This window comes from Rhamphochromis longiceps, linkage group LG19, assembly GCF_057381845.1.
Source record: "Rhamphochromis longiceps isolate RC_006_pf linkage group LG19, R_longiceps_female_GT1.1, whole genome shotgun sequence".
In the NCBI taxonomy this organism is placed as follows: domain Eukaryota; kingdom Metazoa; phylum Chordata; class Actinopteri; order Cichliformes; family Cichlidae; genus Rhamphochromis; species Rhamphochromis longiceps.
Genome location: NC_140575.1, coordinates 11,026,362 through 11,158,369, shown reverse-complemented (window position 1 = coordinate 11,158,369; position 132,008 = coordinate 11,026,362). Strand labels below are relative to the sequence as shown.

The 132,008-nt window shown below is 46.7% G+C and overlaps 5 protein-coding genes and 1 long non-coding RNA gene across 12 annotated transcripts; 3 read left to right on the top strand and 3 right to left on the bottom strand.

Annotated features, from left to right (window-relative positions):
• Positions 1-3,582: 3,582 nt before the first annotated feature.
• On the bottom strand, positions 3,583-7,342 carry LOC146646265 (uncharacterized). Of its 2 annotated transcripts, none has more exons than XR_014908933.1 (5): positions 7,085-7,342; positions 5,945-6,036; positions 5,055-5,212; positions 4,571-4,628; positions 3,583-3,627 (listed from the first exon to the last, which is right to left on the bottom strand). It is a non-coding gene; the product is annotated as an uncharacterized LOC146646265 (long non-coding RNA). The 2 variants fall into 2 exon arrangements; XR_014908934.1 differs by having other exon boundaries at positions 4,571-4,625.
• Positions 7,343-22,843: 15,501 nt separating this feature from the next.
• On the top strand, positions 22,844-31,574 carry dglucy (D-glutamate cyclase). 3 transcript variants are annotated; one of them, XM_085391714.1, is made up of 15 exons: positions 22,844-23,064; positions 24,049-24,134; positions 25,142-25,295; positions 25,867-25,953; positions 26,249-26,402; positions 26,895-27,045; positions 27,411-27,533; positions 27,608-27,829; positions 28,327-28,444; positions 28,632-28,774; positions 28,889-28,988; positions 29,853-30,001; positions 30,117-30,236; positions 30,358-30,518; positions 30,702-31,574. In XM_085391714.1, the coding sequence occupies exons 2-15, from the start codon at positions 24,059-24,061 to the stop codon at positions 30,858-30,860; spliced, it is 1,917 nt and encodes a 638-aa protein (XP_085247840.1). In that variant the 5' UTR covers positions 22,844-23,064; positions 24,049-24,058; the 3' UTR covers positions 30,861-31,574. The 3 variants fall into 3 exon arrangements, with proteins under 3 accessions (XP_085247840.1, XP_085247839.1, XP_085247841.1); XM_085391713.1 differs by having other exon boundaries at positions 22,845-23,015; XM_085391715.1 differs by lacking the exons at positions 22,844-23,064; positions 24,049-24,134 and adding an exon at positions 24,146-24,476.
• Positions 31,575-36,948: 5,374 nt separating this feature from the next.
• Positions 36,949-38,433, top strand: LOC146646263 (uncharacterized). Its single transcript, XM_085392407.1, has 3 exons — positions 36,949-37,196; positions 37,282-37,399; positions 37,531-38,433. The coding sequence occupies exons 1-3, from the start codon at positions 37,125-37,127 to the stop codon at positions 37,689-37,691; spliced, it is 351 nt and encodes a 116-aa protein (XP_085248533.1). The 5' UTR covers positions 36,949-37,124; the 3' UTR covers positions 37,692-38,433.
• Positions 38,434-39,844: 1,411 nt separating this feature from the next.
• On the bottom strand, positions 39,845-58,388 carry gpr68 (G protein-coupled receptor 68). 2 transcript variants are annotated; one of them, XM_085392044.1, is made up of 7 exons: positions 47,132-58,388; positions 44,788-45,012; positions 44,532-44,681; positions 43,280-43,413; positions 42,959-43,181; positions 42,325-42,505; positions 39,845-42,243 (listed from the first exon to the last, which is right to left on the bottom strand). In XM_085392044.1, exons 2-7 carry the CDS (start codon positions 44,887-44,889, stop codon positions 41,816-41,818), a joined length of 1,218 nt encoding a protein of 405 aa, XP_085248170.1. In that variant the 5' UTR covers positions 44,890-45,012; positions 47,132-58,388; the 3' UTR covers positions 39,845-41,815. The 2 variants fall into 2 exon arrangements, with proteins under 2 accessions (XP_085248170.1, XP_085248169.1); XM_085392043.1 differs by having other exon boundaries at positions 44,788-58,388.
• Positions 58,389-60,655: 2,267 nt separating this feature from the next.
• ccdc88c (coiled-coil and HOOK domain protein 88C) lies at positions 60,656-124,976 on the bottom strand. Of its 2 annotated transcripts, none has more exons than XM_085392033.1 (31): positions 124,204-124,976; positions 121,715-121,827; positions 119,615-119,723; positions 108,571-108,640; positions 101,841-101,899; positions 100,535-100,618; positions 99,775-99,918; positions 99,164-99,390; positions 98,572-98,653; positions 97,483-97,641; positions 96,322-96,468; positions 95,679-95,823; positions 95,414-95,595; positions 94,706-94,843; positions 94,343-94,627; positions 93,473-94,270; positions 91,392-91,519; positions 91,173-91,311; positions 90,956-91,093; positions 90,620-90,781; positions 90,263-90,540; positions 72,169-72,312; positions 71,727-71,913; positions 71,505-71,650; positions 70,121-70,210; positions 69,518-69,765; positions 65,437-65,526; positions 65,031-65,144; positions 64,830-64,949; positions 64,129-64,367; positions 60,656-63,172 (listed from the first exon to the last, which is right to left on the bottom strand). In XM_085392033.1, the coding sequence occupies exons 1-31, from the start codon at positions 124,261-124,263 to the stop codon at positions 62,423-62,425; spliced, it is 5,775 nt and encodes a 1,924-aa protein (XP_085248159.1). In that variant the 5' UTR covers positions 124,264-124,976; the 3' UTR covers positions 60,656-62,422. The 2 variants fall into 2 exon arrangements, with proteins under 2 accessions (XP_085248159.1, XP_085248158.1); XM_085392032.1 differs by having other exon boundaries at positions 91,173-91,314; positions 124,204-124,974.
• LOC146646261 (endonuclease domain-containing 1 protein-like) lies at positions 80,659-88,582 on the top strand. 2 transcript variants are annotated; one of them, XM_085392045.1, is made up of 6 exons: positions 80,659-81,692; positions 86,729-86,839; positions 86,923-87,008; positions 87,141-87,249; positions 87,518-87,710; positions 87,987-88,582. In XM_085392045.1, the coding sequence occupies exons 2-6, from the start codon at positions 86,765-86,767 to the stop codon at positions 88,415-88,417; spliced, it is 894 nt and encodes a 297-aa protein (XP_085248171.1). In that variant the 5' UTR covers positions 80,659-81,692; positions 86,729-86,764; the 3' UTR covers positions 88,418-88,582. The 2 variants fall into 2 exon arrangements, with proteins under 2 accessions (XP_085248171.1, XP_085248172.1); XM_085392046.1 differs by having other exon boundaries at positions 80,853-81,101; positions 87,987-88,417.
• Positions 124,977-132,008: the final 7,032 nt, after the last annotated feature.

Below are 132,008 nucleotides of genomic sequence, written 5' to 3'. Positions count from 1 at the left end.
CTTGTGTTCTGGGGGCCTCTGGATGTCTGGAGTTTTGATCTCCTCCATACCCGCTTCACACCCTGGAGGACGGGGCTGTGGCCCCCCCACACTCCCTAGCAGATCATTACATGGAGAAACCTTTGGAATGCAAGCATGCTGATCCACACAGGTATGCACACATGGGTATTCACAGACGCGGACTAAAGCTTTCTTGGCTGCTGCCTCAAAGCACACTGTGCGCTGTCTATCTTGCGTGCTGCACAATATCGTTTATTATTTAGTAAATATTGATATCTATGACTAGCTAGTTTATTGTGATGGTGCTTTGTTTTCTCTATTATTATGTTACTCTTTTTTGTTTGCTGTCTCCTCTGTTTGTTTTTTTTGTTTTTTGTTTTTTTTTTTCTCCATACAGGTGACCCAGGAGTTCTTTTTTTTTTTTTTCTCTCTCTTCCCCCCCCCTTCTCACCGTCTCTTCTCCCCTTTGGTTTTCTTTCTTTCTCTCCCCCTCTTTCTCTCATTCATTCCCCCTGTCCTATTTATTAAAAAAAAAAAAAAAAAAAAAAAATGACAAAGGATGAACTGAAGCTCTGCCATCACGTAATGTCGCATACTGCTGTTTCTGATGTCATTTAAAAAAAAAAAAAAGAAAAAAAAAAAAAAAAAAAGAAGCGAGCTTATGATACCCGCTGCAAGGGGGAAGGACTTTCTCCCGGTCAGCATGTGTGGGTCTACAGCCCGGAGAGGAAAAAAGGGCTTTCTCCCAAACTGATGAGCCAGTGGGTTGGACCCTGCACTGTTCTTGAGAGGCTGTCCGACGTGGTCTACAGGGTGCGGCTGGTCAAACGGAACAGGGTGGTCGTACTCCATCGTGATCGCCTGGCACCCTATCAGCCCTTGAGTCCATCCAGGGAGGTGTCAGGGTCCCAGCTTCAACTGCAGGCCCCCAACCTGGCCTCGGAGGCAGCTGGGGGACCCACGGAACGTCCTCAACGAAGCCGTCGCCTTCCCCAACACCTCAGAGACTTTGCTATGGACATGCCGGTTGCTGGGGACAGCTAACCACTCAGGTGGGGGCTGTGTGGCGTGTTGGGGGAACAGCTAGTTCTCTCCCATCATGCCTTGGGACATGTGCTGCTATTTAGATGTTCTTGTTTTATTGTTTATGGTTACACTACTTTTAACTGTTATCTTGAATGTTGTGTTTGTACTGCGGTTCAAAGTCACTTACAGTTATTGTTTTATAGAATGAATGCAACCATAAGTGAGTTCTGTTATGCTGTTAATGACCCTCGAAGCACAGTGTAGCATCAGCAAGTGTTGTAATAAAGAACTCCCCCTACCAGCTTGGGGTTGAATAACAAGCTTGATCTCTCTCTGTGAGCTTCTTTGTAAAGATTCCTCTGCATGCCACAATATGTACTTACAAAGTCAAAGTTTTTTAATTATGCTAGAATATTGGAAGACAATCAACTTTTAGTGTTTTCCGCATATTAATTATTCTGAAATAGAGACGGTGACCCTAACTGTACAGAAGCACTAAACAACTGACAATCTAACAGACATCATTGGCCTGAGCTGTCATGCACAGTGAGTCTGATCCTTTGCTGTGAGAGTCTGACAAGCATGTTTCTGGTCAGTTTGGAAGAAATAATATCACAATGTTGATCTTTTTTTCAATATTCCTTCTCTTTTACAACATAAACTGTGATCAAAGCTACTTATGTTCACAGCATGTAATAATACTGACAGTCCAGGGCACTGTGGTCTGTTGAGCTAGGGTTAGGGTTAGCAATTCAGACATATGTAATCAATATTAAACGTCTCTGACGTGGGCCACTGTCCACAGTGTTGGGAAATCCATACCAGGCTGGAACGAGTCAAGGTAGGTGAGCATCCACGAGAAGACACAGCAGATGCATCCTACTAATACTGACAGGACCAGGAGACTCCAGAAACCGAGCATCTTCTCTTCAGTGCCATCCTCTCCTGTCACCCTCTCTGCCCGCAGCTCTTTGAGTATGGGGTAGATAAGGGCGCAGAGAAACCCTTATTACTAATTTGTATTATAATTCAATTTTCATGAAATATATTCAGTATTGGTCCTTTTATATTATAACCACGTATCCACCCAGGCTCATGGTGGGGCAGGGCTCTGTCCTGGGATGCTTGAGTAAAAGGTAATGTACACCCTGACCAGGTATCCAGTCTGTCAGAATTGTTTTCAATATTTGGTTCAAAAACATGAGTGACAACAAAAATCCAACTAGGATTCTTGCATATGATGAATGAAGTCTGTCTTTGACTGAATTGTCCAGCTGATCCATCAAACCCCCAGCAGGTGAACCTTATTCATGACATAACACAGCAACAATGTAAAAAATGAAACAGCAACAGGCTAAATGTAAAGTGCATTCTAAACTCCTCTTCAATAAATCATATGCAAAGAGTCATTCAGGACTGTAAAACGTGAACTACAGAACCCAGAGTCTTCATCATTAAATCTCTGGTTGCTTCATTTTTCTATCCTATATCAGATACTTTAAGGTTAGGTTAGGTAAACTTGCATTCTCATGGTGAGGCAAAGTGCTTTATGTGTGTGTGTGCGTGTCATGAACGGCTATAAAAGGCCTATAATTAAAGAACAAAGCGGGGTTTGAGTTCGAGTTGCGGCAGACTGTCACTACTTGTAAACGGAACGCAGCCTTCCTAAGGCGGACAGCTAATAACAGGAATCGGACGCGGTCCACCCAAGTCCACAGCAACCACCATAGCAACCGCCTAGCATGACCTTAGAAACATATTCTGTCTTCATAACGATCAAAAACATGAAATGATTTGCAAAGTGTGAAAGTGTTACAGCTGCAGAGAGCTATGGCGGTATCTTTGGAAGCTGTTTACATAGCTAATAATATACGATGTAACCATGGAGACAGTCAGTCACGTGAGCTAGCGGTGCACGTTTACTACAGTGAATAAGGTGATTGCGTGCACACGCTGCAGAGGGTAAAGACATTACTTCAATATTGTTTTATATTTATATATGTTTGCCTTCTGTTGACCATCACCTCAGGTTCACCATTACAGTTTCAGCATACAGATGCACACTGTCTAAATATGAACACATTCAAAAACTCATGTCTCAGAAATAAGCACAGCTGTTCATGTTTGTCATTAGAGTTTTATTTGTAAGAAAATTATGAACTTCATATTGTGCATCAAATAAAAGAACATTTCACAACTCTGAGTCAACAGAAACAGGTAACAGAAATGTCTCTAATGCAGACGTGTACAGTGTAGTGTAAGCATTAAAAGATCATAAAGGAAACACTAACATTGATGTGAAACTAATTGTAATAAAAAATGAGCAGGTGCTTTATAGATTTAAAAGAAAGAATCTGAAAACAACACTTTTTTGGTCTAAGTGATCAAAGTAGAAAACAGAACTGATGTTCAAGAACAAACCGTAGCTGCACTAATATTACACATCTCCATTGTTGTGGTGAACAGACATGTTGCTTTTAAAACCACATGCAGTGTGTGACCATGACTGTTCACTGAGACCATGAACGCCACTTTGCTGAAGCCTTCTTCTTCTTCTTCTTCTAAATTGGAAGCAGAAGGAGCACGAGCTGCTTTGATCTACTGAAAGGAAAAAGCAGAACATCTGAGCTGAAACCAGTCAGCTGAAATCATTAAGACAGGAACAAATTCAATGCAGTGTCTCAGGTGGCTTAGCCTGTTACAACTGTTGATACAAGCTAAATACGGTTAACACACAGTGTCAGGGAGCTCCAGTGTGGGAACTAGTGGCTTTAGGTTTGTAGTCATTTAACTTTCATCCATTCATTCATTTAATTCAGGAGGAAGAAATGCCAGGTGGGTGCAGGCTGGTTACATGCATTTGGTCCCATGCTGTCTTTAACTAAATGACTTGGTTCATTTTATGGCTGGGCTGTATGTGGGGTTATATCATGTTATTTGGGCAGGAGTACCTGTCCTCTGTTAGACTTAGAAAGTTTCTCCATAAGTAGAGTTTCTAACTCTTATAGCACATCTGTGGCTGACAGCTTTTTGGTGGCTCTTTTTACCCCACACTGGTTGTGAGTGTGTAAATACCACTAGTTCTTTTGGGTTGCAGTTAACTTGGGAGGAAGGGGTGGGTCTGCCATGACTAGATGTATAACAATTATCTGGGATACATAAATTTCATAATGCATGCATGTATCTCTATAAACCTGCCTGAGGGCTGCCATTTTTACATTCAGTTATTTCTCTGTTGGAACTAAATAATGAATGTGTTACAGTTAAACTGACACTGATCAGTGTAAATGGCTCATTGGGACACAGAAACCTTTAAATTAAACCCTATCACCTGATATCGAGTGTCAAACAATATCAAAGCTGTAAAAGCTGTTTACAGTCAGAATTTATAAAAACTATGATTGTAAATAAATTCAAACAAGTGAGCTTTTCTCTTTGTGCTGAACATCAACACTGTGATTTCTTAGACTGTAAACTTTACTTTAGCACAACCAGTTGTAGAAGCCGTCACTCCAAATGTCTTTTGATAACAAGAAAAAAATACCTTTTCAGTCCACGGCCTGAAGTTCTTCTCTGACATCTTCTGCCATCAGCTTTGTCTGCTGGTTTGAAGACAATAAACCACAAAAAAGATGATTTAGTCACTTTGTCTGCGTCATGCAGCTCGAATGTGTCGTGTAACGATGTTGAATAGCCGTCGTTATCCCTCTGCTGCGTCAGTAGGATTGTACTGTACAGCATCTCATTGATATGTGAGGAATGCTAATGTAACACGATAACAGACTTACATCATTAAAACATAAAGGGCAGGAGATATTTAGATATTTTTATATTTATATTACATTTTATAGCTGACGGATATTATGAAATAGATAGAATTTACTAAATAGCTGGATGAACATGAAAAATATGTCTATAATAACAAATGACCATGAGAGCCAGTAGAATTAATTCAACTGGACACTCAAAAGACGTCCTTAAATGCTCTTTAAGTGGCAGAACAAACGAACAAACAGTTAATTGCTTACTTGAGATGAAATCTGCTCAGCTACTTTGAAAACAGCTTCTAACTGGTTCCTCCTTTAACAGGATGACTGCTCAGGGGTAAGGCCATCATGCAGTCCAGCAACCTTTATGGTTCTGCTTTGATTCACCAGGAACTATTAGGGAAACCTTCCAGCGCCTCCTGTGAAAGACACAGGCATAAACACACAAACATTTATTAACATGTTCCACAGTCTTCCAGTTTGATTTTCTCATCCTGTGGACAACAACGTACATGGATGCAGGTTTATTGTTAACTTTTGTAAGGTTTATTTAGTGAACATATCCAGCTGCAGCTCCACTGTGATCCTGAACTGGATAAGCACTTAAGAAAATGTCTCAATAAATAGACATACATCAGCTTACTATATTTATCCAAACAGACGGGACCAATAATGCTTCACTGAGTCAGAGACTTTAATGTCTCTTTTATGTAAGAATGTCTCGTGCTGATAGACCTGCAAACTTGACAACAAAGGTTTTTCAGACTGCATGTAGCTGTCCTCTATGTCAGCTCACACATTTACATTCATGTCACACTTATTTCTGCTTTCCCATTTTATAATTATTACTTATATTTTGATTAGATACCTTGAGTTTGTAAATGATCAGATTACATAATTGGAATACAATGTATCCAATTCAGGGTCGCGGGAGGATGAAGCCTATCCCAGCTGATACAGGACAAAGACAGGACAGGCTGCCAGTTTATCGCAGGGCTAACACGATATGTGTAACAGAAAATCCACTTAAATGTTTGATGTTTCTTATAATAATCATAATTATGACTATTATTTAAAGGTTTCTTTATAAATACATTTTGATTTTTTTTATAACCCCTAAAATATAAACCTGAGCTGTTTCAGATTCTGACCTCTGACCTCAGTGCAGCTCCCTCTTGGAAGTACGTCTGCTTCTTGTCTTCCCCCAGTGTTGACCGCCTGCCCTTGATATCACGTACTGTACCTGAGGAACAAAAAAGGACAAACACTTGCCTTCATTTAAAAGTACATTCATACAGAGGTAATCTATGGAAACACACTAGTTCACCCTTTGGGAGAAATCAGTTCCTGTGAAACATTTCTGTAAATGAACATCATGTGGAGAATGAATGAAATGAGTTCTTCAGGTGACTCAGCAGTCCCACACTGACAAATGAAATCTAGTTAAACTATTAAGCATATTTGCTCTTCTGAAATCTGTGTTAAACAACAACAAACATAAATTAGTAACAAAAATACAGCTGAGTAGAGGCTTTACAAACCACCAGCAGCCATAATGCTAAATTTTAATCTTCAAATGTTTCTGAGCCGTCTTCAACCTGCTTTTAACACATTAAAGTCCCACAGTCAATGCAGCCTGACTCAATCCTAGATGTTCAGCACACAGAGACACAGAGGTGCCGTTTAAAGTTTAGTGATAACCTGAGTCACTGATCATTTGCAGTATTACAGAGTCTGGCAGTCTTTGCATGATGTCCACGTCACTGTAAGTTTCTAGCAGACTCTCAGGTGTGACAGGTGTGCCAGCAGGAAAGAGTAATAATAACCTGCATCCTGAGGTTTGTCATGCAGGATTAAAGGAGCCAGGTTTTGTTCACACAGCTAGGATTGTATTTTACACTGACCCTGGGTCAGTATAAGTATCATACAGTTTAAACGAAGCACTGAAACTTGCACATATTTATTATAGATGCACTGAAGCTAATCGAGATATTTGCTGTCAATCTGTGGCTGCGATTAATCACTTTACTGAAAACTTTATTAACTAGTAACTTCATCAGTCATGACAGAAGCTAATATTTCTGTGCTAACATCGTTTAAACAGTAACAGCTTTCCTCCAATATAAGCTAGCACCATAAAGACGGTAAAACACGTAATAATATCTACAAATGCATCTTAAAGCTGTTATATTAGCACTCTGTGTATTACTAACATAACCACATTAACATTACTGACACTCGCTGACTTTTAATAGTCATTCTATAAATGCTGTCCGTTTAAATGGTCTTACCTGTACACACTGCATATCCACCGGATTCCAGCCAGAGTGGATTCTGGAGTCTTCCCACGCTCCTGTTAGTGATCCTCCATCTGGATGGATGAGAACAACCTTCTGAACAATCTAGCAGGAGATGGCCCATATCTATGGGACTGATTTGTGCTAATAACGCCCATTGTATGGACTGATAACAGCCGAAGCGGGTGAATAAAGTCACCCAGTAGCTAGCTGTGCCATTACCCAGCATACACCACTCCCTCCGTAAATGCAATAAACGATACAAAAGTATGGTTCTACCTGTTTTTCAGGTAGTTGTTTACATTATATAATTTATTGTGTTCTGTATACGTCACTACAATGTGATTTGGAAAATGTCTAAATATACCGACAACAGGCACTTCGGCAATCTCTTCAATCGGAGGACCCTTCACGTCAATTCCCGACGCCAGGGGGGTACCCTGCGCGTCCATAAGTGAAGCAGAGGGAGCCTGACCATGCGTCACACGTTTGACGAGTTGGGAGTGAGAACGTGTTGAGAGGGCCGGAGTGACAGAGGAGGATGCTGGGATAGGAGGAGATGGAGGACCTCTAAAGGGAGCAGAAGAAGACGACGACTGCAGAGCAGCAGGAAACTGCACGCTCTGTTTGTGCTACTATGATGTTGGTAAACCTGCATTTAAATCAAATACAGTATTTATCCATCTTTCTGTGTGAGCGGCTGCAGAGCCACGAACAACCCCAGACAGCTCCACCCGCCTACAGACTCGTCACCATCTAACAGCAGGTCCGCGGACCCACAGCGGGTCACCAAACAGCATTTTTTAATCATTTTCACATTTTAGCAGCTGCTTTCACACAGAGCGCTGGAGAGTGGGAACACCGGATCTTCATTATAAAGACAGACCTGTCAACAGCTCATATCTCAATGTCTTCAATGTTCAGTTCATAAAATTACTAAATTTGTCTGAAGCTGTGATTAACTTCATGTTTTGGTATGAAGAGTAGACTGATATATGAAATATTCCTTTATTGGGTGAGAAAATCAGACCATGTCATAACTGCTTTAAGTCATACAGAATAGATATCAGAGCCTTAAACAGGCTGACGTCTGCTAAATGGGTCAAACTGGGCAGAAAGTCTACAAACACATAACATCCTTATAGAATATGATGTAACACTATAGATCAACTTAGCTCAGAATATATAAAGCATATAAACAATTACAGCAACATGATGCAACAAACACAGCAGTGCTACTAATCCAAAATACTGGAACAAACATTTATTTTAGCTCCATTCTGCTGCTGATACATACTTTAGGTTTCTGAACATTAAACTTGTTGCTGCCTTTCATAGTGTGTAACTTGAAGGCCCTGAGTACTTTCTCCCACACTGGAAACACTGGAATGATCAAATTATTTGAACATTACCTAATAAGACTGATTCAGGACAGACAGTTAGTTATGTTAAACTTTCCTAGCAGTCCTTCACAAACAGGGAACAGTCTGTCTATTCTCTCCATCTGTCAGCTGCTGCTGGCTCTTCCTCCTCCTCTTCCTCACACACTGCTGAATTTGTCCTGGTGGATCATCAGGGGTGCAAGGCCTCACAGCTGATGAGCAGCAGTGGGTCCCTCAGTCTGTCCTCACTCTGGACACTTGCAGTCGTCACACATGGAAATCAAATGTGTGATAAGCTGCAGGATTCAAACACAAGTGTGACTTATAAACACATGTTCATACTTTTATTCCACAATCAGAGAGAAAGAAATAGAGAGAGAGTGCAGGACAGACAGACAGGTGACAGTCTCAGGTGTATACACTGCTACACAACAGCACCAGAGAAGGAGGATTTAGTGTTTGTGTCATTACGAGTGCTAAACAAGAAGAGTTCCCAGATGGTACAGTAGACACATGTGTGACTGCTGTGATTAAAGCATCTTTCTTTCAGCTTAACGAGTGAACCGTCAGCTCGTTCAAACACACGTCAAAGTCCGTTTGGCTCGACACCACCGAACAGAGGCAGCAATATAACATAGCTAACATTAACAGTGCAGTGAATCCTGCTTGTGCCGTGATATTCAGGACTGCAAACCGAGCAGCATCACTGACTTTCAGCTTGTTGAGTTTGTGGATATATGACTGACTTTAATTATCCACAAAATCATCACATTCTCTGTAAGATTAAGGTCGACTATATATATAAGTAAAGGCTTTAAAACAAAGTTAATCCTGAAAGTACAAACATCGCTAATGACATGTGGCCAACAGTAATGTTTTAATGTTCTTCGTTATTAAACATTTGCACATAAATTAGTGACATCATATTCAGTACTTACTTTTGACAGTTCACTCTTCAGCCGCTCCCTTCTGTCATATTTTGCGACAAAATTATCCACACCCACCGCCGCGCTATGAATTGTGGGATATATGGGACCACGAAGCGTGAACCGGATCACCAGTGTTGCCACTTTGACTTTGTCGCTATATTTAGCGAGTTTTCAGACCCCTTAGCAACATTTTTTTCTAAAACACGACTAGCGACAAATCTGGCGACTTTTTCTGGCGTTATTAGAGACTTATTTATGACGACTTTTTGACGTGAAAGCGCGTATCGCTCTTACTCTCAATAAGCAGCGGGTGCTGCCTTGGGCACCTCACCCGTGCCAAAGCGCTCACAGGCGGAGGATAGTCCTCCCCCAGCTGCTATCAGGGCAGGCAGGGCTCCCGCACTGACTGTAACGCAGTCAGTTCTTCTTTTACTGTTATGTTGTTTTGTGTAGTGATGTAACGTTCTGTATCGAGGCTTCGAAGCTTGTGTCGAGTAATGGAGGGGGCGTTTCCGCGATGCGCGTATCGAGGCTTGCTTCATTTATGGGAGGAGCTGAAAATGATGACGTCCGAAGCCTCGCTGCCCGGCTGTACCACGTGACTGGTTCATGAAGCGGTTCGAACTTTGCCGCGAGCTATGACAGCGATACAAACCCCTCAGACTTCAGTCAAAATGTAGGTGTTTAATGGAGAGTTGCAGTTAGTGAGAGTTTGGAGGTTTATGAGAGTGAGGAGAGAAAGTTAGGAGAGAATGGAGCCAGCTAAGAAGAGGAGGATGTCCTCCCCTGTGTGGGAACATTTTGATTTTATTCCTCCCAACAAGGTATGTAAATTTCTACAGAAGATGTATTTTCATAATACTGATGGTGCAATACAATTTATGTTAAGCGGCTTTACTTTTGTACAAGGTGAAGTGTTTGCTATGTGCCAGGGAGCTGGGATATAACAGCAACACCTCATCCATGCTTAGGCACTACAGAGCTTTGCATGAGAATAAGGGGAACACCGATTGCGGAGCAAGACCAGGTGAGCCATCAAATGCCATGATAATATAGCATGCAGTAATGTTACTAAATGATATAACAATATTATACAGCTGTAATAAGTTACGTGTGTGATATTTATATTTGTGCTTTGTCTTTATTGTCTTTCCTCAGGAGAACAATCTCCAATAGATGAAGACCTGGTTAGCATGGTGATTGAGGACTCCCAGCCATTTAGCATTGTGGAGGACAAAGGATGTAAAAGATTTGTTAAATCATTAAATCCTAGCTATGTTCTCCCCACTAAAAAGGTCATAAAAAAATTTAGTTTTTACAGAATAAAATGTGAACAGGCAGGACTGAGGCCTCAGTGTGTAGCTGTCCATACCTCAACGTTACAAAAGCACAACCACTGTCCACACCCCAACCACACCTCACAGTAAATGATCATTTCCATTTTAAGCATTTCCAAATAATCATTTTCCATACTGCCAGTATAAATATACACAGTATGCTGCCATCACTACAATATAGATGTTTTACACACTCCTTTTGTTGTTGACATTTACAGGCTGAGTGCAAAAGGCCACACTTCAAATTCTTGCCAACTAATATTTTTACGTCCAGTAGGTGTCCTACTAGAGCAAATGAAGCTTCAAGAAGCTTTGTGCTGGGGTGAACCAATTGGATGAAAAGCTTCAATGCTTCATGAAGCTTCATCTGCCCATCACTAGTTTTGTGGACCACAAAGTTTAAAACTACTTATGAACACACACAAAGTAACTCCACCAGAGTGCCTATTTCGGGTCACGTTTGCCGGTCCAAGCCCGGATAAAGGAGCAGGGTTGGAATTATGACATTAAAAAAACAATAATTGCTAAAAGAAATTTAATTTGTAGTTCTAAATAAATTCTAGATGCATTTAATATTTCTCTGTCCAACCGAGTAGGTTACAATTACATTAGCATGACCAATTATGCAAATTAGGCGATGACGTCATTTAGCGACTTTTAGGACAGCCCATAGCGATTTTCCTTACTGAGGAGTTGGCAACACTGCGGACCACGCTTGATATTTGGGGAAATCGACGGCGCATTTGGAGTATGCATTTGAATTTTTCATTTTTTTTATTAACAATTGGAACAATACAGTCACAAACAATATAACACAATATAGTGCAAATGAACTCTCGTGAAGGATAAATAAAAAAGAACACAGTCAATACAACAAAACTAACAGCAAGGATATGGGGGGAGGGGGCTAGACAAAAATTCACAGTATTAACGGGGAAGAATTAAAAAAGAGCACAGGTTGATACACAATAGAGGTAATGATCAAAATAGTAGCAAATGGGAAATGTCATCAGATTGTGGCAAATCTGCTTGACTTCAGTTTTTTAAATGCATTTGAAATACACTTCGAATTGGGACAGCCGTCGTCGCGTGGCGGTGACGTAATCGCACTTAAAATGCGTACTTCAAGCGTGCACCTCGGTGGACGGCAAAACTTGTAAGGATATTGACCGAATGCTCTTCAACTTCCTTTGGAAAAACCGGACACATTACATCAGAAAAAGTGTATTGATGAATGACTATGAACACGGTGGTCTCAATGTTTTGGATTTTACTACTCTAAACAATACATTTAAGATTAATTGGGCTAAACATTTTCTTAAAAATCCGGTATCCATTTGGAATTTTATTCCTCACTACATTTTCTCTAAGTTTGGTGGTCTAAGTTTTATCTTAGGTTGTGATTATAATATAGATAAGCTTCCAGAAAAGCTCTCGATGTTTCACAAACAATAATAATAATAATAATAATGGATTGGATTTATATAGCGCTTTTCAAGGCACCCAAAGCGCTTTACAATGCCACTATTCATTCACTCTCACATTCATACACTGGTGGAGGCAAGCTACAATATATACTTCTTGATGGATGCAAACTGCATTTCGTTGCCTTGTACCTGTGACATGTGCAATGACAATAAAGTTGAATTCTATTCTATTCCATTCTATATTAATTCAGAAGACAAACACCCGTCTCTGCTTTTGAGATTAGCATTAAAACCCTCAGTTTTGACAAATAATACAGTTATAGTGGATCAGGTGACCCTGAATCTTCCCTTATTTGTGCTGCAATAAGCCTAGGCTCTTGCTGGCTTCCCATCATGTATGAATTTTTTCCTTCTTTGCTCGTTCTGTGTTTATACACCTCTCTGCATTTAATCATTAGTTAGTATGTATCTCTTGCACAGTGTATATGTTGTCCTATGGGTGTCTCTCCTTGAGCCTGTTTCTGCCAGATGTTTCTACCTCTTCAAATGGAGTTTTTCCTTCCCACTCACACTAAATGTTAGCTCATATGGGTACTTAAATTGTTGGGGTTTTCTTTGTATTATTGTTGTGTTTTTACCCAGCAACATAAAGTGTCTTTAGGTGACTGTGGTTGCTATTTGGTGCTGTATAAATAGAATAGAATAGAATAGAATAGAATAGAATAGAATAGAATAATTTACTTCAGACCGGGAGATTGGCAAAATGTATAAATAGGATGGCGATTAGGGGAATTGGAGACAGCTGTGTAACACAGCAGGGATACATTGGTAATAAGAAGACAGTGGAAGTAAGACTCAACACAAGAAAGAGACAAGAGGCCACCAAACTAAAACACAGACTAAGACACACGAGCTTGACACAGACAAAAGCATAAACAGACATGAAGACAAGACTGGCTTTAACACTAGAGTGTTTTCACAAGTGTTCCATCCACTTGTGGAACGCTGAAGAAGAACTACACTTAAAAGCAACATGGAACTGAAAACAAAAGAATACATAATGTACACATATCATCAAATAATCCAGGACTCACAAACAATGATATGATGAACAGAACTATAAAGAACAAAACTGAGAAATGCTTGGTAAACTGACCAAGAACTATGTCATCATGTCATTTGTTAATATCATAGTTAATGTGTCCTGATTTGTAGATAGTGCCATCTTACAAATACCAGGAAATCCAACTGCGTGACAAGCCAGAGTTGTTTGTCCACACACCCACTGACTAGAAAAAGGGTCCAAGACTCTTCAAGCTGGGATACAGGCATCAAAGAAAAAGATGTAAACAGATAGAAAGTCATTAGGAAGGCATAGTCTGTTGTTGCTGCTGCTGTCAGACTTTTTAATTCATCCACTTGTGTCAGACACATATTGAACAGGAATAAACATGACTCACTGCACTCTCACTTTGTATGCCACAATGTTTGCTCAGACACCTGTATGCTTATATTGTTTATTATATCCCAGAAACATTAATGTTAAAACTTGTGCTCCTATGTCTATATATAAGTTTATTTTCATATATCTATATTAATCTATTTATAGCTCCATTCCCTCACTTCATTTTATACAATTGCTTTGTTCCTGCATGAGAGCTATTTAAAGTGGTTTCACACACAGTGCCTCCAGATGAATACAGAGTAGTTTTGGACAGCAGAGGCTGGAGAATGGTATTGCTCTCTGTGTGAAAAATAACTACTTATTTGAAATGAAGATGAATGTATGATGTCAAGGCAAAAAAAAAGTTTTTTCTTTTAAACAGTACCGGTACATTGGATAATGAGAGTTGGCAGTTCGTCTTGTAATTGGAAGGTTGCCGGTTTGAGCCCCGGCTACCACAGTCTCGGTCGTTGTGTCCTTGGGCAAGACACTTCATCTAAAACCTACTGGTGTTGGCAAGAGGGGCCGATGGCGCGATATGGCAGCCTCACTTCTGTCAGTCTGCCCCAGGGCAGCTGTGGCTACAACTGTAACTTGCCTCCACCCGTGTGTAAATGAATAGTGGATTTGTAAAGCGCTCTGAGGGTCTCGAAAAGCACTATATAAATGGAATCCATTATTGTTATTATTATTATAAGATTAGGGAAACCTGCAGTCAGCTGAGACTGCAGAAGTCACTTGGATGAGTGACAAAACTTTTCTCCCATTGAAAACGCTACGTCCAGATGAACAGAATCAACCTTTAGGGATTTAATTACCTGGATGATTGAGCATGCATCAAGACATTCTCCATGTTGTTTCTGAATTCTTTGTCACCTTATGAATAATGTATATAATTTTGAATAATTTCATGTAAATTTAAGTCTTATTAATAGAAACTGAGGAAAGAATGTAATTTGTTTTTACACGTCTTGATACTTGGATATGGGGATTAATAGGTAGTTATTAGGGGTGCAACGATACTCGTATCGATATTGAACCGTTCGATACAGTGCTTTCGGTTCGGTACGCATATGTATCGAACAATACAAAATTTGTAATTTATTTTATCAACTTTCCTTCTGACGATGCTGTCTGTGTTGAGCGCTCAGTGAATCTGTGTTCGACTACTCCGCCTAGGCTGCACTGTCGAGCGCAGATCCACTGAGTGCTCAACACAGACAGCATAGTCAGAAGGAAGAGCGCAGGGCAAGCTAGTGAGACAGAAGTTAAGCTCTCCTTGCAACATGGCAAATTGAACCTCCCCCACCCTCATTCAGATCTGGCGTTTGGAATTATTTTGGTTTTCATGTGACGTATGACCCTGAAGGTAAGCGCGTCATGGACTAAAGTAAAACAGTATGTTGGATGTGCCATGCAATGCTCAATTACATTGGTGGGAACTAGTGTGTTAGCGCAGTTAGCTCGTTAACGTGTTGGCCATCTAGCCCCATGCACGGTGCGATCAGGGGTAGCTCGTTAACGGAGATTTGCCGTGTTGTGGCGTTAATGTCATTTCAACGAGATTAACCTGAAAGCACTAGTGGGAACACAACGAATATGACTGCACATTTACGCCGACATCATCCAAGGGCAAAGACAAGTGGAAGCAGACAAAAACAACAAGCATGCATGCTACAAACTTTACCCGAGTCATTTAGACAGCCGTTAGCACATGATTCTCCTTATGGGGACCTGATATGTTTAATATTGTGGCGAGCTCAGACAAGGAGGAGACGGAGGTATCGTTTGGTCTTGCTTCCCTAGCCAGGGAGCACAGCCGTTTATTGACATCTGCAGAAGAACACTGCCGCTAGCTAACTGCTCAGCGCGGCAACCACACAGCAACAACAACACACAGAGCGCCCTCTGACCCCGGAAGGACACACCGTCGCAGCGAGAAGGCGTCACCCGTCACTATGGCAACATAAGCAAAACATAACTGTACAAACAGAACCCCGAACAGCCCTGACCCGCTACATAGCCCCCACCTAAGGGGTCAGTCGTCCCCGACGACCCCATTGCCCCACACAAAGTCCTGCAAATGTCCAGGTGCCTTCTTTTGGCGCACCGGCCAGTCACAACTGGCGGGGGAAAAGTCACTCGGGTCAGAACATGGACTGCCACCATCATCCCACTTCTGACACCAATGTGGCGAGCTCAGACAACGAGGAGACGGAGGTGTCGTTTGGTCTTGCTTCCCGTGAGCTAGCCAGGGAGCACAGCCGTTTATTGACATCTGCAGAAGAACGCTGCCGCTAGCTAACTGCTCAGCGCGGCAACCGCACAGCAACAACAACAACAACACACAGGGCGCCCTCTGACCCCGGAAGGACACACCGTCGCAGCGAGAGGGCGTCACCCGTCACTATGGCAACATAAACAAAACATAACTGTACAAACAGAACCCCGAACAGCCCTGACCCGCTACAATATGCTGCTGAGAATATAGCCCAGAAGAAGCGGATAGTATAGCTTTTATTTTGGAAAGAGCCATTTCTCTGTAATAAACTCTCTTTTCCAAAGATGAGTGATTCCTCAATCAGATACAGGGCTCGCAAAATCGCTAGTCCGACGGGATAGCGATTTTTTCAGTCGGGCTACCAAAATCTATCTCTGCCCTGCCCGTCGGGCTATTGTAGGAAGGAAAAATATATGTCAATGCTTTTGCATTCTTTCAGAAATGTAGCTGGGTAATTATGTCATTGGCATCGGTGAGCCACTGTCAATATGTGACATATTGAAGTCGCGTTTGAATTTGCGCTTGTTTTTTGCTTTCACTTTGCAATCGCGCGAACTGTGTATAGAGAGCGACAGCACTGATTGGTGAGTGATGATAATTTGCGCACCAATTCCTCTGACATCGTCTTATCAAGCGTTAGCTTACTATGTAAACATGACAAGTGAAATCTCCCGCAGCAAGCTTAAACATATGAGAGGTTGATCACGCAGAGAATCGCTGAGCTTATGTGAGTGTGTGTGTAAAAGCAGCAGGATATATATTTCAGTTCTGCTGAGCCAAATAAGACAGGTTAGGGTGAAGAAGTGACAGCCAAAGAAAAGCTTACCACAAAACGGAAAAGTTATGACAAATCAGACTATAAGGCAAAAAGAAAGTGCAGCTTTATGGTTTCATGGACAAAAGAATTTCTGTGGCTGCAACATGACGAGCTATATAACCGGGGCTGCACATAAGTGGTCCGCAGGTGCGCATTCGCTGTCCAAAAAAACCCCCCCCAAAAAAACGCGCACAAGATATGAAGTTGCAACGCATGTTTGCATACATAAGATTTTCTGGAGGAGGACAGACATTTGTTTAGAACTCTTAAAGATGTCGAAGAAGCTCCTTTAAGCAATTACTTTGGTGTTCCTCCACCTCCAAACAAATGTCAGAAGGAGTCCGAACCACAAAAGAAGCGCGTATTCTCGGAAAAGTGGTTGCAGGAGGTGAGCTGGCTTCAAACAAATGATGAACGCACAGAGATGTGGTGCGGAATGTGCCCTGAAAATCCCACTCTAGCGGACAAAAACAGTGATTTTTATATGGACGCAAACGCGTGTTGCAACTTCTTATCTGGTACGCGTCTTTTATTTTGACAGCGAATGCGCACATGCGGACCACTTATGTGCACCCGTGTAAATAACATAATGTTCTGCCGGGTGTGTTGTTGGTTTTCTCTCGATTTCTGAGTCGACAAGCGCCTTTGTTACTGGGGCCAGTCGTTTGAAGAAAGGCCCCCATTAGAACCCATGAGAAATGCAAGAAATGCATTATTGCTCAGTCTGCAATATCTTTCCCAGAACAAACACCAATTGCAAATAACATACTAAAAATAAACCTGAAAAATCTGTTTAGAACAGCGTACTATGTTGCAAAGAGTGAACTACCACTGGCACAATTTAGCAGTCTTTGCAAACTTCAAAAAGCAAATGGCCTAGATCTTGGTTCCACTTGTCTCTTACCCGTGACTTCAGTGGAAATTTCAAAGTCAGGATCTGACACAGACTGATTCATGTCCTACACAGTTCTTACAAGTTCATAGAAATTTCTGTTCAATTAGAACCAAGTATTTGAGTTGATGATTGTAATTTTTATACAATGTTGTAATTTGTTTTTCAACAATTTTTTGATTAATGTTTTGTTTCCTTTACAATATTATACTTTAATGTATAATATTGTAAAACAATATTATACTTTAATGTATAATATTGTAAAGGAAACAAAACAGGAAACAAAACATCAATCAAAAAATTGCTCTTTTTTTATTCGGGCTACTTACATTTATTTTGGGCTACCAAAAACTGAAGAGTCCCTGCCCAAAGGGCTACCAGGGATTTTGAAATTTTGAGAGCCCTGAGATATATTTATTTTTTTAATTACTTTTGTTTCAGCAACATTAAATTTAAAAACTGTACTTTTGAGTTAAAATATATATTTATAATTTTAATAAATGACAAATTAAAAAGGCATGAACATTTTTTTTGTATCGAAAAAATATCGAACCGTGACACCAAAGTATCGAACCGAACCGAACCGTGAATTTTGTGTATCGTTGCACCCCTAGTAGTTATTTATATATTTTCATTATCTTCTGTATTTCAAACTGTAAATTAAGCTTGTTTGGTTATATTTTTTATTGCACTCTTGTAATTTTTCATGCTTATACTTTTAATACATTTTTGATAACATAAAAATAAATCTGAAAGATACCTGCATTTTTCAATACAAAAATTCACAGATATTTTCAAAATTGATTTGGCATGCAGCGTTACATTGGTAAAGTATAATATATTGCATTAGAAACTTTCACAGGATCAGTACTGGACTATATCAAGTTCTGTATTGCAAATGTGACTGTGGACAAAAGCATTCGAGTTTTCTCAAACCAAAAACCCTGGATGACCAGCGACGTCTGCACACTCCTCAAACCCCACAATGCTGACATTACAGGGAGTGCAGAATTATTAGGCAAATGAGTATTTTGTCCACATCATCCTCTTCATGCATGTTGTCTTACTCCAAGCTGTAAAGGCTCGAAAGCCTACTACCAATTAAGCATATTAGGTGATGTGCATCTCTGTAATGAGAAGGGGTGTGGTCTAATGACATCAACACCCTATATCAGGTGTGCATAATTATTAGACAACTTCCTTTCTTTTGGCAAAATGGGTCAAAAGAAGGACTTGACAGGCTCAGAAAAGTCAAAAATAGTGAGATATCTTGCAGAGGGATGCAGCAGTCTCAAAATTGCAAAGCTTCTGAAGCATGATCATCGAACAATCAAGCGTTTCATTCAAAATAGTCAACAGGGTCGCAAGAAGCGTGTGGAAAAACCAAGGCGCAAAATAACTGCCCATGAACTGAGAAAAGTCAAGCGTGCAGCTGCCAAGATGCCACTTGCCACCAGTTTGGCCATATTTCAGAGCTGCAACATCACTGGAGTGCCCAAAAGCACAAGGTGTGCAATACTCAGAGACATGGCCAAGGTAAGAAAGGCTGAAAGACGACCACCACTGAACAAGACACACAAGCTGAAACGTCAAGACTGGGCCAAGAAATATCTCAAGACTGATTTTTCTAAGGTTTTATGGACTGATGAAATGAGAGTGAGTCTTGATGGGCCAGATGGATGGGCCCGTGGCTGGATTGGTAAAGGGCAGAGAGCTCCAGTCCGACTCAGACGCCAGCAAGGTGGAGGTGGAGTACTGGTTTGGGCTGGTATCATCAAAGATGAGCTTGTGGGGCCTTTTCGGGTTGAGGATGGAGTCAAGCTCAACTCCCAGTCCTACTGCCAGTTTCTGGAAGACAACTTCTTCAAGCAGTGGTACAGGAAGAAGTCTGCATCCTTCAAGAAAAACATGATTTTCATGCAGGACAATGCTCCATCACACGCGTCCAAGTACTCCACAGCGTGGCTGGCAAGAAAGGGTATAAAAGAAGAAAAACTAATGACATAGCCTCCTTGTTCACCTGATCTGAACCCCATTGAGAACCTGTGGTCCATCATCAAATGTGAGATTTACAAGGAGGGAAAACAGTACACCTCTCTGAACAGTGTCTGGGATGCTGTGGTTGCTGCTGCACGCAATGTTGATGGTGAACAGATCAAAACACTGACAGAATCCATGGATGGCAGGCTTTTGAGTGTCCTTGCAAAGAAAGGTGGCTATATTGGTCGCTGATTTGTTTTTGTTTTGTTTTTGAATGTCAGAAATGTATATTTGTGAATGTGGAGATGTTATATTGGTTTCACTGGTAAAAATAAATAATTGAAATGGGTATATATTTGTTTTTTGTTAAGTTGCCTAATAATTATGCACAGTAATAGTCACCTGCACACACAAATATCCCCCTAAAATAGCTAAAACTAAAAACAAACTAAAAACTACTTCCACAAACATTCAGCTTTGATATTAATGAGTTTTTTGGGTTCATTGAGAACATGGTTGTTGTTCAATAATAAAATTATTCCTCAAAAATACAACTTGCCTAATAATTCTGCACTCCCTATAGGTCTGTTGACAGAGCTCTGTACAGGTCTGCTCGAGCTGACCTGAAAAGGGGTCCCACCTGTCCAGCAACAACACACGAGAGGAATAATAGACATCATAAACCACAGAGGCAGAACTGTGAAAACAGAAAACCTGAGTGTGCAGCTAGCAGAGGAAATAAACAGCTTCTTCGCCCGCTTTGAAACACCACAACAGCAGCATTCATCTGCCTCAGCCCTGCTCCCATCCTCATCCTCACCTGGTTCCTGCACCGCTCCATTCACTGTAACGGAGCACGATGTCAGATGTGTGTTCCTAGCAGTGAACCCCAGGAAGGCGTCCAGACGGAATACGTGGTAAAGTGCTAAGACCATGTGCCCACCAGCTCACCCTCATCTCCACCAGAATCTTCAACCTCTCACTGGATGAAGCAGCCATCCCATCCTGTCTAAAATCAGCCACAATCATCCCAGTACCAAAGAAGTCTCCCATCACCAGCCTGAACTATTATTGCCCTGTGGCCCTCACACCGGTAATCATGAAATGCTTTGAGAGACTAGTCCTTCAGCACACCAAGGATTACCTCCCCCCAGAATTCGACCCCCACCAGTTTGCATACCGTGCAAACAGATTCACAGAAGATGCCATCACCCTCCACTCGGTGCTGAGTCACCTAGAACAGCGGCAGAGCTACGCCAGAATGCTCTTTGTGGACTACAGCTCACCCTTCCACCACTCGCCCATTGAGAGCCTACTAACTTACTGCATCACAGTATGGTACAGCAGCTGCACTAAGGCGGATAGAGCCACCCTCCCAGCATGTTTGCAATGAGTAGGAGATGCTCTGTATCTCACTGTACAACTGTATAGTGACAAAGGTATTGGGTTCTTTTCTAAAAATTGCTATAAACAGAGGAACCCAAACTGATGAAAAGTGGCGAATATTTTTTTTCAAATGACTATTTTTAGTGGATGTTTGATATAGAAGCAGAATGACAGAATGTTAAAAGAAGTTACTTTTAGTCATTCTAAGATGGGCATTGCGTTCTCTGGCTGTTCAAAGCCATGGAACTTTAGACTTTCCAAGCAAATAATGATGGCCATACTGATGTTCTTTTCAGTACATTTTACTTTATGTTCATTTTCATTTTTATGATGTTTCTATTTTTACATAATTCCTCCCACATAGCAAAATTGGTATGGCCTGGATCTGTCCCACACAATGTGCTTACACATGGCCTGCGTACCGCAAAGAATGACGGCCCTATGGTGGCCCAGATCTGGTTTACCAGAGGTGGCCCACACATGAGCCAGCACAAGGCCAGTTGCAGACACACTGCTGGCCCTGTGCTGGCCCAGAACAGTTTCAGCTCTGGCCCCAGATGTCAGCCTAATGTGTACCTTAGCCATGTAAGCCATGTAATAACAACATGTGCTGGAACATAATAGTGCAAAAGTAACATGACGAAACTCTGTTCAGACAGTGAATGGACTGATTCTTATACAGCACTTTTTTACTCACCCATATTACTCAAAGTGCTCTATACAACATGTCACATTCACCCAATCAGGCCAAATGTGGCATGCCATCACATAAACAGTGCCATCTTACCATGCCAGAAGTCAGCCAGCAGTGCCGGCTTGACACCAGATCCAGGCAAGACCCGTCTGCTATGTGGGATGACTTGTTCTTTTGGCGTTTTAGTTGTGGATTATGTTTGGACTGTGTCTCTTGCCCTTTCAGTATTGTTTTCTTGTGCTTCTAGGTGTCCCTTTGTTTCTTTTTAGGTTATGTAGTATGGGTTAGAGATATTTTGTATGTTGTTTTTGTTTAATAAATCCGCCTTTTGGATTATTCCCTGATGTGCCTGAGTTCTGTTAATTAGTGTCACTTTGAAAGGACACACATCCAGCATTGACATATAATTGTTCTTTCAATTTTTGATAAAGATTACAGTGAATTGAGATGTAACTTGGCCCAGAGGTACGGTAGGACGCCCAGAGTAAGAAAGTGTTGAAAGTTGGACATCAACTATTATGGATGATTTTTAATGAATTTTTGAAATTTCCATAATTGTAGTGTATTGGCTGTATTGAATTGCATATAAATGTCCTTTGATTTTTGAGGAATTTTACAGTAAATCTGGATGAAACTTGGCACACAGGTACAGTAGGTGTCCCAGAGAAGGAATGTGTTGAAAGTTGTACCTCAACTATTCAGGATGATTTTTAATGAATTTTTGAAAATTGAGAGAATCCTATTGTATTGACTGTATTGGATTGAATAGAAGTTTCCATTAATTTCTGAGGAATTTTACAGTGAATCTGGCTGAAACTTGGCACACAGGTACAGTAGGTGTACTAGCGGAGGGATGTGTTGAAAGTTGGACCTCAACTACTAAGGATGATTTTTAATGAATTTCTGAAATAGACATAATTGTATTGACTGTATTGGGCTGTTCCATTGTAATTTGTGTGCGCGCGTGTGCGTGTGACTGTTCGCGCGCGCACGTGTGCGCGAGTATAGGCTTTCAATCAGGATATAAAGCGAAAAGGCGCTACGGTAAAGACTGGTGTAAAAGCGCAAGGAAATTTATGCGGCGGATAAGAGGCGGCTGGCTTGACCGCGGCTCACAAATGACGGCTCACTTTACCGCGGTAAGCGTGCAGACCCTGAATTGGGACAACAGGGACACAGCCAACGTCCTTGAAATCCGGGAAACTGAGGACGCAGAGGCACTGGAGTAACCTTCGTCGCCTCGCTGTGACGTAATGGGCCCTCGAAGGCTGCAGCCCCGGACTTAGCTGTTAGCAGCTGTTAGCCTGTGGAGCTGTCATCACCGACCCCGACACTCCGCGGATAAACCGTCACACCGTGAGTTTAATCACACTGTCGGAGGGACTTTAGGACCGTTAGCTTAACGGTCAGCTTTGCTCCCTCCGAGCGGAGATTTTCATATTAAAATAGAAGTTTCTATGTTTAATGTAGTGTACAGTGGGAGAAACTCGTCCAGCTGACTTCTTCAGTCTCAGCTGACTGCAGGTTTCCAACCTTATATAGACAGATCAAAGATCACTGTCATAGCCGATCAATGATCAATCACAGTTTGCATATCATTGATCATAAACTGACCTCACAGCCCGTTGTGAGTCAGGGGTGCTAGTGTCAGCCATTGAGCACAAGTTCTGTTTATAAAGTCGAAACCTGATGATGACGAAATGTTTCTCCCACTGAAAGCGTGCAGCCTTCTTGGACCCTGACCCTAGCCCTGACCCCTTCCTGGACCCTGACCCTTTTTCAATCTTAATTGAAGATTTTAATATGTGGGTATTGACTTTTCAGGTTTAGTTTTTCCTTGTAAGATAATTCTTCATAATTAAACAAGAGGAATAATAGTGTGATGTCTTGTATTCATCATGAAGGTATAATTTGATATATAATAGTTTTGATTTTGTGCAAAGTATCGGATCAGTGTAGCCTGAACTTTACTGTCAGGTGGTCTCTGAGCCACTTCCTGTTTGCAGTGGTGATAGACGGGTGGCGTCACCTCTGCAAAGAGGTGAGTGCAGGCAGGGAGGAGAGGAGAAGGAGAGCAGTATGAGTGCCGGAGGAGGTTTAAAGGTGGCAGTCAGACCTGCTGTGATGGTTGGAGATGAGCGGGAGCGAGCAGAGCGGGTTACCCTGATGAATCCTCACCTGGCAGGTGTTCGATCCCTGCTCTCAGCTTCATCTACACCAATGTTCTGCTGTCCTGACAGTTTAGGAAGTTTCACATAAATAAGCGTCTGAATCTAAGTACACAAAGTGTTACCACAGATTATATTTCATTGGCTGTTCACCAGCGAATTAACCAATCAGACAGCTCGCCTATTCCTCAGGTTACTCATGACATTTTTTTAACGTTTAGGTGAAGAAGGATGCTGTCTGCAGTGAGAGCTGCTCGGTGCGCCGTCAGATACCTCAGGGGTATCCGTACCTCTGCCATGGACACAGGTGATACACGCACACACACAAAAGAAAACACTGATGGAGGAGAGCAGTGAGGGAAGGAAAAAGAGTGAGTGGGGTTTAAAGTCTGGAGTGTTTCAAAGATTAACTTCATCGACTGCTGCTCGCTCAAACATTAACTGTGGTAAAGCAGATAAGAGCAGCTCATTGTTCTCTCGGGCCTTTCCCCTCCTGCTCCGTGACAGGTAAACAGGAAGCAGCTCACTGACATGCTTGTGTGTGAGATGATGAAGTCGGAACATTTAAATAATCTGAGTCCTGCTAATCTGAGGCAGTTAATCCGGCAGAAAGACCCCAGAATAAAGACCACAACAGGATTAGCCAACGGTAAGAGATCATCTGAACTGGACAGGCTTAGGACAGACTCGGGACAGCTTAGAGGTGAAATTTCTGCTGATTTGTTGGTTTAGTAAAGGAGCTGCTTTAGCGAATTAGCGTCCAGTAAGAACGTTAGCTTGTTCTAATAGTAAACATGTATACTCTCGAGTCATCCTCAGCCATGAGTGTTGTGGACGTATCTCCCAGAGTGTCTGGGGGGTGTATGGGGTATCAGGTCAGGTGCATGCTGGACTCAGCCAGGCGGTGGAGGGTTTGGGGTCCTTGGGATGTGGTCCTTCTGGCTTCGCTGACTGGCAGCCTCCAGCTTCCTCTGGGCTGCTTTTCAGCCGAGGGTGAAGCAGCAGGAATGAGAAACAGCTGCTCCGAGTCTGAAAAAGGGTGGAGTGCTCGCTCCGGGTTGGCGAGGATTTTCTGCCTCCAACACGTCATGTTGACGAGTTTGAGCAGATTGATTGACAGGTTGGTGTGGAGGCTGGAGCTGGTGCGGTGCAGCAAGGGTGGAGGTGTCGACGTATTGGTTCCTGCCCTCAGCGGGAACCGGTGACCACGAGCTCTGGAAATGCCTGAAAAGGATGATGTCATCCCGCAGAGCTGCCCGGACGGTCAGGGCTTCTTGGTTTTTCTCTGTTGTAACGTGTGTGTGTGTGTTTCAGGATACCAGCAGGCTAATGTGGTCGTCCTGCCAAACCAGCTCGCCGATGACTTCCATGCCTTCTGTCGCAGTAACCCCGCCCCCCTGCCGCTCCTTTATCGCAGCCAGTCGGGAGAGACTTCCTGTCCGCCTCTGGCTCAGCACGCTGACATCAGGTAGGACTTCCTGTCCTCTCAGACGTGCTGCAGAAGGTTTACGTTTGGTTCTGTGAGCCGATGATTTTAAATCACAGACGTTTCCTGAGTCCATTCACATCGTTCTCCATGCAGCACAAAGCTCCTGCGGACTCTCAGTAACCTTTGGAGCGCTCACCTGTGAGGCGAGAGCAGAGTTTACTCAGATAACAAGCACATCACATTATAAAATCTGCTCATTTTGAATTTGATTCAGAAAAGCTGGAACAAACAAGAAGGTGTTTGATCCTGATGTGATGAAATGATTGAACTTCTTTTCTGCAAACTGAGAGGAGCGAGCAGGAAGAGACAGACGCCAGACCAGACAGACGGTTTGGTGGATGTTTGTTTCGGACGCCCCTCAGCCTGAGAGGACGGTGGCCGGGCCGGCAGGTGCTGTGACACCACGGGTGCATCGACCAGAAGCCTGAGGGCTCACAGAGTTCTTATTTTTCTGCCCTATACCCGTCTGACTCCAACGAAGGGCGGAGCTTTCCGACTGTGTCTGTTTTATTTTTCCTGATCGAGTGTTTCCTGGTTGTGTTTCCTGTAGGACGGACATCTCGCAGTACTGTGTGTATGAGGATGGTCGGCTGGTGAAAACCGTCTCCAGCCTGCAGACGTACAGTGACGCACACAGGTAATGTTGAACATGAGTCGGGGTAATCATTGAGCCTCAGCCGTGACTGCGTCCTGGTAATAACTTACTGTTGAAATGGGCTCTGGTTAAAGCATAGCGACGTCTCCGGCAGGATCTGTCCTGAAATCTAAACGTGCTTTCAGCTTGTATCCCAGGAATTACTCTACACCAGCTCCTCCGTGCTGCTTTCACTGAAAAGTCGACATTAAAGCACAAACACAAGCTGCTGCTTCCTGCCTCACCTGTTGTTTCCTGTAGCATAACAGTCAGTGATCAGCCTCCCTCTGCCTCGCAGGTCTCCACCCGGGCAGCAGGCGGAGCGTCCCGGGTCGTGGTCGGACATGGTGTGTTTCTATCTGGGCTGCAGCTTTGGCTTCGAGGGCCGACTGAAAGAAGCCGGAGTCCCCGTCAGGAACGTGGAGCAGGGCAGGAACGTCAGCATGTACAGGGTACGCTGGGCCGCGCTGGGTCGCTGACAGTGTGCTGTGCAGCTCCGGCTGAAGCACTGTGGGTGCAGTGACAGGATCAGTCAGTCGAGCAGATGTTTTGGTTGGATCATCATCAGTGATTTTATGACCAGTCGTGTTTTCTCAGTATTCATTTATGCTCTCAGGTCCAGTCGACTTCCTGAATTATTTCACGTTCACTGTGACACACTCGTGAAGTGTCCGAGGGGTAGAAGTGAAGTGGGAGTAGTCACGCCCACCAGCAGCGCTTGTGTCATTCTGTCGCTAAACACGAGCTCGGAAATTCTCAGTGAATTCTGATGAAACTCTGCAGGAGCGTAGAGCGGGGTCATGTGACAGTGCACATTTGGGATCACGCTTCTCCACCAGCTCATCAGTGTGTGTGTGTGTGTGTGTGTGTGTGTGTGTGTGTGTGTGTGTGTGTGTGTGTGTGTGTGTGTGTGTGTGTGTGTGTGTGTGTGTGTGTGCGTGCAGACTGCAGTTCCCTGTGTTCCTGCAGGAGCGTTCAGCTGCCCTCTGGTGGTCACGATGCGTCCCGTCCCAGCTGCTCTGTTGGATGCAGCAGTGAAGGTCACTCATCTCAACCCACTGGCACATGGAGCTCCTGTACACATAGGAGATCCAGGTACACACACACACACACACACTCACCTGCAGCTCCTCTAACAGCCAGCAGAGGCAGCAGTGAGTCAGTCTCCATGTTAAAACCTTACAGCAGAGAAAACATGTTTACAGGATGATACACAAACTGTTTGGCCTCTGAGGTCTCTTCAGAACAACAGTTTAGGCTGCATTATTAGGGGCATGGCCTCTGTGACTGACAGGTGGATGGTGACACAGGTGGCTGTTGCTGCTAGCTGCCTGCTAGCTTCACCTCAGCTAATCTGAACAAAACTCAGATGATGAGGCTTCAAAATGTGGTGTCGAGATGACTGTGGCCATCTTTTATATACAGTGTGTCTGTGTGTGTGTCTGTGTGTGTGTCTGTAGCTCTCCTCGGCATCCAGGACCTGTCCAGGCCGGATTATGGTGATGCGGTGGAGCTGCAGCCTGGTGATGTCACAGTCTTTTGGGCGTGTGGTGTGACCGCGATTGAGGCGATCCTCAGCAGCAGTGAGCACTCTGATTGGCTGATACTGTGCTTACATCACAGCCTGCAGAGGACCTGAACAGTTTGTCTCTTTCAGAGCCTTCGTTGGCCTTCAGCCACTCGCCCGGCTGCATGTTCCTCACCGACATTCCTGACTCACCTACTTCCACCATAACTCCGCCCACTGAGGCCAAACCCCATCCTGAGCTGACCCCCCTGTGCTTCCAGGTGTCCCAGAATCCCTTGCTGTACAGCCTGGTCTCTCAGGGGACGGCGGCGAAGATCAGACAGCTGGAGGTGATGATCGGAGAAGATCCAGGTAGAAGGCCCAGGATGCTTTTTTTTAGGAGCGAATAACTGAGCTGATGATGGAGCAGGTAGAGCCTGATGAAGCTCCTCAGGTGTTTCAGCCGAGTCCACGACTAAAGTTTATTCTACAGAAAAACAAACAGGCCATAAAAGACCAGCTGTGGATTCTTTAAAGTCCTCACAGTCTGCCAGTTACACCAGTGCATGGCGTCCACGCCGCGCGCACAGACACGTGAAGCTCCTTTACTGTCATACGGGTGGTGCTGCTTTTTATTATTGTGCATCACAGAGGCTACTACACCTGCAGCGTGTTTAATGAAGGGACAGTTTTTGGGGTTTTTCTGCCAGTTTACCTGCAGACTGAACTTTAGTTGTCCTTTCACCTGCAGCCAGAGCTCCTCAGGAGTTTCATGTGGTCGTCCTCCTACCTGCCCGTCTGAGCAGCACCTGTCGGGTCGCCACTTCCTGTTCTTCTTTGTTTGAACGTTTGTGTCTGTGCGTCTGCAGGTGAGCGAGGGATCAGAGCTTTATTCGTTCAGGATGAACTCCTGCGCTCCTGTCTGGCTCTATCCCATTCCTCCTCTGTTGCCATAACAACGGGCTTCCCAACACACTACATGCACAGGTACAAACACACACACACAGCTTCCTGGTTCTGTGTGACCAGGAAGTTCAACATCGGATTATATCAGACTGTAAACAAATGATGGCGGTGGCGTCAGAAGCTGCCTCCATCATTTGTTTGCAGTCTGTGATGGGGGAGAGGTCACGAGTAACGCAGGTGATTCTCAGCGTTTGCGTCTCCTCTTCAGCCCTCCCGATGAAACCGACGGCCCACCAGGAGCAATTGCCATGGCAACCATGCTGCTGTCTCTGGGGAAACAGGTGACCATGGTGACGGATCGCCGGGCGCTGGAGATGAACCGCACCATCATCGATGAAGCAGTGAGGACGGGTGAGAGTTTTAAATCTGCTCTGGGATGAATTTAATTTAGAAATGTTCAGAATGAGAAAATAAAATGTGACTTTCAAAATAAAGTGCAAGAAACTGCTGTGATGTCACCCTCAGGAGTCCTGAAGGATGCTATCCCATTGGTCACATTTGAAGACGGTGGTCCAGACGCTGCGCGGCACTTCTTGTGTCACCATGGAGACCCTAACAAGCCCAGGTGAGCTGGCGTGTGAGGCACCTTCATGGATGGGCTGGATTTGTTGGTCCAGCTGAGCTGTGCATGATGGGAAAAAGTCCAGTTTACTAGTCGCAGTCAGAGATCAGCAGCTCTCCATCACAGACCTGCTCCACCCTCTGCAGCGAGTCCAAACACACGTGAGGACTGTCATGTGACGAGTCACCTGACTTCAAACCCCGTGAGCCCATAAAATAACGACATGCGGTGTGTGCAGCAGGAGTGCTGCTGTGACCAAAGCAAAAGGACACGTGTAACATTACGATGATGTCATCATAATGCAGAAAACCTCAAAAACAAATAAAAAGCATCTCTGAGTGTTCAGCTGAACAGAGAAAGAAGAATCTGCAGGTTTGTGAATCATCAGACCACACGTGAGCTCAAACAACAGGAAACGTGCACAGACTGTTCTTTAACTTTCTCATACATACAGCCCCCTGTTAAATGGTAAAATGGTAAATGGCCTGTATTTATATAGCGCTTTACTAGTCCCTAAGGACCCCAAAGCGCTTTACATATCCAGTCATCCACCCATTCACACACACATTCACACACTGGTGATGGCAAGCTACATTGTAGCCACAGCCACCCTGGGGCGCACTGACAGAGGCGAGGCTGCCAGACACTGGCGCCACCGGGCCCTCTGACCACCACCAGTAGGCAACGGGTGAAGTGTCTTGCCCAAGGACACAACGACCGAGACTGTCCAAGCCGGGGCTCGAACCGGCAACCTTCCAATTACAAGGCGAACTCCCAACTCTTGAGCCACGATCGCCCCACGATCGTTATTCACACCTGCACAGGTACAGCTGCAGGTTCTAATGTGACACTGATGCTCGTTACCAGATTCGACCACCTGGTGGCGATAGAGCGCAGCGGACGCGCCGCAGATGGGAACTACTACAACATGAGAGCAGTGAACATCAAACATCTGGTGGATCCCGTGGACGACCTGTTCATCGCTGCCAAGCACATACCTGGAATCGGCACCACAGGCGGGAACCCTCCCACCATCTGATCATTACACTCTGTGATAAATCCAGCAGCCAATCACGACTCAGCCTTACAGGAGACTGAACGATTTGTGTGTCTGTGTGTGCGTGTGTGCAGGAATCGGTGATGGTGGGAACGAGCTGGGGATGGGGAAGGTGAAGGAGAAGGTGCAGAGCCTGATGCCCAAAGGCGGTCTGATCGCCTGTGAGGTTCCTGCAGACCACGCCGTCACCGCAGGTACGGCCTCTGCGAACACAGCAGCTGTCGCAGCATCATGCTGCTCACTAGAGTGAGCTGCAGGTCAGTTTGAACTAACCCTGTGTTCCATCTTCTCTGACCTCCTCCCGTGCTCCTGCAGGCGTGTCTAACTGGGGAGGCTACGCTGTGGCCTGCGGGCTCTACCTGCTCCACACCTGCCCAGCACACCTGCGCTACCTGAGGAAGGGGCTGGGACTGGAACCTGTGACCTCCACGGAGCAGCTGCAGGACTGGACCACTAACCTGCCGTCTGTGGAAAAGGTAACACACAAATGCTTAATAACTCATTAACAAGCACCAAATGTGCCCCCGCAGCCTGATCTAGAGCCTCTGTGCCTGTAAATACTCACAGCAGGAAGCTAACGTGAAGCTAACGTGACTTGATTAAATAGACTGTAGTTAATGCTGGCGGACGATCTCATCTCCCTCTCTCCCTAAATCCAGGAGGAGTCCTTCCTCTCCACTCTGGTCCGGTTTGGGATCCGAAGCGGGAAAACTGGTCACCTGGCCATGGAGGTGGATGGCCTGACCTTTCACCCCACCCACTCTGACATGATCACCAGACTGCTGGAAGCGACACGAGGAGGGCGCGGCACGTTTTAATCAGAACTCTTTATTATTCCCTGATGTGATCCCAATCCTGATGCAGGGAAACACAGAGGAAGGAGGAGAGGAGTGTGAGGGTGCTTAGCTGCTGCCTGGTAACCGCTCAGCCTGCCTTTAAATGCTCACAAAGCAGAGTGACCCCCGCGAGATGCATCGCTGCTTGTACCGTGTGAGCAGATGTACAGATTTTATTGCAGCACTCATCATCGTTGATGAGGATGATGAGGGAACATGTTTGGGTCGAGGCTGTGAAAGGCTCCGCCCATGCCCCACAAATCAGTTTGTTCTGGAAGCGCCTCAGGCCACGTTAACCGTTTGTGCTCCTGCAGCTGGAAGGACGTCCACCTCGAGGTGCAGAGCTGAGGGAAGCAGCTGAAATGTGTCTCGACTGTCAGTCAAAGAGGCCACGCCCCCATTAATGCAACCTTTAAACCTTAATAATGATAATAATAATAATGAGTTAATACAAGTTAACCTGGTGTTACGAGGGAGAAAATTGTCTCTAGAGACCAAACAGTTTGTGCATCAGGCTGCGAGCAGGTTTCATTTTACCTGGGAGTCTATGGGACCGACTCACTGCTGCCTCTGCTGGATGCTGGGGGAACTGCAGGGTAAAATCGTCCTCTCTCTGTGTTTGTTTGTCAGTAAATGAGCTGAAGAGGATTTATATGTTTTGTAGAAATGAGATATGAATAAAAGAATCTGCTCAAACCTGGCATTAAACAGCTTTCTTTTACCTTTTTTGATTCTTTCTTGGATGATTTGCAGATTTTCCTCCGTAGGTTGGAGTTTGTCCAAACTTGCAGGAGCTCCATCAGCCTTAAAAACACTGAGTCAGTCTTTTCTGGCTGTTATTAACATGCTAAACTGGAAACAGAGCGACGCTGAGATGTTTCTTATTCTCTGATACTCGATGAAGAGATTTAATTTGAATTCAAAGTAAGAAAAGCATTTTTCTGGGACTCTCCTCAGCTCTTTCTGGGACAGTGGCGCGGCTGCCCCTCTGTTGGTCTTCCTTGGTCTCTTGTGTTCTGGGGGCCTCTGGATGTCTGGAGTTTTGATCTCCTCCATACCTGCTTCATGCCCTGGAGGACGGGGCTGTGGCTCCCCACACTCCCTAGCAGATCGTTACATGGAGAAACCTTTGGAATACAAGCATGCTGATCCACACAGGTATGCACACAGGTGTACACACGGGTATTCACAGACGCGGACTACAGCTTTCTTGGCTGCTGCCTCAAAGCACATTGTGCGCTGTCTATCTTGCGTGCTGCACAATATCGTTTATTATTTAGTATCTACTGATATCTACTGCTAGCTAGTTTATTGTGATGGTGCCGTTTTTTTTATTATGTTGCTCTTTGTTGTTTGCTTTCTCTTCTGTTTTTTTTCTCCATACAGGTGACCCAGGTGTTGTTGTTTTTTTGTTTTTTTTTGTTGTTGTTGTTTTTTTTGTTTGTTTTTTTTTTTTCTTTCTTCCCCCCCTTCTCACCGTCTCTTGTCCCCTTTGGTTTTCTTTCTCTCCCTCTCTTTCTTTCATTCTTTCTCCCTGTCCTATCCCCCAGTCATGTCTGTCCCGTTTGTAGCAACTGTAAATAAAATAAATTCATAATTATAATAAAGGTCAATCAAATGGACCAATATGGCAAGGCCATGATGATCCACTTGGTAAAAGAAAAAGAAAAAAAAAAAAAGGAAAAGCATTTTTGTTTGATGTTCTGCTTATCCAACGGAGGGACATGTATGACGCCCCAGAGAGCAGACATGCTGACATCTACATACCTGCTGTTTGTGAGGGGCAGCCAATCAGAAGGTTTTCTCAAAGGGGGTGGAGATGGGCGGAGCAGCCTGTTGTCTGTGTCAGCACTGTCGTGTAATGATCCAAACACCGTCACACCTCTATCCTACAGCTTCACGACTGAGCCGTGCTGCAGGTACACTCAGGACTAAACGTGACAGAATAGCACAGACCTTTATCAAACAGTTACTGCCTGTTTACCTCAGCGCACTGTAAGCAAAGCACTAATAAATGTGCATGAAAACAGTTTATTCAAAATAAAATCATTTGTTTTTCGCTATTTGTTTTACTTTTCCAAATATAAAAACTACATATCAGAATTTTATTGTGTCAGATTTGCTACATCTGCAGTTTTTTCCTTAAAATGTAATTTTTCTGTTTCTTTAGGTTTTCGAGGGAAACAGAATCACTCTGATGATGTAGACAGAAACTGTCTGTTTCTAATATGATGCACGAGGCGTTCAGCGGTTAACACCTGGCGATTCACCTCTGCTTTTATTGTGTTTTTATTTTCAGGCCTGTAGAAAGTACATTTCATGTGACGCATCAGAGCAAAGCTCAGATATGATCGTTTCCACTGGAGGGGGAATGATGTCCTGATTGAATGTTGGATTCTGTAAATGTGCAGAAAGCTGCAGGCGAGGCGCGCTGACGTGATTGAGTTGGAGGGGAAATGGTATCGAGGAAGGTGGAGGAGGATGGAGCGCTGCGCTGCGTGATTACAGAAGTCACCTTTAAACACGCTCAGAGGAAAATGTGCTGCCCGGGTCACACAAGTCCGACACATCCTGGTGCCTGCATCAGAACGCCGGCAGCGCTGCGTCCTTTGGGTCCACGTGTTATTAATACTCACGTGTCCACGCCGCGGCCTGTTCGTGCTGCTGGCTCTGAAATGAAAACAACAACTGCTTCACAGGGAAAAAACAGGTCATTTTATTCCGTTGCTAGGCAACATGATGACATCACTATATCTGATGTAGGTAAAAACCTTTTGGGGCCTGTGACGTACCTGTGTGGCAGCTGTGTTTCACCTGTTGGGTAAGAACAGTTGTAATCACCACTGCGGAGGCCTCTGCAGCCGGGACGAGCACACGGGGATATGTCCGGGCCTGCAGTGATGGTGACGGCTGAGCGGCCTCGTGGTTGTGTTTAGTGTTCGAGCAGCTGCATTTCTGCAGCCACTTGCTGAATGTACAACTCACCACAACACAGGAGGAGAGGCGGCCCTCAAAGCCAGATAATGACGAGTGTGGTGAGGCGTTTTCAGTGGCTGCACCTGAGTCGATGCGGGCTGATGAGAAGATAAGGTAAAGAAGGAATCAGCAGAAATCAGACCTGTAAGCAAGCTGACTGACACATCTTAATGAGGTCAACAAGTGCTTTAATCAGCTTACAGAGATAAGCTTGGATCATTAATGCTCCCCAGGGAGCGCAGGAGCTGCAGACGCCTGTGAAAAGCAGGGATCCTCTTACTGTCCATGCACCGAGCAGACAAGATTTTCCATGAGAGGTCACGCCACACATCACAGAGCTGATTAGTCAGACTGCAGGCTGAAGAAAGGCTTCTTACCTGCATTCTCTCTAATGTCCAGCAGGGGGCGACTCCTCTGACGTCTGATTAGATAGAAGTCTGAGAGAAATGAGCCCAGTGGGCCGCTGCTCTCAGGTCTGACTGAATAAAACAGGAAGTTCCCTTTGGACATGATGGTACTGTTGGAGTCAGAATGGGGGGATTAGGGCGGGGCTAGCTTGTGATTGACAAGTCTGTCAATCACTGAGATTAACTACGGAGTTCCACAGGGTTCAGTGTTAGGACCAGTTCTATAATAACAACAACAATAATAATAATACATGTTATTTATAGGCGCCATTAAGACCCTCAAGGTCACCTTACGATAGCACAAGAACAATAGCAGCAATAAAATATAATAAACATTGCAAAATAAGATTTAGACATAAGGTAAAACAAAACAAAACACAAGCATGAAAGCATCAAAGCTGAGCAAGGTAAAAATGGACTAAGACAGTCTAAGACAGTATGCAATCCTAAATAAATGGTTTTGAGACAGGATTTAAAAGTAGAGAGTTTGTGGTCCGGAGATCTGGTGGAAGTGCATCCAAAGTCTCGGGCAGAACAACTAAAGGCTCTGAGTCCCAGGATAGTCAGGCGAGCAGGTGGAACAGACAGAATGAGGGGGCGAGTACGTATGGAGGCGATCAGATAAATATGGAGGAGTGAGGTTATGAAGCGCTTTGATAGTAAGAAGCAGGTTGGGTATCAGACGCCACCTCCCTGGGGACATCTCAGGCCCTCCAAGGTTTGGAGGTCTATCTCCCCCCACCACCACTTCCCCTGCCAGTGGCGGACTCCCTCAGGTGTCGGTGGGTTGGTGGTTCTTTGTGTCTGGGGATGGGCGTCCAGGTACACACCGGCTCACTCCTTGGCGGCCGCTTATCGGGGCCTGGAGCCTGGGGCTCGCTCGGGCCACTCCGGAGGTGGGGTGCCCCCGGCCTCTCGGCCTGGGGCTCGGTCACTCAGGCACAGCAGGCTGCCGGCGGAGCTCACGGGCGCGTCACTGCAACTCCCCCTGGCTTCTACTCCGCAGCTGCTGGGTGAGCCCTCATCTGGGACTCTCCTCAGCTCTTTCTGGGACAGTGGCGCGGCTGCCCCTCTGTTGGTCTTCCTTGGTCTCTTGTGTTCTGAGGGCCTCCGGATGTCTGGAGTTTTGATCTCCTCCATACCTGCTTCATGCCCTGGAGGACGGAGCTGTGGCCCCCCCACACCCTCTAGCAGATTATTACATGAAGGAACCTTTTAAAAAAAACAAGCGCGTCCATGGTCACAGGTGTACACACGGGTGATCACACCCACAAACTGTTCTGTCGATCTTACGTGCTGCACAATAATGTTTAATATTTAGTATTTACTGTCATATTCCCATATATCATTGTGATGTTGTTTATTCTATTACTCTTGTTCTCTTCTGCTTGTTTTCTTTTTTCTTTCTCAGCAGGTGATCCAGGTGATCGATATATGCATTTTTTTTTCTTCTTTTTTTTCCCTGCCCGTTCTGTTGGTTTTGTGAGCAGCTGATCAGCGTGCTCGACAGCCAGTTTAGATAAACCTGTAAACAAAGATGGGTTTGAGGCTGACTTCAGCTGGATCTGTCTGAACGAAGGAGGAGCTGCATCTCACAAACAAGCCCTTTATCCTTCAAAGAGTCCATCTGCAGCTTCATCACAGCAGAACACCACCCACCTTCACATGATGAAGCAGGCCAGCACCGGGCTCTTCCTCACCTTGGACAGTGAGGCCAAAGAAACCACAGAGAGGCAGGAAGGAGCTGTTATAATAATAATAATGGATACTTTATTGATCCCCATGGGGAAATTACTTGTTTTTCTCTGCATTTGACCCATTCACTCAGTGAAGCAGTGGGCAGCCCACTAAGCAGGCGCCCGGGGAGCAGTGTGTAGGGACGGTACCTTGCTCAGGGGTACCTCAGGGTAGCCGTTAAGTGGATTCGAACCGCCGACCTTCCGATCATGGGGCGACCACTTTACCTACTGAGCTATCCCTGCCCCTATCATCACCACAGTGGGTCAGTCTCCTCATATTTAAACGTTTCTAACTGAATGTTTACTTTCAGTCAGAGACACAAAACCAACACTGTGCCAAGTCAGACCTGCTGTGGCGCCCCCTTGTGGCAGTGAAGAGCCTGAAAGCAGCTTTTTCTTTGGATGATCCTCAGCATTAATTATTTCAATTTACTTATACAGCACCAAACTACAACAACAGTCACCTAAGGCACTTTATATTGTCAGATAAAGACCTACTGCCCCCTATGAGCAAGCACTGCAGTGACAGTGGGAAGGAAAAGCTCCCCTTCAACAGGAAGAAACTCCAAACAGAATCAGGCTCAGGAAGGGGCGGGGCCATCTGCCGAGACCGGCTGGGATATGAGGACAGGGACATGCTAATTAGCAGGTATGTGACCTTCTCTGTGTAATGGTCTCTGTGTTTTGTCGTTTTCAATCCTTAGTTTATAATCTTAATGTGTGAGGTAGAGTCTGAGGTTAGCACCAAGTCAGTTCAGTTCTTGATGTTTTGAAATCCTAGTTTCTCTGCAGAGTCGCAGCTTCATAGTTTGATGTTTTAGCTAGTGATGTGACGTTCTGTATCGAGGCTTCGAAGCTTGTGTCGAGTAATGGAGGGGGCGTTTCCGCGATGCGCGTATCGAGGCTTGCTTCATTTATGGGAGGAGCTGAAAATGATGACGTCCGAAGCCTCGCTGCCCGGCTGTACCACGTGACTGGTTCATGAAGCGGTTCGAACTTTGCCGCGAGCTATGACAGCGATACAAACCCCTCAGACTTCAGTCAAAATGTAGGTGTTTAATGGAGAGTTGCAGTTAGTGAGAGTTTGGAGGTTTATGAGAGTGAGGAGAGAAAGTTAGGAGAGAATGGAGCCAGCTAAGAAGAGGAGGATGTCCTCCCCTGTGTGGGAACATTTTGATTTTATTCCTCCCAACAAGGTATGTAAATTTCTACAGAAGATGTATTTTCATAATACTGATGGTGCAATACAATTTATGTTAAGCGGCTTTACTTTTGTACAAGGTGAAGTGTTTGCTATGTGCCAGGGAGCTGGGATATAACAGCAACACCTCATCCATGCTTAGGCACTACAGAGCTTTGCATGAGAATAAGGGGAACAGCGATTGTGGAGCAAGACCAGGTGAGCCATCAAATGCCATGATAATATAGCATGCAGTAATGTTACTAAATGATATAACAATATTATACAGCTGTAATAAGTTACGTTTGTGATATTTATATCTGTGCTTTGTCTTTATTGTCTTTCCTCAGGAGAGCAATCTCCAATAGATGAAGACCTGGTTAGCATGGTGATTGAGGACTCCCAGCCATTTAGCATTGTGGAGGACAAAGGATTCAAAAGATTTGTTAAATCATTAAATCCTAGCTATGTTCTCCCCACTAAAAAGGCCATAAAAGCAGTGAAAATTTAGTTTTTACTGAATAAAATATGGGCAGGACTGACGCCTCAGTGTGTAGCTGTCCATACCTCAACGTTACAAAAGCACAACCATTGTCCACACCCCAACCACACCTCACCTCACAGTAAATGATCATTTTCCATACTGCCAGTATAAATATACAAAGTATGCTGCCATCACTACAATATACATGTTTTACACACTCCTTTTGTTGTTGACATTTACAGGCTGTGTGCAAAAGGCCACACTTCAAATTCATGCCAACTAATATTTTTACGTCCAGTAGGTGTCCTACTAGAGCAAATGAAGCTTCAAGACGCTTTGTGCTGGGGTGAACCAATTGGATGAAAAGCTTCAGTGCTTCATGAAGCTTCATCTGCCCATCACTAGTTTTAGCTGAACTCTCCGTGTCTTTTAGTTTTGCTCCCCATGTCTTGTTTTTCATGCTTCGTTTCACCTGTCTATGGTTACCCAGGTGTTTCCCCTCGGGTCTACTTTTTGTCTTCACCTCGTTACCTGTGAGTCCTGCTCGTGTTTCCTGCCTCAGAGCTCCGAGCTGATCACAGATTTCAGATGGGATTAGGATTAACGGAGTTTTCTGAGGTTTTCCATTAAAGTGTGATAAAGTGAATCACTTGGTTTTCATTCTGGCCTCCGTTTCTCTGTCATGCCGGAAAATGCTGGGAGCGTTTGCAGACTGCTCCTGGGTGAAGTTTCTGTTTATTGTGGAACAAAGTGAACCTTCACGTCAGGATCTCTCCAACATTACAGTCTTACCAGGCGGCTCCTCGATGTCCGGCTGGCCACAAAGAGCTGCAGCAATGAAGAAGCAGAGACTGTAGATCCTGACTCTGTATTTACTATCACACAAACACATCTCCAGCATCTTTACGGGCATCTCATATCACTGCTGCAGATGATGTCCTGTGGTACTGATGCCAAAAACATCTGGATGGCTGCTAATCATCTCTCACTTGTCAGAAATGTAGGTGTTGCATTTACAACGACGTCCAAGCTGGAAAGAGAAGTGCTTTTTGATGCCTTTGTTTCGTGCTGTGGCCTCGGTAAGTCGTCTTCAGATGGCCTGTGAACGCTCCAAAATGCTGCTGCGAGGCTGCTGATGATGTCCTGTCACTGGCCTCGTGACCTGTTTCTCCGTCTGTGCATGAGCTCTCAGGCTCGAGTCGTGCAGGTCACCGACGGCTTCTGACACAGACCCGTTGGCGGTTCCTCGTTCTAGACTGAAAACTAAACAGAGGCTGCAGTTTCTAAACTATGGAAGGACCTTTGAGTGCGTCTGTGGACTCGTTTGGCCTGAGCCGTGCTGTATATGTCAGTGCTGTGTTTTAATATTTGAGGTTTATTACTTGCTCATCGCTGTTGAGCAACAAACTGTTCCAACTTCTGCAATCAGGTAGAAGGTTCCTCATCATCCAGGCAAGGACGGGGAGACTCAGGGGGAGCTGCTATCCCCCCCCCACACACACACACACACCATCCATCGTGGCTCAAGAGTTAGGAGTTCGCCTTGTAATCGGAAGGTTGCCGGTTCGAGCCCCGGCTTAGACAGTCTCGGTCGTTGTGTCCTTGGGCAAGACACTTCACCTGTTGCCTACTGGTGGTGGTCAGAGGGCCCGGTGGCGCCAGTGTCCGGCAGCCTCGCCTCTGTCAGTGCGCCCCAGGGTGGCTGTGGCTACAATGTAGCTTGCCATCACCAGTGTGTGAATGGGTGGATGACTGGATATGTAAAGCGCTTTGGGGTCCTTAGGGACTAGTAAAGCGCTATATAAATACAGGCCATTTACCATTTACCATCCATAAGTGACTGAGACAGGACTCTCTTCCAGACTGTGTGTCTAACATGAGTACATTTCAAATTCCTTTAATGTTAAATATGTTCAGATTGTTTATTCTTATTTATTCACTTGATGTACAGAATTCACCTGCTCGCTGCATAAATGCTACTACTGCACATTCACCTAATGTATATATTATATATAATGTTCTATCCCCCCCCCCCTTTTTTTTTTTTGCAAACATAACTGACATATCTACATGTGTGTGTGGGGGGGTGGGGTTTGGTTTTAGGAGGGTGATTGGCGTCATGATAACTGATGTGAAAGGCAAAAGACTCAAACTGAGAAAACGGGGGATTCTGTTTGTGATTGGTTATTTATTGTGAGGTGAAACATTTCACTGAGATGTGTTCATATATTAAACAGTGTAACAAGTTAATGTTTACATCGTTTCCATATCTGCTCAGAGTCAGGAAGCTGCATCACTCACCACAGGCCTGAAAACACACACACAGACACACACACACGCACACACACAGACACACGCACACACACAGACACACACACACAGACACACGCACACAGACACACACACACGCACACACACAGACACACGCACACACACAGACACACACACACAGACACACGCACACACACAGACACACGCACACACACAGACACACACACAGACACACGCACACACACAGACACGCACACACACAGACACACGCACACACACAGACACACACACGCACACACACAGACACACGCACACACACAGACACACGCACACACACAGACACACACACACGCACACACACACGCACACACACAGACACACACCGTTTCTGTTTAGTGGTCAGTTTAAAGCTTTATAAAAATATTCTGTCACTTTCATGTTACGTGCAGGTTACAGCACACAGATCTATAGACACACAGAGTCAACACACAGATTCTTACTATGTACGTATTCAGACTTGGAGGCATTTCCATGCATGCAGAGAGCAACATCCAGACCCCAGAGTGAGTCTCTTTCCTCAGCGTTAAAGTGCTGAAATGGGCTCAAAGGGAGGCTATGAAGACATGCTGTGACCGGTGTGTATGCGTCTGTGTGTGTGTAAACTAACAGTTTTCTTTTTAAAAGTAAAATGAAGAGAACACTGTGAGTCGTGTTTTTCACAGATGGGAGGCGGTCTGACTGCCGCACGTCGGCCAAACGCTTCCAGAATAAAAGTTACCTGACTGAAATTTGGCTAATCGCCCGCTCACGGTCACCTTCTCGTGGACCTCGTCCCAAATCCCGCCCCCTGACCTTTCATTGTCAATAAGGTGGGTGCAGCCATGTTGGTCCTACATGTTTCTAATACTGACCCGTGATCAGTGCAATGCGATGTCATAGTTTGGTCGGCAGACTGTGTCAGGTCGTGCAGCACGTGGATCGACATGCAAACAGCTGTTGTTTCAGAGAAGCACCGCGGACAGGCGCTGCATCGTCTGAAGCTCCTCATGCTAACATAAACCCTGCTGCCTTTAAACATGAAGGAATCTGTGAGGTTCACATTATCAATAACTGAAGTCTACTGATGCCAACGATGAGGTTTGTTATCAGCTCTGCTTCAAGTAGAGACAGATTTGTCCTGAATCTGAATCCTCTGCACTTTATCTGACAGCGAGGAACATCGGTGTGACTCAGCGTCATAATAAACTACGTTTTATTAGGATAACAAGAACTCTGGAAACACTTTCTAACAGGTCACCAAAGGTTAGGGGTCACAAAGTCTCAACTTGTTTTAAAGAATTTGCTTCGATAAGTCAAAATCGTCCTGGAGCCAATCGATGGGTCAAATCTGATCACTGATCAATAACCGTTTCTAATGTTCTGTCGGGTCTTCCTGCGTCCCTTCATGTTACGTGTGGTTCTTTAAATCAAAGTGCAGGAAGTCCTGTTGTTTGTTCCGGCGCTGCGGTGAAAGCGTTCGGTTTATTTCTTCCACGTCTGCTTCCTGTTTCACTGTTTGACAGGAACCTCATCGCTGCCACACGGAGCCTTTCAGGCGAGTTATTAGACGCGAATGTGTGTCTAACATGATGAAGTCTTATTAGACGTGATGCCGTGACACTCTGCAGTATTTCAGAACTCCTCGTGTGCGTTTTGTCAGCCATGTTGCGCCGTGTCAGACGCCACAGAGGGGTAACGGGGGCTTTCAGTCTGCAGACCTCAGATCCACCCTGACCTCCCTCAGGCTGGGCTGTTGCATCAGCACAGACACGCCCCCACGGAGTACAGCCCGCCCTCATTGTGCAGGCGGGTCATTGGTACCCAGAGGCGTGCTGATCATTTCATTTCTGCCCACGTCCCTCCGTCCTGTCGGGGTTTTGTTTCTGCTTCTCTGTCACACACATTTCCAAGGTGTTATTCTCTGTGACTCGTGCTTTGACGCTTTCTTCGTGCATCCGTGTGATTAAACTCGTGTTTCTGCAGGCGGCGTCCATTTGGCCGTTGTTCAGCGTATTGCTGTGCGTGAGCAGCGTCACGTTCGGCTGGCCATTGTTCTCGTCCGTGGCAACCTCGTGGGAGTCGTTAGCCGGACTGGCGGGACTGGCATTGCCACGGCGACGGCAGCAGCAGAGTATCCTGGCGACAGGTCTGAAGACAACTCTGTAGAGGCCGCGGCGGGCGCTTTCGCTGACGAAACAGTAGAGGACTGGGTCGGCCACGCAGTTCAGGGTGGTCAGCAGCAGGGACAGGTGGTAGTAGTTAAATATGGCTGAAAAACAAGAACCGTGTCACCACAGTATTACGGCACCATCTTTATTTATCGGACGGCTTCCTGCGAGTGAAACGGTACCTTCGATGAAGCTGCATTCCTCCTCCAGCAGCGTGCGCACCAGCAGGAAGACGTGGTAGGGCGAGAAGCAGACGAGGAAGATGAGGATGGTGCTGCTGACTAACTGCCTGATCCTCATCTTCTGATCCGGCTGCGTTCCCGCGCTCCGGCCCACCGCTCGCAGGACCCACAGGTAGCTAATCTAACCGAGACAAAACAAGGCGCCGGGGTTACAGGAGAATCAGGTACTCGTCTACATTTACTGTGTTTGACTCCAGTTTTCAGGGATTTATACTTTAAACCAGCGCCGTGGATAGATTCATCAGAAAAACATGAACAACATTTATTCTCAACAGTGAAGCGAAGAGTTAAAAAACCGTGACATCGAGAAAAGGAAGCGTTTGAATAACCAAATAAGGTCATCGTATATGGTGAGCAGCTGAAAATGTTGAACAACAAATTAACTACAAATATGAAATAACTGAGAACATCGTGAAGATGTGGGATTAACCCAGAGCGGCGGACTCATGGCTGTGGCACCGAGCCAGGAGACGCGTGGCTTCCTGACCATAACCAGCTCTCGTTCTCTACACTTCTTTAAGACCAACGCAGAAATCCTGAAACATACAAAGAACGTGTAAAGCCGTTACCGTACCAACAGAATGGCCAGCGGGAACATGAAGCCGATGCTGATGCGGTAGTAGTTGATTGGACGTTCCCACGACTTCATGGGGTAGTGCTCGAAGCACAGCGAGTGGTTACTGGGATCTTTGCTGAGCTCCTTATGGTGAAAGAAAAACACGCCCACCGCGATCTCCTTCAGCCAGATGATGGCGCTGATGACGGACGCTGCTTTCATGGAGCGCAGAGCCGTGAACCTGCGGGCAGAACGCGTCGTGGTGATTTTACTTCTTCATAAACCCAAAGACGTCCTGATCTCAGCCACGAAGGACGAAACGACGGGAGACCGTCTTACCTCAAAGGATGGACCACAGCCAGATAGCGATCCAGACTGATGCAGCACAGAAAGCCGATACTGATGTAGATGTTCTCGTAGAGCAGGAAACCACACATCTGACACAGCCATTCTCGGTGACGCCAATCATCGTCCTGAAACAGCAACAGCAGACTGAAGGTGGATCAAATAGGACAGGCAGGTGGAGGAACTCCACCCGCGCACGCTGTCAGGGCAGGAGACTGCTAATAATGGCCCAGTTCACCTCCACCTAACACCAACTTAATCCAAGCAGAGCTTTAACACGGCCACAGGTCACATGACTCTGTTAGCGGGATGACGTTAGAGAGATCTGTTAGCACAGTGACATCACAGCAGCCATGTTTTTGGTCACATGATGTCATGGCTGTAGCTCAGGTGGCAGAGCAGGTCAGCCACTAATCAGAAGGTCGGTGGTTCGATCCCAGGCTGCATCCTGGCTGCATGCCAAATGTCCTTGGGCAAGATACTAACCCCGTGTTTGCCTACTGGTGGTGGTCAGAGGGCCCGGTGGCGCCTGTGTCCGGCAGCCTCGCCTCTGTCAGTGCGCCCCAGGGCAGCTGTGGCTACAATGTAGCTTGCCATCGCCAGTGTGTGAATGTGTGTGTGAATGGGTGAATGACTGAATGTAGTGTAAAGCGCTTTGGGGTCCTATGGACTAGAAAAGCGCTATACAAATGCAGGCCATTTACCATTTTACCATTTACCATTAAAAGGGACCAAAAGGCTCCAACAGCACAAACACGGTCCGGTTCAGGTGAAGCTAGCAGGCAGCTAGCAGCTACAGCCACCTGTGTCAGCATCCACCTGTCACTCAGAGAGGCCACGCCCCTAAAATGCAAACTTTAAGCCTTAATGTGAGTGACAAACACATCCTCCCTCGTACAGCTGTTATAAAGGAGGAAATGATCTACAGAGACCAAACAGTTTGTGCATCAGGATGTAAACATGTTTATTTCTGCAGGAACGTTTAACTGTGGGAGTCTGTGGGACTGACTCACTGCTGGAGCCCCCGGTGGATCCTAGAGGAACTGCAGCTTGTGGCACTTTTAATGGCACTGAACCTGAAGTCGAGCTCCAACCACAGCCTTCCACTGTGGTGGGCGGACGACACCACGGTGCTGTGCTAACTGTCTGTGATGACACCGACACTTTGACTGAAACCAGAGCGCCTCAGACGCACCGTGAAGAACCGCCGAGGGAAGAGCGAGCGGAGAGGACGTCTCTATGTTACCTGAAAGAAGTACTGGAGCCAGAAAGGCAGAGACGCCAGGTATAGTAGGTCAGACACAGTGAGGTTCATCAGGTAAACGCCCAGCTCGTTCCTCTGCTTCAGCTGAAGGGCAGCGTGGTATAGCGAGTACACGTTGGCAGGAACACCAACCTACAAACACAAGATCATTCACCATCCAGCACATGGAGATCCTGGAGCACCGTTTATCAGCACTCGGGAAATACTTCCGAAAAGCTAAGATACTTCCATCACTCACCATGAGCACCAGGATATAGACGCAGGAGAACACGTGCTGGTGGATCCCATGGTTGATGCTGCAGTTGCTCATGTCTTCTTCAGACTTGTTGATCACCATCATACTGCCGCTCACACTGTTTCACCCTGACTCGTTCATCTGTCCAGAGCACGCGTGCTGCTCGGCGCTCTGTGCGGTGGATTAACCCGCTCTTGTCTCATCGGGCCTCTGATTGGACGGTTTGCTCTGTGGAAGAGGAGACAGTGTAGCTTAGTCCAGATTAGACACACACCCCTGCAGGTGAGCAGAGAGAGGTTAAAGAAGTAAATATGATCTCGTTTCTGTCTTTAAATTGAATGTGTGATGTTAATCCCACAGACATTTTCTCAGGTCATCCACACGCACGCTAACCCTCTGAGGTGCAGCCCTCAGGCTGAAATAGATTGTGATGTGCGGTTGGAACGCGCAGACTTCCTGTCCAAACCTGACAGCTAGCTTGGTTACAGGCTGAGCTCAGGTTTGAAATCCAGCAGGTGGAGACACTGAGCAGCTCTACAGTCCTCAGTTTGCACCCAGAGCGCCGCGCTGATGCGCTCCTGTAGGGTACCTGGAAATGTGCAACATGTAGCCAATAATTTAAAACGCCAGCCCGTGCTGACCCACGAGACTTTCTGAAGCATTTCTGTGAGCGCACTCAGTGCTGCTCCTCTGACAAGAGTCATGAGAGCATCGGACGACGAGCACGTTGCTCTGGGAACTTCCTGTTTGTATCTTTTGCTGTTTTCCCTTATCTAATGCTGAAATGATGAGTAATCTGTGCACAGATATGAAGACATGGTTCTGCGTCACATCATCTCAAACCAACATTTTCTCATTTTTAAAGTTGCATCCTCTGTTTTTCTGCAGCTGTTTGAAATGAATATGTGAGAAACTTGAAGCCCAGCGTCTGAAACGTTCCCTTCCTCGGCCTGAATCAGCATCTGTAATTTGGGACAGAGACGTTAAAACTGTCCTCCAGCAGCGACTTCCTGTTGTGGTGTGGCACGTCGCACAGTAAAAACAGCCTGTTTCTCTGCGGTTAGCGCTGACATCTCACAGTGACGTGGTTCCTAGTTTGAATCCCCCGGCCTCTCTCTCTGTGTCTGCGTGGGTTCTCAGACTTAATCCCACTCATGACATGAGGTTGGCGGGGGACTGCCTGCAGGTGTGGGCTGGTGTTAAATCTAAAAACACACTGATGCTGTTTCACATGTATTATTATTATTTAAAGCTTGTGTGGTGCTGGAAAAACGTTTCTCAGCATGTTGTCTCTGTCCTGGGTTCGTACACAGAAGCTAACGTGAACACAGGCCTCAGCTTCATTGGAACGACCGCAGTCAGAAAATCGTAACAAGGATTTTTGACTGTCTTAAAGAAAGAGACGAGTTCACTGAGACAAACACCTGAACTGCTCGGTCGTCCTCTCAGATCTCTGCACGTCCTCACACCACAGATTTAAAATCCTTTTACAAAGCAGCGATGAGATGAAATCTGTGCCCCCACAGCTCAGACAACACACAGCGACCCAGCTTTCAGTTTTTAGGCTCCTCACCTGTGGAGCAAACGTCCTGAACACCTGAGATCAGCCCAAACTGCCCAAAATCCTTTGTGCTTCACATCGTGACACCTGTGAGATGTGTCGCTGTGTCTGCTGTGCTGCTGGCTGGAGTCTGAAACATCAGCAGAGACATCAGCCCCGAGTCACCGCTGACAAACGACCGCCAACAGAGCCGCGCAGCATCACAACAACCACGATATGCTTTATTCTTACAGACGACGAACCCCAGGATCTGCTGCTCGCTGCAGTGGACTCGCTCCGAATCAACCTTCATGTGTTCACACTGACAAACTTCATCTGCCTGAACATGTCTGCTGGTTTTACACACACACACACACACACACACACACACACACACACACACACACTCTCTCTCTCTCTCCCTCACACACACACACACACTCCTCTTGCCTATGGTACGACAACTTTTCTCTGTGCATCTGGTACACTGCGCAGGAGCACTTTGCCCCACACACACACACACACACACACACACACACACACACACACACACACACACACACACACGGAGCCACTCGTGACACGCGGCAGAAAAATAACTGCATTGAGAAACTACTTCCTCTGGTCAGTTTCTTTGGCTGCTGTCTGCAATGATAACACGGGTACTCTTACACTGACTCTACTATAACAAAGCTTTTACAAACGCTGATCACAGCCTCACAGTAACCTGCAGACATCCACACACCCACGGCTGGTGTCTTTCGTCACACTAAAAGCGCACCACCACCCCTCTGTCGTCGGTCTCACCCTCGGCAGCCGTGCTACATCCTCTCCATCCTGCAGTCTCAGTAATAACCGCGGCACCGGGTGCTCAGATATTTGTGAGCGTGCGTATCAGCCGGCAGGAGGAAGTGGACTCGAAGGGAGACTCCTCCCATCCTCAGACATAAACAGAGGGGGTGAGAAGAGGCTGCAGTCAAAGACAGGTCCCCTTTATTAACACGCAGTAAAGCCAGTCAAACACAAATATGATCGCTGACTCCAGAGGCCCAGGATGTGATGGCGATGGCTGCAGCGTTTCAGGCCATCCGGGTGCTGAGGCCCCTTAAAGTCTCCTCTCTCACCTCGTCAGGCACGTCCTGAAACCTCCGCCCGACCCCCACCTCTCAAATCTGAATTTCTCCATATCGGGAAACATGAGCAACACCGGGTTTCCCCTGCACGCCGCAGGGCTTTGTGCCAAACGTCAACTTTTCTTCTGTAACTGTGATGGGACAGCGTTTCCATGTTTCATATCCACCCACGACGCAGATGTGTCAAAATACTAAGAAACCAACGGCCCACGTGTTAATGCAGATGTGGGACTTTTCTGTCCAAACGAGTTCAATAAAAAGCTCAGCGACACTGACTCAAGAGCTCCTCATTAAAGGCTCATCGTCTACTGAAACACCTGTTTAAACACTGATAGATCTACTGACTGAGCACGCCGCGGTCACGGCGAGGTCACGCCGCAGTCACGCCGAGCATATTTTTATTCCAGAACCCGTTAAACTGAGTGTCCAGTGAGGTTACTGCCAGACTCTGAGAAAAGAAGAAAGAAACGAGCTTCATTGGTCACGTACACAATCATACAGAGCACAACATGCAGTGAAATGTGTCGTGTCCGAGCTGCAGACAGGCCGCAGATGTAGCCGCGCCATGTCAGGGCTTGGTGGGCCTAGCCAGGACCCTTACTGGATACTGGGAGGGAATCAAACTTGCGACTTCCACTCCAAAGCTGTGTGGTCTTACCACTACGCTAAGAAGGGCGACGTGTTTCGATACGTTTCTGCGAATGTTTGATGAAATCTGATTGGTGAGCTAATCCAGGCGCTCCGTGTGGCCGCTCATACTTCCTCAGTTCTCAGGCTCTGTCACTGTGTGAAATCTCTAATGGTTGAGAAACGCACGTCAGTCCTGCTTCATGCTATGATGACATGAACGGCACACAGATGAAAGTAAACCTGTGAAGTTCTCCCTGGTTAACGTGTTGCAGTTCGAGTGACGTACTCTTTGGAAAACAGAGCTCAGGTTGATTTGAACCCAGAACAGAAGCTGGTTCAGAAAAAGAGGAAAAAGGTGTTTGTGCGAGCAGAGGCGAGACAGCGTTTCCAGGGTGGTAGAAATGCTCCACTGCCTTCAGGACTGAGAACAGATGCAGCTTCCTGTCGTGAAGCCCGGATTCAGATGGAATCAACACAAACTTCCTGTTCAACAAACGTCTTGTCTGCACTGGACTCGCTGTGGTTCTGCCTCGGCCCGTCCTTTGCGAGCCGCTCTTTAAACTACAGAAACCAGCAAAGAGTCCTGACTTCTTCGTCTCTGATGTTCTAGATGGAAAGTTGCTTCATTGTCCTGGTGGATTCGACTGCTGTTCTTCAGCCAGCATAATCCTGCTCTCAGCAGCGCTCCGCTTTATGCCAGTTTGTTTGTCAGAGTCGTGACAGAGTTGGTCACCTCAGTCAGCGACCGTCACTCAAGTCGGTCTGCCTTCAGCTTTTGTTGCTCGTCGAGTTCCTCTGCTTGTTGTTGTTTTTAGGAGTACAGATATTCCAGTCCTCCAGTGTGGGTGACTTTGACACAGCTCACTGTGTTGTGTCTAGCGGAGGTTTTACGTACAGACCCTCCAAACCTGCAGAGATGGGCTGCTGTGCCCCATGCACCGCAGTGACAGCAAACCTCAGTCAAGCACAGCATCAGTGAAAACAAAGGGTCAGTGTGACTCAGTCCTTTCAAATAATGCCATGAAACACGTGTGCACATCCGCCTATGTGTGCAGGAGCTGTAGGCGTGCAGCTTGTTGTCAGCCTCCATGTCTCAGGTTTATCCCTCCATATGAAGTGGTGTTTTTATGTCTCGTGTGCAGCAGAGGCCGGGTTTCCTCGCCGAGCTGAAGGTCACATCGTGTGAAGGAAGACTTGTTTTTGTGCTGGTCGGAGCGAGCGTCTAAATGGAGCGATGGTGACAGTCAGCGTAACCTCTAACTATATCTGTTAGCTTTGGCATGGCGGCGTCTTTGCAGCGACTCCTTAATAACACGCTGCAAAGCGTTTAGAGCCGCAGCAGGCCGCACTCTGAAACCACGGCTATCATCTCGCTACATCCGTCCTCTCCGGTTTAAATCAGTCAGATTAAGGAACAGCCGGATGTGCACAACATTCCCGGAGAGTCGAGCCGAGCCGAGCTTTGAGACACACGCAGCTATCCTGCATGCTCCATCCGAACACTGAGAAGGCCGTCTGATACGCGAGCGGCACCTGCACGGGTCACCTTTTTCCTCTCAGCTCACAGACAGCTGACGGTTTCCCGCCACACACACTGCTCTGATTGGTCACCAACTCAAATTCAAACCCTCGCCAGCAGGCTCAGCGTGTCAGAGACGAACCATTTGACCAGAGAGCTTCACCGAGCACCGACTCGGGGTTAAAACTGCAGGAACACATCCACGCCGAGATCACCATGGTAACAGATGACTCTGTGATCAGTCACCTGATGGTGGTAACCATGGCGGCAGCAGGAAGTGGTAAATTAGACCCCGCGAGCGTCCTGTCAGTGTTTGCTTCATCCTCAGAGTGCTGTGCCACAGAGCTCATCCTCGTCATCGTCGGCTCTGATTGGCTGAGACGGGTTTGTAAAATAAGCACGTTAACGATGCATAATAAACAGGACGGCTAATAACTGTGACATAAACACATTTCCTCCAAATCACAGGATGTTTGTGTTTGCTTTAGCCCATCGTGAGAAGTTCTGTCAGCGCACAGCGGCGTGTGAGCTCACATCGATGCGCCTGCAGTGCTGCTCGCTTCACGGGGCAGATTCATGTGAAGCTGCTGTGACACGACTGCTCGCCACGAAGCACAGCTGTTCCCATGCCGGACGTCGGTCTGCACATGAACTATTAAAAATGAGGTTAAATGGTTAAAGTGGACTCTGAGCTAGTTTAAAGAGTTAATCCCGAGTTAAACACATTAAAGTCTCACAGAAATCCAGAAGACGGTGAAGTCAGACTCATCAGGCGTAAAATCATCCTGGTTAATCTTACTCAGAAACCACAGACTGTATACAGAAGAGGGAGGATGTGGAGCTTCAGTATCAGAGATGTTTAAAGCTTTTTACTCACACTCTGAGCTCATTGTTATAAACATGTTTGATATTATTAAGCTGTGATGTAACATCAGCAGGGGGCAGGAAGTATCCAGTCAAAACCTTCTCATTGTGTTTCCTGTGGATGAACGTATGAGCTGTACCTGTACGTGCAGAGTTTCACAATAAAAGACCGTTTGCACTGACACTTAAAACCTCCGTCCCAGTGTCAGCCACACCCAGTCACTGGAACCAGGTAGAACCACAGGGAGCATGTGCAGCTGATCAGGAGATTTGAACCACGAACCTTGATGTGAGGTGACAGTGCTGAGTTAGCGTGTCAGGACGATGCTCCTCCCTCTCTGATGCATTCACCTGGCGGTCACGACTGCTTGCGTTTTCCTCCAAATTCAGAATGTCGTACAGTCTGAAAACGTTGCGTGCAGTCAAACCGTGACTGCTGTCGCAGCACAGTCTGTGTTCATCATTAAAAGTTAACGATTTCAAGCGCGTGCGGCGTCACTGTGGTCCCGTCTCTCTGCCGTATCTCACGGCGAGCTAAGGACTTTGGGTCAGAGAGACAAAAAAAAGTCCAGAGACTGCAAAATGTGGCCAGATGCAGTCGGACGTCGTGATATTTTTGGCTGTTTCTGACATACTATTTGGGACATACTAAATCTTTTTCTGGGTTAGTGGAATGCAGCCTTCGCGAGGAAACACAAACTCAGCTGGTTGCGGCTCAAAAACCCTGCTGTGCTTCAGTGCGTCGACAGATACAACAGCCTCAGGTACAGTAACCCCACTGGCTTCTCACTGGGAACAAATCTAATTTTTCTCCACGAGTCACCAGGGTTGTGTAAGCCACCAAAGCTGAAACACTTCAAAATAAAAGGTTTGAAATTTCAAAATAAAAGTTTTTTTGTTCAGCAGCGGTGGATATGAGTTTCCTCCGGAGGGTGGCTGGCCTCTCTCTTAGAGATAGGGTGAGTAGTTCAGCCATCCGGGAGGGGCTCAGAGTAGAGCTGCTGCTCCTCCACATCGAAAGGAGCCAGCTGAGGTGGTTTGGGCAGCTGACAAGGATGCCTCCTTGGCGTGTTCCTGGGTGAGGTGTTCCGGGCATGTCCCACCGGGAGGAGGCCCCGGGGCAGACCCAGGACACGCTGGAGAGATTACATCTCTCGGCTGGCCTGGGAACACCTTGGTGTTCCCCCGGATAAGCTGGAGGAGGTGGCTGGGGAGAGGGAGGTCTGGGCTTCTCTGCTTAGGCTGCTGCCCCCGCGACCCGGCCTCGGATAAAGCAGAAGAAGATGGATGGATATTGGTTTTTTTGTTCCAAGTTTTCATGAAGCTCAGAGGAGGAGCAGCCCCACATGAGCTGAAGGCTCAGCCACACATCCTGTTAGAAACACTCAGAACTCATTCTAGTAAAACTGCTTCAGTCCACCCACAGCTGCAAGCTGCTTTGCAACCCACCTGCTCCTCTCCTGCTGTTTCTGAATCAGACGGTTCAGACTCGAATCACAAAACTCACAGAACCAAACCTAATAAGGATGACCGCCGTGATCCTGCCTGAGTTTGAATATAACAGCAGCATCATTAATCATAAACTGATCACTGATTAAACCATTACCTGTTTCATTAACGATCAAAAGGAATTCATTCTGTGATGTTATTTCCTGTTTTATTTTGGTGATTGGACTTCCTCGCACTTCTTGTCTTTATCAGCTTTCCTCCTCTGTTATTGGCTGCCCCTCGCTGATATTTTTCCTCCTCTCCTCCTCAGTCCACTATGAAGCGGGGGCTGGGCTGCCACCCTCTGACCAATCACAAACATGGATAAATGTCCCGACAGCAGAGTTTATAAAGGACAGAGTGCAACTGTGCAGATGTTAAACCCAGACTGGACGTGCAACAGCAGAGGGAGTGTGTGTGTTAGCCGCGCTGAGTGAAAATCACATGAAGTTCCTGTTACGGCGGCAGGAAGGAGAATCTGATGGAGCAGGTGAGGGCGACACCATCAGTTACCATGGTGATACACCTTCGTGGTACAGGAAACTCAGAGTTAACCCTCACGTTACCCAGCTCGTAGTGCAGACTCTGAGACGGTTACCGTGATAACAGACTGTGTGATTCCCACCCATTCTGACCCTCAGCTTCACTTCCTCACTCACACCGGAAACCTTCTGATAAACACGGCGGCTGTGAACGAATCAGCGCGAGGATGGAGACAGCGATCGATGTGAACTCTGCGGTCTCCATGGAGACGCTTTAAGTATTAATGCTGATCAGGACCAGCAATCAATTTGTCCCACTGATGGATAAATGTCTGCCATAGCTGCAGCTGCTGGGTCTGAGTGACATCACAGGTCAGAGCAGCTGTGATCTGATTGGTCCAGATTTGTATCTTCAGCTGCTTCGACCCGTCAAGTTAAAGCTGAACATTTAAACATCACAAATGACGAGTGTTCATTTCCCCACGCTCATGCTCGAGTCCCCGAGGCGCTCGGAGCTTTTCAGAGCTCGCTCTGCTGCCCGGAGCAGGCCTCGGACTCGTTCATTCTCCTCTCTCTGCAAACACAACAGCAGTTACGTAAAAGCAGCCTCTGAGGCTGCCGTCCAAGGAAGCACTGCGAGCAGCGTGAACGAGCACCATGAGAAGTTCGAACACAGCCGCACCAGCTGACTCTGCTCATTCCTTAAAAAACGTTTCCAGGACTAAAAATTCCACACGGTATTAGTGGAAAACAAACACACATCATGATTCATAACCAAACAAAAGCACTTAATAAGCTGCAGCAGATATGAAATCTATGGCCTCCTCCCTCCGGGGAAATCAGCTCCATCCAGCGGGAAATAAATCAGCTGTTTTGATTTGCTGTCCTCTCGGCAGATCGGCGTGCACGTACGAGCATCCCTACGTGCGCTCTGGTCTCCATCGGTAGGCTTGTTTCAGAATCAGCTGATTCATCACTCGTTCATCACAGAGCTGTCGATAAAGTAATCAGATTCCTTCATCCTTCACGTGAACTCAAAGATAAGTCAGGCGCCTGAAGCGTTCGCCCTGCAGAGCATCTGAGGGGAAGGATTTGACGCGTGCTGTGATGTCACTGCTGTCGATGAGTGCTTCCACTCGAGTGTCCGTGGGGCGCAGACGCCGTCGGTCTGAATCTCATCAGCGCTGCTCGCAGCCGACAGCTCGGCACGCCGCAATGCTGTCTGGTACTTGGTGTGGAAGGAGCCAGCAGACCAATGTGATGCCACAGTGACACATCGACCCACAGGACCACTTAAGTCCTCTGTGGAACATCTTTATCCCAGATCCTAGATCAAATTGGGATGTGAGGAATGTGGAGGTCAGGTGAAACACGGCGTTCAGTCTGAGTTATGAGTTTAAACTTTGATCTAGATAAAAGCTTTTCCTTTGTGTCAACTGAAGCTCACCATTTAGTTCACTTTGAGCCAAGATGATCGACAGACGGTCTTTGGTTGACATGCTGAACCTGGAAGCAGCAGAAGCAGATGTCATGGAAACCAGTGGAGCGATCATTAACCCCTTGGAGGTGGCAGCTGGCCGTTGCCAGTGCGCGGCGTCCTGAGACGCTGCTGCTGTGATTTGTTCCACCTAGGCTCCTCCCCCAGTCTCCAGCAGACTGAGCCATTTTTAGACCTGTTTCCTGTCTTTGTGCCACGACGCAGGTGTGCAGGTGTGTCCTGCCTCCCCCCCACCATGACCTGGGATAAGCAGTTAGAGAGCTGATGGCGCTCGCTGTGTGGCACCGGCCATGAACAGCGCAGTTCGCTAACGCTTTAACCCTGAGGTCTGATCCGGTGATGCCGGACAGGAAGGGTGGCGTGGCAGAGGCGGCGCTGCCGGACTTTTTCTTACTGCTCGAGCATTCTTAGAGATAAACAGGAGAGGGTGGGGGCGTCTGTATTTATCAGCAGCTGATTGGCTGCTGCAGCTCGTCATGACAACGTGTCTCTGAGCAGTTTGCACCTCGCAGAGTTCAACCCCGGTTCCTGTTCACGCTGTACACGAATGGGACGTGTTTGAGGAACAGGCGGCAACAGGAATACAGGAATCTGATTGGAGGTGAAGAACTTCACAGTGAAGATGAGGAGGTGATTTCCTCAGGTCAGAGGTCATTCTTCAGACTGTCAGCATTCATGTGGAGGTCGCTGAGGAGCAGCAGGCCTCAGACAGCCTGGACTCCCTCTACAGGAAGAGGCGGAGCTCTTCTTTAAGTCAGACTGAGCTCAGGGTCAAATGTTTCTGCAGGTGTAGGCGAGCGGTGGTCAGCATTTCTGCCTCACAGGGAGAAGGTCCTGGGTTTGAATCTAGCAGCTGGCCGTGTTAGCTGCTGATGGGTGGAGCAGATTTTTCCAGGAGACGGAGATCATCTGTGTTCACGAAAGGACTGCAGGTGGAGCTTCTCAGATTACAGGACGTGTTAGTTTGCAGCAGCTGTCTGCAGGGCCGTCCCCACCTCCACCTCCGTCGGGCAGCTCTTAGTGTCGGTGGATGCCCGTGTTATGAATAATGCACACGCGAGCGGTGTGAATGTGCTAATGTGCAGTTTATGTAATGTCAACAAAAGCACCGACATCAGCACCACGATAAAACACAGGCCACGCCCCCAAGAACACAATGCAGATACATAATGTAGGCAGAGGTTATCTGTGCGCCCAGCGCAGTGTCAGCCTCTCACATGTTTGTGCTGTCCCTGCTGGACACCAGAGGAACTGCAGCTCCTGACTGCCCTCGCGTGTAATTTGGCGTGTGACGCATGGCTGCTTCAGCCTGCCAGAAAGTTCCAGTGGGATTCTTCCCAGAGACACGACCAGCACGTGGGCGGCTCGCTGCCTCAGGGCACGGACACAGTCGGAGCCAGAAAGAAACCCAAATAAATCCAGTGTGGACGAAGCTGGACAGCAGTGTTAGTCCCAGCGTCCGTCTCCGTCCTCACCGCCGAGCACCTCCCTGAGACTCCCCTGCTCTGAACCGCTCCCCGCTATTCGTATGATGGTATCTCAGCTGTGTCCGTCAGCCACAGGTGTGGCATCAGCCGTGGGCTATCAGGGTCAGTCGATCTGTCCCACCTGTGTGACTCCCACAGAGACTGACTGAGGGGCTTTCAATGCTTTGACTCATTGATGTACGATTAGTTTAAGGAGCTCTGAAAGTTTCCATGAAGACGTTTCAGTTCTAACAGACCGGAGTGTCCCCAAGAGGGCTGTGGACCCACTATTGATCCTCTACCTATCACACGAGCCAAGGTGTGAAGATGGGTGTGGGTCACAATCAGGTGAACCCACTGTGAGATGTTGCTCCACCGTATCATGTGACTTACTGAGATGTGAGTGGGTGTAATCCAGCTCTGAGATCCTTCCCAGACGCCTTAACGGGCTCTCACAACTCTCCACGATGACCTGGATGGCCGAGAACCTTCACAGACCTTCGGTTAGCTAAACTGATCAGAGTGGGGTGGGCCCACTCAGAGCCAAGTGTCATGTCCACACCGCCTGCCTGTAATTGAATCCACAGCGAGCAGGTTCCCACTGTGAGCTCGAAGCTTTCAGGCCCCGGGGGTCTGCAACAAATACATTATTAATGTGCATCATGGCCTCACGTCCTGCACGCTGCTTTAATAACGCTCCACACCTGAGCTCAGCCTCTGCAGCTGAACGCTCTTCAGGCCTGCTGCTGCCCCCGCGGGACCCCGACGCCCCCCGAATACTAACTCAGCCTCTGATCGAGCAGCTGAAAGGACACAGGCTCTGAGTGGGAGAGAGAAGCCGCCCTGCGTGCCAGATTTCCTGCGAGCCTACCCGAAACCACCACAGACTGAACCCATGCATCATTTACCGCACATCCTGACTACAGCCGGGAAGCTCCCAGGATAACCCGGCACCACCAACATCGGGACTCCTGATTCAGACCCCAGCAGGACTATATGTGAACTGTAAACTAATCCTGCTGTGGGCACCTGCCTGCTGCGTCACTCACACCTGAGAGTCAGCTGTGCTGAGCGGTGGAGGTGGCGATCCTCCAACACCTCACTGCTCATTAGGAACGACAGCGGTGCCTTCAGGTGTTGTGGGACATCACAGTGACGTGACTGAGACCCAGGTATTCCCTCCACAGGTGATGTGACGTAGTCTGTGCCTTTATGGCGCTCCAGCTGGAAACGACCCGCGTGCTCACCGCTGTTAATCATCCTGCACGCACGTGCTCTCTGAATATTACATGAACGAGCTCCACGCTCCATCCAGCAGGAAGAATAACACACGCCAAAACCAATTAATAACTGATCAATAATTAATAACTCACAGCTTCAGACCAGCCAGAGAAATGATCTGCATCCAACAGCACGAGCCCGCTCACACACAAACACACTTTCAGGGTTTCAGTAAGGACACGGTCTTACCGGCTCTGCAGCTCCGCTCTGAATGTCTCTGCAAGCGCTGCTGCTCTGCCTCCTGCCTGCCCACACACACAATCTCACTCTGACACACACACACACACACACACGGTCTTTATGATATCCGAGTGGGAACATATGAAAGTGTCCACACAGTCCACAGCTCTGCTGCACACAGTCGGCATCAGCAGACCTCAGGGGGAGTCGGCCCCTCCTGGCGGAGATTCATGAAATGAAATTAATTAATAAATAAATAAATAAAGTGCTGGGAAGTGGGGCTGGGGGGGGGGGGGGGGGGACTATAGAATAACACATTTTCAGAGGGAAGAAAGAAAAGGAACAATTCTTAAGAAAAAAAACAATAGAATAAAATAGAAATGTTTACATTTTATTGTGTTAGCTGAGTTTATTCTGTTTTGGAGTTCAGACCAAGGAAACATGAACAAAGGCAAATCCAATGAAGACAAAGTGAGCGCCATCCTGAGCACGACTTCTGATATCATCTGATATCATTGGAGCTCCTCCCCTGCAGAAGGACAGATATTTTTCTTCTGGAAGTTTTCATCGTGGCTTCGATGAGGACCTCCACCGGTCAGATCTCCACACACACACTATGCTCGAGGAAAAAGGAAACAGGAAGTGATTCAGGCGTCTGATGGTGGCCTCAAACCTGAGGCGGTTAGTTTCAGCCACAAACACGTTTGCGTTCTCAAACGTTTCGGCGTTCTGGTCCCAGTCCACCTTGTTGAGCTCCAGTTCACCATTTTAGTTTGATCTCAGCTGAAGTTTAAAGACACAGCTGAAGTTTAAAGACAGGCCGTGTGTTCAGCTCCCTGCCCTCCAGCAGGCTCACGCTGCTGAAGGCGGAGCTTCCAGAGTGAGCCGTGAAGGCTGGTGTTGGTGGGTTTGCGGCGTCCTCAGGACGTCTGCCGGCATGGTGTCAGCTCCTCCTGATCCGATCATTACGGCGAAAAGCTGAGAGATGTCCACAGGGGCTTCCGTGTGGGGACAGTCTTCACATGATGTCCTCTGTTGATGCTGAAGACTCAAGCTGCAGCAGGTCAAAGGTCAAAGATACCAGGCAGGCTCACAGTGACAGTGATCCTTGTAGGGAGTATTTACCTGAGCGGAAGCAGAGCTACGAGGACATGAACCTACCTGAGCCGTATGATGGTGCAGGTGTGAAGCAGCTCATTCAGCAGGTGGATGAGCAGCGGTTACACTGAAGGTCCAGGTGAGAGCGCCACCCTGAGGCGCAGTCTGACAGCTTGTGCCGCACGCTCCCTGCTTTTCACCCTGAACACCACATTTAGCATCCCAGTCTTTCTCCAAGGAACGCCTCAGTGTCGTTTAGGGAGCTCAGACAAATGAGAGGACCACAGCTACAAATGTTCTGGCACAGGGCGAAGGTCAGAGGTCACTGTTTCCATTACAGTCACCTGTCCTCTGAATAATCAGCCAATCACCTGCTGCTGCAGTCTGAGGCTGTTCCAGCTGTTAGAAATAAGTTTAACACGGGAGACTCACTGCTGCCTCCGCTGGACGTCAGAGGAACTGCAGCGCTCTGTTTTTATCACACCTGAAGCACAAACACCTGAATAACAGTGACACAACGCTGGGCTCATGGTGCGTTCAGGTGCTGCAGGGCAGAAGCAAAACAACTGTTTCCTCTGCAGGTTTCACACACTCACACACGCGGACTCACACACACTGTGACCCCAACAACCCCAACATCATTGTGAAGTTTGCGGACGACACTACAGTGGTGGGTCTTATCACCAACGGTGATGAGACGGCTTACAGGGAGGAGGTCAACGCCCTGACCCACTGGTGTCAAGACAACCATCTCACCCTCAACGTCGCAAAGACAAAGGAGTTGATAGTGGACTTCCGGAGGTGCAGAGAAGTACACACCCCCATCACCATCAACGGCGCTGCTGTGGAGAGAGTGAGCAGCTTCCGGTTCCTTGGAGTACATCTGGCTGAGGATCTTACATGGTCAGTACACACAAACAAAACAGTGAAGAAGGCGCAGCAGCGCCTCTTCTTTCTCAGGAGACTGAAAAGATTCGGCATGAGCCCCCGCATCCTCAGGACCTTCTATCACTGTGCCATTGAGAGCATCCTCACTGGATGCATCACCACCTGGTATGGCAACAGCACCGCCTACAACTGCAAAGCTCTCCAGCGAGTAGTGCGGTGCTCTGAACGGATAATTGGAGGTGAGCTTCCCTCCCTCCAAGACATCTACAGGAAGCGCTGCCTGAGGAAAGCGGGGAGGATCATCAAGGACTCCAGTCACCCCAGCCATAAACTGTTCAGACTGCTTCCATCAGGAAGGAGGTTCTGCAGCATCCGGTCCCGAACCAGCAGACTGAGAGACAGCTTCTTCCATCAGGCCATCAGACTGCTGAACACTTCATAGACACCTCAGCTTCACTACTGGAACTTTAACATTATGCACTCCACACTGTACAGTAATGCCACTGTTTTGCACATGTCTCACTCTGTATATTTTATTATTATTATTATTATTATTATTATTTTATTTATTTATTTATTTTTTTATATATTTTTTTTTACTATTTAATTTGTAAAAATGTGTATACACACACACACACACACACACACACACACGTAGGAAAATATTTAGTATACACATCCAGAAATGCATACACTATTATATATATATTATTAGTTTCAGGTTGGCCATTCTTGTATTTTGCTTGTTTGTGTTGTTGTGTTTGCACATCTCTGTTGCTTGTGGGGCTCGCACACAAGAATTTCACTCGCATGTGCTGTGCCAGTGTGCCTGCACATGTGATGTGACAATAAAAGTGATTTGATTTGATGTCACAGCCTCATTTTTATTTTTTAACTTCTGAATCTTTGAACAAACGCTCACAGACGTCTGAAACACAAGCAGCACGCAGAGTCGAAGTAGATCTGCACACGCTCACCTGTTTGCGTGTCCGGAGACGACCGTGGAGTCTCTCACACCAATTGCATTTCAGCGTTCTGAAGGCGACTCTGACGCTGTGATGCAGGTTTGGTGGTGTCGGTCACTGATGGGTCAGGTCAAAGGTCACAGTTTGAATTTAACCTGGCGATGCCTGGTGTAGGAAAGCAGCTGTCTGAACACATCTGGCGAGTCATCTGAAACGTTCCCACGACATGAAAAGAGCCCGTCACGGTTACCCGTCTGCAGCCGTGACTCATCTCGCCGTCAGAGAAAGAGGAAATGTGTTAAAATGAAAGTGTCTTGATTCGAGGAACTCAGAGGTCATCAGCCACAGGCGCACTCTACAGGGGGGAGGAGCCTCCTCTGCACACCTGTCCACTCAGACGATCTCACAGCTTTAATTAGCGTTGAGCAGCAAGAGCTCAGGTGGAAGAACGGGTGGTGTTCCCATCAGGTGGTGAGTGGATCGATCCCAGCTCGTCCAACAGCGTCTACGAGTGCGTGGCTGATGAGACGACTACCTGTTACCTCACGCTCCTGACGCAACCTCAACCGTCAGGCTCTACCTTTAAGAGGGAAAACGTCACAGGAAGCAAACTTTCCTGAGCGCTGTGTTGCCAATGATGCTGTGTGTGTCTGTTCAGGTGTGACAAGTGTGACAGAGGTCAAAGGTTAAAAATCTTTATTAGCAAAAAGCTTTGACGTGTTTCTGCTCTCAGCCTCTGAGCGCGTCTGCAGCGACCGCAGCAGAAATCGTCTTAAAGTGAACTACAGCAAATCCAGTTACAGCAGGAACGTCATTGACGCCGCCACTTCCTCTTTCACTTCCTCCTCCTAATGAAAGATGACGCTTCGCGGCGAGCACACAGGAAGTCAGGAAGAAGTAAGAGACCGTAAAGTCGAACTGTTCTTAACGTCGCCCACCTGCTGCATGCACAGGTGATCTAAGTGATGTCACAAAGGTGTCACAGAGGCCCCACCCACCTGCATTAAAACTGTTTGTGAGGGGCAGCCAATCAGAATAAAGTTTTCTAACAGCCAGCTCGCTCGCTCTCAGATATTCTTATAATGTGATCTGATTGGCTCGTGATGAAGCCGGAGGATTTAATTGGCTGCTGAGAAATGAGCATGATGTGTATGTATGAATCCTCCCTTGCAGAGGGAGGAGCTAAAGCAGCCTGATTCAGACAGAGCTCAGACACAGAAGCATTATTCTGAGCTGAGACTTATGCTCAGCCACTCTCATAGGTGCAGCAGTAACCAGCAGAACAGGTCGACTTTACAGCAAACACAAACAGAGCAAACGCACAGGTAACATGACATCATCGACCTGCAGCGCCGCCACACACACAGGAAGTCATTTGGTATTTTCAAAGTAAAGTAAAAAAAAAATAAATCATCAAACACATACAAATTCCAGGAGGAATAATTTAACTCATATCAGCTCAGTCTTCATTTCATAACTCCAGTGTTACATCTTCATCTCTACCATCATCATCATCATCGTTAATGTAGTGCTTTGAAACAGCAGGTCAAAGGTCAGTCATTAAATATCATCAGCTGTGTGTGAGACACACCTTCAGTCATTGTGCCTCCTCTTCCTCTCCGAAGTGTCTGTGAGCTCAGCCAGAGGGAAAAACACTAAAATCATTCACGTGACCTCTGAGACAAACAGACAATCACCAATTAAGCAAACGAGCGTGAATCCGGGAATGAGGTGTGTGTGAGTTTCTGTGTGTGTGTGTGTGTTCCATCTATAATTCACACAAACACCAAACAGTGGCTTTTACAGCTCAGAGGAAACACGTAAATGATTTTACTGTCAGCCACAGGCTCCAAACCTCAGTGTGTGTCTGTGTGTGTGAGTGTTTGAATTAAACCCAGCTGAGCAGGCAGAGAAGCCACAGAAACCCCCCCGAAGACAAAGCCTGTGTCTCTATCATTATATCTATCTGTGTGTGTGTGTGTGTGTGTGTGTGTGTGTGTGTCTAGTGTCGGCTTGGGTTGAGCAACATTTCCAGTAAAGTGTCAGAGCGTTGCATGCTGGGATAGAATCTAAAGATGGATGGAGCAGGGCTGTAATTTAAAAGGGAGGAGGCTCTCCGCCTGTCCTGTTTATCCCCCCCACCACCCTTCCTGTGTCTTTTCCAGTGTATGGCGTGATGTTGGAGGCGGGGAATGTGGCGTCCCGTACATTCAGGCGGCGGTCCTGCAGAGTCCAGCAGTTAGACAGGGCCGCTCGTAGTGTTGTGTTTTGGTGGCTGCAGGGTGGAGGTGAGCAGCGTCTTCTCTGTGTGTTAGAGACGGAGCGTCAGCTTGGCATCACTATAGATTCCAAAAAAGATGTTTTCAGGAAACGTCCCGCTCCGGTAAGCCCCGCCCCGGTAAGCCCCGCCCCCCTGTGGGGAGCGCTGGTAGTGTCATGGCATCAGCAAAATCTCGGCTCCATCCAGTCCTGCATCCACCGCAGAGAGATGATCATGTGACTGCCTCACCTGTCCACTTATTTACTAACAGGAAGTGAAAGGGTGGCGTTGCTTCAGTCTCACTTCCTGTCTCTGAGGCTGGATGCAGGGCGTGGTGCTCCGGTATTTAGACGCAGCCGTACTCGTACCACACCGTCTGCGGGTCGTTGTTGGGGTCAGGTGACGCCGGCGTACTCTTTGGGCGTTCCACAGAGCCACACCTCCCACTCTCGCCATCCTTCTTCGTGTGGGCGGAGTCGCCCAACCGCCCCTCCCTCGGGACCTCTGCGTACTCGGGGGTGTCGTCAGGCTGCGCGGCAGGCGTCGCTCTCACTGGGGTTACCATGGCAATTTCTCCACGGTGAGGGCCGTTTCGGGAGGTGGCGCTCCACCCTCGGTCCCGCTCTCGCTCCGCGTAGCGCTCCGCCTGCAGGTTCAGGGAGGCGGAGTGGTGGATGGGCGGGTTCAGGAAGCTGCCATCTGCGTGCTGGTTGGACAGAGCGGTAAAACGAGCCGACAGCGGCCGCTCTCTCCCAGTGGTCCCACCTCCTTGACGGCGCATCACGGCGTCGGCCTGGCCGGGGGAGACGTCGTGTCCTCTGAAGCTGTCCGGCCCGTTGGAGCGCAGCAGGTCGGCCGAGGCCAGGCTGAAGGTCCTGCTCAGTGATTGGCTGCTTCTCTGAGCCGAGGCCGGCGACTGGCCCACGGGCTGACGGGGCGAGGGCTTCACACTCTGTCCCGGCCTCTGATTGGACGACTGCACGGTGGGCGTGACGTAGTTGGTGGGCGTCGCCTGATCGCTGCAGGCAACAGCTGAGGGGGCGGGGCTTCTAGCAAAATAGTCCGTCACCAGGTCCTCTCTGCTTCCTGTGGACACCTGAAACCCAGAGAAGCAGTCAGGGCGGGGCTGACAAAGGGCAAAGGTCAAACACACCTGAGCTGTGACTGAGAAGCCGGGAAAAACAACGGGTCACTTTTATAAACAATGACCTCTGAAGCGGTTGATAACGGCGTGATCAGAGCGCGTGCAGCAAACCGAAACACGGCGAATATAAATGCTTCAGTTAGAAACCGCCGCCGTGCCTGCCTCCACCCATCAGCTGCACCTGAACATATCAACCACACCGTCAGTGTTTTTCACGCACCGTCCTGCACGAAACACCGAGCTTCAACGAGAAACATCTGACCTGCTGAAGGAGCAGAGCTTCCTGTTTTACTGCCACTCTGCTCTCGGACGCTCGAGGCGCCGACTCACTAAAACACCGAGGGCAGCAAATATGTGAGTGCAGCGCTCACAGCAGCAGCAGGGGATCTTCAGGCTATTTATCAGACGTTATCATCATCGAGCTGCACACCACACAATCGTGACATCGCTGCTCCGAACACTTTGATCTGCTAGAAACAGGAAGTGTGCTGACACCGCTGTGACGTCACGAGTTCATCTCTCAGGCTAAAGCTTCTCACAGTGTTACTCAGATTCACTGAATCATCACGTTTCAGTCTCACCTTTTGCTGCTTCTAATAAAAGTATGTGTGTTATCTGGTTGCTAGGTTACTCTATCCTCACTGAAGGTCATATTGAAACTCAGGCTCAACAGGAAGTAACGCAGGACGTCCTCGCTCTGACTCCTCAGGCTGGTCTAAACTGACGTGCACTAAAACACAAAGCTCCTGGTGTGAGACTGAATGTCACGTCTGCTCTGTGGGCAGGTCTGAGGTCAGGGGTTCAAAGGTCAGAACGTCTTCAGCGTGAGTCTCCCCGACCGAAAGCTCGCCTCGTGTGATCAGCGGCGACGGCGGCGTGTGTGCAGAAATATGTGCCTCATGTCTCACCACAGGAGGAGACTGCAGGTTGCTCTCCTGCAGGAACTCTTCCAGCGTCACCATCTCACTCCCAGGAGAAGCAGGGCGGGTCTTGCTTCTGACCCCGCCTCCACGCTGTGGCTGGGCCCTCTGGGGTGCGTGGTCATATGGAAGGGTGGAGCTTCGCGACAGGGTCAGCTGTGATTGGCTGAGACCTGTGACGTCGTCACTGGAGAGGCTGGCAGAGCGGCCCTGGCGTTCTGAGAAATCTGAAAAGAAAGTACAGCTGAGTGCGGCGAAAGTGGGAAAGGTGACATTTGTGCCTGTAAACTAGCCCCGCCTCCACAGATCACCTAGTCCCACCTCCAAAGTTTAGCTAGCACAGATTTGACCTGAAGTTCTTTAATTTCATTTCTCAGAGACTCTGTTGCAACACACCTGAATACCCTGAGTCCTTCTTTAGTAAGACGAAGCTGAGGCAGCGAGCTCTAACTCTGTTTGAGTAAACGTTTGGAAAACTGCACTTCTACAGCACTTTTATTTCACCATGTTCATTCACTCATGAGCTGCTGTAACATGAATCAAATGGCTGAATTCAGCACGTAGTCAGGTTCGTCAGTCTTGCTGACGACCTACTAAACGTGACCATGTGTGTTGCAGCAGAGACACGCAGCCCTCGAGGAGATCGAGACTCCTGCTCTGTGCAGATTTAACCAGGTGTGTGTCTGTACCTCTGCAGCTCACAGGTGAGTTGGAGCTGGACGTGTTGTGGCTGAAGTCGGCCGACCCTGGGCGACCTCTGAACGCCGGGTCCGAGGCGTTGTGGCGCGAGTCTTCGTCCAGTAACGGGCCTGTAAATGTGACCGCAGCGTCACACGTGCAGTGTTTCAGACTTCTACAGCTGCTCTGAGTAAAACAAAAAGCCGGCCTACCTCTGGGCCTGCGCACGGCGATCTGGCCCAGCCTGGAGGCGGAGCTGCCGGTGAAGCCCAGCGAAGACGACGGATGGCTCGGAGTGGAGCTCAGATGGATTTTATGGGTCTGACCTGGAATTAAAACAGACAATCAGGAAGTTCTTGTATGTGCAGTTCCTCAAACCCCAGGAATCATTTTTGTTACAGCGTCGACTCGGCTCGACGTCTGAGCTCAGCTGCACCAGCAAGGCTCAGTTTTACTGTTTTAATGGGCGCTTTTACTCTTTTAGTCAGGACCCACAGACTGCCACAGAGTGGGCGGAACTCCCGCTCTGTGGGGCAGGAACACCTCAGAGCCCGAGCTGGAAGCCTTCCTCAGGAAGCTGACCTGCAGCCTGTGAAAGCACTGTGAGGGCTACGGTACCTGGTCCCTGTGCATCTTCTCCGTTCACGCTTTCGCTGCTTCCTCCTGGCGTGCTGCTGTGATAAACACCCCGGCTCCTGTCCGCCAAACCTGTGGACCAATTAGAATGCAGTGAGGAGGGATTCACAGCGGCAGGGTTAATATCACTGGAAGCACAGCGGCGTGAGTGGGCGGGCCGTGAGCGTGAGGTCAGCGTCACAAAGAGCAAAGCAGGACACGGCGGCACGCACACACTCACTATGTGACCTGATGACATCACAGCGTGATCAGAGATGGCAGCTCCTGACCTGCATTCGAGGGACAGGACGCAGCTGAAGCAGTGAGAGTGCAAACACACCTGCTGCGTCCCACCTGACAGCGGACACGGTTCGTCAAAACTAAGGACACTGTGCTGTGATCTGACCAATCAGAAGCTGGGGGAGGGCCATTAGCGATAACTGTGACATCTGTGAAGTTTCCATTAAAGCACATCTGCAGGTTCAGGAACATCGCTGTCCAGACAGGAAACAACAAACCTACTTCCTGTCTGCGTACTTCCTGTCTGATGATGACTTTAAAGACGCTGGTTTTTACTTTCGTGATAAAACTAATCAAACGATGAAACATGACAGCTGCAGCGAGCTGTGCTTGTCTGAGACATGTGACCCTGAGAGCACAGGTGAGCGTACAGGTGAGCGCACAGGTGCAGCAGTTGTGATTCTGTGAGTGTTTCGTTGGGCGAAGCCTGCAGGTCTGCATTAAAGCGGCGTCTGAAGCTTTCTGCTGCAGGAAGTGATGAGAGCGAGCGCCATCGCTACAAATCCACTTAGGACTGAAAACCTTCATGACTTTAAAGACTCACAGCTCAGAACAGACTGCAAGCTACACACAAACGCACACACACACACACACACACACACACACTACTTACTAATAACACTGTCCAGAAACACGGGGCTGCTCGAGGTTGTCTTTAATGTTTTAGTGTCAGAGGTAGGTGTGTGTGTGTGTGTGTGTGTGTGTGTGTGTGTGTGTGTGTGTGTGTGCGCGCGCGCGTCACACTGATGACTGTGATGATGAGGATGGTGTCAGTGGGCACAAAGGATGAGGATGATGATGAGGATGTTAGAAATCTCCGTTGGCTAGGATTGGCTGGCTAGCGATGAGGTCGGCTGTGAGGTCGGCGGAGGACCAAAATCGCAGTCGTCTGGTGAGAGAGAGGGAGGGGCGGCGGGTGATGGGGGAGGATGAGGTCGGCGACAGGGAGGAGGAGGAAGGGGGGATGATCTTGTCTTGACTTTTACTGCGGAGAAATTTGAAGCGTTTTGGAGGAGGAGCTGAGGAGACGGGAGGAAAAGGAAAGGTGAGTAAACGAAAGAAAACACCGACGTGAGAACTTGTTATGGATGAACAGCAGAGATCGTGCAGAGAACCCAGAACCTACCAATCAGAGAGCTCGTCAGAGCTGAGCTCGGCTCACACTCAGGCTAACCTGAAGCTCGCGCCGCCGCTGCTGCGCAACATTCTCAGTAACGACTCAGGCCTAACGCCTGTAATTACACTGTAATTACCTACACATACTCAAAGGTCATGAGGCTGTACAGCAAACAGAAAAGTAATTGTACTGAAAGTACATTAAAGTACTGCAGTACTGGCAGTAGCTGCCCGAAATCTGGAGTGGATCAACCTTTAACCTTTAACCTTTAGCATCATGCACATCAAAGCAAGCGCGGATATAAATATAATCCACTCCATAATAATCCATAACACACGTCACAGCGTACGCAGATGTGGAAATACTCGACTAAATACACTGAAAGTATCTCTATGTAAATATAACAGATTACACTGAAACCTTTAGTTACAGGGGAACTACGCCCTCACAGGCTGCATTAAAGTGTTCCCAGCTTCAGTGACCTTTAAAAACACCTGACACTGATGAAGGAGAGCAGGGAGGTGAGGAAGACTAGGATGTAACGTCCTGTGTTAAACAGGCTTTTAGCCGAGCTCAGCCCGAGTTCAGAGAGAACCCACAGATGTTAGGAGCATGCACCACAGAGCGAGGAAGAGGACGACGCAGGAGCCGCTGTCTGTGACGACTCATCACATTTTGCACTTGTTGGATCACAAACGCTTCAGTGCCGACCTTCTTACTATTTATAAATGTGGGCGGAGCCTAAACAATGTCAGTATGTGACGGTTAAAAAAACCCGACGCACCCCTCTGTGTCAGTGTGAGGAAGTGTAAGTGCACGTTCAACCCCGGACAAGTCCCGATGTAAGACGTTTCCACAGCACGTCTCTGTTCCTGTGGACAAGGAGTCCACGCCGTCCTGCAGCCATCACACACAAAGGTTTGTTTTCACTTCCATCCAACAGTTTGCTTCACAAAAAACATCTTCTCAAACACATGATCTGTCCTGTTTTGTCCAAATGTGCTGAATAGCTGGAAGACACTGTGGTGCTGCTCATCGTGGACACAGACGTGGACACACGTTCCTGCTCTCAGCGACGGTCCGTGAGTGATTTTAACCCTTTATGACCCACCACAGAACCAAGTCCTCCAGAGCTTATCTTTATATCTTTACATGCTGTGGAGCCATTTGTGGGAGCATTTCAAGCTGCTATACATCAATACAACCATTACAGCCCAAATTTTAATAATATGTTTGCATTAAGTGCACAGTAATTACATCAATTGCAAAAAAGTGCAATAAACTACAAAAAAAATTGAAAATCTTTTTTTTTTGGAATATATTTGTAGTTAGAGAAATTTAAGAGGCTTATCACTCAAAACTGTAAATACAAAAAAGTTGCACAGAATAGTTTCCAACCACAGGAAATTTATTTTGAGTGTCTTCATAGTTTTATTTTTGAGATACACCAATTTTTATAAACTGCAGGAAAAACGAAGATAAATATTATAATGCAGATTTGCTAAAAAACAGCATCTGTATCAAAATAAACTATTTCCAGCAGTGCAGTTTGAGTTCCAAGCATCCCAGAAATAATAAAGAAAAGCATGAAGTCAAACATGACTTTTAAAAACTCCAGTACAGGCTTATAAGGTGAAGATAAAGATAAAAACCTACATTTTCCACGAAAATGACGTCACTTACAGTTTCGGGCAGGTAATGGCGGACATGCGATCGTTCGCGCTGACGTCTATTCCAACATAGGAAGTGTTGATCAGCTGATTGGATCGGCAAAGCGTGTTTCTGGAATATTATGTTTTTGCTGCTGCAAGTGGTTTTTATGCAATTTTTGCAAAGCTATATGTGGAAGGAAACCGTGACCGAGGACAAGCTGATGGCATAACAAGTAAGTACAACTCCTCCGGTTTCATATGCAAAAAAATTTATTGCGCTAGCTTACGTGGTTCGGGTTCTACAGGGATTTAAAAATAGTTACACAAAACGGAGCGTGCCCGCTCCGACCGGTCTTAAAGGGTTGAAGGCGTGCCAGCATTCCCGACGGTCCCAAACTAAGAATGTGACATCTGGAACATCACGCCGGCCAAAAAGCACAAAGACAGTTTTTGTTGTTCTTTCCTGTTTCACTTTGTTCTCATTTAGGCTCCAAAGAAACAAACAGAGGTTTCTGTGAGAGGGCTGCTCGCTCCACGTGTCCTCCACAGGTGAGGAGTAACACGCCAACAACACGCCTGCAGAAAACTCCTGTTCAGACTAAAAGTGCACAAGCAGCTGTGCAGTCGAGGACCTGTCACTGCATGTCTGAATTTAAATGAGCTGCGTCTGTGGAGCGATGACCGACAGGTAACGAGTCAAAGAACGGATCGAATCTGATAAAAACCCTGAAAATCTGCAGTAAAAATATCAGACGTGTGCACGGCTGGATCAGCTGCTCAGGAAGGTTCCAGATGTGAACTTACTGTCAGTCATGTGAAAGCCAACGGCGCCCTCTACAGGACAGAGAGAGCAGCTCCCCCACATGTGCTGTGAGCCTCTGATCAGAAGTCCCCAAACTTCACAGTGAGCGAGTCCCCGAGAGAAAACGAAACACTCTGCAGGCATGTTTAACGAGTTTCTGTGTGTGTGTGTGTGTGTGTGTGTGTGTGTGTGTGTGTGTGTGTGTGTGTGTACCTCGGCTGATGGGGGTCACAGCTGGACTCTGGGGGCCCGGGCTGTTATGGCCGCCGTCCTGCGAGTCACTGAGGGTCCTCTGGGGTGGAGGGGGCGGGGTCTCGGGGGGCAGGAGGGGGGGCGTGGCTGGTAGGGGGATGTCCGGGGCGCTCTTAGTCCGCTCCCTCTCGGCCCCCCTCTCCCGGCTGCTCTCCTTTCGGGGTTTGATGAGTTTGACTAAAGCTTTGGCTCCGGCCCACTGACTCCTCCTGCAACACACGGCAGCACGCTTAATCGATAATCAAGACCTGCAACACAGTGAGCACTCACACTTTTAAACACAATCAGGGCTCTGATTGCACGATAAAGCAGGAAACGGCGTCACTCTTTCAATTTGTATAGCGCCAAATCAAAGCGCTTTAACCGACTATCAAACCTCCACGAGCATGTTGGGCTCTTTCATGTTTCCGGCCTCTGCGCTGAAACCTGCAGCCGCTCACCTGTTTGTCACAGGTGTGACAAACAACCTGGCAGCACGCGTGAGCGCTGAGTAGGATTCTGGGATTTGGTCTGTAGATGCGTATGGATACCCAACAGCTGATGCTGTGAAGTGTGGACTCTTACTTTTTAGGCGTGGGGTCGTAGAACTTGTACTGGTCCATGATCTTCTCCTCCAGTTTCTCCTTCTGACGACGGAGAGCGTTCAGCTTATCACTGACGAGACAGACAGACATCGGTCACAGTCGGCCGTTTGTGATCCCTGACGGCACCACGGTGCCGGGTGGAGTTTAGAGCAGCGGTGTCAAACTCACTTTATGTCTGGCGGCCCACACACCAGTGCAACTTCCTGTCAGACGTTACAGATTCAACTGTTTTTCTGTCAGCTCGACTCGACTGTCAGAACAAAGATGACAGAAAAGTTCTGCTCGCTCAGACTCTCCACTTTATTTCACTGGACTCACAGAAAAACTGATATTTCTCTTTAATTGTTTGCTGTGGCAGCTGTTTGGGTTGGTTGCTGAAATTGTTTTGAGCTTTTCGCTGAGACTGGCGTTTCCGTGGAAACCACACGTGTCTACATTTAAATAAGAGATGTGACAGTACGTCTTTTAAACCCCGGTACGGGGCCTCAGGTTAGTGACTGTGTGTGAATGGCCATGAGGAGGTTTGAGTAGGAAAGTCCAAAACGTCTGCGTGTGCTTGTCTGTGATGAGCAGCAGAAGTATAATAATTATAAACAGCTTCACGTTCAGGCCTGTGAGACTCTATCAGACACTGAGCCGTGACTCTGAGCTGCACGCACACATTTCTGCATCTGACATTCAAACACACGTTTATCTAATATTCATCACTGAACTGTAAGTTTTCTTTTAAGGAGCTGATTTTTATTCAGTGTTTTCATAAAAGTCTTATTTTACGGATTTTTTGCTACCAGCGAGAACACGTGAGATTTAAGGACAATCCTCATAATTTCTGTCCTCAGCTTTTCACTCAAACACAGACAAACGCTCATTTTACGTTTTCACGCTTTCTTCGCGGTCTCCCGACACGCTTGTATTTAAATCCAGCTCCCGTCTCTCTGTGTACCTGGCCTGTACCACTACACTCGCCTGCCCCCTTCCTTCTTTCACATAATGGTATGATCCCAGTCTGTCTTTGCATGTGATTGGCCGCATGATGTGCCCGTCAAAATAATGTCCCACCCCTCCCTGCGAGGATTCTCAGCAGGGCTGACGATTCAACTCCCCCACACTGACGACCATCATTAACTGACATGAAATTATCTCACCGCCAGATGTGGCCCACGGGCCGTACGTTTGACACCCCTGATTTAGATGGTCCAACCTGCTGATGAGATGGCAGGTGTGTGCAGCAGCCACGTTAAAGCTAAACACAGATGTGAGGACTGCACCGACTGACAGCTGAGGATAAACCGCGTTCGTCAGCGATCAGCTCGTCCTGCAGGACGTCGCCTGTCTGAACCTCGCGGCGGCTGACGAGCACTCACATGTAGAGCTTCTGCTCCTGGTGGTACAGCTCCTTGCTCTCCATGCTCCTCTCCAGCAGCGCGTGGTTCTGCTGACTCAGCAGGTTGATCTGACTCAGCAGGTGGTGGTTCTCCTCCTCCAGGTTCCCTTTGAGGCGACTCAGGAGCTGGGCGCACACACAGAGGAGGCGGTGACCACGCTGCAGCCCGTCAATCAGCCGTTTCAGAAAAACGTGCGCTTACCTCACAGTGGTTGTCTAGTTTAGTCATGGTGAGATCCAGCGTCTGGTGCTGCTCCATCAGCGAATCGTATTGCGCCATACACTGACTCACTTCCAGCTGGGAGGAGCTTAAAGAGCTCTTGAGTTCGTTCAGTCGCTGCTGGAGCCCCTTGCTCTGCTCCGCCTGCTGTGATTGGCTCTCGGAGAGTCTGAAGATGGAAGCAGAAGGTGAACAGTTTAAAGTCTGTACTCACTGGCTGCTGTCAAGGGTTTTCATTGGCTGTTACTGAGCTCTGATGAGCAGCATCAGCTGGTAGCTCCGCCCTCTCATCCAAACATGGTCACTTCTGGAACCAACATGGAGGAGAAAACGCTAACACAGAGGCTTCAAAACATCAGAACCTAATGCGTGATGTCATGATTGTCCATCTTTGCTATACAGTCTGTGTGTGAAAACACATCACCTGTCCACATCTGTTTTCAGCTGGAGGTTTTCCTGCTGCAGGAGGCGGTTCTTCTGGATCTCCAGGTTTAGCTCCTCCTTCTCTTTCAGGCCACGCCCCTCATGCTCCTCCCATTTCTCCTTTTGCTGTAGCAGTGCACAGTACCTGCAGACGTGCAGAGCAGAATGATTAGCCACGTCACATCACACACTTTAAATGAATTTAATTTTTTATCACTACAATCTTTCTAATCGACTCTCTGAACCACCAGCTACCGCTTCGCCACCCTGTACGACACTGCCAGTCACATTATGTCGTTCATTACAACAAGGAGAAACCTCAGCATGAAAAGAGGATGGTGGAACCTCAGGAATACGACAGCTTAATATCACCGTAACACACCAGAATGAGTCGTTTTCCTGTAAACAAAGTCAATTTTACTGTGTGTATCAGCTGACCTATAACATGTTTACATCACATCATGTCGATCTTCTACCTTCAGCTGGTGAATGAGGAGTTTGAAAAGGACATGATGAGAGAGGATTCACTGAAACTAAACTCTAATGAAATAGGAACGAGGCAGGCAACATGCAAGTGCTACAAACAACAACCTGCAGGACACAGCCGAGGTCACTTCAAGCCAACGATTAGACCTCCTGCTCTTTATCGCCATTGTGCTGCGAACAAGATTAAAACTCGCACATCATCAATGCAGCTGCAGTTTCAGAGTAAAACTATATTTAACTGTGAAAAGAGGAAGTCTCAGTGTGTCAGAGTTTGGCTGTCTCGAAGTGTCTCTCTGTGTAGCTTTTAAATGAAATGAACATGCACAGAGTTGTTCTCCTCAAACAGGTGAGTCAAACAATACAGTTCGTTTTTAGAATTAAATCCACTTCCACTCAGCACTACCAGCTGTACCACCCATCTTCAAAATTTAATAAATGCAAACAGCACAAAATGCTTTTGAGTTATAAAGTACATATTCCTAAATCCCTGAAGAAACAGTGTTTGATTTTTACCTATAAATCTTTAGAAGGAGCCGTATTTGTTACATTTACTGAGATGAGAAGACCAACTTAAGTGCTGGGCAAGTAGACCATCTGGTTTCAGTGGTGGTAATAGATTACTCTTTGTGAGTAATATTCCAACACTGCCTGTATCACATCTTTCATTGTTCTGGTTTCTTGTCCAGAACCAGACGATGGGGGGCGCTTATCGCGGGGTGGGTGGGGCTGTAAAGTGGTATTTTTGGAAAGGTATATATAGATAAGTTGAGCAAATATAAGCAGAGTTCAGCAGGAAGAATAAGAGTTCCCGTTCTGAAGCCAGCAGCAGTCAGCTGTGTTCCAGCTGTTCTCTCAGGTGAGTAAATGCGTCACACTGCCTGCACATCAAAGCCTTCAGAGCGAACAGCGGTGTGACTGACACGGTGTGTAAACGCAGGTAAATGGAACTTTATTCTGTTTCCGAACTGTCCGCGTGTCTGCTCGCACTGAATCACGCGGACCGGGGACGTTGCCGCGCGCTGTTTGAAGTCTGAAGGCGGAAGTTGGAAACCGGGAGTTTCATCGTCGGTGTTTCCAGGCTTCTGCGGCTTTAAAGTGGAAATCCGACCCGGAACTCCCGGTTTCCAACTTCCGCCTTCACACTTCAAACAGCGCGCGGCAACGTCCCCGGTCCGCGTGATTCAGTGCGAGCAGACACGCGGACAGACCGGAAACAGAATAAAGTGTGAAGGCGGAAGTTGGAAACCGGGAGTTCCGGGTCGGATTTCCACTTTAAAGCCATAGGCTGTGTCCCAATTAAGAGACTGCACGCTTGAAGTACGCGCACTACGCGTACTACGTACGGTGCGTACTATAAGTACGAGAAGTGCGGAAGTGAGAGGCTTGTGAAATGGGACGGTATACGCATAGTCGCGCTGTTCAGGTTGCCTAGCAACCATGATACTAACAGTGAGAAACGGTACATACAGCTTTGTGTAATGAAGGAGAAAAATGTTTTGTTGGTCATTCATTTTTGTCATGACATCACTTTAGTTGAGTATCTGAGGCTGAGACCACGGGACTGTAAAACATGATTGTTGGGCTTCATTTCTGTGCTGAACAGTCATTTAAGATTAGTTAGTAAATAACAATCAGTTAATGTTGTTCATGAGACTAAAGTCAACTCACTGTGGCAATGTAAATATAATATGGCCAATATTATAGTATTGTCAGATTATTATGATTGATATATATATATATATATATATATATATATATATATATATATATATATATATATAAGAAGGAACACGAGAAGCTGGAGAAATACCAAGGGCTCAGAGAAGAGCTGGAGAGGATGTGGAGGGTGAAGGTAACGGTGGTCCCCGTGGTAATCGGAGCACTAGGTGCGGTGACTCCCAAGCTAGGCGAGTGGCTCCAGCAGATCCCGGGAATAACATCGGAGATCTCTGTCCAGAAGAGCGCAGTCCTGGGAACAGCTAAGATACTGCGCAGGACCCTCAAGCTCCCAGGCCTCTGGTAGAGGACCCGAGCTTGAAGGATAAACCGCCCGCAGGGGCGTGCTGGGTGTTATATATATATTGAAGTTAGTCAGAACTGAGGGGATTGAACTACCAGAAGGCAACATTGCAGACATAGAGGACAGTTACAAGTACCTGGGGATCCCGCAGGCGAATGGGAACCATGAAGAGGCCGCTAGAAAAGCTGCAACCACCAAGTACCTGCAGAGGGTCAGGCAAGTCCTGAGGAGTCAGCTGAATGGTAAGAACAAGATCCGGGCCATCAACACGTACGCCCTGCCCGTGATCAGGTACCTTGCTGGGGTAATAGGCTGGCCAAAGGAGGAGATAGAAGCCACTGACATAAAGACAAGAAAGCTCCTTACCATGCATGGAGGGTTTCACCCCAAGTCCAGCACCCTGAGGCTGTACGCTAAGCGCAAGGAAGGGGGCCGGGGACTGGTGAGTGTCAGCACCACAGTCCAGGATGAGACAACGAACATCCAAGAATACATTGGGAAGATGGCCCCAACTGACCGAGTGCTCAGTGAATACCTCAGGCAGCAGAAACCCAAGAAAGAGGAGGGAGACGAGGAACCATCATGGAAGGACAGGCCCCTGCACGGTATGTACCACCGGCAGATAGAGGAGGTGGCTGATATCCAGAAATCCTACCAGTTAGAGCTGGGCGATATATCGAGTTTTTAAAACATATCGATATAATTTTATAAGAGATATAAGATGTGACAATATCCTTTATATCGATATAGTCTATGTTACGTTATAATTATACTTGTGGAGCCGCAAGTTTGCCTCTCTTTCGTCCACTTTTGTCTCTACGCAACGTTACTCCGCCTCGCCTTCACTGAAGACAACTCCCCCTCCTCCCCCATCGCTTCACGTGCAGGCAGCGACAAGATGGACACGGTAAATCTCCGTTAACGAGTTACTGCGCATCGCCCTATGCGTGGGGCTGGACGGCGTCAACGTGCTAACGAGCTAACCGCGCTAACCCTAAAATCCTTTCATTCTCTCAAAAGTTGATAGCGCGCCTTATGTATGAATTCTGGTTGTGCTTGATGGCCGCGAACCGATTTTATGTGGTACACGGCGCTCAGCAATCTGTCAAAAATGTTTGAGTACGATTTTGGTCAGCTACGGAGCTGCACCGCTTGATAGATTGTCGGCGCATTACGGCTACCGAGGAGCTTCGCGGAGTGATACGTACTGTGCTTCAACGTAATATTACCGTATTGTGTGTGTATAAGGACCATAAATGGCACCTGTAAGAGACGTGGTTATGAAGCGGATTTCAAACTCCAGGCTATCAGTCACACAGTAAAACTTGGGAACAGAGCAGCTGTGAAATCTGTCTTTGTTATTACGCTCAGCGTCTTTTAGTTTACATTTTGACTGCACAATTGTGAGCTCTTTGTTTAGCACAAAAACAAAATTGTTTTCTTTTATTTATGGAGCATTATTATTTAATAAATGCTCATAATTTAATTTTGAGTAATTTTTCATGTACATCTGTGCTGTATGTTAATAAAAGTGCCTGTGTGACATCTGGGACACAGCTTTGACTAAGAACTCTCTTTTTGTTCTCATTTTATGGCTTAAAAAAAAATATCGAGATATATATCTTATATCGCCATCCAGCTAAAAAATATCGAGATATGAATTTTGGGTCATATCGCCCAGCCCTACTACCAGTGGCTGGACAAAGCTGGACTGAAAGACAGCACAGAGGCACTAATCATGGCAGCACAAGAACAAGCTCTGAGCACAAGATCCATAGAGGCTGGGGTCTATCACACCAGGCAAGACCCCAGGTGCACGCTGTGTAAAGATGCCCCAGAGACAATCCACCACATAACAGCAGGGTGCAAGATGCTAGCAGGCAAGGCATACATGGAACGCCATAACCAAGTGGCCGGCATAGTGTACAGGAACATCTGTGCCGAGTATAACCTGGAAGTCCCGGGGTCAAAATGGGAGATGCCCCCAAGGGTAGTGGAGAATGACCGAGCTAAGATCCTGTGGGACTTCCAGATACAGACGGACAAAATGGTGGTGGCTAACCAACCGGACATAGTGGTGGTAGACAAACAGAAGAAGACGGCCGTAGTGATCGATGTAGCGGTTCCGAATGACAGCAATATCAGGAAGAAGGAACACGAGAAGCTGGAGAAATACCAAGGGCTCAGAGAAGAGCTCGAGAGGATGTGGAGGGTGAAGGTAACGGTGGTCCCGTATTTGTCCCCGTGGTAATTGGAGCACTAGGTGCGGTGACTCCCAAGCTAGGCGAGTGGCTCCAGCAGATCCCGGGAATAACATCGGAGATCTCTGTCCAGAAGAGCGCAGTCCTGGGAACAGCTAAGATACTGCGCAGGACCCTCAAGCTCCCAGGCCTCTGGTAGAGGACCCGAGCTTGAAGGATAAACCGCCCGCAGGGGCGTGCTGGGTGTTGTTATATATATATATATATATATATATATATATATATATATATATAAGGGGTGCAACGATATTCGTATCGATATTGAACCGTTCGATACAGTGCTTTCGGTTCGGTACGCATATGTATCGAACAATACAACATTTGTAATTTATTTTATCAATTTTCCTTCTGACGATGCTGTCTGTGTTGAGCGCTCAGTGAATCTGTGTTCGACTACTCCGCCTAGGCTGCACTGTCGAGCGCAGATCCACTGAGCGCTCAACACAGACAGCATAGTCAGAAGGAAGAGCGCAGGGCAAGCTAGCGAGACAGAAGTTAAGCTCTCCTTGCAACATGGCAAATTGAACCTCATTCAGATCTGGCGTTTGGAATTATTTTGGTTTTCATGTGACGTATGACCCTGAAGGTAAGCGAGTCATGGACTAAAGTAAAACAGTATGTTGGATGTGCCACGCAATGCTCAATTACATTGGTGTGAACTAGTGTGTTAGCGCAGTTAGCTCGTTAACGTGTTGGCCGTCTAGCCCCATGCACGGAGTGATCGGCGGTAGCTCGTTAACGGAGATTTGCCGTGTTGTGGCGTTAAGGTCATTTCAACGAGATTAACCTGAAAGCACTAGTGGGAACACAACGAATATGACTGCACATTTACGCCGACATCATCCTAGTGCAAAGACAAGTGGAAGCAGACAAAAAAAAGCAAGCATGCTACTAACTTTAGCCGAGTCATTTAGACAGCTGTTAGCACATGATTCTCCTTATGCTGCTGAGAATATAGCCCAGAAGAAGCGGATAGTATAGCTTTTATTTTGGAAAGAGACATTTCTCTGTAATAAACTCTCTTTTCCAAAGATGAGTGATTCCTCAATCAGATACAGGGCTTGCAATATCGCTAGCCCGACGTCCCGGAGCTAGCGATTTTTTCAGTCGGGCTACCAAAATCTATCTCTGCCCTGCCCATCGGGCTATTGTAGGAAAAATATATGTCAATGCTTTTGCATTCTTTCGGAAATGTAGCTGGGTAATTATGTCATTGGCATCGGTGAGCCACTGTCAATATGTGACATATTGAAGTCGCGTTTGAATTTGCGCTTGTTTTTTTGCTTTCACTTTGCAATCGTGCGAACTGTGTATAGAGAGCGACAGCACTGATCTGTGAGTGATGATAATTTGTGCACCAATTCCTCTGACATCGTCTTATTAATCGTTAGCTTACTATGCAAACATGACGCAGCAAGCTTAAACATGTGAGAGGTTGATCGCGCAGAGAATTGCTGAGCTTATGTGAGTGAGTGTGTAAAAGCATTTCAGTTCTGCTGAGCCAAATAAGACAGGTCAGGGTGAAGAAGTGACAGCCAAAGAAAAGCTTACCACAAAACGGAGAAGTTATGACAAATCAGACTATGAGGCAAAAAGAAAGTGCAGCTTTATGGTTTCATGGACAAAAGAATTTCTGTGGCTGCAATATGATGAGCTAAATAACCAGGGCTGCACATAAGTGGTCCGCCGGTGCGCATTTGCTGTCAAAATAAAAAACACGCACAAGGGTTAGGGTTAAATTTAAAAACTGTACTTTTGAGTTAAAATATATATTTATAATTTTAATAAATGACAAATTAAAAATGCATGAACATTTTTTTGTATCGAAAAAATATCGAACCGTGACACCAAAGTATCGAACCGAACCGTGAATTTTGTGTATCGTTGCACCCCTAATATCTATATCTATCTATCTATATCTATATATATATATATATATATATATATATATATATATATAAATATATCTATATAGATATCTATATTAGAGATGGCACGATACCACTTTTTTATGTCCGATACCGATTCCGATATCATAAATTTGGATATCTGCCGATACCGATATGAATCCGATATAGTGTGTTTTAATCAACAAAACTGTTTTTTTAAATATCTTGCTGCATTTTGTATAAGTTCATACTCAAGTTTAAAACAACAACTACACTAAAGCTATTCTGTTATACCTGTATGCAAAAAAATTTTTTCATAGTTCAGCAATACTGATCAATCTAATAAACTCAAACCTACACCATCCTCCCTATTCTGGTATTTTAAAGAGTACTTAGCATATATATTAAGCAACCTAACTAATAGGGTTCCAACTCCCAGCAACAACAAAAATAAATAAATAAAAAATAGGGAACCACCCCTCACGCTCCACCTCATGATGCTTAATCGATGTAATCAACCTTAATTTGATGCAGTGTGAAAAAAAATGCACAGAAATCAATTATTTTTCAAGAAATATTAAATAGATTCAACATCTTTCTTCAACAAAATTGCAGACTGCACAGATGGTACCTTCCCAAAGGAAAAAGTACTATAGCTTACTAAGGTATATATATTAGACTTAATAGTCACTATATACAGTAATTGACTTCTATTCATTTTACATCAAATTAAAACTTTGGGTGTCAGATAATTATTTATTAAAAGCTAGACATTTTAAATGAGAATAAGAAAGAAAAGTATGTCTTTGTGCCCCCTTTTCCCTGTTAATGCCCTATTGGCCCCCCTGGCTAAACTTTGCTAGATCCGCCCCTGCACAGTTACCAGCCGTCAGCTACGTAGAAAAAGATCCTCGAGTAGAAAGTAATATTAAATACATTCTAACAACAGATGATCAAGCTTAAACGTGGTTTCCTCTTTCTGGTGCAAAGTGGGCCAAAAGCAAACAAGAGACACGGACTCGCTACAGAAAAGCCGATCAGCTGATCATTAAGCAGTTTCATGATTGAAGTAGCAGCAAGAAGAGGCAGTCGCTCCATATATCGTTTGTTAAGCTTAACGCAGGAATGCTTTACAAACATTCAGAGATGGACTTACACACTTGCTTTACTTCTCTCGGGGATAACTTTGTCGGAGATGAAATGCCGGGTTGCTAGCGAAGCTCCAAATGCTATCCAGACCACCGACAGGTCCCGCATGCCACAGCCGCTCTATCACGTGATGCATACTGCTCCGACGTGCTAACGTTCTGAGGTGAGTTACAAGTTTTGTGAGGTGCTTTTGTGATATTTAATGGATCGGATTACATTTTTTATTTTTCTCCGATATCCGATCCAGTAATTTAGGTCAGTATCTCTAATCTATATATATATATATATATATATATATATATATATATATATATCACTGACTTTCAGCTTGTTTGTTTGTGGATATATGACTGACTTTAATTATTACACATTCGCACATATATAAGTGACGTCATATTCAGTACTTTTGACAGTTCACTCTTCGGCCGCTCCATCTTATTAGGGAAATTCCATATATATATATATAAATGTAAATTGCAAAACTCAACCCCATCATTTAATTTGTTTTTGATTGAAATTGAATATTACTTAAACTCTCTTAAATTAACTTCCAATAAAAAAGGTTTATCATTGATTGAAATTCGTTCAGAAATGTTTAAGGAACGAGCTGTCACAACTTTCAAGTACAAAGTTGTTATGAAGTCTGTCACATTCCCCCCTTTCTTCTTTTTTTTATCCTTTATTTATTTATCCTTCTTATTTCATTGTACTGTATATTGTTACTCTTATTTGCCTTGTATGTCTACTGTACAAACTGAACTGGAATGACTGACTGTTCGCTTTATGATTTCAATACAGTTTGGAAAAAAAAAAACCCTCTTCAGCCGCTCCCTTCTGCCGTATTTTGCGGCAAAATTATCCACACCCACCGCCGCGCTATGAATTGTGGGATATATGGGACCACGAAGCATGCACCGGACCACGCTTGATATTTGGGGAAATCGACGGCGCATTTGGAGTATGCATTTGAAGCACACTTCGAATTGAGACAGCCGTCGTTGCGTGGCGGTGACGTAACCGCACTTAAAATGCGTACTTCAAGCGTGCAGTCTCTTAATTGGGACACAGCCGTAGAAGCCTGGAAAAACCGACGATGGAAGCCGCTTCCGGATGATGCGCCAGAGCGAAAGTGAGTGGAACTCTGACTTTGACCACGTGACCGAAGAACTCGCGACTCCGCGCTCATTTCCATACAAATTCCGTAAATGTTTATTGTATTATTTGACAGAAATAAGGTTTATCAGGACTGCGCTCATTGGCTAACAGCGGGTCCGCCGCTAGCCAATGAGCGACCACAGTCAGAGCCCCGCCCCCAACCTTAAGAACGCCTCCGAAATCAGTCCGTGACGTCACGGCGCCTACAGCAATTATCGTTCGTGACGTTTCACAGAGCAGATTTCCCTCTGACCAGTCACATCAGGTGTGTCATACACAGTGTTGGGACTAACGCGTTATTAAGTAACGCGTTACAGTAACTACGTTATTATTGTGGTAACGAGCATGGTAACTAGTTATTATGCCAAAATCAGGAACGCGTTAGTCGTTACTGGGATTTCGATAGGGTCGTTACTCGTTACTTCGTGTGTTGGCTATCGCGGAGCTTCCACAGATTCAGTAACATTAGCAAGTGGTGGAGGCCAGCAGGTGGATGAGAGAAAGGGGACGCAGGAGGAGGAGAGACCCGAGGCGGCCGCCGGTCCAAGTGTGAACTGAACTTCAGGTAAGAAGTTATGACCTGCAGTCTGAGTCAGATATAAACCAAGTTTAGGTGGAGTTTATTTTCGTTATTCTGACTTTTTCGTACTGCGTGCTAGCTAGCATGACGGAGTTTCTATACAGCTGGGTGGTGCTATGATGTTACTGATGTTGAACTTTATTTTGTTCATAAGTTATTAGAGTTGCCAACCGTCCCGTCTGGTATTCAGAGAAAAATATTACGCGTTTCTTATTGAGGTGAAAAGGAACAGTTTGTCCCGTAATTCAGCTACAATGAAAAAGGCACAAAGCTGGAGTTATTCTGTGTCTTTGCTGCACAGCTGCCTCTTCTTCTCTCATTCGCTCCCCTCCCTCTCCCGTTTCTACTTCAATCATGAAAACTGATCAATGATCAGCTGATCGGCTTTTCTCTCTTGTTTGTTTATCACCCACTTTGCGCCAGAAAGAGGAAACCAGCAGATGTCGCGCTAAACAACAGCAGCGCGTTTAAGCTTGATCAGCTGTTGTTAGAATTTATTTAATATTAATTTCTAGTATCAGCTGATGTTTGCTGGAGCCACAGCTGTAAACCTGCTGGTCATGATATGGTTTGGTTATCTGGTGAGAGTTAAACATGAAGATGAAACCAGGAGATGTCCTTACTGGATCATCAGAGCTGAACAGGTGATGGAGAAACAGGTTTACCTTTTAGGTGACATGAATGAGTTGAAGGGAAGTTATGAACTGTTTCTGAGAGACAAATAACCCCAGGATCCTTTTTTAGGTAGCTGACAGCTGGTAACTGTGCAGGTGCAGATCTAGCAAAGTGTTGCCAGGGGGCCAGGTAGGGCATTAACAGGGAAAGGGGGGCACAAAGAAATACTTTTCTTTCTTATTCTCATTTAAAATGTCTAGCTTTTAAAAAATAATTATCTGAATCTTACAACAAACGATTGATAGATTGATGCATATATACCATCAAAACAGTGTACATCACTGTCACAACAGTGTTTATTTTCATTCAAAGGCTTTCTGATTTTTCCTATAATGGTGGGCCAGTCTCTAGTCAAAATGCCCGGGACAATTTTCTGTCCCAGTCCAGCTCTGTATGCAGCTCATCTGCAGTCTGGTGTTACCTACATCTTCCTATTCAGAAGGCAGAATTTCCGAGTTCTGAGTACAATCGAAAGCACCATGACTGCAGTTTTTGTGTTGGATGTAAAAAGCGCACATGACGCTGTGACGTAGGCTAGAATCATGGCAGCAGTCAATGATGGTCCAGGCGTGGGATTTCTCTCGTGGAAATGTGCACATTATCTTTTCCTTTCTATTGGTAGGTGGCACAGTGCACTTGTGGCAAGTAAGCAAGCTAGAAGACTGGCAAAGTTATGGAAGCAACACATTAACAAGAGAATTCTGAGTAAAACCAAAGTTACTTTCCCTAGTAACTAGTTACTTTGAAAGTAACGAGTAACTTGAAGTAACTGAGTTACTTTTGAGAGAAGTAACTAGTAATGTAACTAAGTTACTATTTTAAAGTAACTTACCCAACACTGGTCATACACGAGTCTGCGGACGCCTCTCCGTCATCGGTGCCATTTTTAATTTGGCTTTTAATTTGTCACAAGGTCCAACAATCAGGACTCTGCAGGCTTAAAGAGAACCTGCTTATTAAAACAATGAAACTGTGATCCTGAGCAAACTCACTGAGAGCTTATAATAATAATAATAAACTTTATTTATAAAGCACACTTAAAACCAAGGGTATGCCAAGGTGCTTAACAAGTAAAATAGAGTATAGGAGGAGGATAATAGAAATAGGACCAAAGCAAGTACTAAATATGCAAGCAGATAACTGTCACTAATACATAGGAAAGCAACAGGTACAGAGCAAACAAGAATTTAAATGAGCATAAAAGTGCGTGATATAAAATCATAAAAGAAATATTAACTAGAGGGAAAGGCAAGATTGAATAAGTGGGTTTTTAATCGTGATTTGAACAGTGCAATGGAATCAGATGCGGAGGTCGAGAGGAAGGGTGTTCCACAGTACCGGGGCAGCCAGAGCAAACGCACGGTCACCCCGGGACTTCAGTCGAGATCTGGGTTGGGTCAGAAGTAGTTGAGTGGCAGATCTGAGTGTTCTAGCAGGAGTATGTGGTTTGAGAAGTTCACTAAGATAACTTGGCGCTAATTTATTAATAGTTTTGAAAGTAAGAAGTAATATTTTAAATTGAATACGGTACTTTATGGGCAGCCAATGCAGGCTAGCTAGGACAGAGTGGCAAAATTGGCAAAATTTCCTGGTACCTGTTAAAAGGCGGGCTGCTGCATTTTGGACTGTTTGCAGTCTAAGAAGAAGAGAAGAGGGAAGACCATAGTACAAGGAGTTACAATAATCCAACCTGGAGGTCACAAAAGCGTGAATAAGCTTCTCCAGGTCCTCATGCGGAATATAATGCCTAGCCTTAGAGATAAGGCGCAGTTGGTGGAAGCTAGATCTCACTACAGCAGACACTTGCTTATCGAGTTTGAGCGAGCTATCCAGCAGTACACCCAAGTTACTGACATAGTCACAAGAAAAACTAGCAAAGGAACCCAGGGCAGCACAGAGTTGGGCACGAGGGATTTTACTGTTGAACACCACAATCTCAGTCTTCTTATCATTTAAAACGAGGGAATTACTCAGGAACCATTCTTTGACCTCCCGCATGCATTCTTGAAAGTAGTGCAGGGACACAGCAAGGTCGTCAGTAAGTTCAAAATAAATCTGTATGTCATCGGCATAACAGTGGAAGGCGATATTGTATTTTTCAAAGATTGCACCTAGAGGGAGCAAATACAATGAGAAGAGAATAGGGCCTAAAACTGATCCTTGAGGCACACCACAACAGACCGGAGTGGAGGAAGAGGAGAAGGTGCCTAAGTGAACTGATAAGGATCTATCAGCGAGGTATGATTTAAACCAGTCGAGGGCAGTGCCTCTAATACCCACAGTGTGCTCAAGTCTTAGTAATAAAATGTTATGGTCTACCATATCAAAGGCCGAAGAGAGGTCCAGTAAAACTTGGACCATAGAGCGTCCAGTATCAGTGATTACAAGAATATCATTAAGAACTCTAACCAATGCTGTTTCAGTGCTATGCAATGGCTTAAAGGCAGATTGAAATTTCTCAGCAATATTGTTCGTGTCCAAGTACGCCTGGAGCTGGGAGAGAACTAGTCTCTCCAGGATCTTGGACAAGAACGAAAGCTTAGAGATCGGTCTATAGTTTGAAAGGTCATAACAGTCAGAATTTCTTTTTTTAAGAATCGGGTGGACTACAGCATGCTTAAAGAGCTTCTGTCGGGTACAAATGTCCAGACACTTGTCCTCACACTCGGGCATCACAGCTGCATTCAGAGCACTGCATCTGTTTAGTGGGCCCTGGAGCAGGTTCAGAGATGTGACTGAGAACAGCACCAGCCCCACCTGTGAGCCTCCTCTGCTCTTCACCACACTCCGAGTCACACCGAGGCAGCAGCTTTGACTTAAGTTCAGACCGAGTCAGAAGGAGCCGATCAAAGTGAAGAGTTACTGTTAGTGATGCTGTTAGCTTCCAGGACTGTGGGCGTTTAACCTGCCACAGGTAACGTGAGGACTGCAGCAGAATAAAAATCATAAATCTGGAATCAAAGCAGATTTTTCCTGGCTGTACTTTACAAAGCAAACAGCACAATTTTCTGCGTAACCTCTGACCTCTGGACCTTCACTGAATATAAAATTACATTAACTGATGGAGCGATGGAGGACCTGGAGGGTCTCGCTGATTAATAACCATTTGACCAACTGCGCTGTTGTGTTAAACACAGCATGGCAATAAGTATGTGAAGGCTCTCAGTCATCCAGGTCATCGTAGTCAAAGGAGCTTGCAAAGAAAAGCGTCTGGACTTCTTTAAGTTACTTGAAGACATTTCACCTCTCATCCGAGAAGCTTCTTCAGTTCTAGGGTCCCCCCACAGAGGGACAAAAGGACCCCCTGATGATCCGCTAATCGCCTGAGCCAAGGTGTGAAACTGGGTGTGGGTCCCAATCAGCCAGGGTTTCGGGTGAGCTCATTGTGAAACTTGGCCTTGATAGGAGGTTTGGAGTCTTCACACACCCCCTGTTCTCAGCTCCCTGTTGGAGCGGGGGGGGGGGCTGGGGCTGGAGGAGGAGTTGGCCGTCCGATTGGGGTCTGGAATCTGGGGCCTCCCTGCTGCTGCCAAGCCGGGGCGGTCTGCTTCTCTCCACCCCAGGGAAAAGGGTAACACCACCTGGGTCCTAGGGTACCTAGACCTGGGGAGGACGGGGATGTGGCCCCCCCACACCCTCTAGCAGATCATTACATGAAGGAACCTTTTAAAAACAAGCGCGTTCATGCTCACAGGTGTGCACACGGGTGCTCACACACACACAAACTACACCCTTTTTGGCTCCTACCTCAAAGCACACTGTGCGCTGTCGATCTTACGTGCTGCACAATAATGTTTAATATTTAGTATTTACTGTTATATTCACATAGATCATTGTGATGTTGTTTATTATGTTGCTCTTTTTTTTGCTTGTTTTCTCTTTTTTCTTTCAACAGGTGATCCAGGTGATTGATAGATGGATTTTTGTCTGTTTGTTTTGTTGGTTTTTGTTGTTTGCCCTTTATCACCGTGAAAATACATTGATGGTTTTTTTTGCACTAATAAAGTTAGTCAGTTATATCGTCAGTTATATCATTATCGCAAATTTTCAAATATAGATCATGATAAAACTTTTGGCCATATTGCCCTGCCCTAATAACAGCTTATTCAGAGCAGATAACTTTCCGCCTGAATCAGAGGAGAATGAGAACATTGTGTTTTCTAAAGGGTGCATTTAGTTTTAGAATATTCTGATTTGAATCATCGTGTAAATTAAAACAGAATATATTCATCATGTTTGCGCTCTGGAGCATTGATGGGACGTTAGTGAGATTCTGGCTCTTTCGTTGCGTGCAGCTGCCTCCTTCCAGCACAGTGATGAAAATCTCGGGTCATTTCTTGTGTTAGGTGTTACTCACACGGAGGATCTCAGACTTATCCAGCATGCAGAGCTCGGTGACCGTGTGCTTCCTCCTTCTCGTCTTTCCCGTCAACGCACACGTCGTGGAAAACTTTGAGGTTTGTGTGTCAGTGCGTTCATAAAGATGATAAGATGGTTTCTCTGTGTGTTTAAACCTAGTTTCTGCTGCTCTGTTGTGTAGACGTGCATGCAATACTTTTACAACGGGCATGTGCCAGAGTGGACTCCCAATGATCACGTCCACATCTGCCAGATGTTTAATAACAGGTAATGATCATATTAAATAAAAGTATTTTTTTATTCTGTTAAACTGCAGAGCTGGACTTGATGATCTGTCGTTACTATTGTGAACTTTACTTTTAAGATTCAGTCTTTCTAATTGACTCTGTGAACCACCAGATACTACTTTGCCACCCTGTACGACACCACCAACCGCATTCCCGTCTACTCTGCTTATGTAGTTGAGGATGGAAAAAGTTCAGAAACAGACTGGATGGTGGAGCCTCAGGTATACGACAGCTTTGTAAATGAGACCCACTCAGGTTTCTTCCACAGACAGCTGATCCCAGACTTCCTGACAGATGCTAAAGCTGCATCACACATTTAACATTTCAGTGAAGACTGTAAAAAGTGATGGCATTTGAGAACTTTGTGTATTTAATATTACAGTAATACACCAGAATGAGTCGTTTTAATGTAAACAAAGTACTGTGTGCATGTAGATCAGCTGACCTATAACATGTTTACATCACTTCATGTCGATCTTCTACCTTTAGCTGGTAAATAAGAAGTTTGAAAAGGAGATGATGACACAGGATTCACTGATTTACAAACATCGTACACTAGACCCTATAGACCCTAAGGACATAGGAACGAGGCAGGCAACAGATGACGACTACAAACAACTTACAAAACAATACAAGGATCAATACAATCGAGGTCACCTGAATCCCAGCTCACATCATGCAGGTAAGAGAGGTCGAGCTGTTCTGAGGGGTTTGTCGTGTGTCTTATGCACAGTAAGATGTACACGCGTGTTCTCACATGTGGGAGACAGAACACGGTCCCAGGAACATGAACCAGAGAACACAGGAAAGAAGAAGACTTTAAACACAAGACCTTTAAAAATAATTACGTTCTGTTTATGAGGGAAATGTATTCTACACAGCACTTTATCATAACCTGCTACGCTCTCATCCACCCACCAATCACATCCTTCTTCTGTCTCTACATCATTTTCCACAGATGATGCTTCCAAAGCCACCTACACCCTGACCAACATAGTTCCTCAAAAACAAAAGCTGAATGAAAAAAGGTGGAGTCGACATGAGGCCAAACTCAAAGGTTGGGCCAAAAATTACTCCGTCTACGTTCTGGTCGGTGCGACTCCATCCAAAGGAAACTGGATCAAAAGAGATAACCAGCCAGGTGTCAACATCCCTGACTACATGTGGGTCGCCCACTGCTACTATAACAAGACATCACAGTCTTATGAGAGTGGAGGTGCCACAGCTAAGAATGTTGAGAACCAGATCTACGAGTGCACCCTGTCACAGCTTCAAGCCTTTCTTGGAAAACACAACCAAACAGCTGCAGGTCAGCTGTTTCACAACGACTGCTATGTGGAGCAGGCTGCAGGTGCGTCTGCAGCAGCAGGAAATCCTTGTGACATATAATCCAGAAATACTCACGAGATCACTGATCTCTGCAGAGTAACGCAGCTCATCCTTTCCTCAGCACTGCACACATGAACTCATGTAAACAGTTACTGTGATCTTAACTGTGTCGCACAAATGTCAGCATGTTTATGGTGCAGGTGAACACATGCTGTCATGCTTACAGGCGGCTTTACTCTGAGAGCAGCTTCACTGCAGCTTGTTGCTTATTAAAATCTGATGAAATGCTCAGTGTCGCGTGTTGGTGTGTTCAGTCAAAATCAGCAAGTGTGACAAACTTCACTAGGGATGGGTATTGATAAGATTTTCACGATTCAGATTCCATTTTCGATTCTGTTTAACGATTCGATTCTTTATCGATTCTCTTTAAAAAAAGGAGAACACTAAGGTCGATTAGCTTAGAACTTTGTTTTATATCTTTTATATCTTCTCTTTGAACAAGATAGAAATTTAGGAGTAACGTGGCCTTACAAACCCAACAGTGAGATCTTAAGAGATCCACAGCCTACGGCTCTTCAATGGGGTGTCACAGGGTCCCCAGGAAAAAAAATTGTAAATGTAAAATAATAAAATAAATATTCTTCTGTAGCAATAACAAAGTATAACAGAAATTCTTCTGTAGCAATTACACAAGAATATCCAGTAATGTCCCTGCCTACAATTAAACACATTCACTTACTGAAAATCATCTGCTGTGGCAAATGGGTGCAAGGCTTTGACCACAAACTTAGTCACTGCTCGCTGACATTCGTCTATCCTGGCCTGAAAGGAGACGCTACCGGTAGACTGCAGCGAGAGCTGCCAGCATCTGAGCCAGACTCTGTCTGTCTCTCTCATCATGGTCACCTAAATGCACAGCAATGGCAGGTTTTGTAATAAGGCAGATCGCGCTAACATAATATGCACTGTTAGTTGATTATTTACCTGCCGCATTAACGGGAGAGGACGTGCAAATGTTACCGCTGCTGCTGGGTTGAGATTCACGAGTCCGGAGCGGAATTAAAAACACGACATTCATTTAAGGTCATCGCGTGTTTTGTGAGCAAATGCTTTTGCATATTCGTAGTGTTTCCTCCCTTAAATGAAATATCTACTTTGCAAGTATTGCAAGTTGCCCTGCTGTCATCCGTTCTCGTAAAGTATAACCAAAGTTTTGAGCGTTTGAGCCGCTTAGGCGCCGCGTTTCCTGCCAGGTAAATGATGCTCTGCAACGTGGTGACGTCATTCGGGGCGACTGGAATCGATAAGGGAATCGTTTGCAAAAATGGCAAACAATTCCAAGGAATTGAAACAGTGGGAACCGGTTCTCAACAAGAACCGGTTTTCGATACTCATCCCTAAACTTCACTGAGCCGATGGAGGCTCTGACCTCAGAGTGCCGACGCCTGATGTTTCTCAGCTGGAACAAACACATGTAACCCCAGAGAGCGAGCAGCAGAGCGAGCAGCAGAGCGAGCAGCGACGCTCCATGCTCATCAGACCCTCTGCTCTTCATCGCCATCGTGACTGCAGCTGCAGTTTCAGAGCAAACCTCTATTTAACTGTGAAAGGAGGAAGTGTCATTGGGTCAAAGGTCGGCTGTCTCGAAGCGTCTCTCTGAGAGTGGTTCAAATTCATGCACACCTCGCAGGTATTAGCCTGATTTAAGGGGTCAAAGGTGAAGCTGACAGAACAAGTGACACAGACAGGAAGTGACACGGATGGGTAGATCAGCTAAAAGGAAACTTGCGGCTCAGGAGCGATCAGGAGCCGTTTCCATGGTTACACTCGGCACCCTTTCTCCCACCTGTGCTGCTTCCTGTTACCTGAATCATTCCAGCGCTTCACGCCGACGCGTCCACTTACTTGCCGTGCAGCGTCCTGTGCTCGCTCTCCAGCGCCCTCTGTTTGCCCTTCAGCGCTGCGTGCTGACTGATCAGCTGCTCGTACTCGTGAGCCTGCCTCTCGTGAACGCTCAGCAGGCGCTCGTGATCGCTGAGCACGCCCTCTCTGGCTCGCCACGCCTCCTCGCGCTGCCGCTGCCACGACTCCACCTCCGTCTCCAGGGCAGTCACCTGGCCTTGCAGCACGGCATTCTGGGCCATAAGAGAGGCGCTCTGAGAGGAGAGGGTGGAGTTCTCCACCTGAGAGGACAAAGAGATGAAGCGTGAGCGCGATGGCCTGAGTGTAAACTGGGTCGAAGTTACACGTGCGTGAGCGTGCCTGCAGCTTCGCCGTCTGCGTGTGCAATGCCGAGTTCTGCTCCTGCAGCGTGGTGGTGTGCCGCTGCAGCGCCGCCATCTGGTTGTTGAGGGAAGTGTTCTGGTTCTCCAGCTGCTTCAGCTGCTCCTTCAGCAGACTGCTCTCCGTCTGCAGGGAGGCGTTCTGGACCAAACAAACACAGTTTCACAGCAGTCACACAAACTCATCCATCAAATTAGCGTTTTTCACGTGTGAGAACATTTCTGAGGTGCTGAACAGGAAACGTTCCTGTGCTGCTATAATCATTAACAGTGATAACATCATTATTAATGATGATGATCAGAAACAGCGGCTCACGTTCTTCTCCACGTCGATCAGGTGATCTTTGATTCGCAGCAGTTCGGCCGTGGCGCTGCGGTCAGCCGCCGGGTGCTGCTGGGAGTTGTGGTTTACTTCCTCGTGCTGCTGATGTGAGGCGGACGCCGTTTGACGAGCCTGCAGCGGGAAAGAAAAATGTCAGACTGTCGCACAGCTTCAACTTTACAGAGGCGAAGGCGAGGGCGCGTTTCCTCACAGCTTCCAGCTCCGCGTGAAGCGTCTTGTTGAGGGCGCCGCTTTCTTCCAGCTTCTTTTCCAGGCTGGAGATTTTCTCCTCCTTGACCTTCATGGTCTGCTGGACGGTTTCCTCCAGCCGAGACTCCAGCAGCCTGTACCTGCTGACATTCAAACACATCCATGAGTCCCTCGTCAGAGATCCGCTTTAAAGTGAACAGGTGAGGTCGCAGGGTCGTACCTGTCCTCCAGCGTGTGCTCCTGCTGCAGCAGCTTCTCCCGGTTCAGTCCGATCTTCTCCAGCTCTTCGTTCAGTCGCTCCAGCTCGACCTTCTGCTGCTGAACGCTCAGCTTCTCCGACACCAGCTCCTGCAAAACCGCAACACAAACACCGCTGAAGGTCACGGGCGCTCGGCATCAGGCTCAGAGCGGCCGACGTCGCCGAGCGTCTGCAGTACAGCTGGGACATATTATACCTTTCACGGTAACACCGGTGTAATTTTAGGCAACGATAAGAAAATGAAACATTGCGATAGAACATGGGTAAAACACGCATGTGCGGTGCCTTTGTTTTCATACAAACATGGCGTAAAAAAGCACGGCGGTGGAGAACGAGAAGGCAAACAGACGAACCAGAACTGGTTTGTAAAAGTGGAGCAACCGCAGTGATGTGGAACTGGTTTGGTTTTCGTCAGAAAGCCACCAAAGCACAATGTTTTGTAGAACATACCAGTGGGCCATCGTGGTGAAGGGAGGAAACACCACAAACCTATTTCATCATCTGAAGCAGAAGCGCTTCGAGTACAACACAGCTGTCAACGAAGAGGCTTCAAGCTGACAAGCTGACTCAACAAACAGTCGGCTTTAAATAGCTGCAGGCCTTAGCCAACGCTGGGGGTAACGAACTAACGCAGAGACGCATCGTTTAGGATATGATGCCCACTCAGAGTGTGGAGGAGGTTTCACACAGGTGCATTTGCTCTGTCACATGTTTGTAGCTTTAATGCAGATAAAACACAGCTGCTTGTTCAAGTGGAAATAAACTGATGATTTTTTTGCACTAATAAAGTTGAGTTGTAAAGTATTTAGTCTCGCATCAGTTACATGGTGAGTTACATCGTTTGGCCACACTGCCCCGCCCCACTCTGCAGGTTTCCAAAGAGCCGAGAATGAACAGCTGACGCAAGTTACAGTCTGTAATATGTGCGTTTTCAGACTTGCTGATTGGTTGTTCAGGACTCGATGTGGCGCTCACAGGAACCTTCCACGCTGATGCTGTAAAGAACACCCCAGTGTTCAGTACCTAGCAGTGCAGCGCCCCCTGCTGGCCTTCTGGTGTATATGTCGGTAAAGCTGACCGAGCGCCTCGTCTTTGATTGAGATTCAGATTTTGATACATTGTTTTCATTTTACTGCTTTTTTTGCAGTTCTGAGAGCAAAGAAACTGATGAACCCTTTAAAGCCCACCACAGAACCAAGTCCACCAGAGCTGACCTTCATATTTTTACCTGCTGTCGTTCCATCTTTCAAGCTGCTACACATCAATACAAGTTTTAATAACATGCATGCATTAAGCCGTAGTAACTATATACCCTCACCTTTGTTGTGAGGTGTTTTATGTACTTGCGTTTTATTGTATTTTATATTTGTATTTTATTGTACAGCACTTTGGTCAGCCTTGGTTGTTTTTAAATGTGCTTTATAAATAAACTTGACTTGACTTGTTTTTACACATATTTCCAAACAGCAAACTGACTGAGTGTCTCTGTAGTTTTATTTTTGAGCTACACTCACTTTTATAAACTTCAGGAGAAACTCAAACTTAAACAGTGCAGTTTAAGTTCAAGTCAAACACGCTCCTCTGAAAGGCCCTGTAGGAAAAACTATGTTTCCCACAAGAAAAAAATGACGTCACTTCCTGACATGCCATAGTAGGAAGTGCAATGAACAGCTGATCGGATCTGCAAAGCGTGTTTCTGGATTATGACGTTTTTTACGTCCCTTCTGCAAAGGACGAGCTGAATGCATGTTATGGAAGTGCGGCTCCTCCGGTCTCACATGCAAAAACATTCCTGCGACAGCTTATGCAGCTGCAATTCTCCCGGGATTTAAAAGTAGTTACTCGGAGCGTGTGCGCTCTGATGGCAGCCTCGCGGTCTCACAGGCGTCAGCAGCAACGAGGAGACCGACACAGACCCACGAGTGACGCTTCTACAGCTCACCTGCTCAGATCCAAACTCTGAACTAGAATCTAAATAACCCGCCCAGCGGCGCCACGGACACCTGCTTAAACGAAGCTCCTCCCCCTGCCCCTTCTCTCACCTCTCTGAGCGTGGCCAGCGTCCTCTTGTCGATCGTCGCTTGTTTCTGAAGCTCCTTGTTCTCTCGCTCCACCTCCTTTGCTTTCACCGCCGCCTCCTTCATTCGCTCCACCTCCTTTTTGAGAGCTCCTCCCTCCTTCGTGACCTCGGTGAGCCTCCTGGTTTTCTCCTCCAGCTCCGTCTCCTTCCCCTCCAGGAGCGTCCTCATCCTCCAGCTCTCCTTCTCCAGCTGCTTCCGGCCCTTCTCCGACTGCTCCAGGTCCAGCTGGAGCTTCTTCCTCTCCTCGTCTCCTTCCACTCGCCTCCTCCGCTCCTCCTTCAGCTCCTCCACCTCCCTCTTCAGGTCCTCCTCTCTGCTTTCTGCCTCCTGCCGCCTCCTCTCTTCCTCCACCCTGTCCTCTTTGCTCTTCTCCATCTCCTCCTCTATGTGATGCTTCTCCTGGTTCAGAGCTGTCAGGTTCACCTCCAGCCTCTCCACTCTCTTCCTCTCTCCCTGCGCCTCCTCCCCAGCTTGATCCAGCCTCCTCTGCAGCTCCTGCATCTCCCTCTGCGCCTCCTGGAGCTCCTCTTGCACAGTGGTGAGGCGGGTGGATGAGGAGCGCAGGCTCTCCAGGGAGCAGCGGAGCTCCAGGTTCTCCTTGGACAGCAGTCCGTTTTCAGCCTCCTGCTTCGTCAGCCGCTGCAGCTCCCGCTGGCTCTCCTCTGCCTCCCGCTTCAGCCTGTGCACCTCCTGCTCCAAGGAGGTCACCTGTTTCTCCAGAGCCTCGGAGCGCTCGCTGCACGCCCGCAGAGACGCCACCTGGAGGCGACACGGGCACGTTACACTTATGCTGCAGTGAGACTCGTCAGAGAGGAGGAAGCGTTTACGTACCTCTCTGCTGAGCGCCTCCCGGCTCCTCTCCAGCCGCGCCACCTCTCGCTCCGCCTCCTCACACCGCCCCGCCCGCTCCCTCAGCCTCTCTGCCTCCTCATTGGATACTTTGAGCTGTGTTTCCAGGCTGGCCAATCGGGAGCTGGTGTCGGTGATGCTCTGGTGCAGCAGGCGGTTCTCTGATTCCACCTCGCGGACCCTCGCCACGCTGTTAGACTGAGCGCGCTCCTGAAGGGACGCCACTGCCTCCGACAGGTGCTGCTTCTCGCTCTCCAGCTCTGAGATCTGATTGGACAAACAGAAGTCAGCCGGTCTCCTCTGCGACTGACAGTGAAGGAGATGTTACCTGAGCGTGCCACACACCTGCCGGTCCTTCTCCGCCTTCAGAGCGTGCATGTCGCGCTCCAGACTCTGTTTCTCCTTCAGTAGCTCCTCCCCCAGAGCCTCCATGTCCTGATTGGTTATTTTCTCCTGGTCCAGTAAACCCTGCAGACGCTCCAGCTGAAACAAACACAGGTGTTGCTTTTAGAGACAGGGGAGTGTTTCAAAGCTCACTGAGCTTGAATGATGCTGCAGGACGTTAAAACTGGACAAAAACAGTTAAAACTGTGCCGTTAAAAGACGAGACGAGTTTGTTATCAGGGTTTCACGTCGTCATGTTTACTCTCTGAAAGTTCCCCTGCAGCACAGACGGAAACACAAATACTGGACGAATGAAGGTTTACTGAGTGATGTTCATGTTTGCGTGCACGACTGGTGCACCTGGAGTCAGGTGGAGACAACGGCTTGTGTGTATGAGTTTTACTGTAAACCTTAACCGATGAGATCCATGTTTCTTTATTGATCAGCTGTGTTATCAATCAGTAAAAGTTACATGTATGTGTCTCATATCAGCATCTAGACTAAACGCTGCACGCCTGCAGGACTGAGACGCGATGCATCACTGTTACTGTAAAATCAAATCACCGCTCAGATGGCAGAAATCAAAGTTTATTAAACTTTAATTAAAAAACAGAATCCCCACAGCAGCGCCTCGAGCCAGTGAACAGCAGGAGTGACTGTGAGTCCCACCTTGTTGCTGAGACTCTGGTTCTCCCGGTCCAGCTCCTGCGTGTGGAGCTGCTTCTCCTGCAGGAGGTGGTTCTCCTCCTTCAGCCTCTCTATGGACGCCTGCAGCTCCCGGTTCTCCTTCTCCAGCTTCAGCATGCGGCTGGAGACGCACTCGTTCAGCTCGTCGACCAGAGACTTACGGGCTGGGCGGAGAGAAGAGAGCCGGTTACCAGTGTACAGACGGGTGGAGGACAGACAGGCTGAGGACAGACAGGTGGAGGCTCACTCTCGGTATTGTCGTGGTTCTTGGTGAGCTGCTCCAGCTCCCAGCCCAGGTGAGCCGACTCGTTCATGCTCTGCTTCTGTCCGATCTCCAGCAGCATGTTCTCCTCCACCAGCTCCTCCAGCCGTCGCCGCTCGCTGTCCCGCTCCTGCAGACAGGTGGAGGGACAGACAGGTGGATGATGATTTTTACAGAGACCAGCGTTCTTCTGGTTTCTGCCCACTCTATTAATTGTTTATGCTTTTCAGGGTCCCAGGGGGCGGAGCCTATCCCAGAGGTCACAGGGGGAGGGGCGGTGTATAGACTGGGCAGGTGGCCAGCCCATCACAGACGTGTGTGCTGTTACACTGCATTTTATTATAGTTTGTTTATCACCTGAGCACGCTGATGCCATGTGACCGTTTGTCACAGGAAGTAGGGATTTTTTACAGGTAAAGGGGGCGTGATCGTAAACGATGATGATGAGAACTTCAGAGGCTGACCCTGACAGTAAGGGGAGGTGCTCTCATCCTACGTGTGTTAATATACGTCACACACCACCCAGCCACCATCTCGTCACAGAGAGAAAGCTTTGTGTCAAGAACATCTGGAAACATCTGGCGCGGTCACTGTGTGAACCATGTGACGGCGTGGGTCTGGGTCGTACCATCTCCAGGTCGTGGATCTTCGCCCGCAGTAGCAGGTTGTCTTTCTCCAGCGTGTGCAGTTTGTCACAGCGCCCCCGTGAGGCCGACAGCTGCTCCTCCAACAAAACCTTCGTCTCCAGCAGGGTCAGGTTGTCTTCGCGGAGCTCCTGGAGCACGCACGCAAGCACACACACGCACGCACACACACACACGCACGCACACACACACACACGGTCAGATTAAGTGCAGAAATGTGTGCGGTGTGAGGACATAAACAGAAACATGAAAATATTAAAACCATGAAAATAATCGTTCACCCCTTTGTCTTTTTTTTTCTGTCAGCAACGACATTAAAACCACCTGACATCACCAGGCCCCTCCCCCGAGTGGAGGTGGTGTGGATGCCACACACCTCTGCAGGTGTCCTGGAAGCTGTGCGGTGAGGTCTGTGTACATCACTCTCAGTCAGGCATTAACCGCCTGACAGAGGGCGCCGCCACGGAGGCGTGTGCAGGTCTGTGGTTAGGGAGGGGATCAAACATGAAAGCAGGACCCAGGTGTCCCAGCTGAACACCACCCGGAGCACCACCCGGTCTGCACACACTGTTGTTCTTATGCTCATCTGTTTACAGCGTTCAATTGTCGCTCCTTACACAGACTGTATGCAGAAGATGGGAATAGCCAGGTATTTGTCTGTGAAGGTTCTCAGTCATCCAGGTCATCGTAGTCTAAGGAGCTTGGAAAGAAAAGCGTCTGGACTTCAAGTTGCTCTCATCCAAGAAGCTTCTTCAGTTCTAAGGTCAAATGGTGGAGAGTCCCAGATTTAAACCCAGTGGGAGTTTCCCCTCCACAGAGGGACAAAGGACCCCTGATGATCCTCTAATCACATGAGCCAAGGTGTGAAAGCGGGTGTGGGTCTGGGACTCTCCAGCATTTGACCTTAGAACTGAAGAAGCTTCTCGGATCAGAGGTGAAACATCTTCAAGCAACTTGAAGTCCAGACGCTTTTCTTTCCAAGCTCCTTAGACTAGCCCTGTATTTGACTCCCTTTTGGAGCCAGCCTGAAGCGGACGCCAGAGGACCCACAGCTTCCTGTTTCAGGCGGCGTGCGGAGGTGATGGTGGTGTTTGTCGGTGGCTTTAATGTGGAGGCTGCTCTGTGGTGAGACGCTCTGGTTTTACCTCCACTCGGGTTTTGTAGAAGTGAACGTCATTGAGCTTCTCTTTGCATCTGCTCAGTTCGGTCTCCAGGCGGTCGACGCGAGCGGCTCGTTCCCGCATGGAGTCCACCTCGTCCCGGTACACCCGGGCGGAGCGCGCCTCGACGGACAGAGACTGGTTCTGAAAAATAAAACAGGAACACGTTATCGTCACTTCCTTCCTGTTATTAATCCAAACCTCACGATAAAAGCGCCGCCACCATCCAACCACTCTGTACGAACCCAGAGCAGCAGCCTGCTTAAACTTCTTCTATACAAACGCTCTGATCTCCTGATGCTCTGTAATCTGTTGGTAATTTAAATGCTGAAGCCGTGCAGGATTACACGTCATCCTGTTGTACACTTATTAATCTCTGCTGCGTGCTCAAAACCAGTTCATCAAACTGGGACAAAGTGACTGAGACCACTGCAGAGGGGGATGACCCTCCATCAGATTACATGTGAGTCTAATCCCAGCTCTGTGAGAGGACCGTGTTAGAAATAATCCATCGTGCAAACCATGTTCAGCTGGACAGAGCCGTCCTCCAATCACAGCCCACAGAGAGCAGGTCAAAGGTCAAACTGATCGATCCTTTTATGTAGAATATGGGCTCATCCTCAACCTGATGCAGCGTCGTTCCTGCTGAGGAGCGGTTCCAGCTGCTCCAGATGTTTCCAGCCTGTATTCAGTCACCGTCCGCCCTCACAGGCCGCCACAGAGCTCCACCCCGAACACCTTCGCCTCATCAGCCGTCAGATGTTTCCACAGCTCCGACTTCTCCATCTTTCTGTTGCTCCTGGAACAACTTCATGGCAGATCCAAAGTGAGCAGATAAGAAATGCTCAGGTTGAACATTGGATGCTCTCTGTGGACCATCTTTAAATAATTACAGGCTCTGTTTTTGCTTCCTTTTAGGAAGCATCCCCTGCAGACGAGGATTCTCCCAAAAGCTGAGCACGACTCACACCGGGACGCAGGAAAACGAGCTTCCACAGAAACGCTCCTCACGGACACATGACCGCCTACTGTGGCTCAGCGCGTCAGTGATGTGTGACTCGTCCTGTTTCTCACCTCCTGTTTTAGTCTCTGCAGCTCCTGATCCAAACGCTCAGCTTCATGCCTCGAATCCATCAGCTGCTCCGTCTTCTCCTCCCTGCACACAGACACACACACACACACAGACACACGCACGCACGCACACACACACACACACACACGCACGCACCGTTAGTTATCTGACGCCAGCAGCACGCTCGCTCTGAGAGCACCCTGCTATTTCAGTGGTTAACGTGGTCGAGGTCGTGTGTTAGATTTCGTGGCTCCGTTTGTCTCTAAACTGTTTCCTGTCGGTCACCAGTTAAACACACACGTCCTGTCAGCGTCGTTATGGAAACACCATCGGCGCTCTGACCTTCATGTAAAAAAAAAAAACAAAAACGTGTGAGTGTGTTCAGCAGAGAGCTGCCTGGGTCAGTGAGTAACGCAGGCGTGCCTGCTGTTAACCTCCAGTCACGTGTCTCCGCCCTGTGATTACAGCGGCGTGGTCGTGTACACACGGCCTGTGAGATGTGCTGGAGCCTCGTTAGCGTTAGTTTGAGGTAAACATTACAGCTCGGGCTCGTCAGACTTTATTGGACGGGCGTGTTTGAAGGCGGAGACTCACAGCTCCTGTCTGTATCTGCGGAGCTTGGCTTTGGTGTCGGCGAGCTCCACGGACAGATGTTGCTTCTCTTCCTTGGAAAGCGCCGCCCCGGCCGAGCCGCCATTATTCACTCCCGCCCCCACGGAGCTCCGCCCGTGCTCTGGGCCGATCGTGCCCAGGACCCTGCACCCGTCCTGGGGCTGCTGACTGGACAGGTAGTCCCTCTCCTGGGTCAGGTCCACAATCACCTGTAAGGCAGGTGTCAGAGTGGGAAACGTGAACACTTCAGGTGAAATATGTTGAATCTCGTGTCAACAACAACAACGGACGTGAGATCGATGCGATTGGTCCAATCAAAGCTTCACACGTGACCTGCGGTCCTTTAAAGCTTAACCAGACGAACGTTCTGACCACACACTGAATATGAGCTACTGTGACCTCCCGTCAACAACACATCACAGAACGTCACATGGATCATTGAAGGCGACCAATCACGTTATTCTGAGACGTTACAGTTTTATCATCTCTCCTTCAGTTAAACACGACCTTCAGACTCAGCGCCTTGTTCACAGACATCACGGCGTCTGCGTCACGCTGACGACATGTGTATAAAGCTGCGTCTGCGAGCGTACCTCGCTGGCTTTGTCTCGCTGGTCGATGAGCTGCCGCAGGGACGCCGCCATGTTGCGGGACAGAGGCTCGAGCTCCTCGTGGATGATCTCTGCTCCTTCCTCCAGCCAGGACAGGTCCAGAACATTCAGCTGGTTATGGGTCACCTGACACACACACACACACACACACACACACACACACACACACACACACACACACACAATGCAGCTGAAATTTAGATTTTAAAGTTTCTAAACAGTTTCCTGCTCATGATGATGTCACAGTGAGTGTTACACCTGCTCTCTGGTTCAAGCCTGGTGCTGATAAGCCTAAACCAGAGGAGGGGTGTGGCCTCTCCTCAGGTGGTTGAGCGGTTTAGTTGGCTAATAAACAGCGACGGTGATCGTCCCGTGCTGGTTTCTGAGGGGTCCCTCCCCTTCAGCCTCTGCTATTGATACAAAATGATTTCTAAAGACTCAAGTTCAAAGACGTTTTAGCGTCACAGTCGACACAGACGCCAGCAGAAGGCCACGTCTCTGCTCAATGCAGGTGGCGTCCTCCTGGAGGCGCCAGAGGACAGTCTGCAGGTTAACCTGAACGCTGTGAGGCTGACGTGGGTCAGCACCTCCAGATGAAAACAGGCAGCAGGTACACACTAACGTGAGGGTGCTGCTGCTGCAGCGGCTCCACCTGGGACAAACTTTCCCGGGTGGAGACGCTGCAGCAGCACCATGTGATCAGTGATCAGCAGTGAAGCTGCTCTCAGCAGGTTTCAGTCACCTCCTGGATGTGAGACACGATGGCAGCCTGAGTCTGGATGTCCAGCAGCTTGATCTTCTCGATCATCTCCTCCTTACGCTCACACTGAGGAGACACACACACAGACAGACACACACAGAAAATGAAGGATTAAAATCAAATAGCAGCTGTTGCTTCTCTTGTTTGTTTGGTGGGTTATTAGTTATTTAGTTATTCAGCATCTTTAAAAACAAGATGACAGACGTCAGAAAACTTAAGTTAAAAATGAAAGTGTGTGTTACACATTAACAGCACAAAGAGTAAATAAAAAAACGACGTCACATAAAAGTCGAGATGGTAAATACGTCAGTAACAGGTGGACTCGGAGGTGAGGGGCTGTGCAGTTTATATCCACGACCCAATAAACACTGATGATGTAACTGCATGAGCACACGTCTGCTTTCTTACATTCAAAGCACAAAAATGAATCTTTGGATTCTGCTCTAAACTCACGTCTGTCTGGCCCACACATCGCAGACTAACTGCAGTTTTTAAAATCCAGCGTGCTCGACACGTCCGGGCTGATGATGTCAGACGTACAGCAGCAAAGCTCAGAGAAATCAAAGCATAAAGGTTCAGGTGGGAGGAGGCAGGTGTGCAGGTGAACGTTAGCAGGTAGAGGGCTGAGGGCAGCGTCATCCTCACTGATGTGCTTCTACCGTTAGTTGTCAGGTGTGTGTCTGAGGGCGGGGTCACAGCTATTTAATGGAACAACAACATCATCATTTCCCTGTGGTTTATCCTCCCTCCCTGTTCCCCTCATGGCCTTCCTCTTCCCGGGAACCAGTCGAGCAAGTGCAGGGAGGGAGGGAGACAAAGGGGGAGAGGGAGGGAGACAAAGGGGGAGAGGGAGGGAGACAAAGGGGGAGGGAAATTAGGAAGCTGGGAGAAACAAACAAAGAGAGGTGAGAAGAAGACGAGGTCGCTGCATTCAGAGGGATGGGAGAGCTGAACAGACCGAGCCCACCTGTCAGCACAGGTAAACTCAGCTCGATACATCTGGATAAATCACTTCCAGGGAGGAGCGGCTTCCAGCAACACGCTAAATAACCTGACTGTGATCAGGATCCACGGGGTTAACAGAAAAACAATTGACTGGTGTTTAAAAGAGCGAGAAGCCCCGCCCACATCCAGTCCAGCCCTCGTCAGCAGGAACACGAAGAGACGGCTGTGCTCAGACATGCAAAACGACACACACACAAACACGATTCCTGGGAGAGGCAGTGTGTGTGTGTGTGTGTGTGTGTGTGTGTGTGTGTGTGTGTGTGTGTGTGTGTGTGTGTGTTACCTGCACAGCACAGCCCAGAATCAGCAACAAAAGCCTCTTCAGTTCCTCCATGCTCTTTGCTGAGGGAACAAAACAGAGAAACTCGTGGTTACAGTCACGCCACGGCTCGATACACGGCGCCATGATGTCACGCCACAGCAGCAGCGAGATGCGGCAGTCACGCCGTCCGACCTCTGAGAACATCTGAGAAATAAATACAAACCACTTTTCAATCACACACACTGGTTTAAATCCTGCATCTTCAGCAGAGCGAAGGGCTGATAAAGTCTGTAAAGACGAGGCTTAAAGCATGAAAGCTACACAACTCTGTCACACACACACACACACACACACACGTTTTCCCAGGAAACCTCCAGAATTTGGGACCCCTGGACTTGATGAGTGTGTCTAATGAAACCGTCTGCACCTGTCACCTGTCAGCACAGCCTGGCCTCAGGTGTGTGATCAGCTGATCTCTGTGCACAGACGCTCAGTGCGTTCGAGCGTCTCAGCTCTCCTCACTGCGAGGACACCGTACGGGTGGCGCGTATGGACGAGCCGCCCCGGAGCAGCGGGCGGTCTCGTTCTAACAGCTGGGACAAAGTTTGAAGGGATGAGCACCGCCTGCTAGGGCTGCTCAATTAATCGAATTTTAATCACGATTACGATCTGGGCTTTCAACGATCATTAAAAATGACTGAGCCGATTATTAGCCCCTCCCTAATTTATCCGCGACACCTTAAAGGCCGGTCCGTGAAAATATTGTCGGGCATAAACTGTCCGTGGCGCAAAAAAGGTTGGAGACTGCTGATTAAGAGGACCCGAGGGAAGCTCGGAAAGCTAAGCAGAAGTTATTTGGAGAGTGACTGCCGTTGGTTGAAAAGAGAGTTTAAAAGAAAAAAACTTCAGTGGTGTTGCACACTATTTTATATTATTTTTTTAAAGTCATTGTTAACCCTTTAAAGCCGGTCAGAGCAGCATGCTCCGTTTTGCGTAACTATTTTTAAATCCCTGTAGAACCTGAACCGTGTAAGCTAGCGCAATAATTTGTTTTGCATATGAAACCGGAGGAGTTGTACTTACATCTGATGCCATCAGCTTGTCCTCGGTCACGGTTTCGTTCCACATATAGCTTTGCAAAAATTGCATAAAAAGCGCTTGCAGGAACAAAAACATAATATTCCAGAAACATGCTTTGCCGTTCCTATCAGCTGTTCGTAACACTTCCCACAGTGAAATGATGCACATGCTGTTTTCTTTGCAAATTTGCATCATAGGATTGTTTTTTGTTTTTCCTGCAGTAGTCGTGTGCTGCAGTGTGCATGTGCTGCTGAACTTGGGGAGCCGCTACAACGAGTCTTCAACCTCAGTCTGCGACTGGAGAGAGTGCCCGCCCTATGGAAGACATCCTGCATCGTCCCGGTCCCCAAAAAGAACCGGCCCAATGAGCTGAATGACTTCCGACCGGTGGCACTGATGTCACATCTTATGAAGACTCTAGAGCGGCTCTTCCTCAACCTCCTCCGACCACAGGTACAACATGCCCAGGACCCACTACAGTTTGCATACAAGGCGGGTGTCGGAGTGGAGGATGCCATCCTGTACCTCCTACACAGAGCCCACTCACACCTGGATGGGGGAAAAGGCACGGTCAGGATCCTGTTTCTTGACTTTTCCAGTGCCTTTAATACCATCCGGCCCTGTATGCTTCAGGAAAAACTGAACAGGATGGAGGTGGACCCCTGCCTGGTGGCTTGGATCTCCGACTACCTCACCGACAGACCACAGTACGTCAGGCTGAAGGACATCACGTCGGACACAGTGGTCAGCAGCACAGGAGCACCACAGGGAACTGTGCTGTCCCCTCTTCTCTTCACCCTGTACACCTCTGACTTCTGCTACAACTCTGAATTATGCCACATTCAGAAGTTTGCAGACGACACAGCCATCATGGGGTGTATCTGGGATGATCAGGAAGAGGAGTACAGAAGTCTGGTGAGGGACTTTGTCGCATGGAGTCACACAAACCACCTGCAACTCAACACCTCAAAGACTAAGGAACTGGTTGTGGACTTCGGGAGGTCTAGAGCAGGTCCACTGCCGGTTCAGATAGAGGAAGAGGAGGTGGAGGTGGTCAACAAGTACAAGTACCTCGGGCTGTGGGTGGACAATAAACTGGACTGGTCATGCAACACAGAGCACCTGTATAAAAAAATCCCAAAGCCGACTGTACTTTCTCAGGAGGCTGAGGTCTTTTAACATCTGCAGGAAGCTCCTGAGGATGTTTTACCAGTCGGTGGTTGCTGGAGTACTTTTCTATGCTGTGGTGTGCTGGGGGAGCAGCACAGCAAAGAAGGACTCATCCAGGCTGGAGAAACTGATCAGGAGGGCTAGCTCTGTGGTCGGCATGAAGCTGGACACTCTGGTGACAGTGGCAGAGAAAAGGACATTAAAGAAACTGATGGACATTATGAACAATGCTGGGCATCCTCTGCACACGGCCATTAACAACCAGAAGAGTCTGTTCAGTGACAGGTTGCTTCTCCCCAAGACAAGAACTAACAGACTTAAAAACTCCTTTGTCCCACACGCCATCAAACTGTTTAACTCCTCCCTGGAGGGGAGAGGGAGGGGAAACAGGAGGACAAAGGAGGGGGGAACAACTAAGCTGTAGTGCCTCTTCACTTCACTGTGCAATACCTTTAGTGCAATACTTTTGTAAATAGTCAACAGTGCAATAGACTCAATACTTGAAATGTGCAATTCACTTGTATTTTTATTTTTATTCCTATTTATTCTATTTATCCCCTTCGTATATTTTATTTATATTGTCTCTGTATTATATATATATATATATATATATATATATATATATATATATATATATATATATATATATATGTGTGTGTGTGTGTGTGTGTGTGTGTGTGTGTGTGTGTGTGTGTATTATATATATATATATATATATATATATATATATATATATAATATTCTGTAACTCTGTAACTTCTGTCGGTGCTGTGCTTTTTTGGAAATCGAATTTCCCAGAGGAACCCACCCGAGGGATTAATAAAGTTCTATCTAATCTAATCTAATCTAATCTAATCAGTATATAAAAATTGCTGTATCTCCAAAATAAAACTATGAAGACACTAAAAATAAATTTCCTGTTGTTGTAAACTATTTTTTGCAACTTTATTGTATTTAAAGTTTTGAGGGATAAGCCTCTTAAATTTCTCCAAGTAGAAATATATGTAAACAAAACAAAAGCGATTTTCAATTTTTTTTGTAGTTTATTGCACTTTTTTGCAATTTATGTAATTACTATGGACTTAATACATACATATTAGTAAAATATGGGCTATAACAGTTGTATTGATGTATAGCAACTTGAAATGCTCCCACAAATGGCACTACAGCATGTAAAAAAAATAATATAAGCTCTGGTGGACTTGGTTCTATAGTAGGTCTTAAAGGGTTAAATATAGGGCTGGGCCATATTATACCGTTCACGGTAATACCGGTATAATGTTAGGCAACGATAGGAAAATGAAATATCGCGATAGACTGGGAGTAAAACGCGCATGCGCAGTGCCTTTGTTTTCATACGCACATGGCCGATTGTTGAGTGAAACAGATGAACCAGAATTGGTTTGTAAAAATGGTGCAACTTCAGTGATGTGGAACTGATTTGGTGTTTGTCCGTCAGATACACGACAAAGCACATTTTTTTGCAGAACATGCAAGCGGCCGTCGTTATTGTCGTATTTGTCGGACTAAGATGCTCTTAAATCTGGGAGTAATCTGGGTCCTAAACTCCGTATGCTTCAGGTCAAACAACACTGCAGCATCACTGAGCGTTAAAAACTGTCTAAATTCTTTCATCTTTAATAAAACGATCAGCATTGCTGCTTTACCAGGTGTAACTATAAAGTTTAACTTCCAGGCATCCATGAAAACAAAAGTTATTACATTTAACGGAGTTAGAAGTTAGCAGGAAGCTAGCGGAAGTTAGCTCGCTAGTTTCACTAGTTACCTAAGCATGATATTGCATGTTCTGACTGAGAGATTTCTGAAAAAAATCAAACGTACAGCTCTGCTATCACTTCCAACATAAATGAAGACAGGAAACTAAACAGCAGTGACGTTTGTAGGGTTACTGAAGTTGGGCTAGCTAGTATATAATGATGTGCTATGTGATCGCTAGCGACACAGCTATGTTAGCATAACATAAACAGTGAAGCTGGAGGACGAACACTAACACTTTTCCACTTATAAAAGTTAACGTTAAGGTTCTTCATGGTTAGAGACAAATGCAATCGCATGGCAGGATGCTGTAAACGTACCAAACCTCAGTCAGGAGAACAACTGAGATAATCCATCCACAATACGAGGTTAGTCATTAATATACTGCAACATGGGAATAGAGCAGCTGCCAGAGAATTCAACATTAATGAATCAATGGTACAGAAGTGGAGGAAGCAAGAAGAATGAGTTTAATCAAGTTTGATTTATCTGACTGCTTTGTTTCGCTTAATGTGCCTTATAATCCCGTGCACCTTATGGTCCGAAAAATGCGTACTGCACACTGCAGTTTAATGTTGCAAAGCACCTCTTTTTAACCATATAACCATATTATACGTGGTTATGCTCAGGATATGTCAGCCCATTTCTACTGGAAATGCCTTTGGGTTAAACTTTCAGCAAGGAATTTGCATTTGCACTGTTACATTTTTATAAAGCTTTAATGTACATAAAAACCAGCTTCTTGTTTAAGTGAAAATAAATGGAAGGTTGTCTTTTTGCGCTAGTAATGTTGTGGAGTTGTATTTTGTCTCGCATCAATTATATCGTCAGTTATATCGTTATCGCAAATTTTCAAATATATATCGTGATAAATATTTTTGGCCATATCGCCCTGCTCTAGTTAAATAAATATCGTCAAATAATCGTGATCTCAATTTCAGTGAAAATAATCGTGATTATCATTTTTGCCATAATCAAGCAGCCCTACCGCCTGCTGCACCTGCGCAGATGAGATGGACTCGCGTGTTTTCTGATCCTAACTGGACTGACTGCAGTTTATCTTCACTGCGCTGGTCGGGCGCTTTGATCAGCGTGTGGAGTAGAGCTGGGCGATATAAGATTTTTTCATATCACGATATGTTTTTTTCATTTCAGGCGATAACGATATCTATCACGATATAAGCCAAATAACTATATTTGTAAGATTTAAATGTGCTGTTGCTCACAAGTAAAATGTGAAATAATCAGCAGCTTGTTTTGATTTAAATATTTATTTCCCATAATAAGTTCAACAGGGTAGATGTACTTAAGGAACATGAGACTTTTTCAGATAAATAAAGGCAAATATTGCAAACTACACAAAAGGCAGCCGCTAAAGCGTTTAAGTTTCAAAATAGAACAAACAAAACAGACTAAATTGTCAATTCCACTTAGAAATTATTAATTATAAAAATAAATCTTGGTTTGTTTTACAGAAGAACAGACAAAACTGACTAACTTTTGTCAATATCAAATAAACTGAGAACTAAAAGGAAATTCTCAATCTCTCCTTGTTGTATAGCTTAGCTTTTCAAACAGTTTTAACAGTTACTTTAGTCTGACAAAAGCCGAATGACGAATTAGCGCTTCCAGTCAGAGACTGAGGCTACGTCCACACGTACACGGGTATTTTTGAAAACGGAGATTTTCCGTTTTCATTTTAAAAAATAATCCCGTCCACACATAAAGACAGAAATGAAGGAAAACGCTGCTATGAACATGCCAAAGCAGCAGGTGGCGCTAGATTCCTAACCGTGCAGAAATGTTGGCCAATCAGAAGTCTAGAAGCCTCGGTGGGAAAAAGTAAACAAAGCTGGGGCATAGAAGCAGAACCGAGTCGTATGTGTGGAGGGACAGTAACTGTGTGTATATGTAAGCATTTAAACACTGCAGAGAGTAGAATTAACAGTAACAGTATTGTAGAAATTCATTTCACCGAAACAACGTGGCGCACAGTGTGATGTCAAAAAATGCGCACACCTTTGACGCTGTGTTTTCTCCGTTTTTCTAGTCCACACGTAAATGCAAAAACTGAGTTTTCAAAAATCTTCGTTTTCAGTGACCAAAAACGCCGTTTACGTGTGGAAGAAAGGTGCAAACGCATAGAAAAATCTGCGTTTTCAAAAATACCCGGGTACGTGTGGACGTAGCGCATGCACCAGTTTATTGTATTTCCAGACTTGCTTTCGGCACAATTTACAGTGCACGCTACTCTGTTTTTTGTCAGACTTGAAATAGCCGAAATACCTTCACACTACGGAACTTCTATGGCTCTTCCGTTCGACAATCTCTCCGGCATTGGAACCATCATCTGTTTTCTCTTCGGTAACCTTCGGTCACGCTCGGTTGATTTTTCTAGCCGCCACACTCGTGTCCTCCATTACCCGGGCGGCACGGTGGCTGGCTGCTTCCCAAACAAATACACATGTGCGGCTTGGCACTTGTGCTGTACGTAACAAGTCACGTGACGTGACGCTGCAGCTGTGATTGGTTCAGCTCTGCACTACGTAATTTGGATTGGCTGGTTTTTTTTTTTAAAGAGGACAAGAGCGGCGAGGTCTATCACGATAGTTTAATTTTTCTATCGAGAAAAAGTTATATCGCGATACATATCGTTATCGTTCTATCGCCCAGCTCTAGTGTGGAGGTACATTCACCTGTGGAGGTGTGTCGACGTAAGCGTTACCTGATATCGGGTCCTTGGCGATGCAGAGGATGTTGGGCAGCGGCATGACGATCAGCTGCTGCAGCGTGTCCTGTGACCGAGCGAAGAAGGAAAAGTGTCATTACAGTGACGATGATGACATCACATCAGGAAACAAAGCGTGCTTAGCAATGAGGCGTTCAATGATCCACGTTCAGACCTTTCACATGTTCCCACCGCCAAAATAAAGGTGTTAATATTTCTGCGTTTTATAAATATTAACATGCCAGTGAGTCCTGCAGAGGCTAATGTGTGATCCAGTGTGCCTAAGAGGACCAGCTTCATTCACAGGTACAAGCTTCAGTCACTCGGTTTGTGCTTCATGAAATCAGAAGAAACACACACCTGTGTGTGTGTGTGTGTGTGTGTGTGTGTGTGTGTGTGTGTGTGTGTAGTCAGCCAACAGGAAACACCCTGCTGCTGACAAAGTGTGTGTCAGGAAATAAAAAGCCCACGAGGAGGGAATGCTTTCCATTCCAGAACACTGTCCCACACACAGAGCAGAGGAGGTGGGCCTTCATCAGGTCAGAGGGGGGCTGAGAGGGAAACGTCCTGATCGGAGTGTTTACAGGAGGAGGGAAGTGGCTGTCAGCAGCAATCCATCCAAACCTGCCCGGTGTCTCACACACACACACACACACACACACACACACACGCACACACACACTCGTATTTATCCACAGCCTGGCACTGATGGCACAAAGCAGACCCCACCCTGCCATGTGACCCCAGCTCAGCGTGTGCGGGAACGTGTCAGAGCTGAGCCTAAAATCCACCAACGTTTCAGGAAAAGTGGAAAATTAAAGCCAAGTTTACAAAGTTTGAATCGTTTATCTCGATGCTCTGAGCCGTTTTCACGCCTGCAGCTCTGAAAGAAGGAACTGAGCATTTCCATGTTCACACGTCGGCCTGCAGCTGATACGTTGGTCCTGGTTCTGGTCCACAGATCCTAGACCAGAACCAGAACCTGCAGCTGTTGCAGAAGCACATGGAGGAGATGAAGTGCACGGGAAATTCAGAAAGGTTCCCGTGCCCCTGCAATCAGCTCCAACTTTGGTTTCAGTAAAGGAGACAATCGAGATGGTCTGCAGGTGGAGTCTGTCGATGCGCGGTGTGACGGGACAGCAGGCAGCTACAACAGAAGAAGAAGAAAACATGGCTGCCAGGCGCTCGACAGTACAGCATGGAGAGAGACAACATTTCCAGGAAGAAACCTCTTTAAAACAAATAAACAGCAGGTCACATGACTCCACATCTGTGGCAGAGACAGTCTGAGGTGTCTCTGAGCTTCCAGAGAAAAGTTCGTTCTTGTACTTTTGGTCAGGAATGTGCATCACTGATTAACGACATCATCACATGTAGCGTCGCTCGGGGTCAAGTTATGTTTGTTATCAGTGACCGGCCTGGTCAACGTCTGTGGCGAGACGGCACAGTACAGACAGGAAGTGTCTCAGTGACCTCCAAATTTAAGATCACTGTTTAAATCAACAGCTAGGACTTTGGGGTCACCAGGGGTCAGGGGGAGGTTTATCTGAGTTTGACGCACACCACAGGTAAGCTGAGCTGATAATGACCAGAGGTACAGTAGGTGTCTGCAGGACTGCATTTTACCATGAACACACACACACACAGTCAGCTGTGCTATAGCGTTGAGGTGCCTGCAGGTAATGTTACACTGGTCTGTACAGGTAACATGAGAGCCAACCAGGCTGCCTGCTCTCTCTCACACACACACTCTACAGCATGAATAAAACATGTGTCCTGGCCACCATCTGTCTGTCAGCAGCGTGAGCTTCTGTCTTTATCCTGAATGTGACAGACTCACCGACTCACCGACACACACACACACACACACACACACACACACACACACACACACACACACAAGTTTTCCTTTTGTCTGTTTTCATGAAGCTCAAGCTTACAAGTTACACCAGGAACAAATCTGCAAGTTAGTCGTGCTGGCTGATCCTACATCCAGCTCAAAGCATCGTCGCCGTTAAATACACAAATGAATAAAAACACAAACACAGCTTGGCTGCAGTCTGATTGAAGCGTTTCAGCCGTGAGAGTTTTAACTCGAATCACGATCTCGTCCCCAGCAGGATCTCTGAGATGAGATCGATGCTGCCGGCAGCACTGACCCATTTAACAGGCCTCAATCCTCGGCCCGCTGACACACTGGGCTCACGTTTCTAATCCCAGATCAATGAAACTGTGGCTGCCAATGAGAGAGCCGACTTCTCCCGGGCCGCCGGCGTCTGCGTTCCAACAAATTCTCACCAATTTAAAATGCGAAGTGCAGACCAGACTTCAATGAAACGTGCCAGCAGAGTCTGCGGGCTGACGTCAGGCCACAGACCTCAGCAGGACGGAAAAAGTGCTTGATGCAGCGGAAAATAAAAGCTCCACAAAGTGTCAGTGCTGCTGGAGCTGCAGAACAAGTTTACTACAGAAACTGAAGAAAGAAAACCACCATCAGACGCTGCAGCGCGACCGCAAAGACCGGGCGAAGCTCAGCGGAGCGTGAAGTTTAACCTCGAGGACAAAGGAGACCTCCTCAAACAAAACTCTGAGAGCGACAGTCGGTTTACAACAGTAACACAGCATCACAGCTCATTTCTAACGACGACCCGAAACTGTCTGCACACTCCTGTGAAGCTCAGAAGTCCGTTTCCTCAGGCTGTCATTTAAACGCAGCGTCACTATAAAATACTAAAATTAATCTGATTAATCTGACAGGAGAAAAAGAGGTAAAAATTAGTCTGATTAATTCGTTTGTTTCTCACCAGGAACAAATTAAATGCTTCAGCTTACGTCACTGAAACACTTTATGGCAGGGTTACTGTACGGAGGACCAAAACATACAGTTAAAAATAAATAATCAGCCCAAAAAACCTAAAATGCAGCCATTTAATACATCATCCATTATTTTTTATATATATATATATATATATATATATATATATATATATATATATGTATTAGGGGTGCAACGATACACAAAATTCACGGTTCGGTTCGGTTCGATACTTTGGTGTCACGGTTCGATATTTTTTCGATACAAAAAAATGTTCATGCATTTTTAATTTGTCATTTATTAAAATTATAAATATATATTTTAACTCAAAAGTACAGTTTTTAAATTTAACCCTAACCCTTGTGCGTGTTTTTTATTTTGACAGCGAATGCGCACCTGCAGACCACTTATGTGCAGCCCTGGTTATTTAGCTCGTCATATTGCAGCCACAGAAATTCTTTTGTCCATGAAACCATAAAGCTGCACTTTCTTTTTGCCTTATAGTCTGATTTGTCATAACTTCTCCGTTTTGTGGTAAGCTTTTCTTTGGCTGTCACTTCTTCACCCTGACCTGTCTTATTTGGCTCAGCAGAACTGAAATGCTTTTACACACGCACTCACATAAGCTCAGCGATTCTCTGCACGATCAACCTCTCACATGTTTAAGCTTGCTGCAGGAGATTTCACTTGTCATGTTTGCATAGTAAGCTAACGATTGATAAGACGATGTCAGAGGAATTGGTGCACAAATTATCATCACTCACAGATCAGTGCTGTCGCTCTCTATACACAGTTCGCACGATTGCAAAGTGAAAGCAAAAAAACAAGCGCAAATTCAAACGCGATTTCAATATGTCACATATTGACAGTGGCTCACCGATGCCAATGACATAATTACCCAGCTACATTTCTGAAAGAATGCAAAAGCATTGACATATATTTTTCCTACAATAGCCCGACGGGCAGGGAAGAGATAGATTTTGGTAGCCCGACTGAAAAAATCGCTAGCTCCGGGACGTCGGGCTAGCGATATTGCAAGCCCTGTATCTGATTGAGGAATCACTCATCTTTGGAAAAGAGAGTTTATTACAGAGAAATGTCTCTTTCCAAAATAAAAGCTATACTATCCGCTTCTTCTGGGCTATATTCTCAGCAGCATAAGGAGAATCATGTGCTAACAGCTGTCTAAATGACTCGGCTAAAGTTAGTAGCATGCTTGCTTTTTTTTGTCTGCTTCCACTTGTCTTTGCACTAGGATGATGTCGGCGTAAATGTGCAGTCATATTCGTTGTGTTCCCACTAGTGCTTTCAGGTTAATCTCGTTGAAATGACCTTAACGCCACAACAGGCAAATCTCCGTTAACGAGCTACCGCCGATCGCTCCGTGCATGGGGCTAGACGGCCAACACGTTAACGAGCTAACTGCGCTAACACACTAGTTCACACCAATGTAATTGAGCATTGCATGGCACATCCAACATACTGTTTTACTTTAGTCCATGACTCGCTTACCTTCAGGGTCATACGTCACATGAAAACCAAAATAATTCCAAACGCCAGATCTGAATGAGGTTCAATTTGCTTGTTGCAAGCAGAGCTTAACTTCTGTCTCGCTAGCTTGCCCTGCGCTCTTCCTTCTGACTATGCTGTCTGTGTTGAGCGCTCAGTGGATCTGCGCTCGACAGTGCAGCCTAGGCGGAGTAGTCGAACACAGATTCACTGAGCGCTCAACACAGACAGCATCGTCAGAAGGAAAGTTGATAAAATAAATTACAAATGTTGTATTGTTCGATACATATGCGTACCGAACCGAAAGCACTGTATCGAACGGTTCAATATCGATACGAATATCGTTGCACCCCTTATATATATATATATATATATATATATATATATATATATATATATATATATATATATATAGTGATATTATTCTGTTATTATATGTTACCTTATACATGTAATCAAAATAGTTGAATTATGTTAACTGCTGTAGATCATATTATACCCTTTAATATAGAGTGTGTGATTAGTATGTAGTTTTAGTTTGCATTATACTTCTGACTTAAAAGAGTGTGAAAATCATTCGATCTATTGGTTTGACCTGTATTACTCAACACTGTTGAATGTATTACATTGTTTCTTGACATGTTTTACTGCTGAATCATGAAGAGAATGTTGTGTGCAGAGGACCTTGTCCAGATAATAGAAGAAACAGACCACATTCCTTTGGTGAAGAGCAGAAAGACAGAGAGCCGAGGTCATAAATTAGGCGCTGTAACAGAGAAAGAATGTGATGTTTGGTCTTTTACGACCAGGTGGGGGCCACTAGAGAGTATAAAAAGCTGTGTAACCCGTCACTATTTTGAGACTTGCTGTGACCCTCTGCAGGCAGCTCTCCCCATCATGATGGTCCTTATGCTCATAACTGTTGAATTGTATGGAAATAAATGATTGTTGATTGAGCATTTATACACCGAGTATTGTCCCTCCTTCAGCCCAAAGATTCAAAGAATTGGGAGATTTCAACAATATATACACACACACACACACACACACACACACACACACACACACACACACACACACACAAATTATTTATTTCATTAAATTTAACATTTTTTCTTTTTCCATTTAAATGTAGTTTTCTTTTATTTATAAGTTTATTCTTTGAGCTCATGACACGCTTCGAGTGACGCCCATCATTTGCATAGTGAAACAGAAAAATAACGAGCAAATGTAAAAAGAAAACACAGTGAGAAGACACACACACACACACACACACACACTCCGTGTCCTCGTTCAGCCACTGCTGCTCTGACACAGGTAAACCTCACCTGAGACAAACGCACAAACACAAGATAGATAAAAGCAATAGAAAAAACTGTTGAAAAAAGTTTATACATAATAAAAAACGAGTAAAAAAATAACAAGTTTCATAAAGAACCTTAAAATATTAGTAATAATATTTCTTATATTTGATAGATTTATTCAAAAACAAGTTTTTCAAAATTAAATTAAAAATACTGCATAAATGATTAAATTAAACATAAATATCATTTTAAAATAAAATATTTACATTTTTTTATATTTACTGGAATCTTTGTTCACTTACTGAGTTTTTAACTTTTAGCATTTTTGTTTAATTTTAAACTCATGATTTTTAAGTTGGCAGTTTTGGTCCTCCATACTCGCTGGAGGTAAACAAAGAAAAAAGCGACTTTTGTTTGTTTTCACACGTTAACGTGAGCAGTGTCTCTCACCAGATGACAGTCTGAGAAAACACAAACACACAAATTACCAAAACACATACAGCGCGCACTCAAAAGTAGACAACAATCAGAAACTGCCCTCTGGTTACCCTGCAGCCTGACCTTACACACACACACACACACACACACACACACACACACACACACACACACACACACACACACACACAGCATGCTCAGACACTTTGTCAGTGTTTTATTGTTACTGTCAGGAAAAGCTGTGTGTGTGTGTGTGTGTGTGTGTGTGTGTGTGTGTATAAAGTAGGGCAGAGGATATGGAGTTCCAAACATGCCAGACTGTAGGCTGAGGCCTTTGTTCTGGAGTTCCCACGGTAACCGAGGAGGGTAAAGTGAGAGGGGAGGAGGGGGAGGAGGGCTGCTTGCGTTACTGCAGAAGAATTAAAACTTCTGCCACCGCAGCCTCACACTTCAGAGGCGTCACGCTCTGCCACCGGCTGTTTACAGGTCGTGACCTTTGAAACTAGGCTGAGGGCCAAACTTAGGATGGACTCTGACCTCAGACCACGTAAAACATTAATAAAGCCGATGTGATCACATCGCACACAGGAAACTCCACAGCAGCACAAACACAGTCCAGAGGTTCAGTTAGCAGCTACCTGTCAGAGGCCACGCCCCTAACAATGCAGGTGAGTTACAGAAACGCGCTCTCCTGTACATAATAAACAGTTTGTGTACATGTTTCTCATAAAAACAGAGCAGAGCTGATTCAGCTCCTGATCAGGTGATTGATCCCTGTGATCGGTTCCTCCTTTTCACAGACACTAGCTGCATTCACAGTGTTGATTCTGATGCTGGAAATTATTTTGAGCCAGAAGGAGATGAAGATGATCCTGGTCTGTGGATGCAGGTAAAAGGAGACCTTTCATGTGCTCCCACTCGCTCTGAGCACACACCTCTCCCACAGGCTGATACGAGGCTTTAAACTTTACCCAGAATGCACTTTGTGAGGTTTCCTGTAGCGAATGATCAGAAACAGATCAAAGATCAGGCAGCAGCTGCTTTCTACTCTACGTCACAGACATCAAACTGCTACAGGTGACCCAGGCGACCCAGGCTCTGGGACAGACGAGCCAGCCTTTAGTCTGCATGTTTCAGCCCTCAGAAACTCAGAGATCTGCTGAACACACAAGGCCTCGTGAAATGAAGTTAGAGCACATTATATAGATCAGCTGACTGCGAGGAGGTCACCTGTACATAAATGACCTCTCAGGATGAGAGGACCTTTAACCTTTGAACCAGTTTCAGACACAAAGAGTCGTCTTTGTAATTTCACTGATTCATTTTTTATTGATAAACAGATCAATAACTGTGGACACAGTCAGGCAGAGAACCAGCAAAGACACAACAGAGCTCCAGATATCAGCTTACTGAGCCACACACACACACACACACACACACACACACACGACTCAGCAGGCCAGTCTGCATCTGCTGGGACTTCATCTAATTAGGACAAAGCCGACGCCCAGCTCCGCACGAACAGCTGGAGGTGTGTGCGCGTGTGTGTTTGTGTGTCCGTGTGCTGCAGCTGATCCTGCTCTCTAAAGCTTGTTGACTTCATATTATCATCCGAGGAGTGTTTGTGCTCAGATTTTTAAAAGATGTTTGAAAAGACAGCAGATTAACTCTGTCCTGCCCAAAGACACACACACAGACACACACAGACACAGACATGCACACACGCACGCACACACGCACACACAGACACACACGCACGAGCACACACACCAAACTGTTTTTATAGGATTGGATTCATTCATCATTATTTTGTCGTGTTTTTGTGGGTTTCGTTTCATTTACTCAGTAAATGTTCTGTTTTTCTTCCTTCAGCTGTTTAAAGGGAACAGAAATCGTATGACAGCTTTGAAGTGTCTCAGGCCTCGTTTATTAGCCTGGACCCAAAGACCAGCAGATGACCGTGGCCACACCTCCATCGCTGCTTTCTCCTTACAGGAAGTAGAACTGCTGAGGTCACAAAGAGCGCACAGATCCAGACACAACTTCATAAACGGTCCAATTAGCACAAAGTTAAAAATGAAATCCATCTCAGAATAAAAGTAAAGTGTCTGTCGGGGGTGTGGCCTCTTCGTGGTCATTCCCTATTCAAACACCAAAACTTTATTAAAACTCATTAAAGTCCATTGACCTCCATCTGAAACACTTCCTGTGGACAGATAGAGGTCGCACAGCACGATCACTGCAAACATCAGCTCATCCTAAACACCCATTAGCATCTAAGACCGGCCAGAGACCCAGACCGGACCCAGACCCTTCAAACAGCACCTGCAGCCGCTGCAGGAGGGCATCATCGATGGGACACTTCACTGTATGTGGAGCCTCCCATACCTCCGTGTGTGTCACACAGAACGATGGAAGCTGATCCTCAGTAAGCTTGGCTGTATGAAAACGAGGAGCTCTGATCGCTCAGTCGCAGCTGTAAATGGTAAATGGCCATATATAGCGCTTTACTAGTCCCCAAGGACCCCAAAGCGCTTCACATATCCAGTCATCCACCCATTCACTCACATCCACACACTGGTTATGGCAGCTACATTGTAGCCACAGCTGCCCTGACAGAGGTGAGGCTGCCGGACACTGGCGCCACCGGGCCCTCTGACCACCACCAGTAGGCAACGGGTGAAGTGTCTTGCCCAAGGACACAACGACTGAGACTGTCCAAGCCGGGGCTCGAACCAGCAACCTTCTGATTACAAGACGAACACCCAACTCTTGAGCCACGATCGCAGCTGTTTCACAAACCGCCTCTTTGTGTTCAGCCAGCTGCTAAAGATAGACCAACAGTAACGTTTCCATCAGCAGCTTCAGTCTGAAAAAGGACAAACAGGGGCGCCGTCACCCGCAGACCTGCAGGTCACAGCCGGAGACATCAGCGTATGCAGATGATGCATGTGTGCTCATGACAAACTCCCAACAATCAGTTCCAGCTGTATTATATTTAACACTGGAGGACCTGAAACCTGACTGTTACCTAGCAGAGGCTTTCTGGCTCAGAGCTTTCAGGACCTGACAGCACTTCCTGCTCCTTTCTTTAGGATGCCCCGGGGCAGACCCTGGGTCAGCTGGAGAGATCTCTCTGCTGGTTTGGGAACACCGTGGTCCCTCCACAGGAGCCAAAAGAGGTTTGGAGCCTGTAGGATGCAAACGTGTCTGCTGCTTCCTGGCAGAAGTTATTTTAGCAGGTCTGCAGTCACACAGGTGCTTCCACTTCCTGTGATGAGCCACGGGATGAACGAGCCACGAAGGCCAGGAATCAAATCATTACAGACCTGCTGCAGTCGCTTATTCTGCATTGTTTTCATAGGCGAGCAACTGAAGGCCTCATGCACACACAGACACACACAGACAACAATCCTCTGTAATAAAAGCAGAAACTCAAAAATTAGGGATGGGTACCGGTGTCCGGTGCCATGATGGCACCGGTTCTGACATAAACTGTAGTAACCAGACCGAAAAGCAGCGCACATTTCGGTGCTTTATTTCGGTGCTTTTTTTTTCCTGAGCTGTGATACACTTCTAGCCAATCATTTTACGTTTCCGAGGATAGTAGGCGGGTCCAGGTACGTACGTTCTTTTAGAGCAGAGCTACAGATTAAAAATGTCCAAGGCGAAGCGGTCAAAAGTCTGGCTGTACTTCACAGCAAAATATGCAAACTCAGCAGCCTGCAACAAGTGCTTTAAGCTGATACTGTGCAAAGGAGGTAACTCCTCAAATCCGATGAAACACCTGGCGACGCATAGCGGTTTTTTAAAAAGCCGAGAAATGCGCCGTATTTGATAGCTTGCTGCGAGACCTCACACCGAGCGCATCTACTGCGGGTGGGTTGCCTCTTATCGGACCCGGAGTTAGCAACATCCCCCAAAAACACGAAGAGGAGAGTCCTGGCCCCTAGCCCTGCCAGTGTAGCAGAAATGATGACGGATGATGATGGCAGCAGCAGCCGTTCTTCTCTGCGCGAGTAGCTTAATGTTGTTCGGGTGCAATTTAAGTTGAGTAGGCTAACCACGTTATTACATTAATGCATGTAAGGTGAACTAGCAAACATCATCATAGCTACATGCAGCTGTCTTCTTGTTTGATGGCAGATGCTCCCTTCACCCTGGCCAAAAAGGCTAAAATGACCAAAGAAAAAGTGGAAAACAGTTAAACATGAGAGGTTTAGGACAAAGTTTGTGTTTTTTCCATTGTTTAAGCACTGCTTCCAGCCAAGAGTGATACCATATATGCCCCACAGCTGCAGAAAAGGCTAATATTGTTATCTTTTTACAAAAAAACCAGCTGAACGTGAGAGGTTTTTGGACCAATTTTGTGTTCTCCATTCTTTAAGCACCGGTTTGAGCACCGGCACCGTTTCAAAAGTACCGATTTGGCACCGGTATCGGATAAAACCTAAACGATACCCATCCCTATCAAAAATAAACTTCAGTTTCAACAATGTTAACAGCTCTCGGAAAAAATACAGTCACATAATCCAGACGACACACAGGAAGTGTGTGTGCGTGTGAGTGTGTGTGTGTGCAAGAATGCATGCAGGATGTGAAGCTGTTCAGCCAAATCAGCTCCATCTGAGCTGCTTATCTCTGATTTATAGAAAACACACAAACATGCACGCAGGGCTGTACTTCACACACACACACACACACACACACACACACACACACACACACACACACACACACACACACACACACACACACACACACACACCGTGTACTCGTTCAGCCACTGCTGCTCTGACACAGGTAAACCTCACCTGTCAGTCTCCCACAGCATGCACACCGATGAAGCAGTGCTGAAAGGTCAACACTCTAAACGCACTTCCTGCATCACTTCCTGCTGGGACTCTGTGTGTGTGTGTGTGTGTGTGTGTGTGTGTGTGTGTGTGTGTGTGTGTGTGTGTGTGTGTGTGTGTACCTGGTAGTACGTCCTGATGTGTCTGGTGAGGACTGTCAGGTTGTGAAGGCGCAGCGACACATCATTGTTCACGTTCTTGTTCAGCCTCTGATTGGTGGGGCTCGGGTCGCTATGGAGACAAATAAACACACCAGAGGAGCGCTGAGGCTGACGTTTGTGGCTGTTTGGGACAAAGATCATCTCACACACACACACAAGTTTCGGGTAACCATGGCGCAGGCATTTCCCTGCACGGAGCCTGATTAGCATGTGAATAGGGGGCGTGTCCCGCTGTCCATCCGTCTGACCTCCTGTCGCTGTCATCGTGTCAGTGTGACGCGTGAAGATGGCCGGTCTCACAGCGCAGCGAGGACTTCACATGTGATTATTCATTAAACCCTCACAGAGAATCAGGTGTAACTGATTAAACGCAGATTTAAATGTCGTGTTTCAGTCACTCAGACGGAGCGTTCTGCAGGGGTCTCTGTCCCACCCACTGTCTCTCTCTCTGTCAGGTGGCAGACACCTTAAAAGAAGTTTAAGGTCACATCTCACTCAGCCGTCCAATCAGAGTGCAGCAGAGGGGGGACAAACACTTCTCCGACCAACTGTCACATGAGGAGGTGGCTCTCTGCAGAATGCTCCAAACATGCTGTTTATCACAGCTTTTACACTCTTAGATCTGGATGATGTCACAAGGAGGGCCTAACTGCCCCACCCACCTGCTGGCAGCTAATCAGAAGAACATGTTGTTAAAGAGGGAGGGGCTAAAAGAGCTTGATTCTGACAGAGGATGTGGTGAGAGGCTGTGAGGGCCACTATCAGATAAAGGAGGATTATTCTGAGCGGTGAGTCATGCAAAGCTGCTCTGACAGAGTCAGAGAATAAAAACGAGGAGCTGGAAGCGAGCAGCGCCGATCCACGCTGACACGTTCGGGGTATAAACGAAGAGGGGAACGAGCTTCTTTCATAACTGAAGCTCCGACCTCACTGACTCCGGCGTCTCTCAGCAGCTCGCTCTGAACCGTGAGCTCATTTTTTCCACGACATTAAACCATCTCCACTTCGACTCTCAGCCGGCTCCGCAGAACTCGTTAAACTAGCTGCAGGTTTCTGTGGAGAACTCAGTGATTTAACAGCCGACGGCTCCTCCGACTCTCTAACGTCTCCTTTCATACTCCTCACTGCTCCTCTGTAACCCAGTTTCCCATGAAGCCCCGACCGCCCCCCCTCGGCCCAGCCGACCCTCGCCGTGGAGAACAATAGTGCGATTATCGTTATTCCTGAGGACAATAACTGACAACAATAACTAACATGAACATGTGGTGTGATCGGGTCAGGGGGGCGTCCCACACAGAGGATTATCAGCACATGAAGGATGAGTCTGCTGCTGTTTTCTTTTTAATTTCAATAAATCCCAGAAACACAAACCAGTAAACCCAGTAACCAGCCCCACAAACAGAAGTGTCAGAAGTGAGCTGGGCTCGTCTGAAAGAGTGTGTGCAGCCGTGCTGTCTCTCCTTCCAGTCACGGCTGCAATCAGCTCCTGCAGCTGCTGTCAATAAGCGAACTTTAACCACAACTTCAGCCTGTCAGGGTTTTCTAACGAGTGGATCAGCCTGCATGAGCGCCTCGGCTGGTGACGGCTGCAGTGACAGTACGAGTCACTGAGGCGTGCTGAGGCACTGCACCTGCTCTCTGATCGATGCTTCTACTCTTCCTCCTGAATGTCCACAGCCTACAAGCCTCTGCCCATCACACACGGCTCGGTCTAATTCCTGGACCTCAGTCTAGTTAACCTGATCTGTGCTCTGAGGCTGCAGACGACGACAACTCTGTGAAGCGCTTCAGCGGCGAGCAGCACATCTGGCTGTGAAGTCTGAACCTGAAACTCAGGATGTGGTTGCACAAATACACTCGCACAGACACACACAGGAAACACAGGATTACCTCTCTTACCCCCTTATGTACTCACACACACACGCACAGACACACGCATCCAAACACACACACACACACACACACACACACACACACACACACACACACAGGCAAAAACCACCAGAAACACTTGGCAGTTTTGACTGACTCATGCAAATGAACGCGCTCGCTGCCACCTACATGTGTGTCATGATCTTGTGCAGGAAGACGCCGTCCACCAGCTCCATGAACATGCTGAGTCGCTCGTCTGAGCTGGCGCCGTCACCTGACCCCAGCGGGCCCAGCGTCCGCACCTGAGGACAGAATCAGAACATCAACTGTCTGCAGCTTTAAAAGATCTCACATTTAAAAACCAAACTATGAGAAACACAGAGGTGAGTTTGAAATAAACTCAACACCTGTCTGAGTTTAAGAGCTCAAACTTTGCTCCCTTTTATGCTTTTCTGGCTCATTTAAAGGAGCCGTTCCACCAGCACCAAAACAAGTCAAGTAACAAGGAATAAAAAATAAAATATTTCCCATTTTCCATGTTTGAACCACCTGGGCACATCTGGGCAGGCAGCTTCCCGAGTGCTGCCGCTGCTCTCAGGCTGCCTGTCATCTTTACATCATCATCATCATCCTCAGCTGTAATCTAAACACCGGGCTGAAGGATGGCAGTTTGGCATCTCTGCTCCTCTGTGAATCTCCACCTTTCTGTGGTGGAGATGTGGGGTATGTGTGTGGGGGGAGGGGCCTCTGAAACCAGCTCCATGGTCATAAAAGCCTCTGACTGTGAGGAAATCGTTTCACTTTTAATGAGGAGAACAGCTCGGACACGGAGAATGAAAAACACAAATGTCATAATTAGACTCGTTATTGGATGTGACCATGTGACTCAGTGAGCAGGAAGTGGAGGCTGGCGGGGTTTAGGTCATATCTACAGAGCCGAGCTCTCCGCCTGGGCCCGAGGAGATGCCTGGTGATTCGGGCGTCCCGAGCAGGTGACGTGCGCTTTGTTCTCCTGGAGTCTCTTATGATCACGTTGGTACTAAACAGCAGTTTGTTCTCTTCTTCTCCAGTTTGAGACATTCTTATGCCTGCAGCCAGGCTGAGCAGGGTCAAAGGTCACGGTGCTGTGACACATTAAACAGTGGCTCTAATGTCACAGACCTCAGCTGCAGAGGCGGCTCAGGGTCTAAATGACAGCGTGCAGACTCACAGAGACAAGCCGGCGTGAATGAGTGGATTCCATGTTTTTTTAAGCATTACTCACTCGAGTAATGGCGAGGAACGCCCTGCACGCACTCACTGAGGCTCTGCTGGAAGCCAAACCACAGTCCCACCGTGTCACCTCCTGATCAGAGTTTCCGCCCACGGGACAATGGTTGGCTGAGCCGACAGCTCAACAGGAAGCGCCACAGATAGTAGCGGCTGACAGCTCCGCTGGCCGTCCCAGCCTCTGACCTGCCTCCAAAAAGCTTCAGAGATGATTCCAGTCCAAACATCTGGAGCCTTCAGAGGAACATCATCACCACGGCGATAAAATCACCATGAACCGGGGGTTTTTTGGGACTACATTAAGTAGTCCAACTTAAATTTGCCTCTGCTTTAAGAATGTTCTGGGATAGCAGGAGCAAACGCTTTAGTGTTAACGACACCCCGCAGCTCCTGAAACATCCAACACAGGAAATGATCGACCAATCGAGTTTTTACACGTGATTGGCTGTAAGAAGACCCTCCCACAGAGGCATCAGTGCACGTGCAGGGATCACTGGGGCATCTGCGAGGGCTGAAGCACATCTGCAGTTTCTGCTGTCATCCAGATGTTTCCATTTCTCCATCACTGACCTGAGAACAGCCCAAACCATCACCGCTGAAACATCTGGAGCTTCATGAAGCCGCGAAGGATTTCCGACAGTCAGTCTGGGTCCACCGGACTGTTCCTGCTTCCCTGTGACCTCATTTCCTGTTGACCCGCCGGCTCAGCCAACCATTGTGCCCGTCTGTGCTGGACAGAAACTCTGATCAGGAAGTGACACAGGGACACTTTCACCGACACATCCAAGGGTTCCTGCAGAGTCTGAATCCGCTGCTCATGCAGGGAAAACTGGCTGATGGGCCGACACCAGGCCAGCCAGCGGGCTTCTTCACATCCACGAACTGCAGCTGTACATCGATCCACCTGAACCCTGCAAGAACCCCTGGTCCAGGTCCAGCTCTGGGTCCTGTTCCTGGTCTCAACCCTGATCACGATCCTGGCTCTGTTCCTGGTTTCAATCCTGGTCCTGGTCCACGCGCACATCTGCTCCGTCTGTGCGGATTCTCAGAGATGCTGAGTGCTTGGCTTGTGCTCTGTGTGTTTCTGTTAAAGGTGTGATGAGGTGAGCTCAGGTGAAACATCCGGAAGCTTCTCCTGGTCTCTGCAGCTCCTTCAGGAACTCAAACCACCCCTGAAGCTCAGACTGACCGGAAGTCCTTCAAACTCTTTCCGATTAAAATGTGCTCTGGAAAACAGTGCGTGAACTTTTCTGTGTAACACCTGGAAAGTCCCACAATCACGAACCAGAAGCTCCGCCAACCGCTCACTCCCCAAAATCAATGTGTGTGTGTGTATGTGTGATACACCTGACGTGTGCAGCGCGTGGGCACCAAAACTCACAGCTGTGTGTGTGCGCGCGTGCACTCACCCACACCACCAGGGGGGACTCCATGAACGCGCCTAGCAGCTCGGAGAGGGTGACGTCCATGGCTCTGCTCGGTCATCAATACTCCGATCGATCGGCAGGTATCCGCGGCGGGCACGCGGGAGGTCTCCACAGCGGGCAGAACAAAGCGCCGCGAGGCATCGACCCTCCCCGCCACCAGCGCGAGCTCCCTCTCTCTTTCTTTTCCTCACTATTGTCTCGCGACGAAGAGCCGGTCCGAGCCACACGAACGGAAACGGAACCAAAAAAGTACTGGGAGAGCCTCTGCGCGCGCTCCCGTCGGTCCCGGCTCGGTTCTGTTAGCTCAGCGCGTGAACGAGCAGTTTTTTTCCGCTGAAGGTAAAAACACAGACCCTAACTTCGCAGGACAGTTGATCGTGTTGCCAGGGAGACACCACTGGGACCGTAAAGTGGAGAAACCGCCGTGAAGTTTGAAGAAAGAAAGTAAAGTGAGTGAAAAAGAGCCGAAAAAGGCGGGACGAAGGAAAAACGCGAAGCGGAGGCACACAGAAAAGTTTCCGCTGCTCGCAGCACCTTCACCGTGTTTCTCCTCCACAGCGCTCCATCAACCTGACCCACAGACGCCACACGCACGAGCACAGACCGACGGACCCGCCGGCCAATCAGCGCTCACTACAAACTCTGCTCCCGCCTCTTTTCAGGAAATCTGCCAATAACAGACCATCGTATTTACTCTTTGATTCGGTCTGTTGGTGACGTTAGACAAAGAGTTCAGACAGAACAAGATGGAGACCGCCCCGAGGAGGGAAATGTATGGAGGACACAAACTGCCAATAATGGACAAATTAAAATGCCTTAAAAATCAAATACAGACATCGTAATCAAATCACAACACGTGACATGAGCCCTGTTAATTTACCTATTTATTACAATTATAATTTACATTTACAAATCATTTTGTGTTTATTTGTGTGGGCCCGTCTATGAACTCTGAACTTCATTCTTTGTGTCAGGTGGATTCAGGTGAGCTGATTGGCTGGGCCATCCCAGCAGCTTTATTTTGTGTCTCTGAAAGCAGCTGAGAGTTTCACGGCTGTGTTTGGTCATCGTCTCGTTTCTTCATCATCCCGGCAGACGGCAGCAGATTTAACGTCTCGAGCTTCCTTCGCTTACACGAAGCTTCACGGTGCCGTACACTGACAAACAGTGTATCACCCCAAAAACACCAACAGGGAGGTTTGGTGTCAAATGTCCCACCAGAGGAGAAAACGCTCTAGACCATGTTTACTCCAACATCAAGCATGCATATAGAGCCATATGGAAAAGATATCTTATAAAGTTTGTATCTGTCTTGTATGAAACTTGTATGAAAAGCATACAAGAGTGAAAACACATATAAGATCCCTTGAAAAATTATATAATGAAACTTGTATGTTTTGGATACTTACTAAAACAATATATGAAAGTAATGAGAAAGTGGCCACTTTCATGAGTAAATCATATATGTTTTTACTATTTCTTTTCCATATGAGGAGCCATACCCCTCCCCCACCTCGGTCAGTCCGACCACCTCTCCTTCCTGCTCTCCCCAGCCTACACCCCCCTCATGCGCAGTGCCCACCACAAAGACGGTTACGACCTGGCCTGAAAAAGCTCTCTCCAAACTACAGGACTGCTTCACAGAGACAGACTGGGACATATTTGAACACCAGGACCTAGAAACTTTCACAGGATCAGTACTGGACTACATCAAGTTCTCTACTGCAAACGTGACTGTGGACAAAAGCATTCAGGTTTTCCCAAACCAAAAACCCTGGATGACCAGCGAGGTCCGCTCACTCCTCAAAGCCCGCGATGCCGCCTTCAGGTCAGGTGACAGAGCTCTGTACAGGGCTGCTCGAGCTGACCTGAAAAGGGGGATTAAAAAAGCCAAGACAGACCTCAAAAGAAACATCGAGTCCCAGCTGTCCAGCAACAACACACAGGAGGTGTGGCAGGGAATGCAAGACATCATCAACCACAGAGGCTGTGAAAGCAGAAAATCTGAGTGTGCAGCTGGCAGAGGAAATAAACAGCTTCTTCGCCCGCTTTGAAACATCACAACAGCAACACTCATCTGCTTCAGCCCTGCTCCCATCCTCACCCTCACCTGGTTCCTGCACCGCTCCACTCACTGTAACAGAGCACGATGTCAGACGTGTGCTTCTAGCAGTGAACCCCAGGAAGGCGGCCGGTCCAGACGGAGAAGGTGCTAAAAGCGTGTGGCCACCAGCTTACCGTCATCTTCACCAGAATCTTCAACCTCTCACTGGATCAGGCAGCCATCCCATCCTGTCTAAAATCAGCCACAATCATCCCAGTGCCAAAGACGTCTCCCATCTCCAGCCTGAATGATTACCGCCCTGTGGCCCTCACACCGGTAATCATGAAATGCTTTGAGAGACTAGTCCTTCAGCACATCAAGGATTACCTCCCCCCAGAATTCGACCCCCGCCAGTTTGCATACCGCGCAAACAGATCCACAGAAGACGCCATCGCCACAGCCCTCCACACTGTGCTGAGTCACCTAGAGCAGCGGCAGAGCTACGTCCGAATGCTCTTCGTGGACTACAGCTCAGCCTTCAATCATCCCGGACATCCTCATCACCAAACTGGTCACTCTTGGCCTCCCTCCTCTCACATGTGCCTGGATAAAGGACTTTCTTACAAACCGGCCCCAGACTGTAAGACTCGGCCCTCATCTCTCCTCCACCCGCATACTGAGCACCGGCTCCCCACAGAGCTGTGTGCTGAGCCCCCTCTTGTATTCTCTCTACACCCACGACTGCAGCTCGACCCACAACAACACTCTCATCATCAAGTTTGCTGATGACACCACGGTAGTCGGACTCATCTCAAAGGGAGACGAGGCAGACTACAGAGAGGAAGTCCCGAAGCTGGCAGCCTGGTGTTCAGAAAACAACCTGACACTGAACACTAAGAAAACCAAAGAGCTCATTGTTGACTTCAGGAGGCACAGCACCGACTTGGCCCCCCTTTACATCAAGGGGGAGTGTGTGGAGAGGGTCCCCACCTTCCGGTTCCTTGGTGTCCTCAGGAGTAGGTGCATCAGCACAAAGACCCACAGACTCAAAAACAGTTTCTTCCCCAAAGCTACAACCACCCTGAACTCACACATGCACCGATAACACAGCCCCTCCCCACACACACACTTTTTTTTTAAACTGGCCTGTATATTTGTACATTTTATATATATATATCTTTTCCCTCTGTTAATACTATCCATGTAGTCCTGCAGAACTGTGCCCCCCCAGCATGTTTTCACTGAGTAGGAGATGCTCTGTATCTCATTGTACAGCTGTATAGTGACAATAAAGGCATTCTATTCTATTCTATTCTATTGTGAGGAGCACCTGATGGTTTACAATGAAATGATGATGAACTGTGGCCCGACAGTCTCACTGGAAGCTTCAGCATGTTTTAAATAAAGTTTGAAGGTCTGGAGAGAGCTCACGGTTTCACCATCACGAGATGTTTCTGTGTCACACGCTGGTGATGAAGCACCTTTCTGAGGCCATCAGGTGGGACTGAACCAGCTGATGCTAATCTGCACCGAGCAGCAGGACTGTGGCGCCCCCTAAAGGAAGGCAAGAGTGAGGATAGAATTTCTTCAGGATGATTTTTTTTATTGTTTTTTATTTAAATCGATTCTTTTGTGATCTGAATGTTTGTGTTCATAATCAATGAAGATCCTGAGCTGCTGTTTGAAAGACTGATTTTATTTATTTAAAATTTGTAAATACTCGCCGTCCTGTTTGTAATGAGTTTAACGCAGGTTTTCTCCTGAAACGACCTCACGTGGTGAGCAGCAGGGAATCCTCTCGCTGCGCCTGCGCACTCTCTGATTTTACTTACAGGTTTGAAGGATCAAAGCAACGGAGCCGCAGTGGCGCACGCGCTGTGACGTTTTTATGCCTGAAACTTTCATAAACACGTCAGCGTGCTTCAGTCTGACGTCACTGCGCTTGTCATCAGTTTATCTCGTTATACCTGTGGAGGGAGGAGGGGCGGGTCACACCTGTGGTCCTGCACCCCAGTTTTCTCTCTTTGTGTGTGCTTTTATTCTGAAAGGAAACCTGAGCTCACGGCTTCACACGAACACCGGAAGTCCATCAGACACGCTCACACCGTGTGGGAACAGCTCCACCCTGTGGCGCACTCACGCTACTACACGTCACAGAGCGCAACGCTGTACGGCTGCGCAGAAAATCCCGCTTCTTTCTGAACGCTCCTTTATTTATATTCCACTGTGGTCTCTACTGTGGATCTTTATTTTATTCATTTCATGTTTTAGTTCTATTTCATTTGCCATTTTTTATTTTAATTGGGTTTTTTTTACTGTTCTAATTTTATGTTTTCTATTTTTCTTATTCAATTAATTTACTTTTGCATATTTTTGACTTAATTAGTCATATCTAATTAAGATATCTTTTCATTTTTAGTCTGTTTATTTTTATTTACTTGTTCGAGTGTGAATTTTCGCCACTTTTGTTCATTTTGTATATATTTTATTTTTATTTAGTCTTCTATTTTATTTTCCATTTTTATCTTTCAGTTTTATTTACTGGTTCTTATTATTTCTTGATTTCAACCTGCTGAGATATACTTTTATTTTGGAGGGTGGCCCGGTGTCCTCTGATTTTGACTTTCTCTTCTTTTCCTCTCTTCCAGAGTTAACTTCAAGTCTGAGTCTTTTTTTTTACATCTTGTTCACAAGTTTTACCATATTTAGTGAGACTCATGAATGTTGTAATTGTTTTAGTGGAGAAGAAGAGAGAAAAAGAAACATTAAGGATAAATAAGTAAAATTAAATTAATCATCTACAAAGTGCAGTAGAAGTACAGCAGGATTGTTTAACCACTAGGGGGCGATAAGAGACTACAGCGCGAGCTCGAACCTCATGCAGGCTCCTACAGTTTTCATTGCTTTTCGGTTTTGTGATGAACACATTGAATGTACTGTTTGAATTAATGTGTTATATTTAAATCTTAAATGTGTTAAATGTGTACAGTTTAGATCACCTTTAGCATATACACTCGTGAGAACAGGTTTCCCTACATAACGAGTCTTATTTCTCCACAGGAAGGTAAAGAGCATCATTACAGTTTTTTCTCCACATGCAGACACAGAGCTGCTATTGTTCATGGTGAGATTGCCTCTGCTTTGGTGAGCAGAACTCTTCCTCTTAAGGAGAGATCTCTCTGAGGATAGGTTCCAGATTTAAGGATGTCCTTCTTTGCTGATCCTTCGTAATTATTATTCAACATCATTTAACTTGTATATTACAAATAGCTGTACTGGAACATTCCTTCCATAAGTTCACGGTCGTTAATATTCAGATGTAAGTCATTCATTCATCAGTAAAACAGGACCATCAGGCAGCTGAGTGATGATCAGATTTCTGTCCAGCAGTGAGACACATATGAGATCTGATGTGGTCTGCTAAGAGTTGGACGAATGGTAAAAAGAGGTACAGAGAAGCAGGCCATCCTTGTCTGACACCGTTAGTGTCACTGAGCTGTTTCTGTAGAGTCTCTGTGGATGAACAAAAGCCAAGTTTATGTAAGGACTGTAAAATGAACTGGTGTTTATAAAGATCTACAAATAACATGAATCCACTGTCATCAAAAAGTTGACAGCAGTCTAAAACGTCCAGCACTGACCTGATACTGTGGGTTATTTGTCTGTTAGCCATAAAACCTGATTGTGTTCATTATGAGGGAAATCCGTTTTGAGCCTCTTTGCTGAAATTAGAGCTAAAGTCTTATAATCCTTATTGAGCAGGCAAATAGGCGCCAATTATCTGGAAGTAAACTGTCTTTATTGGGTTTGGGAATGAGAGTGGGCGGGCCCTGAGTCATAGTGGGGGGAAGACTTCCCTCATCAAGACTTTGCTCAAAAATAGGCCCAGCTCAGCAGCAAAAACCTTAGAAAACTCTTCAGTTAGACCGTCCATTCCTGCTGATTTGTTATTTTTGAGAAGATTAATAGTGCTCAGCACCTGCGATAGTTCGATCACATAACTATTATTTAAGGTCTTTGTAGGAATGGAGGTCAGGACGGAATCTGTCTGTGAGAAACTGGATCTGTAAAGTTGTTTGTTGGATCAGAAGTTGGCTGTTTCGGTCCTCAGTAACAACCACACTGATGTTTAACTTGACAACAGTGTTAATGGTGCAGCGATGTTTTTCTAGGTTGAGGAACTAATTTGTTCACCTTCTGTCATCAGGATGTTTCTCTCTCCAGATATCAGTGAGATGAAAGCAGAGAGATCAGAGTTTGTTCTGTGATGTAAACCACGTGGCCATTTATCCATCAAAGATGTTATTGAAATGTCCTCCAACTTCAACTCAAGTCAGTCACCATAGTAACAGACTCTGAGATGGCAGGTGATTTCTCTGACTCCTCCCCTCGGCTGCACCTGAACCAGCTGACTGAGTCATTTTACCCCGAGCGCTGGATGTGAGAAGAGGGATCCTGTGAAGATGCCTAAGGGTTTTTCAGGGGAGGTCCCTGTTAACATGCATAAGGTTTTGGGGGTAGAGGGGAGACCCTAGAAAGCTGTGGTACGGGGGTCAGTGCTGTGAGCTTGGACGAACACGGGGGATTTCAGGAGAACCCTGTTAACTTGGCTAAGGCTTGGGGTTAGGTGGGAGACGCTGTCAGCTTGTGCTCGGGGGTTTGAGATCATGAGAGTTTGTGACTTTGATTCTGTTCGGATTAAACAAATGCAAATAAAATGTAATAAAGTTTTCCATTGGGGCATGCAGCCTCTGTCTCTCGCCATACTCACTGTTACAAAAGCACGAGTTTAACTAGGACGTCACCGTGGTTTAACACATTTTCACACAAACACACAGGCGCGTCATAAACAGACGGCATTTTTGTGGCCATCAAAAGTAAACTTTGTTTGGATAAAAAAACAAAAGTTGGATAAAAATTTTGTTGTTCTTTTGCATGATCACATATTTTTTGGAATTATTGAAAATTAACGAGTTATGAAATATCATAACTTTATTATTAATATCACAATATTATTAATATTGTATTTTTGTGACTGCTGTTTTATTACTTGCTTTATTACTTCCTATGTCATCAATCGTTTTATTGGGGTCATAAATCACTCGGTTGGACATACGGGGTATAACATTGATCCTCTGCAGGTGTCAGGCTATGATGGGCTCCTCCATCTCTTAGAAACTCATTTGTGTGGCATCGTATTTGATGCAGAACAGCTGATTGTTCTGTAAATCATTTAAATGGTTATAAAAAAAAAACTCCTTGGTTGCATTTTTAGGTCAATAGTTGCAAAAATAATTTGCCAAACTTGTGTTAACGAGTGTTTAACTTTGTCATCGTGCAGCAGAAGTGTGAACCTTATCTCAGCTGAACAGTGAAGAAGCTCTTTTTGCAATTTTTTTATTAGAAAAAGAAAACAACACAGAACTTGCACTTACTGAAATACAATGAACCTTTCTTCATTTTCCTGAGTAAACATACTTAGAAAAGCTGAGGATTCCTGAGCGATCAGGAATCCTGAACATAGCAATCAGAGGACAGGGATGAAGAGTTACTCCAAGAACAGCTGATATAATAGGAACATATCCAGTCCAGAAAGCTTCCAGCTCAGGACAGAAAAACATGTGGCTAAGGTGACAAGGAGAGCCGTGGCATTTATCACATTTGTTTTCCACTTCCAAATACAAGTCAGAAAGTCTAGACTTAGAGAAATGCGCCCTGTGTAAGACCTTAAATGGAATAAGTC

Bases quoted from the DNA above. Each gene is read 5' to 3' on its own strand.
- LOC146646261 (XM_085392045.1), top strand. From the start codon at position 86,765: ATGCAGAGCTCGGTGACCGTGTGCTTCCTCCTTCTCGTCTTTCCCGTC. The intron at 87,009-87,140 runs GTAATGATCATA...GTGAACCACCAG, and splicing joins TGCCAGATGTTTAATAACAG to ATACTACTTTGCCACCCTGT. The intron at 87,250-87,517 runs GTATACGACAGC...TTCTACCTTTAG, and splicing joins ACTGGATGGTGGAGCCTCAG to CTGGTAAATAAGAAGTTTGA.
- gpr68 (XM_085392043.1), bottom strand. From the start codon at position 44,889: ATGATGGTGATCAACAAGTCTGAAGAAGACATGAGCAACTGCAGCATC. The intron at 44,682-44,787 runs GTGAGTGATGGA...TTGTGTTTGTAG, and splicing joins TCTATATCCTGGTGCTCATG to GTTGGTGTTCCTGCCAACGT. The intron at 42,506-42,958 runs GTACGGTAACGG...TGTCTCGGTTAG, and splicing joins TCCCGCTGGCCATTCTGTTG to ATTAGCTACCTGTGGGTCCT.
- dglucy (XM_085391715.1), top strand. From the start codon at position 24,359: ATGCTTGTGTGTGAGATGATGAAGTCGGAACATTTAAATAATCTGAGT. The intron at 28,989-29,852 runs GTGAGCTGGCGT...GCTCGTTACCAG, and splicing joins GGAGACCCTAACAAGCCCAG to ATTCGACCACCTGGTGGCGA. The intron at 30,519-30,701 runs GTAACACACAAA...CCCTAAATCCAG, and splicing joins ACCTGCCGTCTGTGGAAAAG to GAGGAGTCCTTCCTCTCCAC.
- LOC146646263 (XM_085392407.1), top strand. From the start codon at position 37,125: ATGGAGCCAGCTAAGAAGAGGAGGATGTCCTCCCCTGTGTGGGAACAT. The intron at 37,197-37,281 runs GTATGTAAATTT...CTTTTGTACAAG, and splicing joins ATTTTATTCCTCCCAACAAG to GTGAAGTGTTTGCTATGTGC. The intron at 37,400-37,530 runs GTGAGCCATCAA...GTCTTTCCTCAG, and splicing joins CGATTGTGGAGCAAGACCAG to GAGAGCAATCTCCAATAGAT.
- ccdc88c (XM_085392032.1), bottom strand. From the start codon at position 124,263: ATGGACGTCACCCTCTCCGAGCTGCTAGGCGCGTTCATGGAGTCCCCC. The intron at 98,654-99,163 runs GTGAGTCTCCGC...GTCTGTGTGCAG, and splicing joins CGCAGATACAGACAGGAGCT to GGAGGAGAAGACGGAGCAGC. The intron at 63,173-64,128 runs GTGAGACATGAG...TCTGGGTTTCAG, and splicing joins ACCTGCAGTCTCCTCCTGTG to GTGTCCACAGGAAGCAGAGA.